Genomic DNA, 118,937 nt, shown 5'->3' with positions numbered 1-118,937 from the left:
GATGTTTGCAAACGATGAGGAAGGAGAGCAGTGGAGACAATTAACAAAGGTGATCAACCTGTGCAGGGTGGCTCAGACTTCTGAAGTTTATGCAAAATAACATCGCGAAACCACAGGACCCCACCCCCTGCCCACATGGGGCAGCGCCTAGAATGAGCGGTGCGCATCTGAGGCAGAAAGGCCGAGGCTCCAGGACAGGGGTGGCGGTGGGTGGGGCAGCTCCTCCTCCACTTCTCTGTCTCGTCCACAGTGGAAGTTAGGCAACGAGTCACTTGAAGTGCACGGTGAACCCTACCGACGTCACACATGACAATTACCTACAAACTGACGGTGAGCCTAAACATAAGAGCAGAAACTATGAAAACTCTTTGAAGAAAACCTAAGTGTAAATCTTCATGACCTTGGGCCCGGTAATGATTTCTTAGATAGGATATCAAGAGAGCATGCAATAAAGAACAAGTTAATGAGCCAGATTTCAAAAGACACCATTAAGAGAAAAGACAGACGGGGGGAAAAAAAACGACTGTAAATCATATCCCTGGTAAAGGGCTTGTATCAAAAATATATAAAAACCTCTCACGATTCAATCAGACGACAACAAATACCCCAATTAAAAGATGGGCAAAGGACCTGAACGGACATGTCACCAAAGAAGATGCAAATGGTCAACATGCAGGAGAAAAAACGTTCACCCTCCTCAGTGAAATGCGGACCAAGCCCCCAGTGAGCCAGCGTTTCCCACAGAGTGGACGCGATCAGAACGACAAGTCCCATGGAGGTTATGGAGGAGCCAGAACCCTCGCACGTGGCCGGTGGGAGCGCAGGATGTGTGGCCACTGTGGGAACAGTTTGGCACGTTCTTAAAATACCGAACGTGGATTCGCCACGTGGCCCAGAAGTCCCACTGCCGAGGGAGATGAAAACGTCTGTCCGCGCGCACACGTGCGTGTGAATGTTCAGAACAGCACTGCCCCCGAATAAGCAAAGCATGGAGCTCGTCGGTGAAGAAGTCGCGTGTGCGGCATCTGCACTCACTGGAGCGCTCGGCACCGCAGAGGAAGAAAGTCCCGGTGCGTGCAAGGGCCCGGACAAGCCTCCGAAGTCCAAGCTCAGTGAAGGAGGCCGGACGCAAAAGACCACGTACAGTCAAATTCGTCTGAATGGCATGCCCGGAAAGGGCGAGCTATCAGAAGAGGTGGCTGAGTGGTCACCTACGGCTAGGGAAGGGGGATCCAAGCGGATACGAGGCTTCTCCGTGGAGGGGTGTTCTGAGACGGGCTGTGAAGACGGCCGGCTGTACAAACGTACAACTAATTACGGAGAGTCGCCTAATGGTATCCATCCAAGATTAGGTGAATTCTACCTCAAAGAGCTGTTTGAAAGAGCTGAAATGTTTTTAAAAAATCTAAGTGTCTGTATAATCCTGCTGTGATGCCAACGTTCTCTGGACATTCATCTCTTGAAGGGGACTACCGCCCAGGAGGGAAGGTGAACACACAACGTGCCGGAGAAATGAGTCTCCCAGAGCCAGCCGTTCGGTGTCAGCTTCTGAAAAGATCTCAGGAAGCTTTAAGCTCAATCTTTTAAAAACTTAATCGCAAAAAAGAAACTAAAGAACACCATCAATGACATATACTTTGGGCTGGTTTAGAGAACTAACTGCTGGAAGGTCACCTTCTGACAAAGATGCTTTCTCCTCAAGAGCTCATTCGGCGGTGCCTACCACTCACCTGTCACCTCTCCATCCTGGGGTACACATCGATGGCCTCCATCCAGCATGCGGTAACGAGGCTTACCCTTTCACCCTCCCACACTGCCCGGGTGATGTAGGAGAATTTAAAGGGGCCCTCTTGCATCCTGAGTGGTGTTTCCTTTATCTGCTTCACTCTTCGTGAAAAGCCAGGAGGTCCTAGGTCCTGAAGGACGGCGCCCGTCTCTAGTGCATCTGACTGCACCCCTTTGGTACGGGAACACACGAGTGAGAGCAACAGACCTCTGTCTCAGGTAACGTCTAGGCTCTGAAGCTGATAACCATTAAGAGACAGTATAACTGAACTTTCCTAAAATAAACCATTTATTGAAAAAAGAACCTTTTTCTGAAATTTCATCAATCAGCCTTTGCGTAACAAGCCCGTGGCTTGCCAACGACAAAAAGGTAAGGTTTCACAGTCAGTGCACTCGACAAACAAGAAGTTTAACAACAAGGCCCAGGACACCGATAACACTACAACTGCTTTTGAACCCGGGAAGGTCAAAAATACTACACTGACGTCACGGTCCTCAGTCACACAAGAAACAGGTGACAGAGGCGATGGTCCGTGTACAGTAGTAATGGCACTTAACATGCAGCTTCTTTACCTCGTGGACACCGTCACGCGGAAGGGCCCCGCGCCGCATCGAACAAACGGGAGCAGCAGGACAAGTGACGCTTGTCGCCTGTGCAGTCCTCAGTCTTGGAAGGTTGGAAAGGCTTACGCTGCTTCTCGGCACAGTCTCTATGTAAATATTACATACAGTAGTGATTGAGAGAATTCTCCGAGCACACACACCACCAGGCCACAGACCAACTGGCTTCATTCTTCATCTGTGCAAACCTGTGAGGGAGGCAGGAGAGAACTGAACACGATTCACGGTCCGCGCACAACTCACGGTGAGTCACTGCTGCCGCCTCCACATTCCCAGCGCTGAGCCGGCGGGGGAAGGCTCGGCTGGTGCGGCGAATAAGGTCAGAGCTAAGTCACTGCTCTGTCACCTGACCACTGAAAGCGGTAAGAGCCTGTCTGTATGCTTTATAACAAAGAAATTAGTGTCTTTTTAATCACAGATCCTTAATATCTACATAGCAAATCCAGCTGTCTGTTCCCTAATTCCACCCACCCATGAACGTGGTCACTCCTCTCTTCCGCATCGTCCTTTCCTCTATCGGGGGCTCCCCTGCAAGGCCCTTCCAGTGTTGTTTTCCCCAGGGTTTCACGGGCACCCCACTTCTCCCTGAAATACTCTCCCAGCAACGTTCTGTCTCCCAGGTCTGCATCTGGGCCCCACTCTCTCCCGGGCATGGGCCCGCAACACCTACGTGCCCATCTGAAGTCCCTGAGCAGACGTTCCAAACGCGCCTCGACCGTGATCTGCCACAGACAGAACCGCCACCTCCATGATTCAGCACCCCACCAGCTGCCTCTGTACCCCTCTTGGCCAACGGGGTCTCTAACCTGGTGACCCAAGCCGGGGCCTGGGAGCCGTCCTGGACCCCACCCTCACTCGCCTTTCTCAGCTCATCAGCTACTTGGTGGTGGCCATTTTAACCCCTAAATATTGCTGATAATTCGCCCCTGACCCCCCACGCCCAGCCTATTAGCTGTATCAGCAACTTCCTCACTATTCTGTTGCCAGAAGAATCATTCTAAAGCACTATTTAATATTATGCTTATAATAAAACTGAAATTCCTTCATGTGGCACCTGCTTACTTTTCCAGCCTTACCTTTTACCAGTTCCCACATCCTAGGATCCATCTACACACACAGTTCCTTGACTGTTTTGCCCTCTTCACCCTGCCATACCCCTCCCTCCCTGCCTGACCCCTCCAAACCCTCCCACACAGCTCGGGCATCTCATTCCAGAGCAAGCAATACCTGAGATTACCTAGCTGGATTAAACTGCTCTTCTCAGTGACCCCACAACAAAGCATGCGTACCATTATCACAGCTCTGTTCTGAACATACTGACTGCTCAGTCATTACTAACTCCGTCTCTACTCTCCCAGAATTTAGTCATTATTAACCCTGCCTCTACTCTCTCCTAGTAGAACTCAGTCATTACTAACACCGTCTCTACTCTCCTAGTAGATTTAAGTCATTACTAACCCGGTCTCTACTCTCCTGGAATGTAGTCATTACTAACCCTGTACTCAAGCAGCCTACGCACTCTCCAGAGTAGAAACAGGGTTGTTCGGCCAGTTCCATTAAAAATTCCACATAACAGCCTCAAGTGCACTGCAAACACACCCGGATGGATCAAGCAGAGGACCTCAATGAACACTTATCCCCCCAAAATAACATACAAAACCCCTTGGCATAATACGTTGACCTCCTTTCCATTCCGGATATAGGGATTTTATATCTAAGTTCCCAAATTCCTTCAGTGCCAGACATAAGCAGAACTCAGACACTGAAACATGAAAAACACTGTTCAGCCATCTGCCCAACCTTGACGAAGGCGTGGTCGAGGAGCTGGCTGGCCGTCCACCTCATCCGGGGCTCACTTTCAAGGCAGTGAGAAAGGAAGTCCTTTCCTTCTGGGCTTAGTCTTTCAGGGATCGGTGGCTTGTGCCCCATGCCCACTTTATACATAATCTGGAAGTTGTGTTCATATTCATGCCAAGGCCTCTAAAAGAGGGAAAAAACAGGTTTTAACACTACATGGCCTTAAAAAAAAAAAATGAAACTTTCAAGTCTTTTCAGGCACCTCAATATTAATACATGTCAGAGGCCGGTGAACTTCTAGCTACAGAGCCAAACGGTAAATATTTTAGGCTTGCGGACCACGTGACCTCTACCACAACTCCTCAGTTCTCCCACTGTGCGGTAACAGCAGCCACAGAAGGTGTGTAAATGAATGGGTGTGACTGAATGCCAATAAAACCTTATTTACAAAACCAGGTGGTCAGCGTAGGCTGCCGACCCCGTGTGGATGTTCTGTTAGCCCAGCATTACCTAGAAGCCACATCATACGATAAAAAATGTAACACATAAAATGATGTAAATATGTCAAGAAAACATATAAAACTCAACAGTTATCTTATAGGGAATTACTACACTACCTTATTGAATAGTGAACATGAAATTCTATTAGTGCGAAGCTCTGGTTATTTTATATATCATAAAACATAACAATAAAATGCTATTTCATTCAGAGGCCGCAAGGCATAATACAGTTTCCTACTAATAGCACGAGAGGTTTGTAACATCTTCTGCTTTACAAAAATGATGCTGCTGCATGTGCGCACGCGCGCACGCACACACACAATAGTACCTTTATACATTTGCCTCGTTTAGTAGTATTTTCATCAAGAAATAAATTTTTTAAATAAACTTTTTAACTTTTTTCAGTGCTCATTTATCTTTGAAAGACACTGAGAGAATACGTGAGGCGGGGGAGGCGCAGAGAGAGGAGGACAGAGGATCCAAAGTGGACTCGGCTCTGAGCTGTCAGCACAGAGCCCGACGCGGGGCTCAACTCACGTACTGTGAGATCATGACCTGAGCCGAAGTCAGATGCTTAACCAACTGAGCCACCCAGGCGCCCCCCAAAAGATAAGTTTTTAGACTTTGCAGATACTCAGTCCTACAGAACAGCCTCATTGCCCTAAAAATCCTTGTGCTCGATCTAGTCCCCCTTCCTTCCCTTTCCACAGCCCTTGGCAACAACTGATCCTTCTACTGCCTCTACGGTTTTGCCTCTCCTGGAATGTCACGTGCTGGAATCACACTATACATATGTGGTGTTTTCAGATTAGCTTCTTTCATGTGGTCGCATGCTTTTCACGGGTCCACCAAGTCGTCTTCTGACAGCTCATCTCTTTTCGTTGCTGCGTAATATTCCGTTTTCCTCATTTCCAGTTTGCTCATCCACTCACTTACTGAAAGACACCCTGGTTGCTGCTTCCAAGTCTGGCAAATTACGAATAAAGTTGCCCTCACATGCCAGTTGTCGAGTGGACCTAAGTTTCTGGCTCCCTGTTTCTTTCTGTAGCTCCTCGCTTCTCAGTGTTTTAACTTCAGCTTCAGACTTTTTCTATTCCCTCGTAAGAATGCTCAAAGTTAAAAATCTTATAAATATCTGGTTCCTAGTCTGTCACTCGTCTTCACAGTACTGTATCTTTTGACAGGTCACATTTAAACATTTTTTTTTAATGTTTATTTTTGAGAGAGAGACAGAGCACAAGTGGGGGAGGGGTAGAGAGAGAAGGAGACACAGAAGCTGAAGCAGGCTCCAGGCTCTGAGCTGTCAGCACAGGGCCCGATGCGGGGCTCGAACCCATGAACCATGGGATCATGACCTCAGCCGAAGTCGGACACTTAACCGACTGAGCTACCCAGGTGCCCCGACAGGTCACATTTTTTAATCTTTAGTCATGGTCTCTAGTTAGCAGATATGTCCGTGGTATTGATAATAAATGATACAAGCACACATCCAGTCTTGTCAGGGTACAGAGCCCCCCGGGGGTTTGCCTCCAGGTGCGCACCCCGCTTACCTTGCCAGTCACCATCTCTATGACGACGCACCCCAGACTCCAGATGTCAGCGGCACGCCCGTGGCCTTCTCCTTTTGCGCGAGTGATGACTTCTGGAGCCATGTATGCTTTAAAAATCACAGATACGGGGATAGGAATAGGTTATAAATGCAGTAGCACACGGTAATGAAGCCAACCAAGGAATTAATGTTGTCTAATGTTCCACATAAAAGAAACAACTAATTTGCTGGGGGCAGGCAGGGAGATCTTTCTCTGAGTTATGTAATAGGAAATATCAAAAGCAATAGACATCTCGAATCAGTTTTCTGAGTGAACATTTTAAGAGGCCGAATTACTATCTAAAGGACGATTTTTGAATGGCAAATCTTCAGATAAACTGTATTCACATTAAAATGTGAAACCTGCACTACAAAAGAGGATGAAAAGCTTTATGCCACTGAACAGTCGAAACAAATTAATTACCCCTTCTGCATGTCCCTCTTAAAGGGGACAAAAGAGTGGACCGTGGTGAGGAGCAGGCCGGGTGTGGGCGTGGCTGTGTGGGTAGCACGTCCCCGTGTGTGAAGACATTCACTTACTCCTGGGTGTGCCTACCCTTTTCCTTTTCCTTTAGAAGGGCCGATAATGCTCCAAACGGCCTGTCTGCTTTAGACAGACATGAAACGGTCACAGGTGCTGGACAATCAAGAGGTTATGTTCGAAAAGAAAAAAACAAACCAGCCCATGCCATCGTGTTTAATATACATACGGCTGAATTTGGGCTGGAATCATTTAAACATCCCCCATGTGAACAACAAACGATAGTGTTCTGGGGAGGAGAAGGAGAACTTTCCTCCTGCCTCTCACTGGGGGAAAAGGTGTTTAGAAACCCTCCTCCCTGTTCCCGGGTCGAGCTGACAATAGGGGTGATGGAAAGCCCAGACGGCAAGCGCACTATAATGAGTCACCTTCGCAAAGCCCGATCGGGCCAGTCCCTACCTGCGGTCCCCAGGGTGCTATTCACTTCGCCCGGCATGGTCTGTGCGTTGTTTTTAAGCTTTACAGAGCATCCGAAATCCCCGAGCTTGATGAGTCCAGACGAGGTGAGGAAGATGTTGGCCCCTAACCGGAAGAAGAAGGGCACGCAGGTGCATTTAAGCTTGCACGGTAACCAGAACTCCCAGGGACTTGCTTCACAAACTGAATTACGCAAAGCTTCATAAAACTCCACTTACAAAGATAATCACAGAAAGACTCTTAAGCCTTGTGCACAAATGTTAATACAAAGCAATTTTAATATCCGTACAAACAGCTTTGACCGGTAGGTTCTGAAGTGAAATACACGCACAAACTCTGACACTAAAAACCCAGAGACAAAAAGGAGCTGTGTATATGGTGCAAATGCTTGTGCTGTCGGTCCCTGAAAACAGTGGGCACGGACGGAAGGCCCGGCACACGCACCGCTGCCCCGTAGGCCGACCGAGGCCGCCCTGGGCGGACGTCACCCTCTCCCTGAAGAGAACGCTCTGCCGCCTGCTTCTGTGTCTACAAGCAACGTGCCTCGCGTACCCCAGCTGGAGTCCGGGCTTATGCTCCCGGCTCCGGGCAGCTCCAGGCTCCACGATCTCTCCGGCACCGTGCGTCCTGTGGCACCTTCCTCAAAAAGCATGACGGAGCCCCTCGCGTTAGATAAGCAGCCACACAATGAGCTGACATCTAACAGGGAGTCCTCGGCACCCCAGTGCTCCCAGGGTACGCTGTCCCCACAGCGGACTCGACAGCGCTAACTTCACGACTCTGGAGCTAGCCCACATGTGCACACTGGCGGTGCTGAATTATAACAAATGTCACGAGGACACAAGTGAATGGATTGATTCAAGGACCCTGGCTGTGCTGACGACAGGAAGGTACCATTTTGTGACAGGGGTCAGAGACAGAACAATTGCAAACAGGCAATGCCGTGGCCTGACAAAGAACCAATTAAGCAAGTGCTCAGAATGACCCCAGCAGCGGTGTTGGCAGACGGGCAGGTGGGGAGGCAACGAGACTGGAGGACGCTGGGGATTCAGGGCAAGCCACTGCAGAGAGGGTGGACAACTGTTACACCCAGACCAAACCAGGTTCTGGTGTAATCCATCCCCACCCTGGGTCTAGGGCCCGGCTGGAAGTCAGCCAATTCTAGAGTGAACGTGTTTAGGCTGGCCTCAGGCTGTGTGACAGAGTGGAGTCCTTTACTCGAGGACCCATGGGAGACCAGTAATTCATCACTTGAATTACCTCAAAGACTCCCAAATACAAAGGCCAGGGGCAAACGCCAGAGGGACAGTTCTGAGACCAGCAGGACCATTCCCCTCACGCCAGAAAACAAAAGCGCTTCAAATCAATCAGCGTGACCAAGTCAGTCATTGGCAGAACTCTATACTGGAGGAGGTTGGCGTCAATAAACGCTCTCGCCCAGGACACGGCTTCCATTTCAGACTCACTGTCCCTTCACACATTCACGAGGTCCACACGAGGTCCACATGGAAATACCAAAGAGTCCGGACACGGGGAAAAGAGCTCCGGCAGTGAACGTCTAGTAAATACACAAGCTTGCCTAAATCAGCCTATAAAAATAGCAAATTTCTTTTTTTTTTTTTTTTTTGAAAGTTTATTTGTTTCGAAAGGAAAAGAGAGAGAGCACAGGCAGGGAAAGAGCAGGGAGAGAGGGAGAGTGCGAGAATCTCCAACAGGCTCCTTGCGGTCAGTGCAGAGGCTGATGTGGGGCTGGAAACCATGAACCCTGAGATCGTGACCTGAGCCAAAGTCAAGAGTCAGACATTTCACTGACTGAGCCCTGTGGGTGCCCTGCAAATTTTGTTCTTAGAAACCAGACTTCACTGAAAAGAGGGTGACCGGCAAAGAGCAGACTTATCGGCTCATGGGTGGAGACAAGTGTTCTACATGGCCTCTCGATACTGGGCTCTTTGTGGAAGCGTATTGCCAGTAAGGGTACTTCTTTGTGGAGACGTGACATGTGGGAGTGGGAACGAGTGTCTTGGCAGCAGCCACGTTCTGGTGCTGGGCACCAAGGAGTCTGGTCTCCGGCAGCCAGGTGAGTATGGGGATCGCCTTTGTTTTAACGTTTAGTTTGAGAGCAAGAGGGAGAGCGAGCGAGCGAGAGAGCGTGCGCAAGCGCCCGCATGTAGAAGAGGGCAGAGAGAGAGAATCCCAAGCGGGCTCCGCGCGGAACCCACGAACCGGGAGATCATGACCTGAGCCGAAATCAAGAGGCAGACGCTGAACCGACTGAGCCCTCCAGGCGTCCCAGGGGGTTACCTTTAATGTCTCGGTGAACTATGCCATGCTCGTGGAGGACGTTGATGGCCACGGTGATCTGCTTTGAATACAGCCTGATGACGTGCTCCTGAAGTCCCAGCCTCGACACCTCTTCTAATGTCCCCTCGTCACAGTACTCCATGAAGATGTACATTTCTTCCTGTGGGTGGAAGAAGATGCAGCCGCGTGTTCACACGTACGCTAAGTGAAGAATCTGGAAAACGTCACAGGTCACACCCCAAAGGAATCTTCTTTCTAACGGTAGGCTACACTTGTCCTCCTCGACACTGAATCTGTCTTGTAGCAGTCATTTCTCGCTCCTGCACACAGGTGTCTGCCTGCCTCCTCTGTCTGGAATTATACAGCTGGTTGGGACAAGAACGTCTTCTCCAAATCACAGGTGGTAAGTGTCCATAAACCTCTGAAACGAAGTCTGCTATATAATCTCAGACAGGGACCAACAGGGCTGTCCCTACGAATGTATTATTAAGTACTGAAACACATCCTTTTCAGACTCGAATCTGTTTGGGAAAACATTAAAAATCACCGTTCAACTTCCCCCGGAAGTTCAGACTCCACCGGGACGCTCCAAGTTATCCTCTTTCCCTCCAAGTGTTTACTTCTAAACACAAGGGGGGAAACGAATTTGAGGCTGTAACGTTCTCATTTCACAATGGGCCCTTACACACGTGTAAAAGGAAAGTCAGCGTTACTCGATAGCGCACACAACAGCGGTTCAGTGAAAGCTGGGGGAAAAAGTAACGCGCTGTGTAAGGGGCACGTTGGAAGAATCTTCTGACTGGCAGGATGGGTTTCAGTGCTTTATAATGTCGGGTTAACGACTACAGTCTACAACTTACATTTTAGGAAGAACTCCTCTAGTTTCAGAGAGAAGGCAGAAATGATGTAACTCATGGAGATTTCCTGATAATTAGGCAAAGTTACTGTGCTCTGAAATGAGAAGACCTGTGATGTAGAACAGGACTCCACCTGCGCCCTTAACTGATTCCTCACACAAAACCGTGTGACCAAAGTTGGCTTACTCTATGCAGCTCCACACCAAAATACCGAACCAGATTGGGGTGTTTGATGCCCTCAAAGATTTTCAATTCGTCTGCAGTTTCCTTGATAGTTTTATGGTCGTTAGGTTGAAATCGAATCTGTGAAAAGAAAACCGTCGATTAGCGTCAGTCCTGCCACAAACCAGGACAAGACACCTTTCGAACGCGGGGGCCGGGAGGCTGTCTCCTGACGTTTGTACCATCCAGACCCACGGGACTCCATTTTGAGTCTTTCTTTCCTTTGTCGGGCCACGTGAATAAAACGCGCCTGCTTTACGATACTGATGAGCAAGCAACCTGCTAATGAGATCACACTCCAAAGTGCAGACTAAACTCACAAAACCACTAGACAGTCAGTAGGCGATCACAGCTGTCTAGGTTCTGGGAAGGCAGAGACGAGAGAGGATTCTGCCCTCAGGAAGCTTCCGGCCAAGTGACAATGAGTTGAGGAAGCAGGGCGGGGAAGAGCCACACGGGGAAGACACGAGATGCCCCGGGAGCTGCGAAAGGGAGGCCCAGGGGCCGCGCGGGGGGCTGTTGCGCCCACACGAACGGCCGCGGCAGCCCCACACTCGTCCTCCAAGGGCTCCTCTGCCCTTCGGAGTCCCGAAGCGTCTCCTCACGAGCGACAACGGTATCCGTTTCCCTGACGGGCCTCCTCGGCTTTTCCCGGCTCCCCCCCATCCTAGCTGCAGCTGTTTCTGAAGCCGATCGCAGAGGTCTCCTCCCCCGACTCCCTGCCAAGACGCTACCGTTGTCACCGGGCTCTGGGTCTTCGGCTAACTCTGCCTGCCTCCCGGGTACGGCCCCGAGCGTCCCTGCGTGGGGGCAGAACCACGTGTGCACCGGTCTTAGCAGCCTCACCGGGATCCTCACTGGAGTCGGACACCCCGTTACTCTGCCGTCTCGGTGTATCTGCCCAGACGACGCAACACGGAGGCACCCGAGTTGGCTCTGTGCGCTAAGAAGGCCTCACAAACGAGCTGCTTTACCAAATCCCTGTCTCACAGAGAGGCTCCAAACAGAAGGGCCTCAGGGAAGGCCAGACCACTCACCTCCTTCATAGCCATCAATTCGCCAGTGTCGACACTGATGCAGGTGTAGACCTTCCCATACTGCCCCTCCCCTGTGAACAGAACAAACACACTGCTCTCAGTCACCAAAGCTAGGTCATTTTAAGTCACTCAGATGTACAATAATCTTTTGAATTCTGGATCTATATTCAGACACCTACCTTACCTAGAGTCTACTATCGCAAGACCCAAAACGTTTCTGAATGTCCCCCAATAACCGAAAGCCATCTCTTCGCTGTGCCTTACCTGTAAATACCTATAAAGAGAAGTGACTTTGGCAAACCCCAGAAGAGGTACGAAGGTGCACACTCTGAGCCCTTATGACCCTTCAGGAGGTCAGGGTCAGGGTGGGGCACAGGGAGTAGCCAGGAGTGAGCCTGTGTGCAGGAGTGGACACTGCACCAACGTATCTTTGGGGACATTAAACTAAGGGCATATATGGCTAAGGCTGGTAACAATAATTGATAACATTTCTACAGCACTTCATTGTTTCCAGTGTTTCCTGCGCCTATGCATAGCTCTACGGAAACTTCAGGGTCCCGGAGTCTCCCAGAGTCCTATATTCCAACTGCGTTTGCCTCATCAGACCTAAATACTCCATAGATAGATGCATTTAAAAGAGGGAAGGATCTGAAGCATCATCAGGCTCCTTCCGTCACACAATCTCCCATGAGTTATTTCACCTGGAAATGAATTAATAGGCAACGTTTTAGGAAAGACTGTCTCTATTTGCATCCAGTCTCTCTTTGGTAATGTTCTTGAGGGAACACGATCGTAAGAATATCAACTGGAACAAATGGCTAACTGGCAACTTCTGGGGTTATCGAGCAAAACCAGCCGGTTTAATGAGCCACTTAAAAATCCAAAATCTCCTCTCATATTGCTCTTAGAACACATTTTACAGATATATGACATTTGCACAAACAAAAAGCCAGAACCCTCTGCAAAAGACCTGCCACGTCTATGAGAGAAACGGCTTGAACCTAAAGACGTGCAATGATTGCCATTTCTAAGAGAGGTGACCTTTGTGTCACGTTCCTCAGTTTCCTTACCAATTTTGTTTCCTCTTTGCCACTTGAAGGTCACCTTCCTCAAGCCTACGTGCATAACATTATCATAAGATTTAGGGGTATCACAAACTTGACCAATGATATTCTTTCTCCTCATTTCTCGATACCTCTTTTCTTCGAACAATCGGACCGACTTCTGGATAGCCTCTATGGGTCCTTGTTTGGAAGCAGTGTCTGCAGAGAGAATCACAAGCGCAGGAGTCCCCAGTCACTAGCGGTGAGTCGATGTCCGGCAAATAATCACAGAAACAGAGCGCTGCACGTGACCACTGCCGCACGGCAAGGCACAAATGAGCAGGTGTGTCCAAGAGCTCCCGGAACCGCCCCCCTCACCCCACCCCCTGCACAGGTACATACATAAAACACAGGCTAGTCAGGTCAGCGGGTGCCTTCCTCCCCCCAGGCTGTGGCTTAGCAACCTCCCACCTGCCTCCAGCCTCTCCTGTCTCCAATCCACTCTTGTTGGCCAGATCTAACTAGCATGTAAAGTTTGATCATGTTCCTTTCCTACTTAAGTTTATTTCATGGTTCTCAACAACCTGTTTACCAAAAACCCAAGTCTTGCCCACAGGATTCGAGGCCGTGTGGAATTTGGACCCAGTTTACCTTTCCCAGTTCACTTTTACAGGTAGTCTCCTTCTATTCTCCTACCACAGGTCCCAGACAAGCCAAACTGAACACACTCCTAGAACACGGCAAGCTGTTCCCCACTCCCAAGCCTATGTTCCCACTTTCCTGCCTGCCCGAAATGCCTTTTTCCCGCCACAGTGCCTAGGGAGTAACCTCACCCCTCGCAGCTCCGCTGAAGTACCACACCTTTCTAGCAAGCATCTCTGATGAGAAGAGAAGTCAGTCATCCCTTCTCTAGAAAAAGTCCAGAGCAAAGGCTCTGGAACCAGAATGCCTGGGATAAAGCCCCAGCCTCGCCATATTCCACATGTCTGACAATGGGCAAGTTAACTGACTTGCCCAATTCCTAATCTGTGAAATGGGAGTAAAATATCTTGAGTACAGAGCTATTGTGAGTATTTGATGAAATCACACATTTTGTAAAGCGCTAAGCCTTGTGCCTGAGACACAGCAATACTCAGTAAGGTTCAGCTACTATTGTTCCTATTCCTTATTTTTTCATCTGTCTCTACATCTCTAGTTCTCCAACTTATTTGATTATGAAGGACAGTGAGAAGTAACTTTTACACACACAGGTATCTAAACAACAGTTTCATAAAACAGTGAAACAGACTCCATCCTATTTTTTAAATTTTTTTTACATTGTATTTCTTTAGTAGCATTGGTTCTATATAATCTTGATTATCCACATTAATTACAATTGTAATTGGAGTAATTTTATTTCCTACAGAGATAGAGAAAACTGGGAAAAGGATAATATTATGTTACACATAAGATAAACATGGCTCACAAGTACAAGCTGTATCTTTCTTGCCTTAAGAAATGTAAATAGGTATGTGTGACTATTAGGAGACATCCTGATTTTTTAAATGCCGACTTTCCGACCCTCCTAACCGATGTGTCACAACCCCCAATGTGAAAAGCACTGCTTCATTCATGTACCCATTACAGCAGCCCTCATACCATATCCTAGCTATGTAAGAACCTGAATTTCTGGCCAGCAAAGAGAGGACCAGGATGGCTCTGAGGTTAACGCCGAGAAGAGAAATTCCCAAAGATGCATCGTGTTCTAACTGTAGTTTCTCACTACAACCGTTTCTTTAAAACTTGAATCGCTGTTTCCTCTACCTCAGTAAATGACACATCAAGTCTACTGGGCTCTGAACGAGACTTCACAGCTACGAGGCCGTGGACTCCACGGTCAGATATTTCTGGGAATGGGTTTTTTTTTTTCTTTTTTTTTACGGTAAAAACTTCTCAAGATTTCTCCATCTCTGTGAATGTGAACTGTAAGTCTCCCAACAGTTCCCAAGTTCTCTTGACCACAGAGTATTTGTTTTGAAAATCGTCACAAAGACCCGGTAAGCGTGGGAACTAGTGATTATGTGAGAGCCAGTGGAGACACCCTCTTGCCTGTCTCCCAGGCTCAAGCCTGTGGATCTCCTGCTCCAAACCCTCCAAATGCACCGCACCTGCCCCAGGCCTGGCAAAGACTGCATCAGGGTCATTTCCTTTTTTTAAAATCCCACCTTAGCCTGATGTGTGACCATCTCCCCATTTCCTCCCCACTCCAGGCCAGCAGCTCGCTCCACGCCGGTGTCTTCCTCACTCCTCCTTCCCACTCGCCAAACACACCAGCAGCTCAGGAGGCTGCAAGGGCTGCCCGCCGTCCCTGGGTAAGGCCTTCATCCGTCATTGAAGACCGGCCATGGTCTGACTTCCCCCAACACCTTCAAGATCATTTCCATTTCCAGCTACACTGCCCCATACAGCTGCTATATTCTTTAGACACTGGGCCTCCAGATGTGTTTTTTATTCTGTACATTGCCCCCTGGCTTGATGCAAACCTGTTTTTTCTTTAAAAGCCAGCTCAAGCCTCACTCCTCCATGAATCCCCCCCGCCCCCGGCCCCAACTAATCTCGGCTTTGGTGGGCAACATACTTCCACGGGGCACTGAGAGGTAAGAGTACTGGACTCGGAGACAGCACTGTATGCACGGTGGTCCTAGCTCTGTCAGTTATCACGTTCACCAAACTATCTGGCTTCTCAGAAACTTTATCGCTTAGCGTAAGATAGGAACAGTTACTCATTTCACAAATATTAATTATATTCCTATCACCTACAAAGAATTATGCCAAGGGCCCACTCAAGATGATACATAGAATTAACCATCACATATATGCTTAAAGAATACAAAGATGCATAGAACACGTTCCGGATCCAAAGGAGCTTATAATTTATTAGAAGAAATGGGAAATGTATACAAACATGCTACACACAAGAAAGTGATGTCACAGGTCTAAAAGAAATCACTAAATATTAATGTAGAAGGTCTAGTAATTCAAAAGCTAACGCATGTTTTAGCTGAGACTACTCACTCGATGCTTAAACGTTTTAAGTTCAACATTCTCTCTCTTACCCTTAGTCTGGCTGATAAGTGTCCGAAGTTCCCAACTTCTTCGAGCTGACCCACTTGAATCACCTTTTGGATATGCTGGTTCTGCAGGAAGTATGTTTTTCACACAAGTTAAGATTTATGACACAGACGCAGCTGATGTAATTGAGAGCAGGACTGAAGTGGTGAGTGGCAATGATTAGTTACCATCAACCCGTCCTTTCTGGTAATTTCTAGTTGAGGTGAGCATGAGAAGCTGTCTCTATAATCAATTCTAGAAAAGTGTACCAAACGAAGAAGCTGCCCATGGTGTTACATGACTTTAACCACGTGAACTTTCCGTAGGTAACAGACAACGGAATACTGAGCAGACATTAGATTGTTTAGGGACACCCCCCGCCCCCAACACCTCAAGAGGCCCTGCCTGGCAATAAAACCTCAGCATACCATTAACACACACAGTGTCAGTTTGTTTTTTTAAGCGGATGAGAGTGCTTGGCAATTAAAGTATCAGAGATCATGATTTTTAAAAAGTCAACAAAAGCAGACTTAGAAAGTGCAAATACAGCTAAAAAAGGCATCTATATTAAAAAGCCAGCATGCTGAGCATCAAATGTCTGAGAGTGCTGCCGCCTCTGTCTTACTCTTCACTTCTTTCTAAGGCATCAACAGTGGAAGCCGGTGAAGTGAGGCAGAGGATTCAGCCGGTCGGGGTCACAGCCAAGGCCTCACTCACCATCGCGCTCCTCGGTGGGGCTGGAGTGGCGGCTCAAGGACCGAAACTGTAACTCCGCAGCTATGGAAGCCAGCCGGTCGTTCTCAGGGACGCTGGAACCCCTGTTTCGGTATTTTTAAAAATTCAGCTGTCAATTCAATGGAACTGCAAGTGAAAGCTCCGTGAGATTCTTCTAGAGCGGTGATTCTCAACTAGGGGTAATTTCTCCCGCTGGGGACACTGGCATCTAGCGAGTAGAGGATAATGCAAAGGACGGCCCCAGATAACGGATTATGCACCCGGGACAACAGTGCTGCTACTGAGAAACCCTTCCTGGAGCTGGGAAGTCAGTCGGATTTTTATCCTCCACTGCTGACACATGAGAACCTGACTGCGTTACACTGTTTTAAGTTAAAAACAGCAAAAATAAAACCAAAACAGTATTTATTGAAGTGCTATTGACTTGTGTAGAAAGCTCCATCCATCATTTCAGCCCAGGATGGATAAAAATTATTAGTCAAACTGGCTAATATTTAAAATTATGATCATACTATATATTTATGGGCTTAATTCCATTTAAAATGTAAAATTATTACATGATTCAAAGATTTCAAACCTCCTAATAAGAAAATGGAAGGAAACACCTAGTGACTTTTTAAGCAGTAGCCAAGCAAAGGTGCAGGACAGCAGGAAGCTTAGCACGGAAAGAACAAGGTTAATTTGCTGCTTTTCCAGAATAAAGTGAAGTGTGTTTAGAAATCCAGAATGAATCCAAAAAGAGTAAAGCCCAGAATTAAATAAGGGCAGTGTTAAAACTGTAATTCAAATAATCCACACTAAATATGGCATTAGTTTATTAACAAGTTTAGTATTTTGTACACGAATGATATTATGAAGTATGGTAGCATTTATGCTCTTTTTCATGATATGCTGAATGGATTTAAGGCGACGTGGTCTACTGAACACATGTTCACAAATGACGCTGTAGGCAATGCTTTTTTATTTCCCTAAACTCTCAAATCCAGTGTAACACTTGTAAGTCTGAAGAGTGGGGGGCATCCTCTGTGCCATGTAGCTCATCAGAGTCCTGACACCATCTCCTGGGAACAGCACTGATGCTGAAGTAAAGAAACACACGACTCCTAAACCAAGGACACGTCACTCAACACCCCTCTGTTCCTGATTTCCCAGACATGAAATCAGCCGATTCCACACCCTCAGAGATCTTTGCTAGGGCAAAAGGCAAAAAAATATCCTTAAATGAGGTAGCGAGCCGGTGAACGTCTCACTACCCGCTGTGGACTCCCAGTTTCAGCGGCGGGACGGCCGGCTTGCCAAAGCCGTGAAAAATTAACCATCGGTCTCGCAGACCGCTAGGAGCCAGTTCCAGCGAGAACAGCGCAGGGAAGTTTTATCAACAACGTCAGGTAACTGAAGCCCAGCCTGTTCCCTAAGTCAAACCCAGCCAAATCAAAACATTTCCGGGATGCCCTGGGGCACAGTGACAACTCCCGGGGCAGGAACCCAGAACGTCTCTGAGACTGGGGGTGGTGGCTGCACGCTGTGAGGCTGGGGCGGTCCTGCGGCCCCGGAAGTTCCAGCCTCGCGAGACTTCCCCACAGCGCACTCGCCAACCGAGGGCTGTACACACTGCGGCTGCCCAGCAGCCGGCCACCCCGGGGTCCGCCCCGCAAGTTCCCGTCAGCCGAACCGGGCAGGCGCAGGTCCGGGACGCAGGAGGGCCTCGCTGCCCTCTGCCCACGGTCACACGTACGCCGCCAGAGAGTCGCGACAGCCTCATCCTCCGGAAACAGTGGCCTCGAGACGGCACACCGTGACGGCAGGGAAATCCCTGCGTGTCCAGAATCATCGGGAAGATGAAGAACACTTACGAGACGCTACTCGTAACATGCTGAAAAAGCCTAAGACAACGCACAGGAAGGCCAACCACACGTACTTGGCCTTCAGACTGGTAACATCCGCCCAGCGTACCACTGGCACTCACAGATGCCTTCGGCCAGACTTCATGACCCTCGAGAACTGGGGCGCTCCTCCCCCCTCCCCTCTGCAGTTCTGCAGGAATGTTGTGAGGATGCGGACGGGGCAGGCGTGGCAGCCAGCACCGCCGCCCTGGTGGAGTGTTCTGGAGTCTGCACTGGGGGGCAAGTCGCTTCCATTAACCCCGTGTGACACTTGTATAAGAAACATTGCTTCAAGAACAGTATCTGTAAAGGTCTGCCCTGCAACGCTCTAAACATAAATGAAGAAGGTGAAGGGGAGTCCGCTTAGGGTTAACTGTTAATTGTTTTAGTTGACAGCTTAAGCTGTAAAGTATGTGGAATTTTTTAGGTGATAGATGTTTATCACTACAAATTAGGGGCATCTGTTATTTTAATGAAGGAGAACAACGGAACTGCAGAAACTTTAGATTTCTATAAAGTACGTCTAAAAACAAGTTGGTGTGTCTTAGATTCTAAAACCGTACGTCATCTTTCTGCCAATGACCTACTCGTATCTCTTACGAGCACCGAGTTTCTTTACAGTTTTGTCTGTTTTGATTGGATTACCCTCAACCCCTGGAGTTTGACTCTATCACCACGTGTGTCCGAAGACGAGCACAGAGACAGTGTGTCCCCTCTGCCGGACAGAGGGGTGTAATGAAGAGTGACTGAATGGCTTTTCTCCACTAAGTGTAGGAGACTTGGCTGAAATCCTCTGTCAGAACGACTAGAACGGGTGCAGAGACTTCATGCAGGAGACCTCTGTTTTCCGGAGCTCGCCAGCTGTCTGACAGCTCTCTCCAGAAAGGACACTTTTCTCCGTAGAAGATACCCACCTCACGAACTCACTTTTCCACCCTTATACACTACTTCTAGTCAATGATTATATAAATGAGGAAAGCGGGTTAGGAAAGTGACCCTCCTCAAAAACAAATCCCCACCTGAGGGTATTAACTAGATGCCATCTCTGAACCACTATGGGGCGGGACCCCTCAGGAAAGGCGCTACTTGCCCAGATTCTCCTGTCCCCTTCGGTGGGAACTAGGTTCTCTTGTCCGATACTCTCTCAGAGGACTTGTTACTGGTCATTTTGGTTAATGTTTAGCTCCAAAGAAATACCGATCGGGCACACTGTCTCCTCGTGCTGCTGGGTGTGAGAGCCTTTGAGTCGGGACACCCCACGGGCGAATCCCAAAGCCGAGGCCACTGCGGACGTGCACACGAGGGGGACCCGGGGGACGTGGAGCCGGTGCAGGGTGACTACCTGGCGTCATGGGCACCGCTGATGGGTTTGGGCGGCACAGCGTCGCTACCGGAGGGACCGGGCCGGCCGGCGGCGGCCACAGTGACGGCAGCAGCAGGGCCGCCGTGGCTCCGCGCGTCTGAAGGCACGCTCCGAGTGCTGGCACGAGAAGAGAAGCTTCAGGAACACAGGTGAGGAAAGGGAACGGACTCTTGAATCGTTTTCAGTTAGAAATAAAATAGGGTGAGGAAGGGAAAAATATTTAAAAATATAAAATGCAAAGTTTTCTTTGAGATTCAGGTCTAAGTATGAAGAAGAAAAAAAAACTCATTATTTTGAAAAGTAATTGTGGTCTTCTCCTAGCAAATACTGTCAAATAAAATTAACTTTTAAAAAGTGATCCTACAGGGGAGAGAAAATGCTCACTCCCTCAAGATGCAGAAATGCCACCACATTCGAGGGAAAGACTTGGTACCAGAGTTCCAGAACTCACGGTAGTATTTAAGTTGCTTTGAGGTTACGTAACACGCATAAAAGTCAAGACTGAAAAGATCATTCCAATTGTTTCTCCACTTCTAAACTGACGTTTAGGATGGTTTTTCAAATGCTTATTATGCTATGCACACTCACATTTGATTTCCTAAGGTCATTTTCAACGAAAAGAAAAAGAATTATTCAAAGCGGGTCAGCATTTAGCAGCCTGAAGTTATAAATAAGCAGAGACACTAAGTTATCTTGAAAGGAACAAGTCTTGTAAACTTGCATGTCTTTTTCTCTTGCAGCTAAGGCACTGTGGTGTATTTCAAGATAAGGCAACAAAGAGCTTTTAAAAAAGGCTGAAGGAGGACACGGAAAGGATACTTAGTTACAGAGCAAGCACCCAGGAGCCCAGAGAGTGAGCATGCACCTCAGAGGAGTCATAAAGCAAATGACTAGCTGAGCACCAAATACCTGAATCCCTCTGGAGTCGGGATAATCAGATGTGGGTTAGGAGGGTCACTGTGGCATCGCGGCACCTTCACGGGACGGGGACTGTTCCGATGGATGGCTGCCAGTGACAACGGAGACAAATGCAAAGTGTTAAAGGGGTGGACAGAAGATGCCGAACCAGACAACTTAGCAGAAACGGGATGGGCCTTAATTTTGCTGGTGACCAAAATAAATCCATTACATGAGTAAGAAAATCGTACTATACCTATACTCATATTGGGGAAAACATCGCTTTTTAAAAGTTAGTAAAAGTTACATCACACAAACTTTTAGCCATTGAAAACATTTCTTAACATCCCGGAGAAAAAGTACACAACGGATGCAGAACAAACAACGTGGCCCATGTTAGAGACCGCGCCGTGGCAGCTCCAGTGAGAAAGGGCTCTTTCTGCTGGCTACACTTTTTGAAAGATTCTGGTCCATGCTAACGCCTCAACAGGCTCTGAGTCAGGGAGGGTCGCTGTCATTTTCCTGAGTACGTGGAGTTTTATTTAATTCTTTTAAATCTAGAATGAGGGGGACCAGGCACAGTTTAAACAGGTTATTCTTTTGTTCAGAACACATTTTCTTCTCTTCTTTGTTTAAATAGTCTGGCAAAAACTGGATAAAATTTACAATAAAAATTTAAAGGGGTAACCTTACCTCATGATTACAAAAACGCTGATAATTGTCCTTTCCCCGTAACTACACAGAGCTAGTGTTGCACATGTATTAAATTGTCTATTTCACCCTGACATGTTGTCCCCTTACTTCTGACTCTGTTTTAACTCTCCTTAATTTTGTAAATGTCCTATTTTCTTTTTATGTGAATAATTTTACTCCAACGTGTTTTATTCACTCCATATATGCTTTGTCCTAAGTGGAAACACTTCCTTCTTCATGGTTTTGATTTCTTTTCAGTAACATTACACAGGAAAGACAGCAGAAGTCCCCCAAACGGAGAGATCTGAAGGGAAAACTTGCAAAATAAAAATCAAGCAATTGTTAAGAAAAAAGTCAAGCAATTTGTGTCTCTGGCTCATTATCTCAACAATTACAGTAGTAAATAAAAAAAACTCCAATTGTAACAAAGATAAAAAGAAACAAAACAATAAAAATGCCTTGGAGAAGATGGTGATGTCTTTAATTGGTGGTATCTTTAATTCGGCAAACGTACTGGGAACTTGAGTCAGAAACTGCTACACACTTTCCTCATAAAGGTATAAAAGAAATACCTGCTGCTAAAACACATGTCCCCAAGTTTTACGTTCCTCATCACAAAACAGAACATTTAAGAGTATATACGACCGGGGCGACTGGGTGGCGCAGTCGGTTAAGTGTCCGACTTCAGCCAGGTCACGATCTCGCGGTCCGTGAGTTCGAGCCCCGCGTCAGGCTCTGGGCTGATGGCTCAGAGCCTGGAGCCTGTTTCCGATTCTGTGTCTCCCTCTCTCTCTGCCCCTCCCCCGTTCATGCTCTGTCTCTCTCTGTCCCAAAAATAAATAAACGTTGAAAAAAAAAAAAAAAAAAAGAGTATATACGACCAACTGCTGAGAAACGGTGGTATTTTATTGAAAAGAAAATCCGAACAGCCAATAAAAGGAAAATAGATGCTCTAATTTCACTGGCAATGTTACTAGAGAGATGTTTTTCAGGGCAAAAACGAACAAAACAAATGTCCCCAAGGAACTGGTGCAAAAAGTCGCAATACCCCCATCATGGACAAAACGAAGCCACTAAAGAGAATGAACCGGATCCATTCCTACTGACAGGAAGGAATTTCTACGATTGTCAGATAAGAAAACCAAGAGATTACTATCCAATGTGATCCAGCTTTTATACAGTGAAGTGAACGACCCTATCCACGCTTGTGTGATTACAGGAGCAGAGCCACACACAGCAGAACGCGCCCGTGCAGCGCCCTCCCTGAGCACACGGAACCGAGGGGAGGCCACACACCAGGCCGCGCTCCGTGGCTACGAGCGCAGAGCACAGGGAGAGAAGACGGTACACAACGGAACGACAGCTGGTGTGCTCTCCATTCATTAACTGCCCTCGTAAGGGAAGGGCACAAAACGAGATGCGGACGGCTGCCGCGCACAGGACACTACAGTTTACAGCTCTCATGACCTTACTGAAGCCTCATTAGCATCCGGTTGTAAGCATTTGCAGAGGAGCCTCTGTGATGTTGGATGAGCGGCCCCGGGTCAGCAGGATGTCAGGCGATCTGACTCGGCCAGTGCTGTTCCCAGCAAGCCACATGGCCGAGGGGACAAAGGGCACCTCCAGCCCACAGACGGCACTGCTGACCCACTGTCCCACCAGCAGTTTGCAGAGAGGCATGTGAGTACTTAGTGATGGATCGCACGTTAGCCGTGATTACCTAGCAACCGTAGGAGGATTGCTTTTTTTTCTTTTGTAATATTCTTCTACCTTGAAATTTTTTCTGCATGTACATTTTCTACATTTCTCTATATACTCTTCCTACATTGTAACTTTGCCACCATGGAAATGACTCCTCACGTAGGAAAAACTTTAAAGAAGTGATTTTTACTGAATTATTGATGATGTATTCTTAGTGAAATATTTTAGGAGATCAGAAAATCAAAGCTTTTAGGATAATATGATTAATCAAAACTTTGATAAGAATACAGAACACTATAAAATTGTAACATTATATAAAATGTTCAAAGAGTTTTGTAAATGGTGACTTTCATAACAGCCTCGGGAGAAAAGCAGGTATAAACTGAGTGAACTGTTTTTTAAGTATTTATTTATTTTTGAGAGACAGAGAGTGCAGAAACAGGGGAGGGGCCGACAGGGAGGGAGAGAGAGAATCCCAAGCAGGCTCCGTGCTGTCAGAGCAGAGCCCAGTGCAGGGCTTGGACTCACAAACCGTGAGATCATGACTTGTACCAAAATCAAGAGTCGATGTTTAACTGACTGAGACACCCAGGTGCCCCCTGAGAGAATTTTACAGATCAAGGAACCAAGCATTAAAACCCAGTGTACTGACTTTTCTATAGCTAGCAAATGCCCTTTAAGATATAGTTCCTCCCGCTCGAGAAATTTACCATTTATGAATTATTTTATTTTGTGTAATTTAAACTGTTTTAAAATTACTAAATTTTCATTTTTGGATGTTTATTGCATATAAATAGAGTTTTGCTTTTAGTTACTATCTCAAGAATGGGGTAAAGCACGGCCTTTTTCTGATACATACTTTGTTGTAAAGTTTCAACATACTCCATAAAACTGTATATTAACTATAATTGAAAACTCTAATTGAGGGGCGCCTGGGTGGCGCAGTCGGTTAAGCGTCCAACTTCAGCCAGGTCACGATCTCGCGGTCCGTGAGTTCGAGCCCCGCGTCGGGCTCTGGGCTGATGGCTCGGAGCCTGGAGCCTGTTTCCGATTCTGTGTCTCCCTCTCTCTCTGCCCCTCCCCCGTTCATGCTCTCTCTCTGTCCCCCCAAAAATAAATAAACGTTGAAAAAAAATTAAAAAAAAAAAAAAAAGAAAACTCTAATTGAAGTACATCATAGCATAACTTGTGTTTTTGTCTTTTAAGTAAAATCAAGTAAGAATTTACTATGTTAGTGGGGAAACAGGTACCATCTCAGCTGTGAAAAGGGGAACAATTATACTTGCCCCCCTCCAGCAGGAAAGGCCCTTCCTTGCTCCTTAACGGACAACTCTGTCTCCAAGTATTTCCTTCCCAGAAGAAGAGATTTTAAGGGGGAGAATAAAGTGTTGGTGTCCAAAAAATAATGAACTAAAATGTGTAGTTAAGACTGCTGGCAGGCAGTGAATGCCGTGTGCTGGCATTTTAATCTTCCTGCTGGATTTGGAAGGACTATGGTCTTCTCCACAGACACACCTCATTCCTGTAACTTTCACTGTCGTTTTCCGGAATACCGTTAAAGAACTTCTCTACACCGGGTAAATGGCCACAATTACAAGATGATGTGCTTGCCCAGACCGGGAGGTTCTAGGGGAAATGTTCTAACTGCCATCTTACCAAGGTACAAACCTGTAACAGGACTGTGCGGCTTTCCTATCACATGGCCAATGCATTCATTCATCAAGGCTTGAAGACTCTGGAAACCCGAGGAAAAGAGCAAGGAAGAAGGGGAATGTACATTCTCTCAATTAGTAAGTAACACAAATTAACCTTTCAGTATATTTAAAAGAAACATGCTTCCCTTAGTCAAGATTTTCAAAGTTTGTTTAAAAGAAAATAGCTATAAACATAAATTTAACACAAATTGCACATAACTTATAATGATAATACATACAATTCTATTTTTAGGAACAAAAACAAATTCACATTCAACTCCCCATAGTGCAATGATGTGCACAAGCACATCTCTACTACTTGAGGCTAAAATGAATGAATTCACATGCTGAACACCATCTTTTGGAACTGATGGAATGTACTGGAATAAAAGTGATAATATTCAGCATTTGGCACTACCCCCTCAAATGGCACATGCTCGTGTGAACCAGCTAGTCCCTCGTTAAACTGCCAAAAGGCAGCAACTAGTAAGTCAGCAATTCATAAAATCTGAAACTGACAAATATTTTAGAAGTGCTAGGCTCCCCAGCTATCCATGGACTTAGCCAGTTGGACACTATTGTTATGAAAAGAAAAGAACACGGAATTTCTTACTATGCTATTAAGAGTGCTTTTACTTTAGCATTATCGTTACAATTATGAAAATAATATTTAAGAACAGCTATAAAAAATACACAGAAATAGTAATCAATTCATTTCTTTAATGAAAACAAAACAAAACTCTAGAACATTCCATACCAAGAAGTCATCTTCCGGCAAAGCTGAAATAAAGGCAGGTTCAATGGCTTGTAGAAAATCAAAACCTTGGGTTGCCCACCTGTTACATGAAAAAGTTCAATAATCACAAAACCAAGAAAATACTGTAGCAGTTTTACTCTATACAATACTGAAATGTAATCTGACTGGAAAATTATGGTCTAAGAAAAAACATACCTTTTGGGGATGAGTAAATTTATAGCATGTTTTGTGAGAAAAGGACAAACAACTTCTTCATAAAGGAACTGGTTACCAATTTGTTTCCACTTACATTAATAACAGGCTTAAATTTCATGAGGGAGGGAAAAAAATTAGCAATCAGGAAGACCTGACCAGGGAGAAAGTGAACTCCCCTGAAGTTAACTCATTATGGAACAAATTTTGCTTTTAAGCTTTCCAAGCACTATGGAGTCTGCTGTGTTAATAGTCTCATTTAAAAACAAAACAAAGCAAAATCCTGATGGCCAAAGAGTTCAAAATGCTCCTTTTTGTGTCAGCTGCTCAGAAATCTCACATACAATATGCAAACGAAATATTACCAATCCCATATCCCTTGTATTCCTGCATCTTCCAGCTTCACAGGCTGCTCCAACACTCACACTCACACATGCTCACGCACTCACAAACACATACACACATGCTGGCTTGCTCGCTCGCTCTCTCTCTCTCTCTCTCTCTCGTCTCTGCTGGAGAGACCAGAGTACTGAGTTACTTGCAGTTCCAGGAAACATGTCCTTGGTCATTACCTGGGTCTTGTACCTCGACCGCTCTCACATTTAGTTAGGACATAGTTCATCCACTTCCGGGCAAAGCTTATATATTTGTCTCCTATCTTCTGTCTAAACTCTCCAGACATCAAACGAACAACTTCTTTATGATACTGTAAGAAGATTTTGTGCATATCAAAATGAAGAAGAAAATAACGATTATACAACTATCTCAACGCTACAAATGCCATGTCTGTTTAAAATGTCATTTTTCTAAAAACAAAAAGCAAAGTCTTATTAAAATTTACACATTTTCAAGAGCATAAAAAGTTACAGATAATATAATATCTTAAAGTGCGGCTTCACGATGTTTTATTCGTAAGTTGAAATTACAGACGTACTTTCATGATAGTAACCATCTCATAGAAGGTTTTGAATGCAGAAAGCTGTTAGCACAAAATAAGAACTGGGCAACGACTGGCCAGTCTAAAAGGAAACCAGCATTTCTGATACTCAGCAGCGTACGATGAGTCGTGCCTGACGAAGCCGTGATTACCATCAATAGTCTGACGTGAGTGCGTTACGGAGCAACTGCAAAGCTACACTGTGCTTCTCCTCTTACTCTGTACCTACCTCGAAACCAAAGTTGTACCCCTGAATCATCGCCTCGCGGTAGTACTGCTGCAGCGTAACAGACTCAGATTCGTCAACCTCCGCATCAAATTCAGAAGTGAACATGTGGTCCACTCGGTCGATGGCATTGCTTATTCTGTTGCAAAGCTCTAGCGCGTCATTCTAAAGAGGCCCAAAGCATAATGAATACAAACCAAGCAATCACCTAATACCTACTGCATTTTTAGAGGAAGACTCCTTTCGTCATCACAGACGTTTACCACTGCAATATATTTTAGCCGTATTTATTCTAGTTATTCAAAAATAAAGGATATTTATTTACTTATTTTCATGTTTGTATTCAGCATTTGTATTAGGTCTTCTTTAACAGCTTATGAAATCCAAGAGGAAAAATAAATCCATTTAAAACGATAATGTCTAGGGGCGCCTGGGTGGCTCAGTCAGTTAAGCGTCAAGACTCTTGGTTTTGGCTCAGGTCATGATCTCAGGGTTTGTGAGTCTGAGCCCCACGTCAGGCTCTTCATTGATGGTGTGGAGCCTGCTGGGGATTCTTTGTCTCTCCCTCTCTGTCTCTGCCCCTCCACTGCTCTCTCTCTCACTCTAAATAAATAAACTTAAAGAGAATGCCTAATTACTATGTGGTCTCTGAACAGACGCTTTCCTCTTCATATTTTGCACATCAACCACCAGCTGCTTTTCCCCCCCCGGGGCGGTTGCTGAAGTGTAAGTGTGGTTTCAGTCCAACACGCGCACCCTGTATTGTCGTTCTCATCTCCCTGCTGCTACTTGCTAGCAGCCTGGGGGTTCTCAGCTAGGGCTGATTTCACCCGCCTTGTGCCAAGGGGACACTGGCAATGTCTATTTTGGTTGTCACAATTTGGGGAGATGGGGTGTGAAATCTATTGGTATCTAGTGTGTAGAAACCAGAGATGCTGCTAAATATCCTACAAAACGGGCAACTGCCCCAAAACAAAGAATTCTTGACCAAAAATGTGAATACTGCTGAAGCTGAAGAGCCCTGTCCCCGCTGGCACTTCATTGTCTCCGCAGGCAGGATGACAGCCGCTCCAAGCTGGACCCCCACCCCACCCCTGAAACGCAGGCATGTACACATGGTCTCCACCGGGCGCTCCCCCTACATACTGCTTCAAAATGCTCTTCCTAAATCTTCAACGACTCCCTGAGGCCTAGAAAAAAATAAAATCCAAAATCTCTCAACAGCCTGACTTCTGTCCATCTAATTTTACCAGCTTTATCTCCCCCAACTTTCCACTGTGTCCACCAAGATCCAGCCAAATCAGACTATTTGATATGTGGTGAGCACTCCGGTTCCCCTGATCCAGAGCAATGTTCCTTCCCAGTTTGTATCTTCGGTAATCCTACAAGCTGAAATGCCTCTGTGGTGGCAATTCCCAGATGCTACGAGGTTCTAATATCTCCCTCCTCAGGACTTCAGTGTGGCAGTTCAGGTCCTGAAGGCCATAAATCCCTTAGGCTCAAGAATCATCACTATCTTATATAATTTTACACTCTCCAGAGTTCATGGACTCAAAGACAAAGTCTCTTGCCCTGCTACTGGAGTGGGAAGGCAATCGATGAGAGAATGTGTTTCCAGGTAAATAAGACAAATCAGACCGACAGAAGAAAAACAAATGTTTACCAAACTACTTCTGATTTCAAGAAGTGCTGCTTCTTCAAGCAGTCAAGCCCTGATGTGACTAAGAAGGCATAACTGATGGCCTGTGGAACAGTGTGGATCAGGCCACGGCTGATGACTGGGGTACAAGGCAGAAGTGGTGAAAACAGGAAATCCTGGGAGAAGGTGAGGCTCTGGCTTGCCCTGGACGTGGAAGGCCTGCCGCCTGTCTACAACTGCTTTCTCTGCTGTATTTCATTTGGCTGAAGTATCTGCTAAAGCAAGGTATAAACAAGGCTTCTTTTAGATTACACATTACTGATCTGGAGTACCTCTAGCAAATAATGGTAATTGCTAAAGAAGAAAGGAAGCTCGATTAGAAATAAAGAGACCTAAATTCCAGTATCAACTTGGCTGCTAACCCACCACGTGCCATTAAGAAATCACGTAACTGTTCAGACTTCTATCCTGACCAATCCCAACGTTCTACGGCTCCAAGAAAGATGTGGGAAATTTTTAGTTGAAGTGTGGGAAAATGTGTATTGTGAAGAGGGAGAACGGAGAGGACAATGTCGGACTTCAGATTCCCCGCGTGGCATTACATTGTCACACCCGGACTCTTCCACAGCATTACCACGGAACATCAGTCAAATAGCCGAGGTAGAGGTGGCAGGTGAGGGAGACGAGGCAGGGGGAGGCAGGGGAGGGAGAGGCAGTGGGGGCGGGAGAGAGAGGCGGCAGGGGAGGGAGAGGCGGCAGCTAAGGTTGGGGCGGCACGGAAATACCTTTAGCTGCTGCAAAGCCTTGGCGATGAGCGGCTGACTGGATGTCTGCTCCTGGTGCAGAGTCATGAGTCCCTCGATGGACTGCTGGAAGGCCTTCCTCTGAATTGTGAGATGGGCAGACTGCATGACAACTAGTAAAAGATTATCCACCTGGGAGGAAAATCAAGCACCGGGCTTAAAAACAGACCCACTTAACAGTTTCCCATTCCAGGTGAACCCCTCGTCCAAAAACAATGTCAACCTCACAGAGCTACCAGGCCAGGAACCACCGGATCAGAAAGCAGTTTTCAAGCAGAGCTACACCTGGCAGTGGGCCCTACGTCTAAAGTCTTCCACACAATAGTGAAGAATCCCACGGAACTGTGTGGGCACGATGCCTTGAACAGCCTAGAACCACAAGTAACTCAATACTCCTGCAGCAGTCTGTGTGTGTGTGTGCGTGTGTGTGTGTGTGTGTGTGTGTGTGTGTGTGTGTACATGTGCTGGAGCAGTACATAACGCTGGAAAATGCAGGAATAAAAGAAAGTGACCTGAGTGGCTTTCCATGAAACAAACAACTAATTGAGACTTCTTTAGCTTTTTCTTTCAGTGACAGTGAGTCACTGCAGTATTTCGCATAGAGGTGTGATGTGATCATAGCCGCGTGTTATGAAGGTCATTCTGAAAGTACCCAAACAAACACAGACTTGGGGAGAGGGAAGGTGTGGCTGGAAGTGTGACAGTGCAGCAGTCCAGTCCCAGGATGACAGAATCAAACTGTGGTGGTGGCTCCGGACGGCACAGAAAGCGTCACGTGCTGGAGATGCTTCGGGTGTGCTAGGGCTGGTGACTAACCGGGGGGTAGAAGGACGAGTTTATACGGTCACACTCTGCGTTAAACACCTGAGTGGACACAGCAGCACTCACAGAGACAGAGAACACGAGCAAGAGAGCAGGTTGTGTGGAGAAGAGACAGCCGTGCGCTCAACTTTGGCCAGGCTGAATGCAGAGGGCATGCGAGGGTTTCTTCCAGGTTGTAATTAATGAGTTATTTCAACCCTCCTGGGGTTGAAACCCTTCCTGTCGGGGAGGTAGGTAAAAAGCTTCACCACAAAAATGGAAGCTAACAGCAAGTCAAGCAGAATACACGAAGAAGCAGAACTTCTGAACGGGCGAGAGAACTCCTGTGAGAGTGCGAGTACACAGATCATGGCTCAACTAGGTAAGGACATAAGTAAAATACTCCAAATATTCCAGTATAATTTAACATACACAATTTGAAGGAATATGCTGGTACAAGTCGTGCTACAAAACTATGAAAACATCGAGGTCCATTTTGGGGGAAGTCTACACGTGAGACTCCTGTGGCAGTTAAACCAATCACTCGGGAGCCGGTCATTCGCTTTCTCTAAAGGTATTTGAGGCACCCAGTGCTGCCTCGGGTGGGGGGTGGGGAGCAGCGGGTGCGGGAGCCGCGACTGACACACACCTGCATGCTTCTCAGGGTATCGACGGTCTCCACCTGCGGCACGACTTTGACGGGCTGCGCCTCCCACGCGGCCCAGCCATCGTCGGCATCCCGGGCGCGGTCGCCGTGCTTGGTGAGCAGTAGGTACGCGTCAATCAGGACGTCATCGGACTCTTTGGAGCAGTCCTTTCCCGCAGCTGCATTGAGCAACTGAAGAATAATGCTCTTCTCAGCGAGGGTGTCTGGGACAAACACCTGCAAGTTTTCCAAGCCGGGAATCTGTACCTGCAAAAGAAATGACCCAGAATCTTAAATTAGGGAATGTCCCACATAGAAATGTTATTTAAAAAAGAAACCAAAACAAAAAACAGAAAAGGACCGGCCTGTGTGGGGAAGGCGCAGAAGGCACCTCAGGGCATCCAGGGCCACGCTGCAGGCGGCAGGGAGGACAGCACGGGAGCACTGTGCCCGAGAGGCCTGGTGAAGCCACTCACAGAGCACCCTCCCACCGCCGTATTTTTAGTATAAGCACAAAAATACCCTCCAGGGGAGGAATGTTGGCCTCCAACAACCTCAACCAGCGCTACTTTGAGATGCTTACAGAAAGTAAGGCAAAACATGCTAATAACGGATTCATTAATCATTCTTGGTGGGGGCATCATAAAAAGCCTTTTAAAGATCATTTTAATAAGGAACACGCATGTGATATTGTTGTGCAAATCACACATAAATGCAGGTGGGATAAAACTGTGGGCCTGGGATAAAATTTCCAGTAATAAGACCATAACACAGAGTCTGTCAATACTAAATGTCCAACAACTTAAATGGGAGTAAAGATGGTGACTCAAAAAGGGGGTCCACTGATGGCAAACGTTCCTATAAAAAGTCTAAATTGTTTCAGGAAATGCAGGGTAAAACATAAAAAAAACACTTAAAATAATTATTTTGTCATTTTACATTATTATTGTACACACATTATTTTAGACGTATGTGTAGCTAATTTTAACAAATAGTATGAATGAATATTTGATGACTTTATCTGCATTCTTTTTTTAAATTTTTTTAACATTTATTTTAAAAACTTTTTTTAATGTTTATTTATTTTTGAGAGAAAGAGAGCACGAGCAGGGGAGAGGCAGAGAGACACGGAGACACAGAATCTGAAGCAGGCTCCAGGCTCTGAGCTGTCAGCACAGAGCCCGACACGGGGCTTGAACTCACAAACCACAAGACTGCAACCTGAGCTTGAAGCAGGATGCTTAAATGACTGAGCCACCCAGGTGCCCCTAACGTTTATTCATTTTTTTGAGGAAGTCAGAGACAGCACAAGCTGTGGAGGGGCAGAGAGAGAGGGAGACACAGATTGCCAAGCAGGCTCCAGGCTCCAAGCTGTCAGCGCAGAGCCTGACGTGAGGCTCAAACTCACAAACCGTTAAGGCCCATGACCTGAGCCGAAGTCAGACGCTCAACTGACTGAGCCACCTCAACTTTATCTTCCTTCTTAAAGCAAGTCAATACATATGAAAAACTTTGTTTTTCTAATTATTTCATTGAGAAATTATGAGAAAGTCTTTTTACTGGGATCAATACGCCAGCAAAGCCTAAAATATTTACCATCTGGACCATTAAGATAAAGTCTGTCCATTTTAGAGAAAAACAGGAAAGGCAAAATATTCCAGTTACAGCATTTTAAATATTTACCTTAACATACTGCTTTGATTTTAGAACATCCAGAAGGTCTCTGACTGGGGCTGAAAGTACAAATTCTGCTGCTATTTCCAGGTCCTAGGATCACAGTTACAAAGAAACTTCTTTAGGGTTAGCTTTTAAAAAGAAGGAAGGAAGGAAGGAAGGAAGGAAGGAAGGAAGGAAGGAAGGAAGGAAGGAAGGAAAGAAGGAAGGAAGGAAGGAAAGAAGGAAGGAAGGAAGGAAGAGAAGTAGGTAAAGGAAACATTTTCAACAATCAGGATTGTTAACTCACCTTTCTCAACATTTTGGCAAATCCGAGGGCCTTGGAGGCTCTTTCTCTGGCTTCGTGGAAGAGCTCCTTCAGCGCCCGACTAATCTCTATGACAGACCTCCTGCAAAGTCAGCGCCACCCAGTTAGAGCCCGTGACACTGTGTCAGGAAACCGCAACAAAGAGGAGCAAGTCCCAAACCACATTAGCAAAGACTGAGAACCGGACACGTGGGAGCAAGCAGTTACTGAGAATGTGTCTGAAATACTCAGAAGCTCGCTCTCTTGCAGTTTTCTAGAAGGTACTTGTATTCTTTGCATAAGTAAGGCACATACAGTAACCTTCAAATAACAGTAAGCTCAATTTTCTAAAGATTTGATTATAATAATTTCTTGGAGTTTGAGATAAAATTCCTAAAAGTTGACTCCCAGTGCAGAATCTTTCTGAAAAGGAACATACACAGTGGTGGGCTGGTAAATGGTTAACAACCGGCCCCCCTCAAGTTCCTGTCTTCATGGCGTCTGGTGATTTCTGTGGCATAAATACGCCCCTCACGGCTGACTGCGAGCTACCAGCGTGACGGCACTGAGCGACGGCTGGGGGACAGAGGTGTACATGATCGTACTTCGGCTCCCCGGAGCCAGGATGAGCCAGCACGAGCCAGCCCGAGCCAGACCCAGCACACCAGCGCACGAGCCCGCTTTTTAGATCCACCGCCAATAAAGAACCAGGGCATCCTAAGAGCCCTTCTCTAGTTCACCACCTTGCATCTCCGACTCCCTGTTTATTCTGAATCCACCGTGTTACCTCCCAAACCTGCAGGACCTTCTACAGACTGACTCCTTCCAATTCTCAGCTATCCGTACTTTCCCAGGTAAGAATCTGGGTGAACGCTTCTTTCTTTAACTCTAGCATGAGGACCTCCCAGGGATTCTGAAACCCAAAATGTGCTTCTCATCAAATTTTGGATGGTGAGAGAAACACATTTCAGCTCTAGAGAAGTCATTTCCCTTGAGCATCTCCTAAGCTTGAATCCTAGGATATCGCTAATCACTGGCCACAAAACAGCTACGCGGCTGATCTACGTGCCACAGAAAGAGCAATTTGACATGGTGCAACCTCGATACCGTCTCACGGAATTGGAGGAAATGCAATAGATGCGTAAGCCATGGTTTCACGTACTTAAGCTTCAAGTTCAACAGAAGGAATAAGCTATGCATAAAAACAATGACAATGTGTTAAATGTATTAATGGACTGACAGAAAGAAGCATAATGATGTGATTAGAGACATTCCAGGACACAGGGATGAAGGCTCTCTACTCATTTTTAGTCAACTTGCACTCTTTCTCCCTTTCTCAAAAGACACTATTTTCATTAGGCCACTAAATTCTAAATTCACCTTCAAAGAAAACGCCACAGAAAATTCTAACTAAGAGAGGACAAGGAAAGATAAGACGGTCACAACCAGAAATCTTCAGATCTACTCTGGAAATCCCTACAGTCCAACAGTTCGGTTTGAACAAGGTGCATTTCAGACTCATCACCAAGAGCAGGAGTCCGGGAAATAAGGAAGGGGAGGGGAAGGGAATGAGGCACAACCTTATTTCGTCTGAAGCGTTGCTGTCGTCGGCGCTGGTCCAGAACTCGGCACAGCTCTCCTGTAAGCCAAACTCTAAAAAACTTCCTGTCGACTTCAGCAGCATCCCTGCGATGTCACTAAGGGAACAAAAGTACAAAAGTAAACCAAAGAAGAAAAACTGTCCTCGTTCTTCCTAATTCTAGAATGAGAAGCTGAAAGTCCAGCTGTTTTAATAGTTTGGGAATCAACAATAGTGAGAATTTTCTTGTACTATAAAATCCTGATTAATGTGAGAAAGGGGAAATCTCAACTATGGCATGTATCTGTCTTCGTTCTATTATCACGGTTTTATCATAAACCTTAAAATTTTAAATCATATTCAGAGCAGCTAGGTAATTACTACACAAATGTAATTTTCTACTTAAATATATATCTGTGACCAGATATTTTTTAAAAGCTTTATAAACTAAATGACGGCATAAAAAAACAAAGTGAATTCCTTAAACGCAACTGTTTCTACAAATTTCCCTGATAATTAGCTTCGCCTGGTCCATCAACACGAAACACTCCACACAGCTGATGGCCCTCGCGGAGTACACAGTCCACACACTAGGGAAAAGTGTAAGCCCGAGTGTATAAAACTATCTAAATGAGTGAAGTAAAGACTCAACAGCAGTTTACCGGCCTCTACGTTCAGAGAGGAGCGTCTATCTGGTAAAAGAGAGCGGGTAAGCATACAAACAGTGGCCGACGCGGCACAGGGAAGCGCCAGGGGACTTGCAGAGGACGGAGACCACATCCAGCTGCGTGCGACACAGGGGTACAAAGGAGAGAGCAGTGAGAAGAGAGGCTAGCAGCAAGGGAATGGAGGAGGGGAAGAAAAGTCCAGGAAGAACAATGAATACGATCGAAAGGCATGAAGACGTGTTAAGCAAGAGGTCTGGCTGCAAAAAGAAATTGCACAATCTGAAAGGAGCGAGACCCAGAACGCGAGCTGCGGCCAGGCTGCGAAAGGCTTTGCACGTCCTGCCGAGTGCCCCACCTTCAGTTACTGGGCAGAGAGGTCAGCCTTCAAAGAAACTGAGTGGGAAAGGGACCTGATTACAGACCCGCTTTCAGAACAGCAGCGGAGGAGGATACCCACAAAGGGTTTGCTCGACAAGCACTGAGTATCTGTTACGTAGTAAGCAGTGAACGGAACCGGTAAGAACCACTCCAGTGAATAGAGGAAAAACCAAGAAATAAAATAAAAAAGGAAAATATGGAGCAGTTCCGTTAAGTGCTATGGAGACAAACAAGAGGAAAGGAAACCAAGAAGAACTTGTGGGTAGGAATTTCCATCTTAAATATGGAGAAGGGAAAACTTTGTCTAAAACTTTGTCTAAAATTTAGACAAAGACCTAAAGGAAGCGGAAGATGGGTCATGAAAATAACGGGGGAAGAGCAGTTCAACTAGATGAACCACCAAGTGCAAAGGGCCGGAGGCACGAGCATGCCCTGTCCGGGAAAAACAATAAAGAGGCCAAGGTGGCTGTCTGGTAAGGCCTGGAGAAGGGGACAGAGAAGGGTGACAGAGAGTCAGTGAAAAGTCAGACTGTGTCCAGCCTTACGGGCCGTGTTCAGGAGCTCTCACTTTTACTGAGGAAGAAGGGAAGCCACTGGAGTCTTTGCAACGGAGGAGAAAATGGTCTGATGTGCACTTTAACAAGATCATTCTGGCTGTGGTGTTGAGAATAAACCAACGGGGTGAAGAGCTAAAACAGAGAGTCTCCTTGGAGAGCGCCTGCAGTCATTCGAGCAAGACACGACAGCCTGGGAGGAGTGCCCACGTGGAGGGGTGTGCAGAGGTCAGACTGCGGATGAATCCTGCAGGGACCGGCGACAGGCTCAGGGGTAGTGTGCGAGACAAAGACAGGACTCAGGGATGGCTCCGAGACTGATGGAACCTGGGAGGAACAGCCCAGGAAGGAGACGGCTGCCGTGTGCATCCAGAACTAGCCCGGCCCGCGGCGGCAGGCCCTCAGTCGGGAACTGCTCAGAAGAAGGCACAGGAAGGTGAAGGTCAGACACTGCCGCGTGCAGACAGCGAAGGACGAGCAACAGATAAAAACAAAAAACCGACAGGAGGAAATGAGGCTGGGGGGAAATTACGTAACATGAATGTGTGGCACAAATGAACAGTAACCTCTTAAAAAAAATTTGTTTGACAAAGCCCGACAGCCTGGAAACAGAAAAGGCAAACAGAAGAAATTACAGGCAAAGCAGAATTACTGCACATTAAGAGAAGGCGAGATGCTGAAAAGGGCCGTGAGCGCACTTTGTGAGAAGGCTGACTGGTTCTGGAACCAACCGGAACAGGAAGGCAGGGCCCGAAGGGCCGGGGAGGTCGGAGAAAGAGTGAGCCGCTCACTCACAATCCAGGGAGAGAGGACGGTCAGGGCAGGAGAGGGATTCTGAGGCCCTGCGCATGGGACACAGATGGGGGTGGGGGGGCTGACAGTGATGCCCTGTGAGGCTGGAGGGGAACCCGGGAGAGCTGCGGTCCTCACGACCCACACGACGGAGGGGAAGCTGGGCTGTGCACACGAGGACTTCTACGAGGGGACAGAGGAAATGAAATGGCTGATGGGGCGAGAGGGGGCAGCACTGACCCCCAGCAGCTGAGTCGAGAGCCGAGGGGCCAGCGGCGGGGACGCCACCTTGGGCACTCAGCTCCTGGAGAAGGGACGTGGGTGAGACACACGCCCGAGGTTCCCAGCGCCCCGCCGAGGCTGGGACACCCGGGGCCTCCAGTCTGAGCCGCCCTTCAGGGGCCCCAGAGCGTTTCCGCTAAGGCAGGGGTTCCTCAACTTCTCAACTGGCATTTTGGGGGGAGAATTTGTGGTTTGGGGGCTGTCCCGTGCACTGCAGGATGTTCAGCAGTGTCACCGGCCTCTAATCAGGAGCACCGCCCAGTCACTACAAGCAAAACTGTTTCTGGAAGGTGCCAAATGTCCCCAGACACCCCTCGCTGAGCAGCCTGGCTCCCAGGACAACAAAACTCGGGAGAGAGGCACATGCGCACGTGTGACTGCTTGTCACCTTCATGTAACTGAGCAGGTACACATGTCGCAGAGAACGGGGCGGGGGGCGGGGGGCGCGAATGGGCGGGCGCGCTCAGGAGCACAAGGGTCCTACCAGAAAAGTTTGCCGGCCTGTGCTTCTCCTCCCCGGATGTAATGGGTTATTTCTTTGGTGAAATTCCATTCTTCTTCTAACAGATTTTTTAAACTATGGGATGCCTGAGGTAACTGCTGTAGCATTTGGATCCAGCTTCTCATGTAATCAAAATACACCTTAAATAAAGAAACATAAAGGGAGACAGTTGAGAACAGAACTCAGCAGCTCACAACGTTCACCTCTGCTGACCTGAAAGCCACACATGAGAAGGGCAAAGTGGAGGGGACGTTGAGGCACGCAGCCCTGCGAGAAGCAAGATCCTTCATTGCATCACCGAGGTCTGAATGGGCACTTCTCTTAAACTGTGCAACTCAACTCCTTGGCAATTTAACACATTATTTATAATCCCCTCAAATTACCAAGAAAATAAAATGTTCACAATGTACACAGAAGTAAAAAAAAAACACACAAACAAAAACCAAGATAATAATACCCAGAAAATTTCATTATTAATATATTATGAGATTATTCCTTTAAGAGGTTGGGATCTTTACTTGTTGAATCACCTAATTTAACTTTAGACAGTATCTTCTGTGTTGAGAGGAAAAGAGCACACTTTTCGCCACCATCCCTTCCTGACCCCCGGATTTTTATGACACGGTTTTTTTTCAAGATGTGTGATATATAAGTTATGGTATCTAATCAAAATACCCAGGTCTTCTGAAATGGGGTTTATGTCCACCACAAATCCTATGCAACAGCTCTCCCATCCCTACATCCTTATTTTGATGTATCTGCTGCTTCCCAGGGTTTTACTGTCAATTAGCTTTTCTCAAGACAGGTTCACAATTATTAGATTAGAAAAACTCACTGTCTGTGGGTTCTCCTACTGAAAGGACAACTTGACTGAGTATAAAATGCCTGAATTACACGTTCTCCGCTTCAGAATGTTTCAGGCATTGCTCCCGGACTACTGTCTGCCGTTGCGTGTTGTTCGAACAAAGTAACCTGATGCCAGCCTCGTCTCCCGCTGTCCCCGCTCTCCTCACGCCCTGAGGGGCCTTGCTTTTTCTCTGCCCGGATATGTATGGGATTCTACACCCAGTATCGGATCTCAGTGACTTCCCCAGGCTACATCTTCGTGTTCACTAGAGCGAATGTTTTCTGAAATCCGGTACTAACTTTCGGGAGGTAAATTTCAGGTCTTGATTTCAGAAAACCGTCTTCTGTTGTGTCTTTGGATGCCCCTGGGCTCCCCCAGCCAGCCTGTGGGGTGTGAATCTGCAGTCTGGGGTCTGTTATGAACACAGCTGTCGGGGTATGTGGACCCTACCATTTGTGGGTCTACCACCATCTCGTCCAAATGACACAAACTCTTAAACACGAGGCCAGGACCTCCTCTGGCTTCTCGGGGTGCTGCTCTTCTCCCCGGCTTCGCTCATGCCCGGCCGTCTCCCAAGGAGTGCGCCTCTCCCTTACAGCCCCGTCACGGGGCGCCCGTGTGACCGCATACCCAAGGGCCGGAAGCAGTTGGCATCCTCGTGAACCCTTTGTTCATACGGTCACCTACAGATTTCCGACTGCTGTCATCCTGTCCCTCTCTGGTGTCCAACAGTCTTCTCTCCATCCCAGACTCAGCCACCACATTATGTTTCATCCCAGATCTTGTCAGTACAGAGTATCTCCAGGCCTCAGATCACCCATCCAAACGCCTGATTCTAAAACCTCCTCTCCTCATTCCAGTTTTCTGTTCAACTACCACCACCATGACCATTCTCGTATTGAAACCTTACGTGAACTCCAGTCCATGGGTTTCTCTTCCTCCTCCAGTTCGCTACTCCCTTCCTTCACTCCCTCTCCTCCTTTTTTGGCTTAGAGCCCACACGGTCAGCTCTCCACACCCCGGCCACCCCCCACCCTGCCACCCCTCCCTCTTCAGCTCACCTGCCAGATCCCCAAAGCACAGTGAGCCCAACAAGTCCGCGCCCCACACCCTCACTCAAGAAGCTGAGGGTCGTGAGGGTCGCGGGACAGGGAGGAGCCCCTGCTCTACACATCGCGATCCCGACCACGTGGTGCGCACAATACTTCCATCTCCACTCGACCCGTTTTCCTTCTCTCTACGACCGCACTTTGAAACCCCTCCATTTTCCTCAGACTGCCAATGCCCACCCTCAGCCCTTCTCAGCAGATGATCTATCTCAGCCCTCCTAACGAAAAGAAGTCTTTAGATACAGGATCCCTCACCTTCTCCACCCCAAACACACACACGGCCATGTGACATCTCCTCCTAGCAGCGGCCGAGCCAAGCGTCCTCCCAATCTCAACGCTTGTGTTTCGAGACCCGCCTCCTCATGGCATCTGCGGAAGCTCACAGTATCGAGTTCCCTCTCCTCTCATACGTGCATCATTTTGTTCATCTGTCTCCCTCCACAAAGTCAATCCCCAAGGCTTTCAAATGGCCTCCAGTAAGTTCTATTTAAGAGCTCTCACTGGACCCACAGTGTTCACTATCGGGGTGCAAGCGGCACCCCAGCGGGAACACCGGCTGCACACGTCTCCCCTCTCCCTCCTGCGTCTTCTACAACTGCCACGTCTTGCTCCTCATTATCGCATTTTCATTCCTTGTAAGTTCTTTCTCTGTGGCTTCCTTAGATCCATCACACGTTCCTCCATCTCTATCATGGTCACTGCTTTGGTTACTTCTAAGGCCAGGGCCAGAGAAATGAGCTGAGACGGTTTAGAGCTTCAGTCTGGTTTGCTGCCTCAAGCAAACGCTCACCAAGTCACGTCCCTGGACCTGCTCGCATGAGTGCTTCAGTTTTCCGTGTCAGGACGATGACGAAACGCAGAGTAAAGCCCCCAAAGTCACCGACGTTCTGCATCACGGCCTGCTCACCACTGCCTCCCGTCACCCTCCTCAGCAGCGGGATACGTTCGGACAACACAAGCGTGCCTGCTCCTCCTCTGTCTTGCGGACAGGCCACCGGCAAGCCCCCCGCGGGGACCCCTCCAGCCTCTCCCTGGACCGCTCACACCCCCACACACCACCGCTCCAACGGATCCCTGGACGGGCTGTGAGATACTCAGAGCTTGCATCTACCCTCACGTTAGTCCAAACTTCAAGGCAAATAACCGTAACGGTCTTTTGGTCAGGCAAGGAGAGGAGAACAGTGTGCCAAATTTTCTCCTTTGCTGAACACGGAGTTTTTTTCTTTACTCGCCATTCCTTTGGCTGTTTTTGAGTTTCAAGAGGAGGCTGTGTGGCAAACATGATGCAACTGGCCATCCAAAGACCATTCCCTCCTTCCTTTCTAACGAACACACCGACTGTGTTTGGGTTCCCCCAGATGTCAAAACAGGCCCGTGCCATTAGCCACTGAGCGCACGTCGGGCACACGTTTAAAACCTCTGATAACTTCCAGCTCTTCATCTGTGAAGTCATGGAGATGAAACTAAGGGAGATCTTGTCTCACACAGATCATTGTAGCAAAACCAAAACAAAGTCCTAAGTACTCAGAGCTCTGAGGAGCTGCTGCGAATTTGGGTATTCCCTTCACCTGGCCTTCAGATATCCCACAGGCACACCGAGGACTCTGGACTCCGACACTGAATGGCCCGAGGGCACACCCTGCCCACCTGCCTCTTACCCTTCCTGCCTCAGTGACCGCACTGATAAGGGTGCTTGCTGTGTGTGCCTTTGTGAGACCACCAAAGACAGTTTGGGAAGCTTTTTGTCTTTTTAAACTCCTGGTTTAACCATCCATTGAGAGAAAGAGAAAAAATAATTTGCATTTGTTTTTTTATCATGACTTTTCAATGATAAAGACTTTTCTGACCTAAGAAATACACTGTATTTCAAAATGTAGCCAGGTTACACACTCTGGTCTTTTATGCATTCACCCCAATTAAGAAATAATTTCAAACTCAAAATTCTTTCTTGTAATGCACCAGATATTATAAGTCCCCCTCCTAGCCACCTTCTTCTTTCTTTTTTTATTTTTTTTAATGTTTATTTATTTTTGACAGAGAGAGAGAGAGAGAGACAGAGAGAGACAGAGCGCTAGCAGGGGATGGGCAGAGAGAGGGAGACACAGAATCCAAAGCAGGCTCCAGGCTCCGAGCTGTCAGCACAGAGCCTGACGCGGGGCTCAAACACACAGACCACGAGACCATGACCTGAGCCGAAGTCGGACGCTCAACCGACTGAGCCACCCAGGCACCCCCTTTCTAACCTTCTGCTGTAGCAACTGGAAAGCTAAACATTTGAATCCCCAGCCTCTGCCACGGTCAAGAGGCCACGCCATAGGTTTGATCAATACGATGCAGAGGAAATGTGGTGGGTGTGGCTTCCAGGAGAGCGTTCGCTGCTCTGGACTTAGCTGGCAAGGGCACTTTTCCCCTTCTGCCCTTCTCTTTTCTTCTAGCCTAGAAAGTGGGGGTGGTACCTGGAGGTGCTGCAGCCACCCTGACACAGGACACAGCGAAACGGCATGCAAAATATGTCTTGGAAACCTTCCCCAAATAATATACCCACAAGCATGGTCATTCTTGTATTGCTTCATCAACCTGCCAGGTTACAGAATCATCTGTGCATACGCCCCATCCAACAGGTACTGGCTACACACTGTCCTCTACCAGACATCACGGAAGACAAAGTAACTCCAGGCTACAGCCGCTGGCTGATGACGCTTTCAGTAGTCTGGGAAACCTGAGAGCAGAGAAATGGTGTATCATTGCATATTTCACCGCACAGCTCTAACCATGACTGTGTAGAGTTCAGAGAAGGTGTCGACAGAGGCACGTTAAAGACTGAAATTGTCAGCTAAAGCTTCCAGAGAAAAGCAAACCTTGCAAGTAAGTCTTAAACGGGCACCTAAGGGGGCGCCTGGGTGGCGCAGTCGGTTGAGCGTCCGACTTCAGCCAGGTCACGATCTCGCGGTCCGTGAGTTCGAGCCCCGCGTGGGGCTCTGGGCTGATGGCTCAGAGCCTGGAGCCTGTTTCCGATTCTGTGTCTCCCTCTCTCTCTGCCCCTCCCCCATTCATGCTCTGTCTCTCTCTGTCCCAAAAATAAATAAACGTTGAAAAAAAACAAAACAAAACAAAACAAAACAAAACAAAACAAAACAAAAAACGGGCACCTAAGGTAAAAGGATACGTCCACCAGGAGCAAATAATCGGAGCAACAGGACAGGGGTTACAACGTGTGTGCGTGCGCACAACTCACGTGGTGTAAGGACTGGGGAGCTCCTCTGGGCAGGTCTGCTCCTGCCAAATCCCATTGTAATTCCTCAAATGGGCCCGGTTCCTCAGCAAACTCTGGCTCCCACACGTCCCCAAGCTAATTTAGGTGACCCGTCTCCAAGTGGCCACCGCATTTCAGAATCCCGCCCAGGCACCTAGCGCTCACGCCCAGGGCCCAGCCAGACTAGGAGCCTCTAACTGTCACTACTGTCTTCTCAGTCGTAGCACCAGCCACGCGTTGCAGATCAGCTGAGGACAGATGGCTCAATAAAACAGGACCAGACTATGACTCCATTTCTGGGCCGTTCTGCTCTAAGATGAAGAGTCTTACAGTTAACAAAATAGGGTAAGCTTCGTCAAAAATTCTAACGCAAAATCCCTTGAGCGTTTTTTAAAACGTGGATTTAGGAGACACAAACGTAATCCAATACTAGACGAAAAGAATCAGGTTAAAGGCTGCCCCCTCCCTCTCCCTCTCCCTCCCTCTCCCCCCCCCCCCTGCAGCTGAGAAACTCCCCACTGGGTCTCACCATCAGCATTTTGTGCAGGTCCTCCTCGAAGGCATCGATGTTGCAGTCGGTCTTCTCCAGGTCGTCCAGAACCTCGTGCAGCATGAACTGGTAGTACTGCTTCATCAGAAGGCCGCCCTTCAGCACCTCCTTACACTCCCTCACCAGCTGCGGGAGCACACACACCTTCTGTGACGTCGCACGCCAGGGCCGCGCCATCTGTCAGCCCACACACCTCCCACCTAAATCCTCAAGAAGTCTCCAAGTCCTAAAGTGTTTCCAATTCTTTATCAGCTCCGTTCATATACATATCTTAGCAGTCTTGATTAGGAACAAAAAACCGAAAATAAGTATTTACTATTACAGCACGAATACACAGAGAGAGTACCAGACAGGCAAACGCCGATTTGTGACAATACGTTCCCCTACAAATAAAGTTATACAGAAGAGACATCCCACACAGTAAGGTCTATTTTTCTACGATTTTGCATCATAGAAGACAATGGATAGAAAACTCTCCTAATGAAACTGCTTATTTTTAACCAAAAACATAGTAAAGATTCAAATACACCTACATACCACAGGGCATGACAATCTTTGCGGTAATTTAGTACAGTAACTACGTGATTTGTGGCCTTTACTATCAGAAGCCTCTAATGATCACAAAAATCAAACCTAAGATCAATCTGATGAAAATAGAGGTCAAGGGAAAACAAAACTAAACAAACAGATGAGTGACCCCACACACTAGGCCCAGGAGGCAGCAGGACAGGAGGGAGGGAGACGGGATGACGTCACTGGCCCTCCAGCCCTTCCATCACGGCATCTCGCTAGATTATCACAGTATTGCTTAAAGCAACGGGGATTCCATAAATACGATGTACCTAGATAGCAGAGCACTGCTTTAGCCAGCTGAAATCTTTTTTTGAACAATATTTAAGGGTAAAAACTCATCTCCTTTTCTTTTACTTGCATGTGTGGGATGAACAGGTGGACACAAATACACCGAAATAGTTACAGTGGTCTGCTCTGAGGGGCAGGATCATAGGATAATTCTCATTTTGTCTGCATCATTTTCTGTACTTGTCAAATATTCCAAAATTAGTACAGATTGCCTTTCTACACATAAATTCCCCTTCAAACGGTTCTAAAAGTAATTACTCACTATCAGGGAGCCACGGCTAGAGCGACATCTGCTAAAAGCTGTTCTGTTCAGATGTACATTTCTCGGTTAAAGATGTCACTTAGGTGCTTATAACCGAATCTTGGAATGATCTAAGCCAAAACTTGTTTTATTTGGATTCTAGCAATACTACATTCATCTAAGTTTTGTTTTTTTATTTTTAAAAACATTTTAACATAAACTACCGTTTCATCTTCATAAGAGCCCCACTAGCAAAAAGTAAACTCTGCCTTGTTTTTACCAGGTTATATTCCTGAATATTCGTTTTGTGAGAAAGGAAGTCAGTATATACCCAGGCCTGCTAAAGCCTGCTAAATTACCACTGCAACAGGCGGACAAGTGAGAGGCACGGCCACGGCCACAGCGGGCAGTGAGCAGCAGAGCGAGGGAGAGAAGAACACTCTCTGGCCGGTGCTGGGCAGGAACCCAGGAACCCAGGAACCCAGGAACCCAGGAACCCAGGAACCCAAGCGGCAACAACAATGAGTCATGCCTTCTCGGAGCCACACCACCAAAGTCAAGTCCAATTCTGTGCCTATCCGATGACCTGTGCTTGTCCCCAGGTGCCATCCCATCATCCCCCTTCCATCCCCAGGGGACAGACAAGCACAGTTGACAAAAACATACCTTCCCTCCTCCCCCAATTGGAATTATTTATCTTGTATAGTGGATATCCGTATGGTTAATACCATAAAGTACGAATACAAACACTCACCAGCATTCACCGTGCTAGATACAACTGCTTCCAGCCCTTCCTGTCACCTGTGGAGTATCAAACTCCCTAGAAAATCCCATCCAAAATTGATAAAAAACAAGAAAGCAGAAGCTGTCATTACTATTTAAACCATGCAACTGTCTACACGAGCAAAGAGTCCAAACATCTCCCAGCTGCACACTCTAAAGACAATGAATGATCTGTTTGCAGGTAGCTTCACTCGGACAAGAAAATAAGTGTAAGGAACTTAAACTACTTCTCCTGAGTGAATTTTAAGCTCCCAGCCTTCAACGGCTAATGTTGGGAGGCTACGCCATTCCACCACCATCCTTCTATATCCTTCCGGAACAAGAAAGTGATGGCAGGAAGGCGAACCACAGTCTTCTCTTTGAGGACTCAAAGAACGTTTGAAATTCAAAGAACGTCTGAAATTACCCTAAAAAGAGCAGCTTAACAACACCAACATGCACTCATTTTTCGCTATTTGCAACAATTTTAAAAAATCCTCAAAATAAAGACTATAAGCCTGTAGAATAGCATAATAATTGCTAACTTTTTTTAATCAGCCTTGGAAACAGACCTGCTTAATACTCAAGAGAGACGGTTCTCCAGCAGGCCTCTGCTCCAATCTTAACTTCAGACACTCATGTATGACATTCAGAAGGACTCGACAGAGGACCAGGAAGGCAGGTTCGAATGAGGGCAAGTCCATGGACTGGAGTTCATCCCACGACACAGTGCTGCATTTCTGCTCCGAGGAACATGGCGTCCTGGATAACTGCACATAATCTGAACCCCACATGGGGTCTGGAAATTCGGAAAACTAGAACAAAAATTCAACAAAAGTTACAAGAGCATACAAAAGGAGGTGCTATGGTTGCGGTTGTAACTATTATTCCCTATAATTTGCTGGCAAACCTACAAAAATCACAATTGTACAGGTAAGATGATCTTTAGAAGAATTCAACATGTTTAACATAGACCCAAGCAGTTCTAAAAGTAACAGAAAATCCTAACAAGAACTAATACCAAACTATGACATTTTTAACAAAAAAGCATAGTGGAAAAACTACCAAGTTCATCATTTTCATCACAAATTTTATCATCATACTTAAACTGATTACAACACTTTACTTTTAGGGTTAGATACAGTACTATCCACAACTATCTCTAGACTGAGAAAACCAGAAATTATTAAAATCTGAGAAAGATTACCAGGGATCCATTTACATAAACATAAAAACTAGCTGATTCTACCAATTCCTCTGTCCGTTGCTCTCCCGAGCTATATAAAAAATTTCTGAACTTGACCTGGCTGGTCCCACTCAAATGTTATTTGATACCCCTGGGAATCTCAGTGTCACTCCCCTTTCTTACAGTTACTCCATCCAATGCCTTATGCTGTTCCTCATAAAACAGGGAGTTTGGAGCTTCCCCACCGTTCTTAAACTTCTGGCAACATCACCCTGACCAATCAGATCCAAAGACCTTCATTTCTCCTTTTATTGACAAAACAGAGGCCAACAAAATTTGAAAACCTCAATTTCTCTTCAATTTAAAACATCACCAATTAGAACTATTCTGCCTCAATGTCATTCGTATCTACGTTCCCTGTCCTTTACTGAACTCTTAACTCGTCTCCTCTGCTCATATCCTTTCATGCTCAACACAGATTTCTGCCTTTAAATTAACACATGCTTTAGTTTTCTGTAACAGGCCAGAGTATTTAAAATAGTGCATCATTTTTAAAATGTGAGAAACGTGGTTAGGGTTAAGACATGTCTGTTTAAAAGCTTTAGGCAATATAAATGCTTGTTTTTCTCCGGTGCAGAGAGTGGTACCAGATCAAAGGCTGATGTAAAGCTCTATGAAATTCCGCAAACTTTCTATGATAAAATCCTAAAGAATTCTTTTGGCATTCCCTAGCGTCCCAGTCCGTTTACCCACATGCTGCAAGCTCGCTGGGAAAGAGAACAATCCCTACTTGTCCACAGTGCAAGAGAACACCGCCTGGGAGACTCAACGGCCAGACCCACACAGCTGCTGGGAAAACGTGTTCCTCCTGGTGGTGAATGGCGGGTCAATCCCTGTCCAAGGAGGAGCAGGCGTTAAAAAACTACTGAGCACTGAAGAGGAAGTGGCAACTTTAAGGAAACCAAGGTGAAGAATCAGAACAGCTGACACTGATTTCATGTAGGAAACAGAGAGAACCATAAAATACTCTACTGCAAGATCTCATTGCAGTCCTCTGGAAAAACAATTTAACAAACCAAGACTTCTATAATAAATTCAATAAAGGCAGTAAGAACAGAATGAATGTGATAAAAATTAATAACTTAGGCAGTAACTACAGAAATTATCGCTGTAACAAAGAGCAAAAGAAAAAGAAACAGAAATTTTGGGTGAAAAATAGAGACACGGGAGTCAGATCTAGGAGCTTAACGTAAGAATCACATGAGTGCAGAAAGAACAGGAGATGGAGAGGGCTGTTTGCACAGTCAAGATACCGCTAACGTGAAGAAAGAAGAAACCTATTTAGATAAGGAAGAACTCTAAGTACAATTCCTTTATCTTCACTAAAAAAAACCCTGAGGAAGTATAGTAAGGTCTAATCAAATGAAAATTAAATCCAAATAAAGATCCTAAGACAAAATACCCAAGGAAGTGAGAAGCCATGAAATTAGCAGAATCTACACAGGCAGATACAACTCCAGGATGATAACTCGGTTAAAGACTATAATGCAAGTTCTAGAAAGGAGTATTTGAATTTAAAAAAAAAAAAAAAAAAAACATATGAGAAAAAAAAAACCTGGAAAGGGGCAATAAAGTGCAAGAATGGCACTATTTGTTATTATTTCCTTCATTTATTACTACCTCCAGTGAGAAATACAGGGTTAAATATGGTATAAAATCTGTGATCAATTCAGGCAAACTGGGCTGACTCCATCGTACACAGACATCAATAAAAATGCAATGTAATTACAAATCATAATCTCACTGACCTTTTGTGTGGATTAATAAACTCATTCAATAAAACTCATGTGGAAGAAAGTAATGTACAAAAAAAAAAGCAGCCCAGAAATTTTTTTTAAAGAATTAATGGGAACGGGGCACCTGGGTGGCTCAGTTGGTGAAGCATCTGACTTCAGCTCAGGTCATGATCTCACGCTTTGTGAGTTCGAGCCCCACGTCGGGCTTTGTGCTGACAGCTCAGGTCCCAGAGCCTGCTTCGGATTCTGTGTCTCCCCCTCTCTCTGCCCTTCCCCTCCTCATGCTATGTCTCTATCTCTCATTAACGAATAAACGTTAAAAAATTTTTTTTTAATAAAAAAAAATGTTTTTTAAAGAATTAATGGGAAGAATTGCCCCACACAATGGCAGACCTTACTAATGAAACTACTTTATGTAAAACAGAAAAGTACTGTAAACAGATCAGCAGAGAAACATATCTAATTATCCATAATTTAATACATAAAAAAGGCAGCAGCTGAAACAGTTGGACAATAATGGATAATCTAATGTTCTAGAAAATTGAAAAATTACCTCCTTACCTCCCTCTATAACTAGACCTCATGCTGTCACAATTAACCATTTTTTTAATTATGTGGCTGTTTAGAAATTCTTGCCTGATATGAGAAACCAAAGTATGTATTAGTGTAAGTATAAAAATATGTTTTGAACATACATATTTGGAAACACTCCAAACGTACTAAAACCTAAACACAGAGCTATACATTAGGTTAAACCATATGAAATTGTCATTTTAGGCAGTCGAAATGACCAGTCATTTCTAACTGTTGACCAGTTAGGCAGTCAACATAATAACAGGAATTCTGGAAAGACAGTGGTGGCAGCAGAATTTTGATTTCCCTTAGATCCCCCATAAGAACAGACAAAACTAGGACAACAAGACACACGTCCAATACAACTTGGTGATGAGGTATTGCCATGAAGTCCAAAGTAGAAGAGATGGGGAGAAATGACCTGTTCCGGACCCTGCAGGATCAGCACTTGTGCAGGGGAAACCCAGGGGATTACCAGGGTGTCTGATGGGCCTAAAGAGGCAAATTCCACAGTCACCAGGGACCATTCGATAGAAAGCTCACTGCTTCCATTGAGGACTTCAGTGAGAAGAAAGCAATTTGGGCCCAGATTCACAAGTGAGGTGAAAGCGTTGTAATAGGTCTGAAGGGGCCGAAGCGGTTTAGGCTCCCCAGACTCTTAAAAACTATCCGCTAAAATCTTCTTCCAGGACAAACCTGCTAAAGTAAAATCCAACTGATCTGCAAACTACAGGAGACGTAAAGGAGCGAGAGGGTCCAGCAGTGGGAGGGGAACACAGCCAGAAGATCTCAAAAAGAAAGACTGTATTTTTTTGCAGTTCAGAAGGAGAAGCTCAAAGCTATAAACCTAAACATGTTCTGAACTCTCTCTTTCCTTAAAGTCCATGAAAACAAATGTTTAAAAAAGAGCAAGAGGAAAGGACAGCACTAGAACCCACTAGGGCTGGAACCCATACAAGGTTATTAAGCAGAGAAAGAAAGAGCTGAACCACTTTACGGACAAAGAAAACCTGCCAGAAAGACAGGCCCACTAAACAGAGCTGTGGCCCAATTTTCAAAAAACATGCTGAAAGAAATTAAGAAAACCACAGAAGATATAAAAGAACAGCATACATTAAAATTAGAGGGGCGCCTGGGTGGCGCAGTCGGTTAAGCGTCCGACTTCAGCCAGGTCACGATCTCGCGGTCCGTGAGTTCGAGCCCCGCGTCGGACTCTGAGCTGATGGCTCAGAGCCTGGAGCCTGTTTCCGATTCTGTGTCTCCCTCTCTCTCTGCCCCTCCCCTGTTCATGCTCTGTCTCTCTCTGTCCCAAAAATAAATAAACGTTGAAAAAAAAAAAATTAAAAAAAAAATAAAATAAAATAAAATTAGAAGGACTCAAAGTGATAGTACTCAGAAGATAATTTTTCATCATTTCAAAAACAGAAAACAAACTAGCAGGAACATGAACACAAACAGAACAGATCATGGCTTCACAGAAACAGGAGGTAAAAATGAAGAAAATGTTATATATCAGAAAGAAAAAAAAGAAAAGAAAAGAAAAGAAAAGAAAAGAAAAGAAAAGAGAAAAGAAGATTTGAAATAAAGGGACAGAGAAGAGAGGGAAAGTAGGTCCAAAACGTAAACAGCAGTGGTTCCCAGAGAAGAAAACCAAATCAATGAAACAGAAAAAAGTTAAAACAATAAGAAATTCACTTGAAATTAAAAAAAAAAAAAAAACAGATAAAAACCAAACAAAACCTGAAATATTATATTAAAATGGCACCATGTATTCAAAAATACCAATGTGGAAAAACCAACACCAAGTAAACTAGTTGGAGTTTGAAGAAAAAGAAAACAACAACAACAACAACACAACGATCCTTTGGGCCTCCAGGTTATAAATAAATAATTAAGACAGGTGAACAAAGGTCTTACAAGTAGAAACAAAAATGTATTGTCATCAGACTTCCCAACCTCCATGCTGCAGGCCAAAAGACAAAAGCGTTATATATATCAAACTTCTTCAAGGAAAGAAAATATAGGCCAAAGATTTTACAGCCAAACAGACTTGCAAGAGTAAATGCCACAAACTGTTTGGAAAATTCAAGAACACCGAAAACGCTGTTTTTGTGAACCCTTACTGAGGACTACTATGGAACAAAATGACTCAGGAGACCATTAACAAAAATCAAAACGTGAGTCTCAAAAATTAAAAAAAAAAAAAGCCAAAAACTTTGTATCTAAATCTCAGTCTCTGTCTGTCTACTTCTCTATGTCTGTCTATCGAAACTCACACACGTACTCCCCTAGAGCTGAAAGGAGGGGATAATGTAAGGGAGAAAGTGTGGTCAGTAACGGCTATACTGTTGAAACACCGCAAGGATCACAATCTGGGGGGCTGGGGGTGGGGGGCGGGCATATGCAATTTCTTAGCATTTCGCTGGACGTAAAAGAAAAATTACTTCAAATGAAAACCTGGGTTTAAAAAAAAGGGTAATTCCAATATCCTCATAGTTGAGAACCCACAAATAACAACAAAAAAAATGCTGGGCAGGGGCACCTGGGTGGCTCAGGTTAAGTGTCCGACTTCAGCTCAGGTCACTATCTCCCGGTTCATGAGTTCAAGTTCTGTGTCGGGCTCTGTGCTGACAGCACGGAGCCTGGAGCCTGCTTCAGACTGTGTCTCCCTCTCTCTCTCTGCCCCTCGCCCACTCACCCTCTGTCTCTCTCTAAAATAAATAAACATTAAAAAAAATGTTGGGGCGAGAGAGAGCAGTAAGTATATTATACAAAGATATTAATGTAAGTATAACCTTAAGGGGTAAAAATACACTTGCCATATATTAAAAGTAAATAAAGAAAACTGCATACACAGCTTATCTTAGAAAATGGAAGAATAAAACAAAACCTTAAAGCGTAATACCTTTATCAGAGAAATCAGATTTCCTTGAAAATATATTATTCCATAGATTTTTCTCTTAAAACAAAGCATTTCTCATAACTCTTGCAAAATTAAGGTTAAAAAGCAAAACCTAAAAATAAAAAATACACATAAGAGATCTCTGAGTGGGTGAAGAAAATGTGGGACACCCACATTTGAGTGGGTATTATTCAGCCACACAGACGAATGGCGCATTGATACAACCACAACGTGGGTGGCATGAAAAAAGCCAATCCTGAGAGACCACTAGAGGATTCCATTTACAGGAAATGGCCAGAATAGGCAAATATAAAAAGACAGAAAACAGGTAAGGGGTTGCTCAGGGCTGCAGGTGGCGGGTGGAAAGACTGGAGGTGGCAGCTAACTGGTCGCGAGCCTCACGCAGGGATGCTGAAGATGTTCCCAGGTTACGTGGCGCTGATGATTACACGGCCCTGAATACAGTAAAAACCCCTGAACTCAACACTTCAAAATGGTGAATATCGTGGTATGTGAACTCTGTCTCAATACAGCTGTTATTTTAAACATATAGCCAAAAAAAGAAGAGAATCTAAATACATGCCCAGTTGGTGGCATAACCATGAAGAATTATTCAAGCATCTTTAAAACACAGTAATTTGAGGGCATATCCCCAAAGGGCTGTTCCCTAAGGATGGGAACGTCTCAGAGAGACAGTCATACATTCTATGTGTCCCGATGAAGTAGTATTAATGCCATTAATCAACCAATCAATCAAGAAATCCTGAATCTGATCAAGCCACTAGACCTTACAGTCACTTTACACAGAACAAAGAGAAAAAGGAACACATAACAGGACACCTGCAGGTCCATTTACCAAAATTCAGACTGTGGGAGACTCCACAGGGTAAAAGGCCCAGGTTGTTCAATAAACACATGGCAAAAAAAAAGGGAGGGGGACTTACACTTAAGAAATACAACGAGCTGTTACCTTGTGTGATGGATATCTGAAAACTGATGATTTAAATTGTTAAATGTTTTTCAAAGAAAACCAAGATAACTATGACACAATCAAAATATGAACACTAACTTGATCTTTGATGATCACAGGAGTTAATGCTACATTTTAGGTGTGACAATGGGACTGCGGTACATTTCTAGAACAGGCCCTCTTCCTTCAGAGAAATGTATAAGATATGATGACCCCTGAGCTTTTCTTCAAAATGATGGAGGAAGTGTGGAGTGGCAGCCAGGAGTTAATAACCACTGTGCCGGGATACAGATTCAAAGGTATTCATAGTATTATTCGGTCTAGTTTTACATGGGTTTAGTATTTTTCTTAACAAAATTTTCCTGAACTATGTAAAAACAATTAGGAAAAAATACAGAATGTTTTATAAACTTGGACTACACACAAAATAAGGTGATGAAGGCTATAATAAAAATTTTAAGTTTCTGTGTAGGGAAAAACATCATAAACAAGTTAAAAGACAGTTTGAAAAAAAGATGTATAGCCATAATAAAAAATGAATAATATCCATAAAATATAAATAACTCCAACAGATCAAGATTATAATAATAAAAATAGAAAATGAATAAAATGAGGAAAAAGAAAATCAAAGAAGACATATATGTGGCCTATAAACTTGACAATGGGCTCAGTGTCACTAAAAGTGAGGAGAATGAAAGACTAAAAGGAAATTACAGTTTTTACTGATCATGGTTGCAAAACTGAGGACTAATGGGATTTCTCCTCCACTGTCAGGTAAAGTAAACATGAATAAAGCCATTTTGAAGGGCAAGTTGGCAGTGTCTATCAAAGATTTAAGTGTGCATGCACAGTGAGCTCACAATTCCATTTCAATGAATCATTCTTACAAGAACAATGAAGTAAGTTTACAAAGGGGAATGTACACAATACTCTTGGCTGCACTATTAAAAGTAAAGTGTCCCTTAAGAGTGACGTGGTTATAATCATCAGGGAAATGCAAAACAAAACCACAGTAAGATATCACCTCGCACTTACTGAATGGCTATTACCAAAAGGATAAGAAGTAACAAGTGTTGGCGACGATGTGGAGGAAAGGGAAGGCTTGTGCCCTGTCGGTGGGGATGTAAATTGATGCAGCCACCATGGAAAACAGTATACGGATGTTCCTCAAAAAATCAAAAACAGACCTACCACCACCTGATCTGCAAATTTCACTTCTGTGTATTTATCCAAAGAGAATGAAAACACTAACACGAAGAGGAATCTGCCCCCAGTGTGTTCACTGCAGCACTATGTACAATAGCCAAGATATGGAAACAACCTAAGTGTCCATCAGTGGGTGAATGGATAAAGGAAGTGTGAGATTTTATATATACGCAAAATGGAATATCATTCAGTCACAAAAAAAGAAGGAAATCCTGCCATTTGTGACAACAAGAGTGAACCCTGAAGACATTTTCCTGAGTGAAGTAAGTCACACAAACACCAACACCGTACGATCTCACTCATATGTGGAATCTAGAAACAAAGCAAAACAAAACTGTCCTGGGAGACACAGGGAACAGGTGGATGGGTGCCAGAGGAAGAGGGTGGGATTTAAACAAGAGAGTAAAATGGTTAAACAGGCTATGGTACATTCATATGATGGAATACCATGTAGTTGTTAAATGGAACTGAAGCACAGCTAACTATACCAACATGGGGGCAGGGGGGACAACCCATCAGTCACAGAATAAATACAGCATTATCATTAAAAAAAAAAAAAAAAAAAAAGGAGCGCACTTGTGATGAGCACGGGGTGTTTATGGAAGTGCTGAGTCACTATATTGTACACCTGGAACTCGTATCAGGCCATATGTTAACTAACTGCAATTTAAATAAAAACCTGTTAAAAATTACCTGTGTCACACAACAAAGACATACATTTATATAAGCACAAAAAAAAGTCTACAAGATCCAAACCAAAGGATTTAGTACTCTGAGCAGGATAAGCAGCAACTTCATCTCTTTGTATATACACTCAATATAGAAGTAAAACAAAAGAAGGCACATCGTCTTATAAAACGAAGGAGGAGATCAAAATACAGCTGACCCTTGAACAGCAGAGTCTGAACTGCATGCGTTCACTTACATGCAGAGTATTTTTGATAAATACAGTACAGGACTGTAAATGTATCTTCTTTTCCTTATGATCGTCTTAGTAACATTTTCTTTTCTCTTTATTGTGAGAATACAGTACATAATACATCTAACATACAAAATACATGTTAATTGTTTAGGTTATCAGTAAGGCTTCTGGAAAACAACAGGCTATTAGTAGTTAAGTTCTGGGGAGTCAAAAGTTATACATGCATTTTTGACTGTGCAAGGGGTCAGCACCCCTCACCCCCATGTTGTTCAAGGATCGACTGTAGTCTTTGTGTTAGCCTTCAAAAGTTAGTTTCTACGATTCTACACCAGGGGCCATGTCACAAACTGACATGCCCACAGGGCCAGGTGGGTGATGTCAATGGGTGAGCGAGGGAAAGGTGACGGTGAGAGAACAAGAAACGATGGGCACTGTGTTCAGCTGGAACCCGCCAGATGCTACCACGTGGGAATGCAGGCCCAGTGGCGACAGACCTCCTCCCAGGACTTTAAGGAAAACAAAAAGATCCAGATATTCATGTAACGTCTTGTAATTTTTTTAAATGCTAGCCACTAAGTCAAAAAATACTCAAAGCGCAAGGCGGGACAAAATATAAATTCAGGAGGCAGTATAGTGTAAGGATTAGAACAGCTTTACAGCCAGCGCTGGGTTCGCGTCCTGGCTCTGCCATACTGGGTGACGACCAAGTTACTTGACCAACCCGCCTCCATATATAGCAAGTACTCAGTTAATGGCAGCTACTAGCCTTGCTGCTGCTGCTGCTGGGTTGTCATCACGGGATCCAGTTCTCCACTGCAAGCTGATGAGTTCTCTCCTTTGATCTTTTTCATCTTACATCCGGTTTCACTCAGTTGGCTCGCCGCAGTCAAAAATAACGCAGAACAAATTTCTATCTTCCCTCAAGTAAGTATGCTTCTTTTAAGAAAACAGAAAACTTATAGGCAAGTGAGCAGTATGTGTTCATTGGCTTGCCACTTACTCAATTAAAAAGTTCGTCATTAAAAAAAATTTTTAACAAAGGGGGTGCCTGGGTGGCTCTGTCGGTGGAGCATCTTCGGCTCAGGTCACGATCTCACGGTCCGTGGGTTCCAGCCCCGCGTCGGGCTCTGTGCTGACGGCTCGGAGCCTGGAGTCCGCTTCGGATTCTGTGTCTCCCTCTCTCTCTGCCCCTCCCCTGCTCACACTCTGTCTCTCTCTCTCTCTCTCAAAAATAAATACACATCAAAAAAATAAAAACAAAAAATAAGTAATAAAAAAAAGTTCGTGTAACTTTACTAATGCAATCAGACAGGTGATGACTGAAGCAAATGAAAAATTAACTACGATAACTGTATTAATGAACACCGATCTGGAAGGCGAGGGTAGGGGAATCCCGTAGCCTACTTAGTGTCTCCCAAGGGCTTAGTCCGAAGCACACTGCGCTGGTCCCGCTCCGTGTGAAGCACGTTGAAGGGTAAAGATGTCGATGCTCATGTCCTACCCCAAGAGATTCTGATTTGCCCTATAACCCAAAAGGGCACGAGTACGTGTATTTTCAAAAGCTCCCTGTGTAACAGTGATGTGCAGCCAGGTCTGGACACCACGGGCACAGTTTAAAGTCCGGGATCCAAGAGTCCTGGGTGTAAAGCCCTCCGACAATCAATAGCTCCTGTGATTTGGAGCAAGTTACCTACTCCCCTTATTTGTGAAATATGGAATGAACACCACCCCTTCCTTGGGTTGTTGTGCCTGGCACAAGGCAAGACTTGAAAACGAGTAGCTGTTGTTGCTATATGTCCCAGCTTCTACAGGCTTTGCCGCTCTGAATACAAAAGGCAACCTCTCCGGGGCGCCTGGGTGGCTCAGTCAGTTAGGCGGCCGACTTCGGCTCAGGTCATGATCTCACGGTCTGTGAGTTCGAGCCCCGCGTCAGGCTCTGTGCTGACAGCTCAGAGCCTGGAGCCTGTTTCCGATTCTGTGTCTCCCCCTCTCTGACCCTCCCCAACTCATGCTCTGTCTCTGTCTCAAAAATAAATAAACGTTTAAAAAAAAAAAAAAAAAAAAGGCAACCTCTCCAGGGCTGCTTGTGCTTATAGGAAAAGTTAGCATAATTGTATATATTCTTGGATCATAAGGCAAACAATATTTTTTTGGCCATTAAACTTGCGATAAATACATCATCATTTCTAACTCAAAAGAGAGTTAATTTATAAAGTAACCAAAACTCCTCCTTAGGATTTGAGGTAATATGCATGGTAACATGCAATGAGTCAGGCAACTAAATTTTTTTATACACTAAAGTAAAAATTTTCATTTCATCTTTCTCTTCTTCTGAAAAGGTATAAATTTCAGATGGTAAAACAAAAAGGAAGGAACAGAGAATAACCATATCACAATCTATGGCTCCAATATTTTATGGGCATTTGACATTTTAAAAAATGCACAAAACTCACAGATCTATACAACACAAAAAGTAAACTTTATGGTAGGTAGACTTGAAAAAATCAACTAGGACACTGGGGAATCCCAGGACAGAAGGCAGACTGAGATTAAGTGAATCTAGCTTGGGGCGCCTGGGGTGGCTCAGTTGGTTAAGCGACCGGCTTCCACTCAGGTCATGATCTCATGATCTGTGAGTTCAAGCCCCACATCGGACTCAGAGCCGGGAGCCTGCTTCCAATTCTGTGTCTCCCTCTCTCTCTGCCCCTCTCCCACTCATGCTCTGTCTCTTTCTCTCAAAAATAAACAGACAAACAAATAAATAAATCTAGCTATGTTGCAAATGTACGCTATAACCTCACTGAAGAAGCTGGAGGAAACTAACCTAACTAACTAACTGGTAAATTCTGTTGTGACACTCTGAGACTAAAGACCAAACAAACTGTACCTAAATGCTGTACTCTAGCTGGCCAATTTATTCCTCACAGGGGTCCCAGTTAGTGCTTCCGAAACCACGTTACGTGTATACTCCAGCTGCACGAATATGCCGACGAACTGCAGTCACGGGGGCCAGGTTTCCCACTGCCAGTGAGCAGAGGAGGGAGGCTGGATGAAACTTGCGGGGCTGGATTAGACCGCAGACATCAACCGGAACTCATGTTTATTTTTAACAGACAGACAGGTAGGTAGGTAAGCAGATAGACTGATCGATCGATCAATCGATAGAGAAGGAATTGCAGATCTGTGCATACACGTGGGCTGAAAGACATACCTATATTTTCTAACTCTACCACTGAAGGGCATGGAAGAATGATACCTGACAGTAGTAACATCCAGGGCCCAGATCTTCATTTCTAAATACCATACTCCAATAAAAGGAACCAGAGCTCCTCGGGGAAACAGCTGCCTTCAGGACCGCAACAGGAAAAATAAAGGATGATGCTTTAAAATAAGAAACTGCTCAAAAAGCAAAACCATACAAAAAAAGATGCAGGCATGTCAAAAGGACCCAGAAGCCAACTGAAAGAGTTCCGATGGCTAAAGCAGCAACAATCTGAGCAACGAAATAAAGAACAATATTATTAGATAACAACCCAAGAAAAAAATAAAAATTTATGACTCCAGAGACATAAATAAATGGGAGAGAAGAGGTAAATCTTTCAAACGGAAGAACTGCAAATAATACATGTAGATATTCCCTCCTCCTGGAGGTGGAGATTCCTACAGGAATTCCCCTCCCCTTAAATGCAGGTTCCATTTAGTGATTCACTTCAAAGAATACAGCATGGAAAGGGAAAACTGCTAACTTGTGGAGGAACCTGTCAGACACCTTCACGGGGTGATCCAGGTTAACATGACCAATGATATTATGATGCCATGAGAGTGGCATTCATGCCCAAGCCTAAGAACCCAGTCTACTCTTGAGAAAACATCAGACAAACCCAAATTCAGATCATGAGAAACAAGGGAAGACTGAGCAACTACCACAGATCACAGGAGACTAAGAAGATGCGACTAAATGCAATGTGGTGTCCTTGACTGGATCCTGGAACGGAAAGGGGACATTAGTAGAAAGATAGAAACCCAAATAATGTCTGCAGTTAGTTAACAGTATTTTATACCAATGTTAATGAATTAATTTCGACAAATATAGCAGAGTTAAGTAAGATGTCAGCATCAGAGGAAGCAGGATAAAGAACATAAATGAAAACTCTGTACTATCTTTACGAGTTTTCCATAAGTCTAGAATCAATTGAAGATTACAAGTTTTTAAGTTTAAAGATTTTGAAATATAATAATAAAATTTTAGAGAAAAACTGCTTTATAAAGCATGTTGATAAGCCAAAGGAAATTAAATATAAGATCACGTTATTCATAAACACTAATTATAAGTAACTTAATCATGAAGAATAAAAATACAAAGACATAGTCAAGAAAAATCAAATATCATGAGTATATTTCCTCCTTTCTACAAAATCCTTCGACTATATTCATTACTATTATCACATAAGCCATAAATACAGTGCAAAGTAGAAGATATGTGTTGGGTACAATGTGTAGCACCAGATGGTCAAGATGTTTCTAACAATTAAGAATGAAAATAAAATCGTCTTTAAACCTAAAGGCTATACACTGCTTAAAATGTACCTTTAAAATGTCTGAGTATTTGGCAGAGATTGCAGAGATTAAAAGGTTAAATACACTTTAAAAATAAAAATATAGAACAGTCTAGCCCATATTGACTTACAGTTAGCTTCTAAAGAGAAAAAAAATTTAACAAAACTTATAAAAATTAATAGTTCATATTCAGCTTCTATAGCATTTTACTATGTATACAAATACCTTTTTAAGCCTCACAACAACCCTGTGAGGTAGGTAGTGAAGTAATATTATAGCCATTTTACAGACGCAAAGGCTAAGGGTCTGAAAGATTAAGTTATTTACAAAGTCATGTGGTGAGAAAGACCCACACCAAGGAATGGAATCCAGTCACTTGATTTCAAAACTGCAGCTCTTCCTCTAAAATACTTAGTCAAAGTCTAAAACAAACCAAGAAGGTAAGTCTATATATAGTCATGTGTATACATACACACCTCCCCTTATAGAAATGATGTTCCTCAAATGGAAATAAAAAAAAGCCTTCCTTTCCCACGGAGTTAATTATAATTCTGGGGCCTCATCTTTTATTAGTTTGGACTGATCTCTAATACAGAAGAATTTCTACTTCAGCTCTCGGTTACTCTTTCATTCTTTGACAAACACATTTTATGACACAAAACCTGGAACAACAGGGGCTTCTGTACTCCATTTTTGTTGTAAAAAGCAAACACTATCCAAAAAATTCTAATAAGCAGCCTTTAACTCCCACGCTTTATGAGCTCTGAACCTGTATGTCTCCTCTTTTCCCTAACAAGGATAACCTTCTCAGTTACATCTCAACTGGTCAAACGGAAGGAAGGCAACTGTGATGGGAACCCATCTGTACTCAGCTTGAGTTCTAATACAAAATGTAGTGCACTCATCACCCATTCTCAGCCTCTTTCTTGTTCCAACACATCTAAGGGACGCAAAGCTCTACTGTTAGCATCCACAGTTCACTGCCACGGAGGATCCCCAAGGGAGAGGGAGACAATCTGGGGGGAGGGGGACGTTTAAAGAAGTCGTATGAAGCCCCCACATGCGTCCCGGGGCCCTTACCATGAGCCCCCCTCTCCTGTGAGATCCAGTGAATTAGAGGTGAGGTAATGCTGCCAGAGCCACTCCATTCATACCACTTCAAAAATAGTGCTTCACAATAAAAGTTAATCATCGACCCTGTCTTGCCCACATGTGTCCTCACTGGAACTGACCCACTCCAGCCAAAAACCTAGACCAAAGTCAGCCATTCACCATCTGAAGTATCTGGCAAATCCTTATTCCGTATTTAGTTTGGTTCTACTGATTTTGAAACCTGCACTATAATGAAATCTTACAAAACAGTGATTCAGGAGCGCAAAGGGAAAAAAGTCATTTGCCCTAATTAAAAGACGTACATAAAAAATCAGAGTTAAAATACTGTCCAAAGAAAATCTCATAACAAATGCACCTTTAAGACATCTAATTAAAATAATAATCAAAGTAAACTAACTTCTTATAGCTACAAAGTACTGATTCCTTTTGCAAACATCTTGCTATATCATGTTAATGTCTTACCCCTTCTCCTAGAGGTTCACGATCTAGTTCACGAACAATAAAAATCTTACAAACTGAGGCTCTCGTCCACTGTTTCCGATTATAAAAAAAATGCTGTTTTATCACCTCTCACTCCAAAGCAAGCCAGATTGTGTAAACTGAAGTTTAAAAAATAAAAATAGGGGTGGCCTGGGTGGCTAAGTCAGTTAAGCGTCCGACTTCAGCTCAAGTCTTGATCTCGCGGTTTGTGGGTTTGAGCCCTACGTTGGACTCTGTGCTGACAGCTCAGAGCCTGGAGCCTGCTTTGGATTCTGGGTCTCCCTCTCTCTCTCTCTGCCCTTCCCCTACTCACACTCTCTCTCTCTCAAAAGTAAATAAAATAAAAAGTTAAAAAAAATTTTTAAGAATAAAAATAAAAGGTGCATACATACATATGTACATGGCTACTAAAATTTAGAATCGCAACCTAACACAGGTGTAAGGGATCTCAAAGATCTGGGTGTTTCTGCTTTTAGCCAAATGAACATGCAAACTCACCACAGAGAAAAATTACTCTTTTGCTCTAAAGAACAGTATCCAACAACGTGCTACTTTCTAGTCTTAACACCCTTAATAGTGAAGAATTTGAGACCTCAAGCTATCAAAATGAAATTTGTACTGTTTTCCAACCGCTTTTTCTAGGAGGCATATTCCTTTCCCAGAAATCTTCACATATCAAACCGCAGACTTGATAATAATGAAGACTTCCCTTGAACCTCCATCATCTGCGCTAATCACTAACTTTGCCGAACACAGAAGTGAACTCTTTTTTCCTTTGATCATTCTTACATTTCTCCACAACTCACATCTCTTTAAATAAAATACAGTGGCCAATGGGGCGCCTGGGTGGCTCAGTCAGTTGAGCATCCGACTTCGGCTCAGGTCATGGTGTTACGGTTCGTGAGTTCGAGCCCCGCGTCGGGCTCTGTGCTGACAGCTCAGAGCCCGGAGCCTGCTTCAGATTCTGTCTCCCCCTCTCTCTGCCCCTCCCCAACTCGCGCTCTGTCTCTGCCTCTCAAAAATAAAGAAACATAACAACAAAAAAAAATTAAAATACAGAGGCCAAACTGGACACACTACTCAAAAGGGAGTAAGCTATTTGCGACGAATACAGAAAGAACTATATCCATGACCTTGGATGCCATATTCATTTAAAAATATTTCAGCATCATGTTGACTTTTTTACTGACTCATATTCAGCTTGTGGTCACCCATGATTGTGGCTTTCTTCCCTCTTTATTTATACCTAGCCTGTCCTTCTCCATCCTATATTTATATGGCTGGATTTTTTTTTTTCCCTCCACACACCACCTTCTACTTAATTCACTGAATTTCATACAGTTTTCATAGATCCATTTCCCCATTTATTTCAGTACTTGAGAGAAATGTTTAAATCTGCAAGTTACAGTTACTACCACTTACACTTAAAATATCGAGCCTATGAAAGTACCAACAATCAACACAACACCTTGTAATAATGGAACTAAGGACAAGAACATACTAATGCCTACCAGAAACCTACCTCCACTGGATGGTCACTCTTTACCAGTGCTATACGTGCCCTTTGCAAGGAACCGTCCATCAGCTTGTGAAGTCTTAAAATTAACTTTCTTAACCCCATTTGCTTCAGCGCTTTGTCTACAAATGGCCTATAAATAGAAGTCAGACAGTGTCTACTAAAACCTGCTTCCGTGCTGCCGTCTGGGGCTCCCCAGCCAGCAGAATCATCCTCAGACTCAAGCCGCTCAAGCTTCTTAGACACGCAGTCCTGAGAATGGATGCTGAAACGGCGGTCAGCGGGCTGTGTGGGTTCCGGGGCCCTTGGACCAGAGAGCTCTTCTTCTTCGCTCTCGTCCGCGCTACTCTCCAGCCCTTTCAACTCCCCTTCTGTGTCATCACCCTCATCTTCCGGCTCATTGCCTTTGGATGATCTAGGAGAAGGGATTTCAAACACTGGCCAGCCAATGTCTGATAAATTCTTGATGCCCAAAACAGTGCCCATAATCCTTAACTTCTGATTTAGGTCTTTTGTGATGTTTAACCACAAACAGAGCGCCTGCACCCTGTCTTGGAAGTCTTTCGCAGCATATTTTTCGTAGTCCTTTTGAAGAGCCTGCAACGATGGATAAAGTGCTTCTATGTACTCCAGCAGCTCCATTATCCGTTTCACCTGCTCGAATGACACCCTCTGGCGTTGGAGATGCTCATGATATGTTGAGTAACCCACAATCTTTGTTCCATGAGGGGCTCTGCGCTGCCCTTCTACTGAAGTACCATTAAAACTAGCTCCATTTCGAACAAAGGCAAAGCTCCCATAATTCACTTTGAAAGTAAGGATTTCGTTGATAATATCTGGGATGGCTTGACGGGCTGTATACAAAAAGAGGTCCTGGTCATTAATGGTCCGTCCTGCATGCCAGGCTTGTAGCTCTAACCAGATGAGTTCGTTAGATCGGTTAAACCAGAGAGCAGACGTATTTTCCTGTCCTCTCTGCTCCCTGTCCTTCTTCTTTGAGACTGAGGTAAGCTTTAGCAGAAGTCGTAAAGTCTCAAAAAACTTTAAGCGATCTGCCGGACAGTCAGTCCTAGAAGTCTGGCGTGCAGTTCTGGCTATAGGCATGGGCACGGATACCGGAAGCTTAGCGTTGCTGCAGCCAAGACTGAGGTAAGGCTTATTAAGATCCACATCTGGAATTGATTTTTTGGGCAAAGACCCACCCACTGAGTCCAACATGAACGAGCACTGCACATTTTTCTTATGGTCGCGCTCTGTTGTCCTAAGAGCTGCTCGGATCTTTTTCTCCTGCTTATAGCTGTATTCTTCCACATTCTCCACAGTTTTTCCAGTGTCTTTGTGTGGAGGCTGGTTTGGTGCATTCATTTTTTCTATTTAAAAACAAACAAACAGAACATTATGTTACTCGAAAACATGAAGCTACTCTCGGCATCTTCAATAAAACTGATACTCACATATACTTCTTTTTCAGGCTGTTACTGGAGACAAAATCATAGCCATTTGCTGAAAATTAAAAGATTCAGAATATATGCATTTCTAAACCTCTAAAAAGATTTTATCCATCTTCCCTGCTTTATTATACTTGCTATAGTCTCTAAGAGTCTCCGGTGGCAGCCTAGAACAAGCTGTCTACCTCTGTGTCAAAAGTGCAGTTATACAGGGAGAGAAATCGTCAGAAGTTAAGCCTTCACCTTACAAGAGACACAGCACAGCAGATCTGACAGAAACATGGTTTAGAAAACACATCCAGGGCCGCCTGGGTGGTGCAGCTGGTTAAGCCTCTGACTCTTGATCTCAGCTCAGGTCATGATCTCACAGTTCGTGGGTTCAAGCCCCACATCGGGCTCTGGGCCGATGGCATGGAGCCTGCTTGGGATTCTGTCTCTCCTCTCTGCCCACCCCCCCCCCGCTCATGTGCGCACTATAAAAATAAATACACTTAAACAAAACAAAACAGAAAACACATCCAATTCTCCCCTTTGCCGTAAACTAAATGTATTAACTCAGAGCAAATCACGTAAGTTTTCCAGGTCACTTTTCTCATTTGTAAAATGAAGTAGATTGAACAAAGAATCTTTAGGCACTTTCAGATTATTTTCATAAAAAACGAAAGACAAACAATAAGCAAAAATGTTATTCTCCTCCTTGGTTTCTTCTTTCCCACAAATGAACGATAACATTTTGAATTTAGCATTAGCAAAAGTGAAAAGATATAGACTAAATCAGCATCACTTACCTGTACCGGCATATAAAGTAATTCAAAACTAATGCAAAGAAAGTAAACACACACTTTTTTGTCGAACAACTGTAGAAAGTTCCATTAATTTAATTCCCAAGCTTTGAAATGTCCTGTTTGGCATTTCTGCCACTACCTCGCCGAAATCCCTTCACTCTGTCGCTTTGTAGACACAACAGTCTCTGGGTTCTTTCCTACTTCCCAAGTCACTCCTTTTCAAACCCCCTCCTTGCAACTTGCATCAGAAAATGCTAACGTTTCTCAGAGTTCCACTCTTCTGCCTCTTGTCTTGCTTTCCCCTCCCTCGGGGAGCTCCTTCACAGCCACTTCAGAGATCGAAATGCCCAAACCTAAATCTCCAGCGCAGTCTCCCCTCCACACCCAGGATATACTTCGTTTCATTGAATCTACGATACACATTCTCTATTTTAACATCTCTGAAATGAAAATATGTTTCATAATGAATAATGATATGAATAAGTTTTAGGAATGAACTAATAGCTTTCACTTACATTTTCTCTTTTATATATATATAAATAACATATATAACATATAACATGTATATGTGTATATATAACATATACATAAGAAGAATAAATAGCTTTTTTAAAACCTGTGTCTAAATATCAGGAAGTATAAAAGGGTTCTTTCAGTAAATAGAAAATAAAAATTCTAAGTATGAAAACACATTGCATCATCAATTGTAAGCATTTTTTTCCTTAACACATATTATAGTATGTCTTTAGACTGGGTGAAATATGGCATATTTATATGGGTTACAAACTAATAGACCCCAAAATCAATCCACTAAAGAAAATTAGTTTAAAACCAATTTACCTTCTAATCAATTTAAATGAGAATAGTTTTAAAATAAGAATTTAAAACAAATATTCCTAAGTGCAATATTTACATTATATTTAATTTCCTTTATGGTCCATCAAAAAAGATTTTATCTGTCTATATGGATTTTTGCTATATTTTAATATAAAAACTATTATTTTTTAAATTACTACTATTTTTTAAGCGATATAACTTTTAACTCTGGTTTTAATCTACTTTACTTCTAAATGTCTTAAAACTTGTTATGCAGTCCATTGAAGAAACTTCTTCATAATTTTGTTTCTAGCTACAAAGGCCTATCAATGCTGATTCATAAAAAATTTGCCCAGTCCAGGGCTTTCTCCTCTCTGTGATGTTTTAACTGTGTTTTCCATGTCCTTATCGACATAGCACACGCATACATCCATCTCTACTCAGGAGAACAATGGTTACTTGAAAGCAAAGCTAACAAGTGCTTCCAAATTTAACTCCACCACTTTTACTTTTCAAGATATGAATTTATACTATGTTACTATGAACATCATAGCACACTGTTTAAGACTAGAGAAAAAGATACTGAGTAATTTTTTACCACACTAAGTTGGAGGTGCCTACGGGATAGCCATGTTGGTTGGAGATATCTGTAGGTGAGTAATACGGGTCTTGAGTTCAGGAAAGAAATCCAAAGACACCGATTTGGAAGTCATCAGTATATACAGACGTCATTTACTACCAGGAGAGTACATAAGAACATCCAAGAAACGTGTACAGAAGCGAGGCAATGCAGGTCTAGAAGAGAATGTTTTTTTGGTACGTGCATCCAAATAAATGGTTTTGAGTCAAAGACATCGAATACTTAAGTAACAAAAACCAATTTTTTTAGCTTAGGGTTTAGGATCCTAACAAGACTTCATAAAATGATGCAGAGTAATGTAACTGATAATGGCCAGAAAATGTTTGCATATAGTTTATAATTTGAAAGTAATAGTGAAGAGTGAAAAAGTATTACTTGGCTTATATAACTCATAAATGTTCTTCTAATCCATGATTTAAAGATCCTAAGGAAAACAAAGGGTTAACTGAGAGCGGCTGGAATGGTTTTTCTTAACTCCAGAAGACTGGACTATAAACATTATGTCTAAATCTATGCTGTATTTTCTAGGAAGCTAATCTTCATAGCATGAACATATTAAGAGGTAAAACTTCTCAGCCTTGATCTTTATTTCAATAATTAAGAAGACTTAAGACCAATAAATGGCACAATCCCATGTTTCTGTATAAAAGAATCAAATTTTAGTAGCATAAAAAGCCAATTTTTGTAGATTATATAGAAATCTTGTTAAGCTTACCTCACAGCATACAAAATGGTTTATTACACAATTTTTTTTTTACATTGTGTTTACATAAAGCAATGGCTTATTATTTGGATCTACAATGTGTGTAAAGAAAAGCAAATTGGGAAAGGCACAAGATGGAACAGAAAAGCTTTTTTCTGTTTGTTTTTGAAAACAAAAAACCAAGTTGATTTTGAAAACAAAGACACAAATGGAAACTGATACATCTTAATGTAAAGTTTTTTTTTACCATTTACTTATTTTTGAGAGACAGAGACACAGCATGAGCAGGGGAAAGGTAGAAAGAGAGAGAAAGAGAGAAAGAGAGAGAAGGAGAGAGAGAGAGAGAGAGAGAGAGAGAGAGATACAGAATCCAAAGCAGGCTCTAGGTTCTGAGCTGTCAGCACAGAGCCTGATGTGGGGCTCGAACCCACGAACCACAACATCGTGACCTGAGCTGAAGTCGGACACAAAGAACTGAGTCACCCAGGCGCCCCTGATACATCTTAATTTGAAAATGATTAATTTAAACTTAAAATAGCCTTTAACTACTGTGGGAAAAAAAAAATCAATCTACTTTATCGGTAGCTATACTTTTAGAATAATGTATTTGTGATGGACAGAGGAAACACAAGCCTATTTCCTGGCAATCAGTGACCCGGTAGGCCTCTATGAAACCATAAGGGACCCATCAGTTAAGGGAGATGTAGAAATACTAGGTGTAGAGTGGGGAGGAGTGGAGGAAGGGGGGGGGGGGGGAAGAAACTGTGCAAGTTTAGATACAGTTCATATTCCCAAGCATTTAATATTTTGTCTTTACCCAATCTGACATGAGTATAAAACTTTTAATAATAACTTAAAAGCCCATTGATAATAGACAAGTTTCTTTATCTAGTTTTCTGTTAATACTAAATCCCTTTGCAATTAATAAAAAGTCAAATACAAATAGTTTCTGAAAAGGAGAATAAATCAAAAGTATACAGAATGTATTACATGAAAAAATTCTAATTATAGTATTACAAAACTAGTTCATAACAACTTAAGTAAGACTAATGGAACATCTAATCTCCTGAGTAGCTATAAATTAAATGGTGTGATTTGGTCAGTGCAGTTAAAGTGATCTTCCAGATAGTTACTTTTTCCTTTGACCAATCACCAATAATTCCTGCCTAATGAGAAGAATATGAAAGGAAAAGAAAAAAAAAATTATAATGAAACCCAAAGCAACCAATGACAAGCAATATGGTTCGCTTGTTTAAACAGAAATGAGACATTCAACCGAATTCCCCCACCATCCTTATCTAGAACTGGCTCGTTAGAATATATAGAAAATGTATTTTTTATCAAGTCCCTGTAATACTTAGGCTCTCCCATCTGTGCACTGTCCAAATGCAAAGCAATGGCCTTCCTCAAGCTCTCGGATGAGTAAGCGTAAACAGATGGCTGCCCCTTACCTTTAAGTGGGAGACGATCATTAGAACAGTGACGTCCTGGATGATCACACAACGTCAGCAATCTGCAGGGGCTCAGAGATGGAATTCGAGGTTCTAAAATTTCAGTCAACACTAAGAATCACTTGGATTCTTGCTAAAATGCGGATTCCTGGGCCCACCCCCAGTGTCTCTGATTCAACCTGGCTAGAACGGCAGCACATCGGAGGGAAACACTGCTTTCTTCAATCCCCTCCCTTTCAAGGTAGAAGCTGTACAGAGACTGTTGTCATCTTCACAACAACACTGTGAGGAAGACCACCATGGAACACAGAGACAGACAGGAAATGTCAGGACGGGGATCCCGACCAATGTTCATGCCATCACTCCACCGTTACACCTGTCACAGGTGCTCACGGACCAGCACTAACCGTCCAACGAAAGGTTAGACACTGAGGGTCGTAAACAACAGATTATAACAGGTGATCCATAAAGGCCTGAAGTAAGACCACATGCTTGACTGGGGCCTTAAAGAATGGAAGGAGCTCAAACAAGGGTATTAGGAAAGTCAAGAGCATCTTTGAAGCCAGAGAAGATCATGAAAAAAAGGAAGAAAAGAAGAGAACTTGGCTGAACAGTGAGTCTGTATAAGGGTAGCCTGGAAATATAAATTACAACTTTGACTATCAGACTGAGTTTAGACTAAAGAGCTGAAATGCAGATTTTTAAATCCACTCTAGTTAACAATGAACAATCGTGTGACTGACTACACAGCAGACCCCCTAAACAAGAAGGGTTTGAACTGTGCAGGCCCACTTATACACAGATTTTTTTTTAATACTGTAAATTTTTGATAAATACTGTAAATTCCCTTAAGTTTTCTTAATTTTTTTCCTCTAGCTTACTGCACTGTGAGAATATAGTACGTAATACATACATAAATACACGTGAGTTGATTCCAGTCAACAGTAGGCTATGAGGTTAAATTGTTGGGGACTCAAAAGTTATACACCAATTTTTGTGCACAAGGTTGGCCCCCTAACACCTCCCCTGCATTGTTCAAGGGTCAACTCTATAGACTGAATTTGACTTTTATCAGTTCAATTTTATAGCAGTATTATAGTCTTTCAAAAAAAAGTTGCTGAGGCACCTGGGTGGCTCAGCTGGTTAAGTGTCCAACTCTTGATTTCGGCTCAGATCATGATCTCAGGGCCGTGGGATCGAGCCCCACATCAGGTTTTGCGCTAAACATGGAGCCTGCTTGAGATTTTCTGTCTATCTGTCTCTCTCTCTCTACCCCCTCCCCCGCTTGCACTCTCTCTAAAATAAAAAATTAAAAAAAAATTTTTAAGTGCTAATCCTACTTTTAGCAATAAACACTTTTACACACACACATACATACACATACCTTGAGATATTTATGATAGGGAAATTATGGTGTTTGTTTATGATATATATGTATGTATACACGCACACATAGGTACCAATTCTGATTAAATGTCTTGAGACATTTGTTCTATCTCTATAATTTGCCAATTGCGGTATAGCGTAATACTGCTGTAAAAATGGGGCTGGTGTTGATTACAAGGCAGATTCACCCTGGAAAGGACTTTTTGGCTTGAGTGTTTTCATTCTTATTTAACCTATTTAAGCTATTAAATGAACTAGCTTTTAACTACGTTAAAAGAACAAAACTTTACGGATGCGATAGTTTGACTATCTCTTCCTTAAACCCATCTTAAGAAGAACAGTTACATATGACTAATTATTGTCCAAAACTTATTAAAATCTTAATTGCTGTGATTGGGCAGTTACTTACCATTATCCAAAAGTATAATTTAAATAATACCACAATTAGATCCTGTTACTCAGGGAAGTATGAAACCCAGCCTGGTCAGTGAGCTAAGTCAAGAGCTTAACTGGCAGGTTCCATCAGTCAGGATGTCACATAGCTGACTTCTTTTTAGGTAATAGGAACTGACCGTTCTTCCCGAGCTATCATAACGTGGCTATCATATTTGTCACAGCTCCTAAAAATAGAAGTTAATATTCTGACAACAAAAATGTCTTTAACACAAAAAACGGATAAAATATAGTTCCGCACACTTCTAAACTGGCAACCATTTAAAAGTCCATCAATACAAAGCAAGAAATAAAACACCGCAACAACGGTGACCTCGCCTTCGCCCTCATGTCCCACCCCCGTCTTCAGTCCTCTCCCGTCTCAGTCTCAGACAACCGCTGTGACAGACACTGTTTTGAACTGTCCTGTCTGGTGGTTGCACACTCGCATACTACAGTTGGAAATCACAAACGATGAATGACACATGAATCTCTGGGCAGCATTTACTGTGTGCATTTGCAGGGACTTCTCTAAAGTCTACTCCCAGTGTGTGGATTTGCCGGGTCAAGGACATAACCAACCACAATCTGACCGTATTAACAAATTACTGTCCCACAAGGATTGAGACCATTTATACTCCCGTTAGCCTGCATGAAAGCTGCCTTCTCCTCATATCTTTGCTAGCAGTCACTCACTGAGGTAACTGTAAGAAATATATTTGGTTTTTGTCCAGGCTCCTGGCACAGAGCTGCTAAAAAACCCTCGGAATTTCCTAAGTGATAGGGGTATCTTTTATTATTCATAAGGAGCCCCTTTCAATCACATCTAATAAATTTATGCTAAAGAGGTGACTTAGGGGGTGCTCCTAGAAAGCCTCCAGATGGGGCTGGTCACAGAGGGAGCAAGTAATTAGCAGCCCCCCTACCCACCTTCCTAACCTCCCAGAAAGGGGTTAGAGAGGGCAGCCTGGAGATTAAGAGCTACAAAGACTCTCAAACGGGAAATGTGATGAGCCCCAGGTTGGTGAACACATGGAGGTGGTGGGAGGCTAACTAACACCTGGGAGGACCCGGAAGTTTCATGGGAACCCGACACCCTGCCCTACACATCTCTTCCATTTGGCTGTTCCTGAGTCCTTTATACCATAAAGTAAGTAAAGTGTGTTCCTGAGTTCCTGTGAGTTCTAGGAAATTATGGACCTGAAGAGGGTCTCATGGGAACTCTCAATTTATAGCGGGCTAGTTAGAAAGGGGCTTGGGACTGAATTTCCAATTATAAAAAAAATAAATCTATAGTAGTTACTACTATGGATTAGTAGCAGTTACTCTGAGCCTATAATAATAAAAATATTTGAAGAATCATATCCAGAATATAATCAGTTCATGACAATGGTTACCATTGCTAAAAGAAAATAAACGTTAATAGTTACTCTTACCTCCTTTCAACATAATGCCCTCAGTTACCTTTTCATGTGGTTATATTCCTTCAGGAATGCTTATGACGTTGTCTGCATTCACAAAGGAGAGAGGCTGGAGGCATAAAGACAGTAAGGCTGCCCAGACACAAATGCTCCAAAGCTTTATATCCAATGCAGGTAGGAGCTAGTCTCTTACAGCTAGCAACCCACCTCCTGCTGGTGAAATGCCCTGTGGTCCCCCCACCCCCCCACCCCACAACGAATTCTGGCGGCCATGTGTCGCCAAAGAATTCAGCAAAAGCGGTGTCATGTGACTTCCTAAGTTATGAACCCTTACAACTTTCACCTCGACCTCTCGTGACACTTGCTCTGGGGGAAGCTAGCTGCCACATAAGAATTCCCATTACCCGGGACCAGTATGCTGTGAAGAAGCCCAGGATATGCCACGTGGAAGGTTATGTAGGAACAAAACAAGGCCAGCCAGCTCTCAGCCCAGGTGCCAGACTCGTGAGTAAAGGAGCCATTGCGGACCACAGAGACCCAGCGACACCCTGTGGAGAGGAACCGAAAGCCCACACTGAGGGCCCTATCCAGACCATGACCACATCTCCAGCCAACTGAGCCATTTCAGCTCAAGCTCCAGACATGATGGGTTTGAGACAAGCTGTGACCTGCCCGGACATGTGGCCCGCAGAATCATGAGCACAATAGAATGGCTGTTCTTTCACGCCACTAAGTTTTGGGGTGGTTTGTTACACAGCAATAGATAACCTGAAAAACGCAAATACTATTGGCAACATTTATTAAAAAGATGAGTCCAACTTGGGACTGTAGTTCTAAAGTGAAGAGTCTGATTCGGAGTGTCTTTGCTTGTGGCAGTGAGAAAGAACGAATGCACCAGTTCACATTTCCTTGGAAAGCTTTTAAAATAAAAGCTGACCAACCCAATTAATTCTAAAAGCTCTTGAAAGTACTTAGGGACCAATGTATTATCATGAATCACACACTCCTTTGAAATATTGGTCTCCCTGACTCAGCCTTCAGGTCATAGCACAAATGTCACTTGTTCCAGAAGCCCTGAAGCCCCAGGGGCCTTCCCAGCCCCTCCTGGGGGGGTGGGAGGCAGTCTCTCCTCACCAGCCTCTGTCCCACCTCCGCCCCCAAGACCGCACTGCCCGTTTACCTGCGTGCTTCCCACGCAAGAAGGGGCTCTCACCAAAGATAGTACAAATTATCATTTCTATGTATTGGGTTTATAGGTATTTTTATTTCTTTTTGTTTGTATTTTCGAAATTTCCTACAATAAACATGTCATCTTTTACAATAAGAGACAAGATTAAGTTATTAAGGATTTTGGTCTCGTAGGTGCCGCTGGATAGGTACAAGCCAAAAGACACATAGCGGGGCACCTGAGCAGCTCAGTGGGTTAAGCGTCCGGCTCTTGATTTCAGCTCAGATCATGATCTCACGGAAGGTTCGTTAAGTTCAGACCCTGCATCAGGCTCCGTGCTGACGATGTGGAGCCTGCCCAGGATTCTCTCTCTCTCCCTCTCTCTCCCCTACCTATCAAAATAATATAACAAACTCTATCAAAATAAATAAACAAACATACACACATAAAATAAAGACGTATGGCCATTCACTTCTTTACCTGAAAAATGGCAAGAATTGGAGTAAGCAGTCCTAAGACCCCTTCCAGATCTAAAATTCTGTAATTTTATGGAATAAACAACTGAAAGAAATTGAGGAGGAAAGGAGGCAACCTTCCATCTTCTACCTCCCACATACCCCAGAAGGACAGTAGCCATTCAGCAAATATTTAGTGACTATTTTTCTGATTAGTGAAAGATAGTTAACTCAAGTACGGCATTCAGGTAAGCTTAACATCTGCTGCTTGTACTAGAAAAAACTCCAAACCAAGTACCAGGAGAACTATTTCTAAAAATACTCCTGTCACTATCTCAAGTTTTCTAGCCTTGAGGTTGCTTTGAAAATCCAGGCCTCAGTTTCTCAATCTACAAAACGTGAGAATTATGCCTTCAACTCCTATTCTAAGATGGTATGGACCAGGGTGCCTGGGGGACTCAGCTGGTTAAGCGTCCAACTCTTGATTTCGGCTCAGGTCATGATTTCGCGGTTTGAGCCTCACACTGGGCTCTGAGGTGACAATGCAGAGCCTGTTTAGGATTCTCTCTCTCTCTGTCCCTCCCCTGCTCGCTCTCTCTCTCTCTCTCTCTCTCTCTCTCTCAAAATAAACAAATAAACTTAAAAAATAAAGAAAAACCAGGGGCGCCTGGGTGGCGCAGTCGGTTAAGCGTCCGACTTCAGCCAGGTCACGATCTCGCGGTCCGTGAGTTCGAGCCCCGCGTCGGGCTCTGGGCTGATGGCTCAGAGCCTGGAGCCTGTTTCCGATTCTGTGTCTCCCTCTCTCTCTGCCCCTCCCCCGTTCATGCTCTGTCTCTCTCTGTCCCAAAAATAAATAAACGTTGAAAAAAAAAAAAAAATAAAAAAAATAAAGAAAAACCAGAGGCGCCTGGGTGGCTCAGTCAGTTAAGCTTCCAACTTCGGCTCAGGTCATGATCTCACGGTTCGTGGGTTCGAGCCCCGCGTCGGGCTCTGTGCTGACAGCTGAGAGCGTGGAGCCTGCTTCAGGTTCCGTGTCTCCCTCTCTCTCTGTCCCTCTCCCATTCACTCTCTTTCTCTCTCTCTCTCTCTCTCTCTCTCTCTCTCTTTCCCTCTCAAAAATAAACGTTAACAAATTGTTTAAATAAATAAATAATGGAAATAAATAAAAATAAAACAGTATATGGACCAACAAGTGAAGAAAAGGCAGATGTGCTGCAGGCACCTTCTCAGTTTTCCCAGCTCGAAACAAATATGTGCTAATATTGATTCAGGAGATGCTACTTCACTGACACCTATTTTAGATAAGGAGTTTCTATTGACGTCCTGGAGGAAATGAATAAGGGTTGATTTTAGAGATGATAAATTGCAATAAAAGCTATTAGTTTCCAAAGGGGGTTGTAAGTACAGGTCGCAAGTTAACATCCTGGTGCAAATAAAGTTTTAAAAGAAAGTAAAAGAATCGGGGTGCCTTGCTGGCTCAGTCACTAGAGCACATGACTCCTGGTCTCAGGGTTGTAAGTTTGAGCCCCACATTGGGCATAGAGATGACTTAAAAATCGAAAAAAAAAAAAAAATCTTAAGAGAAAATAAAAAATCACCTTCCCTGTGGAAAAGAAAGACTACTTACTGCTTAGAAATTCTTTCCTGGGTAAGATTTCACTCAAGCAAATAAACAAAATCCATTTCTCTCCCCTTCCCTCTTTCTTGAGGAAGGGCTACGACAGGAATACAGAGTGACTTTGCCAACTTACAGCCATGAGAGGTCCATGTGTGGAAGAAATCTGTAGGAAGGGGAACCTGGCCAAAGAAAAGGAAGAACACGGACCAAAGAAATGCAGAAATGGGCAGGAGCTTGATGTCAAAAAGGGAGAACATGTGATAGGGGAAATTTCTCAGATAAGATCAAGAATGAAACCTCTACCTCGTGCAGCAACTGATGATCAACTTCCAAAAAGCTAGGAGATCAATTTTAGGACAAGTGCTTTGTTGAAATTAATAGAGAAATGCTAAAGCCATAAGGCTTCAGTGACCGGAGGATCTAAGCCAGAAAGCAGGGAACAAGGAGGGAGCAGGTCGGCATGATTTATCTCCCTCAGAAAAGAACAGCTGTGACATGCTGGAGGAAGTGAAGAAATGAAAACAGAAAACACTTCCAGCTTCTAGGAACAGAACATTATCTGGGCTCTGAGATTCTAAACAAAGAGAAAAGGAGAACTGTCTGTGGTGATGAGGTGTAGGGTACCATCTAGGCACTGTGCCTGGCAAGAAAGAGGGCCACGCACGCACGCTTAGGGCCATGTCACGGTCACCAGCAGAGAGCACACGTCATGAGCTTCTTAGAGAAGCCTGGCTCTGCCTCTCCCAAACTACCCACACATCAAGTCTAGAAGACAAAAGCCAGAGATTCCAAGAATGAAAAAGGCCTGGGTGGCTCGGTGAGCGTCCGACTTCAGCTCAGGTCATGATCTCACAGTTCGCGGGTTCGAGCCCCGCATCGGGCTCTGCGCTGACACCTACAGTCTGGAGCCTGTTTCCGATTCTGTCTCTGTCTCTGTCTCTGTCTCTCTCTCTCTGCCCCTCCCCCACTCACACTCTGTCTCTGTCTCTCAAAAATAAATACACGTTTTTAAAAAATGTGTTGTTGTTTTTTTTTAATGAAAGGCCAACTATCTCATCCGTGAGTACCATCCTGAAGGAGTACACACTCGACTTCTTCCACCACTGGCTTTAACAATTACTCCGGCCAAACCTTTCTAGCTCTGGAGAATTCTTTTCTCCTTTATTAACAATACTGCTAGTGGTAATGATTCGAAAGTTAAGAAGTGAAATTTAAAATCGGCATCAAAATTAAATTTAAGATAAGAAGAAAAACATTCTCATAGAAAGGATCAGTCAATAGTTATGTGTTCTACCGATTATGTACTGAAAGCGTCAGGCCTGTGTATGTCGTACGTAGCGCACTCACCTTTCAAACCAGACCGGCCAGCAGGCCTCCCGACGTTATTCCTCTGGTGCTTGGTGGACATGCGTTTTATCTGCCGAGGGGTGCTGGGGGGAGAGGTGCCATCAAGGTTCTCTGTATTGGTTTCATCTGAAAAGTCCTCTGGATCAGACTCGGAATTCTGGCAGCCAGAATCTCCTAACGCGCGCTCTTGCCTACGAAACATGATACACAGAGAAAATATTCAGTGACGCGGTAAGTGAACTCAAATGTAAACTACTTGCAATTTCATTTAAGAGCTCTTTGCAGAACTTTGCTACGGATACGTCTCCTCCTCGGCACCGGCGTCGTTCTCCTCTCTTTGTACGTGTGGCTCTCACAGGAGAACTCCTCTTTCGCCCGGTGGAGTAACGACCGTGACTTCTGCTCTGACCGCGAACGGCGAACAGCAGGGGAACCGCACGAGCAGGACGGCGCGCAGTTTCTCTGTTTAGAGAATTCTGACGTCAGTGACGTTTAAAACCAAAAGCTCACAGGTTGAGTAAAAAGAGAGCAAAGGACTGGAAGATACCAATCAGACAGAACGAGGTATGTACGTGTGTGCTGGCCACTGAAAGCCGGGTGGGCGAGTGGACTTGCCTCGTCCTGCCCTGGACCTCGGGGCTGCTCTTCCTCTGAGGCACACAGAACAGAAAGCCCAGGAACGTTCTATGGTGACCCCGGCAGCAAAGCAGGGGGCACCGCTAACAGACGAGAGGTCAATGTTCCTATGTTCTCCGCCACACACGACAGGGCAGGGCTTGGGTGAGCAGTGGGGGAGGACGCTGGGGAAGGAGAAAAAGGAATTCGTTTCTCTTCAGCTTCAAAATGCCACTCCTCACTAACTTGTCCTCTGGTAATGCTTCCGGCCAATTCTCTATCCCCAGCCAGCTTCTCAAACACCACTATTTTGATAAAGTTCTATTTTTGCAAAACCAACAACAACAACAAAAAACTTATTAGTACAAACAGAAACAAATACAATCCCAGAACAGCAAGCTAGAAGGAACCGATCATGAAGCTCCTTTCAAGTACATACCACAGTCTACCGCATTCTGAATATTCTTTATTAAATACTCTTCAAATTTTTAAACATAACTCCACACTATATCCAAGACAGAACCAGTTTTCTTCCTGGCAATTCATATCCTGATATAAAATCAAAGCTATTACAAAATCAAGATGGAAAAAAAAAAAACCACTCTAAAATATAGGATACATTATTGAATTATACTGACAAAATATCAGAAAATAAACTTTCAAACAATAAAAATGCTGCAGAATTATATAAATTTACAGCACTGAAATCCATACAGAATCCCTCAGATGGGTCAAAAACTGACATAAGCAGACAAGACCACTCTAGATACTGTGAATATACATGGCCCCACACATACGTGCATACATTAAGACATACAAATGAAATACCCTGAAAGCTGACTACAACAAACTAAATCATAAGCGAAGTTAGAAATGAGTTTTTTTTATTTGTTTAACGTTTGTTTATTTTTGAGAAAGCATGCAGCGGGGGAGGGGTAGAGAGAGGGGGGAGGGGTGCAGAAGACCCAAAGCGGGCTCTGCCCTGACAGCAGCAAGCCCGATACGGGGCTCGAACTCACAAACCATGGGATCATGACCTGAGCCGAGGTCAGACACTCAAACAACTGAGCCCCCAGGTGTCCCAGAAATAAGTTTTAAGTATTCCTGTTCCCTCAGGCTAACCACATCTATAATTTAAGTATCACACAGTCATACAATAAATAATACAACTTCCAGATGAACTTGGAATTTCCCACATCCATTTCTTCTACACTCACTGCAAAATAGCTGATTCGGCTGAACAGAAGATATGACTATCAGTGACAAGGTCACTCATCCCATTTCCCCATGTTGTAGTGGTTACTAGCATAAGCTTGGAATGATTAACACCAGGCTTTGGGGCACAAGGGACTTTGGTTCAAAGGCTGACTGTGCTAGTTAGTAGCCATGTGGGCCTTCGCCAAATTACTTAATATCTCCACGTTGCGCATTTACCAAATAAAGATAATACTTAGAATCCATACCTATGAGGATTTAATCCAATAATGTATGCTTAACAAAAGAGTAATAATAGAGCAGGGTTCACTAAATGATTGCTACTGCTCAGATTATAAACCGTGGAAGTCACCAAGCCTATGGCCATCATGAGGGAACCTGAGGTCCTTCCTCATCTGCTTAACATTAAGACAGGGGGCACCTGGCTGGCTCAGTTGGTACAGCAGGCAACTGCTGACCTCATGGTTGTTAGTTACAGCCCCACGGAGGGTGCAGAGATTATTTAAAAATAAAAATGTTTAAAAAAATAAAAAAGGAAAGGGGCACCTGGGTGGCTCCGTCGGTAAAGTGTCCACCTTTGGTTCAGGGCATGATCTCGCAGTCCGTGAGTTCGAGCCCCGCGTCGGGCTCTGTGCTGACAGCTCAGAGCCTGGAGCCGGCTTCAGATTCTGTGTCTCCCCCTCTCCGCCCCTCCCTCACTCATGCTCTGTCTCTTTCTGTCTCTCAATAATAAATGGACGTTAAAAAAAATATTTTTTTAAATAAAAAAGGAAAGAGAAGTCTGCCTTTGAGTTCAGCATGGTACAGGCCCAGAAACTATCTTAACATTTTTAACACCTTCTAAATTGTTTCAAATTCAATACTATAACTTTTTTTTTCCCCACTAAGATAAAGTCAATGGTAAGGAAGGGCAGCATATTTCATGACTTTTGTATCTCCAAGTTTCTAGAACTCAAAACCATTCAATGTTTTACCACAAAAACATATTTCATATTTCAGAATGGTAATCACAACAAAACTACAGCACAGACATTTAGTCAGTTAAACACATCAAGGCCAGATAGCAGCGAATGCCCGGCTAAACAGAAAAATGGAGTCAGATAAAGGAGCAAACGAGACAATCAAAACATCCCTCTGCAGTGAAGAGAGACGTGAACTCAGGAAGCAGAAGACCAAAGGCTAAGTCCCAGCCTGACTAGACAGGTGACTGCATACGTGACTTAATCTTCCTACGACTAAGAAAAAGACTAATACATAATTTGTAAAGTCAACATTCTAAAATACTTCAGGAAATTCAGTTATAAATATTTCAAAAAAGTCAAGGATATCAAAATATTGGAAATAAACGGCTACGTGGAAAACACTACAGTATAAAACAGGCACATAAAATGGCATGTTTTAGTAGCATCCAGCAGTACTGTGTGCATCAACAAATTACTAAAACGCAAAGTATAGGACGAGGAGGTTTTTATGAAGAGGGACTGAAAATGTCCAAACATCAGTGAGCCAGGTCTCCAAGGGCCAGCTCCCAGAGCTAAGGACAGAATCATGACCTCAGGATGAGGAGAGTTTATTTTTCAAGAAGTACCTTTGTCTGATCTACATATGATGGAAACAAGTCCACTGCTTTAGCAGATAAAAAGAGTCAAAGACAGGGGCGCCTGGGTGGCGCAGTCGGTTGGGCGTCCGACTTCAGCCAGGTCACGATCTCGCGGTCCGTGAGTTCGAGCCCCGCGTCGGGCTCTGGGCTGATGGCTCAGAGCCTGGAGCCTGTTTCCGATTCTGTGTCTCCCTCTCTCTCTGCCCCTCCCCGTTCATGCTCTGTCTCTCTCTGTCCCAAAAATAAATAAACGTTGAAAAAAAAAAATTAAAAACAAACAAAAAAAAAGAGTCAAAGACAGTACATGTAATAAAGATGCTAACTTTTATGAAAAAAATTAATTTGGGGAAACAGAAAAAAAAATATTTGTCATCTAACTACGGACAAGTTATTTCTCTACACACGGAAAAATTCACTTGGCTGCACTCTCCAAATAAAAGTAAAAGACTATGGGGCGCCTGGGTGGCGCAGTCGGTTAAGCGTCCGACTTCAGCCAGGTCACGATCTCACGGTCCATGAGTTCGAGCCCCGCGTCAGGCTCTGGGCTGATGGCTCAGAGCCTGGAGCCGGTTTCCGATTCTGTGTCTCCCTCTCTCTCTGCCCCTCCCCCGTTCATGCTCTCTCTCTCTCTGTCCCAAAAATAAATAAACGTTGAAAAAAAAAAATTTTTATAAAAGTAAAAGACTAAATCCCTGTAATACTTCTCCAGAAGCTGAAGATCTCTTGTTTTCAAATCTGCATCTATCCCAAAACAGAAAGTCATCTTAGTCTTTATAACCTCACACAGACACAATAAACACTACTGGTTTCAAAGTATTTCCAAATTATTTAATTACTCTAACAGCAAACATAAAAAATGCATGGAAGCAAAGAGGAATACTGTCATAAACAATGTATTAAAATAAGATAAAACATGGTGCACTTCATCACTCTTTATTCATTATGCCACACAGAAAGTGAGGTAGAAAAACTGCCATGTGGAGCTGACAGCCACTTTCTTAGGATTACTTAAGCCCATCAAGATCGTACTCACACTCACTGAAAATGTTAATAGTTTACATTCCATCCAAGTAACTTAGTAACTTAATACATGTCAGTACAAAGTCCAAATATATTTGAAGGAATTTTTTAAAAGTCTAGCACTCAATAAGTAAAATTCATGTCTGCCATCCTGTCAAAAATTACCAAAGAAAAGGAAAATATGGCCCAACCCAGGAAAAAAAAATCAGTAAGCAGGCCAGAAATTTTGCTCAAACAGAACCTGTAAAGATGAAAACTATATCTGAAATGAAAAACACTCTGGATGGGATTTAAAAGCAGACGAGACAGAGCAGAGGAAAAGAACCGTGAACTTGAAGATACAGCAATAGAAATGATCCAAAATGAATCAGAAAAACATTAAGGAAAACAAAGAAAAAGAACAGAGCATCAGTTATCTGTGGGGCAGTAACAAGCAGTGTAACGTGTGTTATTAGAATCCAAAGCAGAAAAAGGGAAGCACAGAAAGAATCTTTTAAGAATTAAGGGCTGAAAATGTTCTAAATTGGAAGGAAACTGTAGTTCACAGATCCAAGGAGCTCCACAAACTCCAAGCAGAACAACTTGAAGAAAACTATCAGTTTTGACTATGCACATCATAATCAAATTGCTGAAAACCAATGATGAAGAGAAAAATCTTAAAAGGAGACAGAGAAAAACAACTCGACTTGGGAGCCTACGCTAAGAAGCAATATACAATAGAGGGGTGGGAAGGGAAATCAAGCTAAAAGTTTCTTTTCTTTCTGTAAAAAGAAAAATTTATACACAAAATCTAGGAATATAAACACTAGTGGTAAGTTCAAAAGAACGTGCATCATTTCAATTAACTAACCCAAACCATCCAAAACCTCATTTTGTATTAGCTCATGTGAGATGAGCTAATGTGGTCAGTTGACTGGTTCAGAATGTTGCCATGGATACCAATTATTTTGGATGAGGAAAGTAATACAAGGTTTACATCAATTGCCCTGAAACACTGGCCTGATATGTGCTGCAAAACACACAAATGTGAAATTTCTTTCTAGTGCTAAATTTCTGACACTCATATAAAACAGTGTCTCACTCTTTTCACATCAAACTTTGCTAAAGTACTATTCACTTGACATAGAATCTGGTCTAACAAAAGTGTGCCCTGAACTCAACCCAAGGGGTTTTGCTGTCATTTCAATGGAAAATGTGTGGAAGACAAGACAAAAATTCAAGTCACTAGGGGTTAAATAGTTCTGCTGTGACACAGTTGGTGAACCACATGGTGCCCGAAATAGCTCATCTATAAAATAATGAAGTTGGATTAGACGAGTTCAAAAACATCTGTGGTTTTGCAAAAGCCCAAACACACACACACACACACACACACACACACACACACACACACACACACACCCTTCTTTAGAAGTTCTTTAGCAAAGTCCCTAGAAATCAATTTTAGGGACACCTGGGTGGCTCAGTCAGTTAAGCTTCCGACTTTGGCTTGGGTCCTGATCTCACGGTTCGTGTGTTGGAGCCCCGCGTCAGGCTCTGTGCTGACAGCTCAGAGCCTGGAGCCTGCTTCAGATTTGGTCTCCCTCTCTCTGTGCCCCTCCCCTGCTTACATTCCATTTCTCTCTCTTAAAAATAAACATTAAAAATTTTTTTTAAAACAATCAAGTATTTTATTCACTTATGAAGTATAGTACTCACCCGTGTGAGATCCTCTCTGTCAACTCTGCCTTCTCACTATTCTCTATTAAACAATAATTAAAGAAAGATTTCGAGGAAAGGCAGGGAAGGGGGTAGGCAGAGGTGGTAGATTTTCTATATTTCTTTTTTTTAAGAATTCATATTAAAGAGTTTGCTTGGCTGGTGGTATAAATCAAAAGCAGCTAAGCTAAATTTGAGGTTGCTCAGTTGGTTTGTATTTGTAAGAGCCAATTAATTAAAAAGTTAGTTGATCTATATTGTCAGCCTATCACTGAATGTTTATCAGCTAACCTCCAACTAAACTGTTGTCAAACCTCAAATTTATCCAATATTTGCTAAGTTTTTAACTTTTTCTGTGGTGCCTGGGTGGCTCAGTTGGTTAAGCATCCGACTTTGGCTCAGGTCCTGATCTCACAGCTGGTGGGTTCCAGCCCCACGTCAGGCTCTGTGCTGACAGCTTGGAGCCTGGAGCCTGCTTCAGATTCTGTGTCTCCCCCTCTCTCTGCCCCTCCCCTGCTCACGCTCTGTCTCTCTCCCCCCAAAATAATAAACATTAAAAGAAATATATTGAACTTCTTCACTGACTCAGAGTATAGGGTCTTTACAAACCTACTGAGTCTTGGTTTTCAAGACAGACATTCAAACTTAATTTTTTTAAACTAAATTCATTTTTTTTTTTTAACAAAAGCAGATTAAAAAAAAAAAAAAGATTTCCCGTGAAAAGAACTATCCCTCCCAACCAGTCTCAAAGCTCAGGGAAGGCAGGGGCCCATCTATTACTGTTTTACCACAGTTTCTCCAATGTCTAGGACAGTACCTGGTGCAGATTATGTGCCCAATAACTACCTACTGAATAAATGAACATGTGAGGCAAAAATAATGTTCTCTTTTGATACTTCAGACTTAATCATCATCTAAAGTCTATTAAAATGCAATCCCATTTAATTATTTGAAGAATGTAATTTTTTTTAAGGGCTGCAAGAATTAAATGATTGTTGATTTCTGTGGATGATGTTATTGGGATACTGTAACCCTAGGTGCCAAGGTAACTACCTCCCGTCCAGAACAATGGCAATGGTGGATAACGGAGGGAATCGTGGTTTTGGAATCAGGTTAACATGGGTTGAAATCCTTATGTCCCCACTCTTAAGAATACAAGCTTTAATCGAATTACTCTAAATTTGCTTACACTTTCATTTATTAGAAGCCTTCTTATCAAATGCCACTGAGACTTGTGGCTAGCCAGTTAATTTTAAAAACACGTATCAGGGGCGCCTGGGTGGCTCGGTCGGTTAAGTGTCCGACTTCAGCTCAGGTCATGATCTCACAGCTCGTGGGTTCAAGCCCCACATCGGGCTCTGCGCTGCCAGCTCGGAGCCTGGAGCCTACTTTGGATTCTGTGTCTCCCTCTCTCTCTGCCCCTTTCCCACTCGTGCTCTGTCTCTCTCTCTCTCTCTCAAAAATAAATATTAAAAAAAAATTTTTTTAAATACATATCAAGAGCATTAAGAATGAAACATGCAAACTCGAAAACCCGAAACATCTGTGGTGGCTGTGACTTTGGTGGCCTTCCACAAACCTGGCCTCCCAGTATTCACACCCTTCTATAATCACCTCCTCTTGAATCCAGTATGACCTTGTAACCTGCTTTAACTAAAGAGATGCAGTGAAAGTGACACTGGGCCAGTTACACCCTTGTCCTTCAGGGGAGCTGGCCACAGGTAAGAAGGCCAGCAGCCCTGAGACTTCCGCGGTCTTCAAAGCCCCACCTAGGCAGGTGGACAGGCTGCACGAAAAGCCTAGCTAGGTCAAAGTCTTGTGAGCTTCCAGCTGACAGCCAGCACCAACTTGCTAGCTTGTGAGTGAGGCTATTTTGGACCTTCCAGCTGTCCACTGAACCCAAGCCAAGACCATGAGAAGCAGAAGACCCACTCAGTACCGTAACAGATAAGAAATGGTTTTCATTTTAAGCCATTAAGCTTTGATATGGCTTGTTAAATTATAAGAGATAACAGACACACATATAAAACTTAAACATCTACTTTCACTTTAAGCCCATGAATGAGATTAAACCTATCACCACTCTGATGAGGGCCACAGCCTTGCCTTTTAGTGTGGGTCCCTGAAAGAAGTCATGAGTCACACATACTACGACCAAGTGCGGTATCTGCAATCCACACTCTAGTTCTTTAAAATAGAACAAGAATCTAAAGATTTTCGTGGAGCAACTTTTCCAGATTTTCATGATTTTTCTTCCTATATGTTAACAGTCCTCTCCTTTACCTATTTGATAGCAATTTTCTTTTTGTGACCTATCTTGAGACTTTCTAAAGTATTCCATCTAGAGAGAAACTACAATTCTCTTTTGCATTCACAGTTCACATGTTTGTATAAAAGCGTACTAAAAAAAAAAAGCGTACTAAATTATGCAATAACAATTAAAACATACAACAGATTGGGGCGCCTGGGTGGCACAGTCGGTTAAGCATCCGACTTCAGCCAGGTCACGATCTCGCGGTCCGGGAGTTCGAGCCCCGCGTCAGGCTCTGGGCTGACGGCTCAGAGCCTGGAGCCTGTTTCCGATTCTGTGTCTCCCTCTCTCTCTGCCCCTCCCCCGTTCATGCTCTGTCTCTCTGTCCCAAAAATAAATAAAAACGTTGGGAAAAAAAAAATTAAAAAAAAAACAACAAAACATACAACAGACCTAAACAGATTTAGGAACAAACAAGGAACTCTTGATAAGCATATGTTTCAACTGGTGGAAACAGAAAGTCACGGCCATTCTAGAGTGTAACCTGTCAGTCATTCATGACGCTGCAAGCATCAGTAGATATGTTTCATAGAAGAAATGGAGAAGGTCAGGTCTTGGAAAGGGTTAGGTCACGTATGGATAAGGCTTACCTGACTTAGATCTTCTAGCAAAAGTCTTTTATTTAACTCACAGATTTACACAAAGTATACTTTATCAGTTCTAAACTAACTAGAACAAAAAGAACACTTAAAGATAAAAAAATAAACATACACTCCATATGGATAAGTTCTGCTCATCATTAGAAATAAAAATAATTATAACCTGTTGAAAAAAGATTTTCAGGGGTGCCTTGGTGGCTCAGTCAGTTGAGCGTCTGACTCTTGATTTCAGTTCAGGTCATGATCTCACAGTTGTGATACTGAGCCTCACATCTGGGCTCCATGCTGGGCGTGCAGCCTGCTTGGGATTCTCTCTCTCCGGCTTCTTCTGCCCTCCCCCTCTCCCCGCCACTCTCAAAAAAAAAAAAAAAAAAAAAGTATTTTCAGATGAAGTCTTTCAGAAAACAAAGTCTTATAAACAAATATAACAAACTGCTTTAAAGACTTATCTTTCATTTCTGGTTAACCAGAAGACTACTCCAAAAAAGAACTAGAACCAAAAGAAGAGAGAGAGAAAAAAAGATAAAGAAAGAGAAGCTTTAGGTATCTAAATACATATAAGTCATGCTACAGATGAAAAGACAAATGTGATTATTCTCGTTTTTTCTGCAATTTTGCTGCAAGAACTGAGGATAAAAATAAGAGGGCAAAGAATAAGACATTTTCAGGTGTGCTTTCTTATTTTTACCAGTTCTAACAGCTCCAAAAATGTATGAGCATATCTATCATCTATATCTTTTTCCAAAGCTCTGCAAATCAACACTAGATCGTATGAATATAGATTCGCAAGGAGACAATCAAAATGGGACAAAAACCCTTCTGAGATGCACCGATTTGGGGCCTTCCAGCTGAGTTGTTCAACATGAACAGGAGAAGGATGCCGGCAGCACAAGTGAGAGGATGTCTTTTCAATACAAGACGTGAAAATAAGCACAGATCAGTCTTGTTGTGAACGCATCTGATGATGAAATGCCCATGGAAAAGAATTTAAAGAAAGCAACATAAAAGTGCTAATTCATTCAAAAGGAGAATTGCAGGGGTGCCTGGGTAGCTCAGTCAGTTTAGCACCCGACTCTTGGTTTCAGCTCCGATCACGATCTCGCGGTTTGCAGGTTCGAGCCCCACGTCAGACTCCGCGCTGACAGTGTGGAGCCTGCTTAGGACTCTCTCTCTCTCTCTCTCTCTCTCTCCCCCTCTCTCTCTGCCACATCCCTGCTCATGCTCTCGCTCGCTCAAACTAAATAAACCTAAAAAAATAAATAAATAAAGAGAACTGCAGGGCTGAAGCAGCTTAAGTGGGAAGATGAAAAACTGGATCAATGCTGGAAGGAAGAGCAAACAAAGGGTCTTCTATGCCAAGTGTGCACAAAACATTAAAGAGAAACAAGAAAAAGGCTTAAAATTTTAAAGGGAGCAAAAAAAAATTTTTTTAAGATAGCAATAAGAATTATGATGTCCCTCTACCTACTCTAACAAATGAGAACATTTTTTAAATTCCCTTATTTTAATTTTAATTTATTTGTGGAAAAAAACACATTTTCTATCATGAATTACTCCCTGTCATTCTTAGAAATCAAGTAACTGAGGAGCCTCTTTCTGTAGGAAACACATGAGCTGTCTGAATCGCCTTAGCTCAAGTTACCTTTCTAATTCAGATTTTTAAAATAGTTTTAACTATAAATATGCTCTGTGACACACACACACGCACACACACACACACTCAAAAGATGAACCCTAACTCTTGGGGGTAGATAGATCTAGGAAATATGAGTGTATGAAATATATTCTCCCAGGGTTTTTAGTGACGTAAACTGCAAAGAAAAGTGAGGAAAGCAATTAGGACAATTTGGACATAACATCCCTCACCTCTGCTTTGACATCAGCTCAGAAAAGCTCATTTATCTAGGGACCAGATCTTGGGTTTCCAGCACCATGCTCCAATAGAAGAACCAGAAGCAATGGCTGAGCTCAGGACTGGGGCAAAGAAGATGTAACACAAGCCTGGAACGCTTTGTAGTGCCAGCAAGTGAGGAAGTGCTCAAAAAACAAACAAACAAGCAAACAAACAACCTATGGGAGTATTTTAGAAGGACACAGAAACAGAGCTCCCGTTGGCCAAAACTGGAAAATTCTGAGCAACGAAATACAGATATAGAATTATACCCATGAATTATATCCAATTATAACCATGAATCCATATTGATATAATTACTAAATAAATACATGGGAGAAGAGAGAAATCGCCTGTACAGACAAAAATCCAAAGAATTTAAGTCTACATTCCCCTCCCAAGGACGGGGAGGTTAACTCCCCACCACTTAGGTAGAATAACGTGTCAACGCTGGCTCACTAGCTGTGACAAATGTAGACAGTAGAAATACTGAAATTCTTTCCACTATCTTTGCAATTGTCTCTAAATCTAAACTATTTTATAATAACCAATTTATTTTACACTTGATTATCTTAATGATGCTGTATGAGACAGTTCCTCGATGATGCTGAATAAATTTGGTGTTACTGTACCAGGTACAAAAGACTAAGAACCAGGACTAAATGGAAAATGTAGTATTATGAAATCAAGCAATTCTTTATCAACAGAACTGATGATTGTGGTTGTAAAAAAATTTCAAACGATAAGGAAAGAAATGCCCTTTAAAACAGTGACTTCCAAAATTGGGATATGCCATCAGATTTCTATTTATGTTTTTAATCAGCTGTATAATTCGTTACACAGTAATGAATGATTTCCATTCTAACAGTATAATTGCCTCCATTAGGTACTGAATTCTGACCATCTGCCAGGCACTATGCTAACCATCACATGTAATTTCACCTAATCCTTGCCAGAGCTTATGGAGCCATTGTAGAAAGGCTTCTTTGCCCAGAAGGCCACTTCTCATTGATTATGAGAAGCGCTCGTCATCAAATACCCATTACATACTAGGTAGTCAGTTGGGCACTCTACAAATGTTATCTCATTTCACCTTCCCGACGACCCCCGCAGGTACTACTGCGATCCCTAAGCTGCAAAGGTAACTTGTGTGCTCAGCTGGAAAGGACCTGAGCCAGAACTGGAGTCCTGGCCTAACCCCATGGCCCAGGGCCCCTGCACCCCCAGCCTGGTTGCTGGGACGTCTGCCCTCTCCCGGTGGCAGACACGGAGGAATACTCCCCCTGTGGAAGGAGGCCCCTACGGGCTGGAGAAAGAACGTGGGAACAGTTCGGAGATGTAGACTCAGCCGAGCTGCAGGACTCGTATCTTTGCTGATGCCTTTTAACCACTCCGCGTCGAAATTTCCTCACCTATGAAGGCGTTAGCCTGGCTAAGATACTGAGTCTCAATTCGGCTGGCGACCACAGTGTGACTACAATTTAAGTGAAAAAACAAAACGAAACAGAATAGTGAGGGCTTTGCTTGCCCTACTTCTTTCTGCGTATAAAAGGTCTAAGTCAAATCCTCTCCCCTTCAGGTAGCTGCTTACCTTCCCTACCAAGTCCAAGAATTACACCCTGTCTTCCCTTAATTTACTGTCCTCTAATAGAGCACTCCTCAGATCAGGCTAGTGTTTCCACTCGTTTTGTGTAAATCTGCGTGTGTTTATACCTAAAACAGAGCCTGAAACTACCCCCTAGAAGGACAGAAAAGCAAGCCTTTTAAATCAGAGAACGATCATTTGAAATTAACAATTAACTTTTTTTTCATTGAGAACAGAATTTTGTGTAAGAGAGGAGACAGAGGGCAATATAAAAATTTTAAGGTGTATTATTCACTTCCGTTTTTTTGTTTCTTGGGTCTTCGTTGTAGTGACTGGTTTATTTAGAGCTGAAAACACACATTAACTGTCCCATGCTTCCCTGTGTGTGTAGCTGCGTCAGCGACACTATTAGCTCCTCCAGGACGTTAACTGTGCCATTCGTTCAACAGTGGCCCTACCGGACAAGCGCTGTGCTAAGAGTTGAGGAAGAACACACGACTCAACGAGAGCGTCACCATTCCTGCCCTCCTGCAGCTTCCAATCTACAGAAAGCACTAGATACTTAGCACATAAGTGCGCACACACCAGTGTTTTCAGTGCGGTCCCCCATTACGCTGTGAACGACTGCTGGCGGACGGGGTCCAGCCCCGAGAACTGGGACAATTCTCAGCGACGATAAAGCAGACTTCTTTAAGAAGCAACATTTCAACCGAGATTTGAAAGCTCCAAAGGCCCCGACTGGACGAAGGAGAGGAGGAGCGGCTGAGACAGAGGAGCACGGGGCTCAGGAGGAACCGAAAGGCCGTGACGACCAGGCGCAGAGCGGGCAGAGTGAACGAGAGCCCCCGCAGGCGCAGGCGGCCGTCGGATTATGTCCTTCGTCCTAACAGGAACATGTAGCCGCGCGGGCGCTAAAGCGGGGAGGACATGAGCGAACCCACCTCCCTAAGCATCTCCCGCCCCACTGTGCGCTACCAGACAGACGTACAGATACGCACCATTTTCTGGCACTACGTCGACTTTTTCACACACAAGGCTTCTCAACTATTCCATCACAAAGTCAACCTAAAGGGTTATTCTGTCTATGCTATTTCGACAAGCAAGACCGTTCCCCGGCTGGGAGCCCAAAGAGGAAAGAGAACTGCTCACCTGAGAGGAACGATGCCTTTAGGGATCGTGAAATCCTTAGAAATGGCCCCTTAACAACCAAGTAGTAAAACACTACCCAACACCAAAGACGTAATTAAAGATATATACACGTACACAAAGTTGTCTCGTGAAAAATATAATTTTCTTCTAATTAAAAACTATGTAAACTAGGAAAAAATGTAAATGGGTCTAAAACAATTTTAGAAGAAAAAAATAAAAGCTCCCATTTTTAATTATATAGCTTTCTTCACTCAAGAGAACATAATTGGTAACTGTGGTTGAATACATAAGGCCAACGTGAAATTTACTGGAAATGTAGAGCCTAGAAGTCTTGTTTGTGCCAAAAATAAACACCACCTACGGTTTCAGAAAAGAATGTCTCACAGTATACACTTAAATGCAACATGTACAAAAAATATAGGGAACGCAAAAAGAGTTAACGTTTCAAAACTGTATTTTTGTTTAATTTTTTTTCTAACGTTTATTATTATTATTAAGAGGCAGAGAGAAACAGACCATGAGCATGGGAGGGCCAGAGAGAGGGGGAGACACAAAATCCAAAGCAGGCTCCAGGCACTGAGCTGTCAGCAAAGAGCCCGACGCAGGGCTCAAACTCACAAACTACAAGATCATGACCTGAGCCAAAGCTGGACACTTAACTGACTGAGCCACCCAGGTGCCCCTTTTTGATTTTTATTTGAGAGAGACACAGAGAGAGAGAGTGAGCGCTTGCTAGCAGGGCAGAGGGGCAGAGGGAAAGAGAAATATTCCTAAGCAGGCTCCACACTCAGCACAGAGCCCAATGTAGGGCTCAATCCCACATTGAGGTCAGGGATTATGACCTGAGCCGAAATCAAGAGCTGGATGCTTAACCAGTTGTGTCGCTCAGGCACCCCAAAACTATATTACCTTATAGCTCAATCATCAGACCACGAATTCCCTGAAACTGAATGCAAATTTTTATTACGTGCATTTTTCAGAGGAGTCAAGAGTCTACGGTTTTGATCAGATTCTCAAATACAATCTATGACCGAAAAAAGGTAAAGAAGCAATGACCTAGAGAATATTTACCACACATTTAGCAGAGTTCTCTTTTCAAAATACCTCATCCTGACATGTACTAGACACTCAGAGAATGAGGTTTCAGAGGCATAACTAATTCAAAATCAATACTCAAGCTACAAGGGCACAGCCACACTAGCCAAGAACGGAGGAAAACCCCCTCCCAACCACAAATACTGGCTTCACACAAAACTGACTTAAAACTCACCAAATGGTCATGAAGTAAACCAAATAAGAAAATCATTTTCAATCTTTGGTGACACGCTGTTGTTTTAGGTTTAGGATGACATGAACCTCCACACTCCCTGCAAAAGTGGTTAATTAAAATAACATTTAATTTTGTAACACAGTTAATTTAAGAATAAGTAAATCCTAGAGAAGAACTAGAGAACTACAGAAGAACAAGAGATTTAAGCAGTGATTTTTCCAGTGATGGTTGCCTTTGTGTTTATCCTTCCTGGGCCTCATCAAATTTTTTAAATCTATGGGTTTATAGTGCTCATCAAATTTGAAACATTTACAGTCATTATTTCTTAATCTTTTCCCTGTTTTCCCCCTTTCTTTCCTCTTTTAGGAACTTCAATTACACAATGCTGACTGCTTGATACGTCCTCATGTGTCACTGTTGTTCTCTACATTTTTTCTGGTCTTTGTTCTCTCTGTACTACATCTTACAACACTGACGTTGCTAGGCCCACAAGTTCAGTAATTTTTTTTCTATAGGGTCTGTTCTGTTGAAAATCCCACCTGGTGTATTTGTAATTTCAGATACTCTATTTTTCATCTCTTGAAGTTCCATGTGGCCTTTTTTATCTATTTATTTTTCTCCAATGTTCGTTCATGTTTTCCTTTAAACAGCTGAATTGCAACCACATTAACAATTCCTTCTTCTACTTCTATCATTTTTGAAATTTCTGGGATTGTTTCTATTGATTGTTTCTCTAGGTCAAGGGTCATCTTTTCGGGCTTATTGACATGTCTAGTAATTTTTGGTCACATGTTAGACATTATAATTTTATGCAACTATCTGAATTTTGTTATCTTCCTTTAGAGACCATTTGGCATTTTCTTTTTTTTTTTTTTTCACAAGCTGTTATTTCTAATTCCACTTTATCCTGTCAAGGTTTGTTTTCAAGCTTGGGTAGGCTAATTCCAGACATGCTTTTACTCTAGGATTCTACTACTAAGATGTGAATCTTCCATATCTTTATTGCATGTCCCAGTGACCAACAAACAAGAACTTTTCACTTTGACCACTGGAAATTCAAATACCTCCAAGTCCCATGTGAACTCTGGGCACCTTTTGGCTCACAGTTCTCCAGTGGCTCTTTGCTTAACCTTGTAGAGTTTCTACTCTACACAAGTGCATCTTGTATTCAAACACTCAAAGAAGTCTTTGGTAGATTTCCGGAGTTCTTTTTCTATATCATTCCTTTCTCTACAGAACTCTGCCCTCAACTTCCAACCACTTCAGTCTCCCTGAACTCCAATCTGCCTCCTCAATTCAAGAAGACTACTCTGCTTTGCTGCGGATATTCCTGCCTGCACCACAGTCTAGAACGGTTTGTGGGCAGAAAACCAGGGTAATTACAGGGCTCTCTTCATTTGTTTCCCTTGTCTCAGGGAGGACAATCCCGTATAGTCCATTATCCAGTGTCTGAAAACAGTTGTTCTGTATTTACATTTATCCAAAGTATGATAGGAATGGTTTATTATATACCACTAAAAGGCAGTATATGTATAAATTTTTATTTTAAAAATTGCTCTGTGGATTATTTAGTGTTAAAACAAAATGGTACTCTATCTACTCTGTTTTACATATAAGGAAAAGCCATACTTAACTTTCAAAGTGACTAATTTCACAACATAGCTAACTATTTTACGATAGGATCATACAGCAGTTACTTTAGGAAACAAAGAGGGAAAATTTTGTTTAAAAACAAAGAAATTAATATAAGAAGGGAAACATTTCATTTTATTGGTTGAAATATTTACAAATAGCCAAATCCAACCCATTTATTTTGTAGCAATCAAAACACTTTGTTTGTGTCCCAGTTTCTATAATTTACATAAGATCAGAAAGACTCTTTGTAAACCTAATTGTAGAAGGGAAGATAAAAGATCTAAAACAAGATTTAGCACACAAGACTGGTATCACTTAAATATACGACATACTTTTCAACTATAGATGGCACCAGAACACCAAACAAATACATAGCATTTGTGGCAGTTTCTCATGTCTGCTTGTCAGAAAAACTATAAGTAGTTCTATTACTCTAATTTCTACTGCTGAGGGGAAAAAAATCATTGACAGAAAAAAAATGCCCCTAAATTTTTCTGACTTAGCTACAATCATCCAAACAAAATTTCTAATATATTAAGACAAGAAGCCACTCTATTCCTTTTTTTTTATAATTTTTTTAACATTTATTTTTGAGAGAGAGAAAGAGACAGAGTGTGAGCAGGGTAGGGGCAGAGAGAGGGAGACACAGAATCTGAAGCAGGTTCCAGGCTCTGAGCTGTCAGCACAGAGCCCAATGCAGGGCTCGAACCCACGAACCATGAGACCACAACCTGAGCTGAAGTTGGACGCTTAACCGACTGAGCCACCCAGGCGCCCCAAGAAGCCACTCAATTTCTGAAAATTTATATTTAAATAAACAAGTATATCCCTCTTCTACAAGAATAACTTTAACTATACTGAGTCTCAATACTTCCTTACAGCTTGATATTGTGTTGGTTAATCACTACTACTTTTGTTGATGTTTTTTTCATCTATGGTTCTTTCCTCAGTGCCTACAAGACCTTTAATAAAGCAACATACTCCCATGATATATTGCATTACTAGAAACTTTTATTAACAGAGATAGAAATAATAAGGAACTGAGGTATCTTACAAAATATACTGAAAAAGTGTTGGCTACAGTTGGAAAATTCTTTTTAAAGAATCAATTTACCGCTTAAATTGAAGCTGAATTAGTTACTTTAAAGCATCCTTGCAATAAATACTTACTAATAGTTACTATATCCTAAACATTATTCTAGGCACAGGGATACAAGGGGTTAGAAGATAAAGGTAACCGAAACAATCCCATAAAGACTACTGTTGAAGGACTCACCTTCCCGATTTCCTGTTGCAATTACTACAAAAGTAACAATAATTAAGGAGTGTGGTTATGGCATATGATAGGTACATAGATCAATGGAACAGAACTGAGTGTCCAGATATAAACTTAACGGACTTTTGACAAAAGTGCCTAGACCTTCAATGGGGAAAGAAGAGTCTTTTCAGCAAATGGTGCTCGGATAAACAGATAACCACATACAAAAGAACGAAGATGCACCCTCACACTATATACAAAAATCAATTCAAAATGCATCAAAGATCTAAATGTAAGAGCTAAAATTATAAAACTCTTACACAAAAACTGGGGTAAATTTGTAGGACCTCAGATTTGGCAATGGATCCTTAGATATGGACTCAAAAGCATGAGCAACAAAGGAAAAAAATAAATAAATTAGACTTCATCAAAATGTAAAATGTTTGTGCATCAAAAGGCACTATCAAGAAAGTGAATAAGATAATCCACAGAACGAGAGAAAATATTTGCTAATCATATATCTGATAAGGGACACATCAAGAATATACAAAGAACTCTTATAACTCAGTAATAAAAAGACAGAGAACCCAATTTAAAAATGGAGATAGGATCTGAATAGACACTTCTCTAAAGAAGATATGTAAATGGCTAACAAGCATCTGAAAAGATGCTCACCGCCATTAGGAAAACGTAAATCAAAACCAAAAGATGGCATTTGATACCCAATAGGATAGTTATAATCAACAAGTTAGATAATTGTAAGTGTGGGCCAGGAGGTGAAGAAATCAGAACTCTCGTAAGCTGCTGGTGGGAATGTTAAATGGTGCAGTCACACTGGAAAACATACGATGGAACAGTTGCAATCCTAAGTATTTACCCAAGAAAAATGAAAACACGTGTCCACACAAACACTTGTGCATGAATGTTTATAGCAGCATTATTCATAATGCCAAAAGGTGGAAACAACTCAATGTTAATCAAATGATGAATGGATAAACAAAATATATTAAATCCTTTAAAAGGAATATCATTCAGCTGTATAAAGGAATTAAGACTGATACATGGCATAACATGGATGAAACTTGAAAACATTATGCTATGGGAAAGAAGTCAATCACAAAAGACCACATGTTGTATCCTTCAATTTATATAAAATGTTTAGAACAGTCAAATATCCAGAGACAGAAAGCAGATTAATGGTCACTTAGGGTTGAAGGGCATGGGGATTTGAGGGTGGCAATAGCTAAAGGGTGTAGAGTTTCTTTTTGAGGTGATTAAAATGCTCTAAAATTGAGTGTGGTAGTGGTTACATATACACTCACAGATGTATTAAACCGTGAAAGTAGTAAACCAATTGATCTGGACACTTCAGATAGGTGAATTATACGGTATATGAATTATATCTCAATAAAGCTACTTCATTTCTTTTGCTTTTTTTTCCCCTTGGGGTTGGGGGGAACACCTGGATGTGAATCAGAGACTTCCTGATGCACAGAAAGCTATTTAAAAAACAAAACAAAACAATAAAAGCAAGATCCCTACTCCTATAGTTCTCTTATGCTCCATGTAAATTACAATTCTGACTACTTTCTGATAACTTAGATGTGCAATGCTTTCGATAGTCCAGAATTCAAACATATATACACTAAGGTTAGTACAAGCTTTTAGCACCTTAATACCAAGAAAGTCTATCTCATCTGTTCATTTCTTGAAGAAACTGTGAATAGTAATAAATTTGGAAAACTGTATGGTACAGATCTCCACATACCAAATTAACTCATTTAATCACTTATTCAAATTCTGGAAAAAAAAAATGAAAAAGCACTAGCAAACTAGCAGAATCTGAGAGGAAGGCAATCGAATATTTCTACTAAAACAAGGGAAACTGGGATATTACGACAGGTTCTACATTAACTCTCACTCAAATACCATTTCCAGGAACAAAGCTCTTACCAGGCATGTAACATATAGTACCAGTAATGCAAAAAGCCGTAGAAATATAAGCCTAAAAGAAAGGGCACTCCTGTGTCTTTTTATTAGTTCACTAGTTCTCAGAAAATGAGTGCATACAGAGAATCCAGAGGAAAAGGTGCCAAGAACCAGTGAAATTTACTGAAGTGGTTATCAGTGATAATTCATTGAATTAACCCTTATTCATTCCATCGACAGTTAGGACCTACTATGTGCACAACTTACTGCAAGAAGGTTTCCAATGATGTAAAAATACATAAAGCCCATATTATAAGCTCCTTTACAGTTTGCGTGTAGCCTACAGTAATCTTCCAGAAAATATCACAGAAAATGATATTTATGTTATAAATATTTATTTATATATTATAAATATTTATGTTATGTTATAAATATTTACAAATAAATATTTATGTTATTTTTCCAGAAAATGGGTCTAAAATTATTTTCCCTTAATTTCATGTGTTGGACTCTCTAGCTTTAATAAATGGAAGAAAACTAAAAGACTTAACTATGTGGGGGCACCTGGGTGGCTCCGTCGGTTAAGCATCAACTTCGGCTCAGGTCATGATCTCACAGTTCGTGAGTTTGAGCCTCACGTTGGGCTCTGTGTGGGCAGCTAGGAGTCTGGAGCCTGCTTCGGATTCTGTGACTCCCTCTCTCTCTGCCCCTCCCCGGCTCAGACTCTGTCTCTGTCTCTCTCAAAAATAAATAAAACGTTAAAAAAAATAAAAATAAATAAACATGGGGCGCCTGGGTGGCGCAGTCGGTTAAGCGTCCGACTTCAGCCAGGTCACGATCCCGCGGTCCGGGAGTTCGAGCCCCGCATTAGGCTCTGGGCTGATGGCTCAGAGCCTGGAGCTTGTTTCCGATTCTGTGTCTCCCTCTCTCTCTGCCCCTCCCCCGTTCATGCTCTGTCTCTCTCTGTCCCAAAAATAAATAAACGTTGAAAAAAAAAAATTAAAAAATAAATAAATAAATAAATAAACATTAAAAAAAATTTTTTTAGGATTTAACTGTGTGAACATTTAAAACGCTAATATATTTTTAAAAAACTAAGCCATATTAAAAGCTAAAATGGAGAAAAAGAACACATTGTCCTGAATTTATAAAAGGCTCACTAAATCTGGCAAGAAAAACCCTAAGACATCAACAGGAAAATAAGCAAAGAATGCAAAAAGATAATTCACAAAACAAATTTAAATAGCAATAAAACATGAAAACAGTTCCACCTACACCAGTAACCAGACACTCGAATTAAAACCAGATAACCCCTTCTGACCTATTAAATTAGTAAAGGCTTCTTTTAATACTCAAAGCTACAAAGGGCAAAGTACAGTAAGTACTATTTGTGGCCCACTGTACATTTGTACAATCTTCCCAAAAGCAAATGTTTAACAATAGATATTAAAAATCTTAAAAAAAGTGTTCAAAAGACTCCTTTTGAATCCTACATTCAGAAGTTAATTTTACAAGAGCACCCCGATTGCAGTCCTATCTAAAACAGAAAACTGGTAATAACTTAAATAGGTTATGGTATAACCATAAAAAGGAGTATGATGGAGCCATTTAAAAACGATGTTTTAGTATTTTTACTGACACGGCAATCGCTCACAATACATTCAGATAACATAACATGCCCACCTCAGCCTAAAGAGACCTCTTCCCATTCCTGCATAATGCATTTGGCAATTAACCATTCTTGTGGTATTCTTGCTAAAACAAGCTATTGTTTAGATCCTTCACCACGTCCTTTCACATTTATGCCTAAGGACATAGCACATAAGATAGAGAACCAGACTCTGAAGCATAACAAAGACAGGTGAGTCCCAGCTCAGGTATTCTCACCTAATCTGTCTCTTAAAGTCTCATTTTCCTCATCTGAAAAATGCACATCTATTTTACAAGCTTGTTGTCATCGTTAGGTAAAACAGCAGGTTACAGCACTCAGATGACGGCACACAAGTAGATGCAGGTGTAAATTTATCACCATTTCTGCACCAGACTATGAGTTATCAAATTTCCATTATTTTATCTCTTCTCCTTAACTAGATCATAAATCCCCTGAAGGCAAGGCACATTTTACATTATGCTTATTATGTAATAAAACTACTATCTGTCTGGGGGAGTGTGGGGATATTCACAAGTGGAGTGCCTTCGGGAAGGACTCCAGTGGAAAAGGCAGGAAGGAGCAGCTGACACACAGGAAACAATCTAGGAAAGGCGAGAAGCTGAGGAAGAACACAGCGCACTGAGGAACTGGGAAGACGGTCAGTGTGAATGCAGATTCTGAATTCTAAGAGGCAAGGAGTTCAGCGGGTCTATTTGGCCTGGACCGCCAACGTCAGCCTGAAATTTGGCTGCTGCTGAAGGGCAAACGTGTGTGGGGGCGCACCGTAAGGTCTCTTCACCAGTGGGATTAACTGAAATTTGTGGCCTCCCTGATTCTAGCTCAACTGAAGGTGGGGAGATTTCTAACTCACAAAGCTCCCTGGGGCCAATCAAGGCCCGTAGAGGGCCTGGTCATCAGGTCAAGCCATGTCTTCATTTTATCCACCACTAGCCGCCCCACGGTCTGGCCTATCACTGCCTGACACTTAATTCATGAGCCGGGCTCAAGGGAGATTAATAAACGGTACAGGATATTTAATAGTTAAAACGGGATGAGGACACAAACTACTACTGACTACCTGTCACTACAGTTAAGGTGGGGTTCTTAAATCTACTGCACAGAGTCAGGCCAGCCAGTCTCCCTTTTTAGAAATCATTCCTCAATACGCACATACTCCTTTTGGTTTCCTGTTCAGTAACCTCTGGATATTCAAAGAGCCAAGCAAAACTCTTTTACAAAGTAAAAACTCAGCTCTGAAATTGAACTTCATGGCAGACGTTTCTGATATTTCCAGAAGAATTTCTCCCCAATTTACTTCCGACATCTTACTTCATCAGATAAGTGAGTGTAATCAAACAACTTCTAAATTATTTATTTTAGCTCAAGACATGATTTCCAAAATTAAGTGTGTGACTGGGGGCAGGGGAAGAGGTGTTGAAAGGCAACCAAACAATAAGAGGTTGCCACCATTTTGCTTTGCCAAGTAAAAGATACAGAAAATACATAAAATCTAGTGCCACCATCATCTCCAAAAACATACAATTTAGCCTAGAAAATAAGTGTAATTTTATAGAAAAACATCACCACCCTGTCATTTTATCAATTCACTGCAGGCTGATAATTTGAGCACCTGTTTGGGAACCTCTCGCTAAAGGAGTTTATTTGACATACGCTGCCAAAGAAGCTTTCCTTAAAAGCATTTTCCTTTATAATTCTTCGTAAGACTCTCCTTGTATAAACCTGTTGGGACAGTGACTGCTCCTGTGAGTCAGGAAGCGTGTTGGTACCCACCTCTCCCCACTCGTTTGTGCCCCCCCTCACCCCCGCCAATGCTCTCACCCTTCTCTTTGGGGCTCTCCTCACTTACTCCCCGACAAGCACTCCTGGAATCACACACCCACGAGGTGTCTAAGCAAAGTCACCAGAGTGTCAGAGTTCTCACTCTGACAGCTGCCTTAGGATCCTCCAAGGAGCATCCGCTCCAAACACCCCAAGGAGTAAGAGGCACAAAAAGCATAATCAAAGCCACACCAAAGGACAACCTCATAGCCTTCGATGAACATAACTCAAAAGTTCCAGAGCAGTCAAAGTTGCACAAAATGCTTTGTATCAGACACCCATATGTGGCAAGATAAGTTATCTTCGAAACTGTCCAAATATTTAAACTGTTAGTGGTTGAGTACTTAACAAGGATTAAAAACAGCCAAACAGCAAAGTGATTAATGGTTATGATCCTAAGCCTAGACTGAATAGTATCGTCAAGCTTATCTACTCTACCTAAAAGAAAATAAAGGGGTAGGCAATTATATGATTAGATGGGCTAAGGTCTAAGGAGAAAAAAGAAATGTAATAGATCAAAATGACTTTTATTTAAAGCTGCCTATTTGAAAAAACTAATACATATTGGTTTAACCTAAGAAATGTAAAAAAAAAAAAAAAAAGCCTACAATAAAGATAACTTCTAATCAAACATTACTTGAGTCTAGTTATCAAATACTACTTGAGACTGTTTACTATGCAACTACTTTCAGAAATGTTTTCATAACTGGTCACAAACCAAAAAGTACCATAAGGACAGTATTATCCTGTATCAGGATACAGTCTTATGAGGTCCCAATACAACCACATACGAATGTATTCATTCGTTTACCAAACATATCCTGGGCATCTCATGTAGTTGACATAGAACTAGACAGTTCAGGGATAAAAAGAATGTCTACGATGATAGTTACTACCCTCAAGTAGTTCACAGTCAAGAGGAAAGATATACGAATAATTTTTAAGACACAAAAGGAAGAAACGTAAGTAACCAATTGACATAGTTAAACCTCAAAGTGATCAAAACACTAACAAAGACTTAAAAATAATCACTGTAGGGGCTGCTGGTGGTGGCTCAGGTGGTTAAGTGTCGACTTTGGCTCAGGTCATGATCCCACGGTTTTTGAGTTTGGGCCTGCATCGGGCTCCGTGCTGACAGCTCAGAGCCTGGAGCCTGCTTCAGATTCTGTATCTCCCTCTCTCTCTGTCCCTCTCTCACATGCACTCTGTCTCTCTCAAAAATGAATAAACATTAAAAAAAATTTTTTTTTAATGATCACTGTAATGGTAAGACAAAGCTCACATGTTCCTAGTGAAAATTAACACAAATTTTATTTTTATTTATTTTGAGAAAAATAGAAAGCAAGCAGGGGAGAGGCAGAGGGAGAGAGGGAGACATTCTGTGCTAACAGCTAACAGTGCACAGCCTGATGCAGGGCTCAAGCCCACAAACTGTGAGATCATGATCTGAGCCAAAATCAAGAGTCGGACGCTTAACTGACCGAGCCACCCAGGCACCCCTGAACACAAGTTTTCTGAAGAGCATTTGGCAATATACATCAAAGATCTTTAAGATTATACAAACCTTAAAAGATGGAAGCAACCCAAGTGTTCACAGACAGATGAATGGACAAACGAAATGTGGTATATACACACAAGGGAATATTATTCAGCCTTAATAAGGAAGTTCTGACATGCTGCTACGCGGATGACGCTTGAGGACGTTATGCTAAGTGAAATAATCTAGTCACAAAAAAGTCAAATGCTGTATGACTGCACTTACATGAGGAACCTGGAAGAGACAAGCAGACAAGACGGTAGAATGGGGGTTCCAGGGACCAGAGGGGTGGGAAGGGGGGGTGGGAAGCTGTTATTTAAATTTTTTTTTTCAACGTTTATTTATTTTTGGGACAGAGAGAGACAGAGCATGAATGGGCGAGGGGCAGAGAGAGAGGGAGACACAGAATCGGAAACAGGCTCCAGGCTCTGAGCCATCAGCCCAGAGCCCGACGCGGGGCTCGAACTCACGGACCGCGAGATCGTGACCTGGCTGAAGTCGGACGCTTAACTGACTGCGCCACCCAGGCGCCGCAGACAAGACGGTAGAATGGGGGTTCCAGGGACCAGAGGGGTGGGAAGGGGGGGGTGGGAAGCTGTTATTTAATGAGCAGAGTCTCACTTTTACAAGATGAAAAGAGTTCTAGAGACTTGATGCACAGCAGTGTGAATGAAGGGACATAAAGCCCTACTGAACTGCACACTTAAAGACGGTTCCTATGGCTGAGGCACCTGGGTGGCTCAGTCAGTTAAGCATCCAACTTTGGCTCACGTCATGATATCATGGTTCGTGGGTTCAAGCCCCGCTTCAGGCTCTGTGCTGACAGCTCAGAGCCTGGAGCTTGCTTCGGATTCTCTCTCTCTCTCTCTCTCTCTCTCTGCCCCTCCCCTGCTCTTGCTCTGTCTCTGTCTCTCAAAAGTAAGTAAAAACATTTTTTTTTTAATTTAAAAAGAGATGGTTACTATGGTTAAAAAATAGTGAATACATACACTGTGATATATCCACACAACAGAACATTTTACAAATTTTACAGCAACAAGAGTAAAAGAACCACGACTACCCAAAACAAACCACACAGGTGAATTTCACAAAACATCATCCTGCATGAAAGCTGGAAAATATCAGCAAGTGTCCAGGTAACGGGGAGAGGCAGAAAAGCGGCTGTGTGGGGGCCAGAGAGGATTTCAAGGAGACTGCTCACGGTCTACTTCACCTGGGTGATCTCACATCAGAGCACGTGCACTGCTGGATAATTTACCAGGCTACCCATTTCACACATACGCAAGCATTTTTATTATATTATACAACAAGAAATACTATTAAAAAACTTAAAAAAAAAAAACCTGAAGAACTTACCAGGTCCTGCCTAATGGGTCAACTGGCCTCTCTTTCATCTCTGTATTACCAAATTCTGCCAACAGCCTGTACCGTTGCCTCCATTACATATAAACTCACTATGTAAAATTCTGTATTTAAAGGATAGCAGACTGTAACTAAAGAATATAAAAGCATATTTTTTTGATACAGCAATTACATTTTCAGAATTTTATCCTAATAAAACATCCTGGATACACATAAAGATTGAGCTAAAAAGGGGCGCCTTGGTGGGTCAGTCAGTTAAAAGTGCCGACTCAATTTCAGCTCAGCAGGTCATGATCTCACAGTTCGTGAGACGGGGCCCCACATCGGGCTCTGTGCTGACGGCACCGAGCCTGCTTGCGATTCTCTCGCCTCTCTGCCCCACCCCCCTCACCTATGCACACACTCGCTCGCTCTCGCTCTCAAAATAAATAAACTTAAAAAAAAAAAAAAGATTGAGCTAAAAAGAATGCCCATAACGTTGTTTATAATAGGAAAAGAAATGGAAACACCCTAAAAGTCCAAGAAAGGACTGGTTAAATTAAGATCACCAACAGCCTCTTGGAATAGAAACATCAGAGAACTGAGTCAGCATCCAGTTTGCTACACAACAAAAGTTCCCACTGGTAGACTGAGATTATTCCAAATTTTCTGTAATAAAAATTAACTACATCCCACTTTCTTTCTACCCCATCCCACTTCCTTTAAACTCTTCGTGAATTTATCAGAATCATGTAGAAGCCAGCAGCTTCGTCTGTATATACACCACCATATATATCACATCAAGTTTAAAAACAATGGGAGTCAAGACCTTCCCCTATTTCACTGATTTTAAAACACGCATTTTCCACATCTTAACATTTCTGATATTACACTTCCCACAATGATATAAAAAGCACTGTGTCATAGTTTAATTGCAGTATTTTTTCCCTTGTGATATATAAAATCATAGTGCATCTGACAATCAAGGGCATCTTATATTTGATGAAATACTATTTAGAAGTTCATTTCAGTAAGTTAAATGAACATTAGGCAGCCAAAAATGAAGTCTATCCAAGAGCAAAAGCACGTGAATAAGTATGAACCAAAGCAATTTTTTAAAAAGAAAAAAAAAATTTCTTTAGAGTTTTTTTAGAGCCTGTAAAAGTTATGTCCAGATATTCACAATTAAGTAAATTACTTCAAATTACTTGACGCAAATGAAGATACTCAATGTTATAAATAAAACACGGTGAGCTGGGCACTTACACATAACACTTGTGAAAACTGTTCAGTTTCATCTGAGCTCTGTGCTCCTGGATGAGAGCGATCAATAAGAAACCATCCACCCTTTTGTGGTCCAAGAAATGGCTAACCTGAGGGGCCACCATGTCCTTGCCTATTAGAGACCCACCTCTATCTTCCTCTATGATTTCCATGTTTCAAAAAACAAGCTTTCTCCCTCCTCTTTGAGACACTCTCCATTAATGAACACTCCCATACTGTAACTGCCGGAACTGTTCTTCATTGTTTAAGAAAGCAAAAGTTTCTCGTGCAGGAAAGGTCCTTTACAATCAATCATGTTACGCCCATGTTCACTTTTTTTAAAAATTTTATTTATTTATTTAGGGGGCGGGGAGAGAGCATCACACAAGCTGGGCAGGGGCAGAGAGAGAGGGAGAGAGAGAATCCCAAGCAGGCCCCACCCAGTGCAGGGCTCAATCTCACAAGCCTCGAGATCATGACCTAAGCTGAAACTGAGTCACCCAGGCACCCCCTATGTTTACTTTGAAAATCTTTATTGTTACTTTGGTTAAATATATACTCAAGCATCACTTCTTGGTAAGCCATAATCCTATCTTAACCAAAGTGTTCAGAACTCCTGACAACTTTCTATACTTGCCTTCCCAAAATTAAATCCTAAATAGTATATTTTTTTACACCTATAACTGTCTTGGAGATTTCCCACAGGGGCCTTGGAAAATCACAAAAGATTTGTTTTTTCTTCTTGTAAAAGGAGAGGTACTAGAAATAATAAGATTTATTTGATGTGTCACTATGTTGATGAGTTACCAAATCAGAGGAGATGCTTAGGTTAAATTCGTCTGGGTAAGATGTCATAGTATTTCAAAAATGGCCTGCTGTAGGAGAAGTTCTTACAGAATTATCAACGCCCTCACTGTCCACGACACGCTTAGATCAGAGTGCTGGACCTACTTTGCTGGATATTAGCCAACAGCCATATTCAGGCATAATTCAGGTATGTTTTTTATACTGTTCACTTAGTCCCAAGTTATTTTTTAAATTTTTTAAATGTTTATTTATTTATTTATTTATTTATTTATTTATTTATTTATTTTCAACGTTTATTTTTCATTTTTGGGACAGAGAGAGACAGTGCATGAACGGGGGAGGGGCAGAGAGAGAGGGAGACACAGAATTGGAAATAGGCTCCAGGCTCTGAGCCATCAGCCCAGAGCCCGACGCGGGGCTCGAACTCACGGACCGCGAGATCGTGACCTGGCTGAAGTCGGACGCTTAACCGACTGCGCCACCCAGGCGCCCCAATGTGTATTTATTTTTGAGAGAGAGACAGAGAGACAGAGCAGTAGTGGGGGAGGGGCAAAGAGAGGTGGAGACACAGAATCTGAAGCAGGCTCTAGGCTCTGACACGGGGCTCGAACTCAGACCATGAGATCAAGACCTTAGCCAAAGTTGGACGCTTAACTGACTGAGCCACCCAGGCTCCCCTGTCCCAAGTTCTTTAATTTGAATCTAGGATTATCTGGGCCAGTGGTTCTCAAATGGAAATTCATTATCACTTACCTGTGGAATTTTATAAATACACATAGATGTTTAAGACCTGTTCCAGATTTACAGAATCTCTTTACTTGGTATTCTTGATATAGTCTTGGAATATTCTAACTGTATATTTAGTATATTGTTGGTATATTATTACATCTGGACTATTATATGTTACCTGTGAAGATCTTTTTTCTCTATAAAGATTAAATGTTTTCTGTTTTCATAAATTAGACGTAATATCCACTCTTTCTTGACAGGAAAGTTAACCATTATGTTTATAAATATTTTATCTAAAGATTTTTGGACTGACTTTTATCTTGTTTTGCATGTCACAGAAACAACCAAATTTTCTTATCCATTGCCTCAATCTTATCATGAATCCCCTACTAGATCTTATACTTTTGAAACTTAGCAGTAATAAATTAACCAGTCATGTCAAGTTTCCCATCACCTACAGATAGGTTTTTGTCATACTCTGCCATTTCCCAGAAAGCACTTGCAATCGGCTATAGGCCTGAGTGCCTATCTTCAACAAAGAAGGGCTGTCCCAAAGCTTGGGGAAAAGGACTGTGCCAGGTACTTTTGGGTACAGGCTTCTGATGGCATGTTTCAACAGCTCTAAGACCATACCAGTGGACTGAGTCAGGATTTCTGAACTCCAGTCGAGAAGATGGATTCATAAAACTACTAAGTAAACAGCAAGCAGAACCAGAACTGCCTAGAACTGAATGCACTGATGAAGGATGACTACGGCTTTTGTTTAGAAGACTGTTAGTGAACTAATGTTTCATTGTCCCACTATGTAAGAAACCTCTTTTCTCTTAACTATCCATAACTCATAATTTTGTAAACTATGCTTTTGTAACTGAGATTATCCAGTGCATTTTGTCTTTCACATCAGTATGAGTAAAACAACTGAGTACCTTCTAAAAGGAAACGTGGCGACGTCTCAAGAGACTTAAAACTCTAAATATCTTATGACCTAGTGATCTATGTTAAAGAAATAACCTAAAATACTTAAAAGTTTACATAAAGATTTTTATCAAGTCATTAACAGGAAGTGGAAACATGTATTATAAAACAATTCAAGAATAACTGGGGCGCCTGCATGGCTCAGTCGGTTAAGCAACCAACTTCGGCTCAGGTCATGATCTCACGGTTTGTGAGTTTAAGCCTGCATGGGGCTCTGTGCTGACAGCCCAGAGCCTGGAGCTGCTCCAGATTCTGTGTCTCCCTCTCTCTCTGCTCCTCCCCTGCTCACACTCTGTCTCTGTCCCTCAAAAATAAGATAAGACATTAAAAAAAAGTATTTTAATGAAAAAAAGAACAATTAAATTATGGCATATACATAAAGAGGAATACTCTGTCATTAAATATGTTTACAACATAAGAGGGTGCTCATGATATGGTAGCTTTTGAAGATAAACTGTATGGAGAAAAAAATGTGTGTGTATATATGTATATATGTATTTATGTATGTGTGTCACACACACACATAGACACCACACACATAGATAAACCCAGGAAATAAATGCTAAAATGTTAATGGTAACTATATTTAGGTGGTAAGATTATGACGGGTTACTTTCTTCTTTATACTTTTCAGATTTTTCAGACACAATAGATATGCAGCTTTTATAATCAGTGAGATATCTGGCTGATTAAGTTAGTTTTATTAATCAAATTGTATTTGTTTTTCTGAGGAAGCAGCTAGATCAATCTGAAAAATATTACTTTTGAATACAGCATACAGCATTTTAAAAAATGAACAGTACTGGGGGCATCTCAGCGGCTCAGTCAGTTAAGCGTCTGACGACTCTTGATTTCCGCTCAGGTCTTGATCTCGTGGTCTGTGGGATCGAGCCCCACACTGGGCTCTGTGCTGACAGTGAGGAGCCTGCTTGGGATGCTCTCTCTCCCCCTCTCTGCCCTTCCCCACCTCTCTAAATAAACTTAAAAAAAAAAAAAAAAGACTAATATTGACCTAAGTTATAGACATGTCAAGTTAAATAAACAACTAAAAAGAACTTCAAAAAAAAAGACTGAGCTGTGCCTACTAACCTAAACAAGTTATTCACAAGTTATTGCCAAACAAGTTATTTGCCAATCAGTAGCAAAAAATTTCTGATTCCAAGACCATGGTTTAAGACCCTCTGAAGGACAGTCAGAATCCCAAACACCTTTAGGAATAATATGCTAAATAAATCAAATAAGTGAAGCAAAAGAAAGAATTTTTAAAAATCAGGTCCCCAAATCCTTTTTCTCCCTTCTTTGACTTCTGCAGACATAGAAAAATCAAATGTTTCCTGGGTAATGCAGATGATTGCAGTTATTTTTAAAAGTAGCTAGTCCCTAAGCCATTTGTGATGGCTTTTTAAGAACATTAATTACAGTGGACTTCCTCTTTTTTCATTTTAAACCAAAAAGGAAGAAAAGAGAACTGTAACCATGATACCTAGTATATACGGAGCACTTTATGTAAAAAGGCCATTATTTCATTGAATCTTAACGTAGCAAGTAGGTGCTACTACTCTTCCGTTTTTCAAATGAGGAACTGAGTCTGAGGGAGGTTATATAACATCCCAAGAGCAGACAGCTAACAATCAAAGGTAAGATTCAAAGCCTATCTAATACCAAATTCCCACTCTAACCAACATATTCACTGTCGCCTGCGTCCAACAGGTATCAGGGAAACCTACTAACCTTTAGATGCAGTACCAGGAAGTGGGATATAAAAGTCAACAAAACCATGTCCCTGCCTGCACGGGGCTTAACGTTAGGGGAAGGCAAGGCACAATGAGCAAACCTGCTCACAGATATCTCATTACAAAACGTGACACACGCTGCGGTGGCCAAGTACAAGGGCTATGTGGACTTGTAACAAAAGGACCTACTTTAACCTAAGGGACAGGAGGAGGGGGCCAAGGAAAGGTTGACTCTGAAGTAAGTAATGCTGAAGAGAAGACCCTGAACAAGAGGAATAACTAACAGGGTAAAGAGAGGGCAAAAGACAACTCTCCACTCTCCAGGCCGTCTTCTCTTAAAAGTATACTTCACTGGGGCACCTGGGTGGCTCAGTCGGTTAAGCGGCCGACTTCGGCTCAGGTCATGATCTCGCGGTCCGTGAGTTCGAGACCCGCGTCGGGCTCTGTGCTGACAGCTCAGAGCCTGGAGCCTGTTTCAGATTCTGTGTCTCCCTCTCTCTGACCCTCCCCTGTTCATGCTCTGTCTCTCCCTGTCTCAAAAATAAATAAAACATTAAAAAAAATTTTTTTTAAAGTATACTTCACTGTACTGAAAACTGCTGTGCGCGCGCGCACGCGCACACACACACACACACACACACACACACACACACGGCAGGGGAAGGGAAAATAGGATTTTCCCCCCACTTAGGGGCCACTCTATTTGAAAAAATGTAAATACAGATCAGTGTTTTAGAGAAAAATATCAAAGGTATTCGTATATTCCAACTTCAATTTTCCTCTAAAATTAATCCTAAATTCTAAACCTCCCTTTACAATTGCTGTGTTTTAAGAATAACCAACCAAGAGAACAGCCCGGAAGGGCCAGGGTAAGATGTGCTCTTACCCTCGACTTGAGGAAATTACACTGTTTTCAAGGAAGAAATATTCAGATCCTAACCTCGCCCACCTTCTTCACCACTATCACTCAGTGGATAAGCGCTGTGCCATTCTCCTGACTTAATCTCAAGGGACAAGGGACAAAGTACAACAGCACCTTTTTTTATTTTTGGTAGAGCCATGTAGTTGTTCCAAGTGAAGGTCACAACCCATTTGTGGGTAATAAAATCAATTTAATGGATCATGGTGAACAACTTTTTTAACAGAACAGAATTATCAGAGTGTATCATGTAAGGCCAAACATTGCCTGATAAATTTTTATTTCACTTATATAACATACACATACTGTTGTAAAATTTATTTCTTACTGTAGGTCACAGTCACGGCCAGAGTTTCAATATCACTACCCCAGAACAGAAAATGACAATCTTACTGTCTGCTTAATCTAGAGACTGAGCACAGAAAAGAACTGCAAGATAACTAAAAAGGTTTGAGCAGTGGTTCCTCTTTATTCTGTGAACTGAAAGTTTCATGAGAAAAAAAAAAAAAAAAAAAAGGTGTGTACAACGAGTTTGGGGGAGTTCGGGGGGGAGGTGCATTTTTTCCTGAAAATGAATCTTTCATCACTGCTGTATGCTGTAAACTCTAATCAATCCGGAAAATACAGTATTCCCCAGTTGCCGAGTAACTGGTCACATGGGTATGAGCGGATGCTGGCGTAGGCAGTCAGGTGGCTGAAGAGCACCTTTAGCTTTGGACCCTAACCAGGGGAGCACGGTGTGACATAAAAGGAAGGGAAGCAAGAGCCTGGAGACCTGGATCCTCAACTATAACCTTGGTGAGGCAGTAGCCCCTCTAGGTGTCTTTTCTCATCTCTAAAATGAAGGGCACGGCTCCAAATTCCCTTCCAGCTCCAATTCTTGTAATTCTACAAGCAACGACTGAGAGGTGGGACGAAATAAATATTAACAGTCCTACCACCCGCAAGACTGGCACTGTAAGTGCTTAATTCCTTATTTGAATAAGAACGAAAGAAAATGAAGTTATAATGACATTTTTAGGTTCCTACATAAAAAGACTTTAGGATTTTTAATGGCACAATAAAAATAACGCATGTATTAAATTTCCTTCCAAAATATTCCCACTGACAGAGTAAAAAGGTTGACAATTTCTATTAATTTTACGTCTCCCAACTAGCTGTCCTCTAAGAAGCCCTATTCAGAACATTCTACAGTTCAGCAGTATCCTCAAATAGCCTGCTCACATGCACAAAAAGCTTCCACTGAAAACATCAAATCTGATCAGCTTTAAAGCTTAGTACCCACTTTTCTCCACAGAAGGCTTATTTCTTCTGAAAGTATGCTGAAATCAAATCCACTTACGAAATGCTTTTGACAGAATGCCTAATATCCTCTTAATAGCTTTCCCTGCTACTTTATAAACATTTGGCATCCAAATGATCCCTGAGACTAATACTTCCACTGATGTCTGCAAAATATGTCAAATGAATGTTCTTACAGGTAAGAAACAAATTCTCACTTTGCCTATGCTGTTAGTGAATAAATATCTATGGCAAATTACACTCCATTATATGAGTCTGAGGTCTGTGAGATACAAGAAAGTACCTACCACACCTACTTTCCAAAGGAATAATGCTCCTTTGAAAACACAGTGGTTTTGCATAGGCCTCTTAGAGAGGGGAAGGCGTTTTAACATAATATACATGACAAAGATATATATATTCTAAATAGTTCTAAAAATATGGAAACTATCATGAAGCAAACACTGTGTTTTTGTCACTCTCACGTTATTTTTTTTTAATTTCTTTATTAAATTTTTTTCATGTTTATTTATTTTTGAGAGAGAGAGGGACAGAGCATGAGGAGGGCAGGGGCAGAGAGAGAAGGAGACACAGAATCTGAAGCAGGCTCCAGGCTCTGAGCTGTCAGCACAGAGCCCAACGCGGGGCTCGAACTCGCAAACCGTGAGATCCTGACCTGAGCCGAAGTCGGCCGCTCAACTGACTGAGCCACCCAGGCGCCCCACTGCTCATGTTATTTCTAACCTATAAATTCTGTTACCCAGGATGAGGTAATTAAAGAAAACCATCTCGATATAGTCAGTGCAGTTAGTTCATAGATACTAAAAACACGTTTTAAAAAAGAAAATTTAAGTAATTAAAATAATTTAATTTAAATTCTGGCAACCATATTCTCTTTATATAAAATATAGAATCTCATCAATTCCAATTTTAGTAACAATTCCAAGTAAGGACACGTAAAATTATAAATGTACTAGTTAAGCATTTAGGCTCTATAATTAGCTTTTTATTATAAAATAAGAACATGTAACATGGTAATTATAAAAAACTTAGGAAAAAGTTAGTATGTATCCTTTCAATCCTTTTTCTATGTAGATACACACTTTTTAAAAATGGGATCTATACTGAGCATTAGTTAGGATTAAGAAGCCCAACTCAAACTATTCATAATTTAAGCAAAAACAGAGAATTTGTGAACTCACATTTCAAATCAAGAGAAAAATGGGGGTAAACCTAGCATAAAAAGAAATTGACCAAAGAGCCCTTTTGACCCCTCTGCTCTTTCTCTGGGGATTAATGTTACTGCCTGAAAGCAAAGGACTTCTCCATGAGACTGACTATAGCTTCAGGGAGCCAGCTCCAGGCTCAGAACTCCACATTATATACATTTTGGTTATTTTATACACATATGTATAGTTATTAAAAAGAGCACTGCTCTCCTCCAGCTCCAATTCCAAAGAACCGGCTTGGGTCAAGTGTCCATCCCTACGGCCAGGAACACCGAGGAAGATGGCAGGTCCAACCCGAAGCAGGGAGCTAGAACCAGTAGAGAAAGAGCGGACAATGGGAACAGGGAGGGCAAAGGAAGGACAGGCACACTGGCGGAGAAATACATACCAGCTGTGCAGCCACCTCACGTTCTGGCTGCTATGTTCTGCAAAAAGCTTCCCTACTCTGTTACTCAATGCAGTGATGGGTATGTAAACATCAGAACTACTTGAGAATCTTTTTAAAACCAGGTACTCAGGTCCCACTTATCTATAAAGCCTTTTCTGGAAGGACTTCTATCATGAGCATGTTTCCATGTCACTGAATATTCTTTTTAAAAAAGCGGGTGTTTTAATAGCGGCACTGAATTCTAACATGGTTCTAAATTTTTTCATTTTAATGATTTAAATCCAGAAAAACCACATACCATCATGATCTTTTTTTGAACATAATACTCCCGAGAGTCAAAAAGCATTTTATGAAAGCAGCAACCACTGCCACACCTTTTTCAGAAAGTATGCCCAGGATTCTTTGTGGGGGGTGGCTGCAGGGGGGTGGGTTATGCGGTGGGTGGAGACAGTTAGGTGACCTTGAGACTTACCACTACTAAAAACCTAGCACTGAGGGTTTTTTTAAACAAACGTCTCTAAGGGACAAGGACACAACATACCTCAAAGTATAGCCAGAAAAGCAAAGTCTGTCATAGTCTAATTAAAGTAAGACTGAAGATTATAAACAAACACAGTATAACACAACTAGCGGAGGGAAGTGAGTGATGAGAAGGGGAAAAAAGCAGCCTGTGCAAAGTCTAGGGAAATGAAAGCTTACGAGTAAGACTCTGTCACACGCCTCTCATACTAGAAGAAGGAGGTACAAGCCAACCTCCCCGGTCTGTTAACATGAGTTGCTAAGATCATTCAACCAATTTCCCTTGTTGATGTCATGTTCACCAATCCACTTCCTAATTGTACTCTGGCTTTCTATAGGCAAGAAGAATACAGTGGAGACAAAGCTGAGCAGGGGCTGAAGCACAGGACCTGGAACTTATCCTGCCGAGGGAATGCCAGCTCAAAAAGACCCACAGCAGTCACTGCCCAAACTCCTTTTCTGACATTTCTTCTATTTTCTCTTTAAAGAAACTATTTCCAATGGTCTACTTTTAGGCAACATGCAAATGTCTCCAAAAGGAATGGATACCACCGAGTCAAGTAAGAAGGCTGAGACAACAGAATGCTATGAGTAAAGAGATAATCATTGAGGAATGAGGAATTATTAAGTACCAGGAAGTTATTAAAGCAAATGTATCCAGTAAGCAGTCAAATCCTTATATCCCCATTTTTCAGGTGGAGCTCAGAACAAGATTTACAAGACACCGAGAGAAGACACGGGAGGAAGTAGAAGCAACTTCCAACAATATGACAATTAAAGGGAACTACAAAGTCCTTCTTGAAACACTAGCTGTCCCCATTTCAGAACGCGAGAAAGCTTCTGCCTTCGCTGGAGCCCTTTGTTGCTGCTGCTGCATGGTCACTGCTTCTCTGCCGGAAGCCACCCCCACCAATGGGATCTAACGTTGTAATGGTCTCAAGCCACGCCCATCACTGAGGCGGCCCAGGCAGTCTGCAGCTGCACCAGAAGGTGGATTTCGCTAGGGAGGATAGGTGACCTCCAATGTCAAGATTGAAACACGGAGGCTCAAAGGGGACATTCAAGTCGAGAGAGAGAAGGGACACAAGATTCAAGAACTCTTTTGTAGTGAAACCCATTTTTTTTTTTCAAATGAACTTATGGCAACATATTACATAAATAGTAAATAAAGGTACCCTGGCTTAAAAAAGGGTGATTTTAAAGTTCACGTAACATGCACTTTTCAAGGTCAAGAAGTGGGAACAATGAGGCTATTTTAACATACATATTTTAAACGAAAAGTTACAGATAGGAGCGGTCGGTCTTTTATCAGCCTTAATATCCGAGTTCTGTGTTTTTTTAAGTGCAGATTCAAGAAATCCCAAAAGTAAATTGTTCCAAATTGTTTTTAACATCTCTCTTTATAATCTCAGGATCTTCCTACAAATGACCCAGAAGCTTGAAAAATTCTAAGACATGTTTACTTCCAAGTTAAATCACGAACAGCCGCCACCCTTCTAATTCCTTATCAGAAGCAAGGGCAAGAACTACCCGGTGCCCGCCTGTAAGCAGTACAACTATTAGCACTGTCACCTCTCAACCTGTTTTGTGTTCCTTGGTGACTGTGTGACCCTCACGTCAGCACGCACCAAGCAGATGTGCAGGGCTGGCACCGGTCACGGGGGTGCGCTGGCCAACATGTGCAGACCTGAGTTCTGCAAAAGACCTGGGCATTAGAACAGCTTTCCTAATCAATGACACGTTAACATAAAGTACACGAACAAAGATGGCCGAAGAGTTTTATTCTGTCTGTCCCCAGACCAGTTACCTTGGCAGCACAAATCACCACGTCATTGGTCTCCAGGATTAAAATGTGGCATCTGTCATTTTGAACACGCATATGGAGCTTCTTTAAAATCGTTACAAACATAAATAAAAGCAGTCCAAATAAATACTTGCAGAATACTGGAAGCATGTTGTCCTAATGATCTACAGTAAGTCCGTCAGGGGTCAGCTCTGTGTACTGAACAGGTGGTGGTGACAATGATGGTGTATGAAAGACAAAATAACAGCTTTGTCAAATAATCTGTTTTACAGATTTGCTATTGTAAAATTAACTGCAATGTTGCTAAGAAAAATATTTCTAAGATCTTCTTGTTCTGCACACTGCTGTTCACTTCAAGTTGGATGAAGCCCATTTATCCTGACCTATTTTTATTATAACAAAGGCAGACCAAAACCTGACTGAAAAATCAAGGTTTCTTTTTATAGTTGGTGAAACAGTCCTTTTTAGCACATTTCCACTTCTCTCTTTACTTTTACCTAAGAAGGATCACATCTATCTCTTTCCAAAGTACTGTTACACAGAATTATAAACTTCTGATCTGCCCATCTGGGTAATAAAATCACGCCTCGGGGCGCCTGGGTGGCTTGGTCGGTTAAGCATCCGACTTCGGCTCAGGTCATGATCTCACGGTCCGTGAGTTCGAGCCCCGCGTCGGGCTCTGTGCTGACAGCTCAGAGCCTGGAGCCCGCTTCCGATTCTGTGCCTCCCCCTCTCTCTGCCCCTTCCCTGTTCATGCTCTGTCTCTCTCTGTCTCAAAAATAAATAAACGTTAAAAAAAAATTAAAAAAATTAAAAAAAAAAAAATCACGCCTCTTCTTCAGGGTGTTTAAGGTTGTGTAATGTGCAACCAGACCTGAGTTCAACTAGCTGTGAAACCTTAGACAAGACACTTAACCTTTGTGTCTCTGTTTCTTCATTCGTAAAGAGAAATAACAGGCCCTACCTCATAGGGTTGTTGTAAGGATTAAGGAAGCAAAGAAAATGGCACATTTTAAGTAGTTAATGAGTGTTCACTATTCTTCTTCTTCTTCAAGTTTATTTAGTTTTGAGAGAGAAAGAACAGAAGCGCTTGCACAAGCGAGGGAGGGGCGGAGAGAGAGGGAGACAGAGAATCCCAAGCAGGCTCCTTGCTGTCAGTGCAGAGCCCAATGCGGGGCTCAACCTCACAAACCGCGAGATCCTGACCTGAGCCGAAATCAAGAGTCTGATGCTTAGTGGACTGAGCCACCCAGGAGCCCCTCGCTATTATTATTATTCTTAAAGAAAAACTTAAATGAGTCAAAATGCCCAAAGATAACCTACTAACAAATTCATACGATAAGCTTTTTGATAAACTTCTAAAAACGTTAGATGCATTCAAAAGGAACAAAACGAATTCTCATTACACCATGTACTATTACTTCGAGAAGCTGCTCCTTAAAAGTTCACAGAGGTATCTCAGAATTTAGGGAAACGAAGAATGACTTTTTTTTCACAACTTATAAAAATAAAACAAATCTGTTTGGGCTGACCCGGTCGACAAGCAAGAATATGGCGCCTGTGTTCATTTCTAACTACAGCTACAGAAATTGTTTTAAATGTCTTGAAGCAGGAAAGCTAAAGACACTCGCCTTATTCGTGGAACTACAGAGCAAGACAGTAATGCAGGAGGAACTCGGCAGGTATTTTCACTATAAGGGACAGGGGGCAGCAGTTTGCAAGTTTACTCTGGGATGCAAAGGACAGGGGGTAAGAGGACGTTTGAACATACAAACACAGGCAATACAAGAGGTAAATTCTAAGTTATGGTGAGTCTGACTTCCCAATCAGGAAAAAAAAAAAAAAAAAAAAAAAAGGTGACATGAAACGAATTAACAGAGTCTCTAAGGCACAGAATGCAACAAATGCTTTGGGTACCAGAGTTCCATCTTAGAGCTTCAGGCGGTAACAAAGTTTTAGAGAAATCAATCCTGGACTTTACGTGCACGTGTGAGCAACAATCTGCACAATGCTACTACTGAAGGCGGTCAAGGGCCCTCAGGAGGGGAAACCAACCTGCCTGTTTGCGGAGACGAAGTGCAGTTTCGCACTGGAAAGACGGCAAGCAAACGAAAGGAGGAGGGTTGCAAAAGGAGGGCAGGAGGAGAACGCAGGGGAACCGCCAGTGCGTGTCTGCTTCACGAGTGTCTATTTCTTCACTCGAATCGGGGCAGAGGAGAGGGAGCATTTTTCGTTTGGCCACGATGGAAGCAATTTCTGCGCGGCCCCCGATCTGAAGCTGGCGGCGGGGACGAGGTCACAGTTCCCGCAGGACCAGGGGTGCCCCACTACGCTCCCGGCCCCGCCGCGTTCCGGGCGGGCACCGAAGCTGCAGCGAGGGCCGGCGGGCTGGACGCTCGGGCGGCCCCGCGGTCTCGGGCAGGGGTCCCTCGGCAGACTCGGCCGCGGTGCCCTCGGTCCCAGGGCTGCACCCCGCCCCTCTGACCCGGCCGCGGAGCCTGGATGCTGCCCTCACCACCTGGCGGGAAGCGCAGGCCCCCACGCCCCCTTGGCCTCCGACCGAGCTCAGGCCGGGACGCGACCCGCTTTCGGCGCCGGGCCGCTGCGGCAGCCCCACTCACCTCGCCGCCCGGCAGCGCTCCGGCTCGGGCTCAGGCTCGGGTCCCGGCGGCGGCGGTGGCGGCTCCTCCATGGCGGCGGCGGGGGTGACGGCGAAGGCGGGCGGGGGGACCAGCTCGGCGGCGGCGGCGGCTTCTCTCATCCGTGCACGGGGCCTCGCATGGCCGCGGCGGGCGGTAAGCTGCAGCCTGGCGCGGGGAACCGAAGCCCCGAAGTGCGGGAGTGACTCGGCTCCGCCTCCGCCTCTAGCCCGCCGCAGGAGCCGCTCGCGCCGCGGCCATCTTGGGAACGGCGACCGGCCAGCGCCGGGCTACGGCGGGCGGTGAGGGACAAGCCTCCGAGGGCGGCGGCGGCGGCGGCGGCGGGCGCGGCAGCGGACGGGCGGGGAGCCGGCGAGGGGAGGGGCGCGGGGAACGGCGCCGGGGGCCGGCGGCGTGGGCGACCGAGGCGGCGGCCCGGGAGGCACGTCGGGGCCACTTGGCCCGGGGGCCGGGGGCCGGGGGCCGGGGGGCCCGCGACGGCCGCCTGATTTCGCTAGCGGGGAGTGTGCGCTGGGCCGTGCCCTCCCTTGCTCCCGGGGCGGCCGGTGGGGGGCTGGCGCGGGGGACCCCGGGAGGGGCCTCGCGGCCCGGATTAGGCGGCGACCGGAGACTTTGAAGGGCGCCGTGAACTTTAGCAAATGGATCGCCGCCAAAGGTGATGCCATGCTCAGAAATAGGGTGCAGTGCAACGCAGACGCTCACTACCCACACGCGGGCCTGGGGGCTCCGAGGGTCCCGTGAGTCCGGGGGAGGGTAGGGCGCACTGGTGAACGTGCAGTCTTCCGCCTGCACGTGAAACTCGGGTTTCTGAGACTAAACAAAGTCTCGGGACACGCAGAGGATTAAAGCTACCCTCTTATCAACAGGGCAGAAAAGAACATTGATCTACGCCTCAGTATCACAAGGTGGTTTTGATCTTCCGGAAACCCGAGCGGGAGTGCTGCTACGGTGTGGAGAAAAGAATTCTACAGATTTCTTCAGAGTTACAGCAATACTCTTGAAATTCCAGTGCATCCTGTGCCCTTGGAGAGGACTTGGGGCTTCACAGTTTTAAGTTGCACATATTTACAAAACTTCCCACAGGGTGAAGTCCAGAGTAAATTCAAAATCAGCATCTTTTAAAATTAAGTATATTTCTGTTCATTCAAACGTGCTGGTTTTTAAAATTTAATTCGGTGGAGCTCGAATATGTAAAATACACGTTGGATGCATGTTGGTAAGAAAACTGGCTGAGATAGAAAACTTTATGATCATATTTAAAGGCAGTTGTGAAATTATCTGTATTTCTCTCAAAGTACCTTCCAGAAATTTCTGCGTCAATCTACTGTATCACGGTAGTCTGTACTGACATTCATTTTACTTACTCAACAACATTCATTCAACAAATACTTATCAAATGCATATATGTGCTAGGAACTGTACTAGATAGTGAGGGTATAGCAGTGAGCAAAACAGACCGTATCTTTTCCTGGTCGAGCTAACATCCTAGTTAAGCAAGGCAAAGAGAAAGAAAAAAGAAAAAGAAACAAGCGAGCATATAGCATCTCAGCCAGCGTAACGGCTCTGCAGATGTCAGCTGGGAAAGACTGGAGAGGGGAATGCTGTTTTTATAGAGAGAGTGTGTGCATGCACGAGTGAGGGAGGGGCAGAGAGAGAATCCCAAGCAGGCTTCACACTGTCCGTGCAGAGCCCAGAGTGGGACTCCATCCCAGGAACTATGAGATCAAGACCTGAGCCGAAAACCGAGAGTCCTACGCTTAACCTACTGAGCTACCCAGGGCTGTGAGGAGAATGCAGTTTTACCAAGATTGGGTAAGATGATTAAATGATTTGGGCATACAACCATTCTTACTTACTGAATTTCAAATTGTCTTTTGAGACAGTTGTATGACCAAATCTGTTAACTTTATTTTCACTAATTCATATTTAAGTATTTTAATACTTAATGAGTATTAAAGTATCTATTATTTATTTATTTATTTATTATTTGGATAAGTCTTGGTTCACAAATAATTCCTGAGAACTGTCTGAGCCTGTGGCCTATCTTCAGGCCTCCAAGCTTGCTTGCAAGTCTATATTTGATTTTTGACGAACATTTGAGAGATGCGTGGTTTTTTGTTTTAATTTCCACCTAAAGATGCTATCTATTTTAGCATGAACCAAATGAACTTACATTTAACTAAGCACCGAAGGCACCAAGTGTAGAAACCTCAGTTAACTAGTACTAAATATTCAATGTAAGTGCAGTGAAGTTTTTCTTCACTTAAGGTAATTCTGTGTTAGGCATCCCCCCTTTTTTATTCCTTGTGTTCACCTCTTGTTCTGGGCCACCTCATTTCAGCAATCCACTATTCCGGATTCTGAGATCTGAATGGGTTTCCTTCTTATCCACACGCCCTTCAAAATTGCACCTGACCTGTGCTCTCTGACTTGGTGGTGAACTGTAGCAGCCTCGATTCAATCAGAGTTCTGAACCACCAGACGCCCCTGT

At 43.3% G+C, this 118,937-nt stretch overlaps 1 protein-coding gene and 1 long non-coding RNA gene across 11 annotated transcripts; one reads left to right on the top strand and one right to left on the bottom strand.

Moving 5' to 3' along the window:
• Positions 1-2,056: 2,056 nt before the first annotated feature.
• Positions 2,057-116,898, bottom strand: MAP3K4 (mitogen-activated protein kinase kinase kinase 4). 10 transcript variants are annotated; one of them, XM_045500211.1, is made up of 27 exons: positions 116,408-116,898; positions 75,997-76,187; positions 62,333-63,696; positions 45,678-45,920; positions 43,221-43,367; positions 37,465-37,622; positions 34,308-34,424; positions 32,731-32,830; positions 32,451-32,534; positions 30,771-31,034; positions 29,303-29,452; positions 26,882-27,043; positions 26,288-26,421; positions 25,524-25,602; positions 24,729-24,807; positions 20,691-20,787; positions 19,761-19,898; positions 16,518-16,618; positions 15,806-15,886; positions 12,738-12,929; positions 11,668-11,738; positions 10,595-10,711; positions 9,552-9,711; positions 7,233-7,355; positions 6,255-6,361; positions 4,207-4,386; positions 2,057-2,594 (listed from the first exon to the last, which is right to left on the bottom strand). In XM_045500211.1, the coding sequence occupies exons 1-27, from the start codon at positions 116,545-116,547 to the stop codon at positions 2,574-2,576; spliced, it is 4,800 nt and encodes a 1,599-aa protein (XP_045356167.1). In that variant the 5' UTR covers positions 116,548-116,898; the 3' UTR covers positions 2,057-2,573. The 10 variants fall into 10 exon arrangements, 8 of the variants coding, with proteins under 8 accessions (XP_045356167.1, XP_045356169.1, XP_045356170.1 ...); XM_045500213.1 differs by having other exon boundaries at positions 24,741-24,807; XM_045500214.1 differs by lacking the exon at positions 116,408-116,898 and adding an exon at positions 90,950-90,975.
• An 89-nt stretch (positions 116,899-116,987) lies between these two features.
• On the top strand, positions 116,988-117,595 carry LOC123609265. The gene is made up of 2 exons (XR_006717705.1): positions 116,988-117,101; positions 117,313-117,595. It is a non-coding gene; the product is annotated as an uncharacterized LOC123609265 (long non-coding RNA).
• The last annotated feature ends 1,342 nt before the right edge of the window (positions 117,596-118,937 follow it).

Source organism: Leopardus geoffroyi, chromosome B2 (genome assembly GCF_018350155.1).
Source record: "Leopardus geoffroyi isolate Oge1 chromosome B2, O.geoffroyi_Oge1_pat1.0, whole genome shotgun sequence".
Lineage (NCBI taxonomy): Eukaryota > Metazoa > Chordata > Mammalia > Carnivora > Felidae > Leopardus > Leopardus geoffroyi.
The sequence above is the reverse complement of the archived record's forward strand: the minus strand, read 5'-3'. Positions and strand labels throughout refer to the sequence as shown.

Bases quoted from the DNA above. Each gene is read 5' to 3' on its own strand.
- MAP3K4 (XM_045500211.1), bottom strand. From the start codon at position 116,547: ATGAGAGAAGCCGCCGCCGCCGCCGAGCTGGTCCCCCCGCCCGCCTTC. The intron at 12,930-15,805 runs GTAAGAGAGAGA...TTCTCTCTGCAG, and splicing joins ACTTATCAGCCAGACTAAGG to ACACTGCTTCCAAACAAGGA. The intron at 10,712-11,667 runs GTGAGTGGTCTG...TTCTTTTCACAG, and splicing joins AATTGATGGCTATGAAGGAG to ATTCGATTTCAACCTAACGA.